The sequence below is a fragment of the Mercurialis annua genome, linkage group LG1-X (assembly GCF_937616625.2).
Source record: "Mercurialis annua linkage group LG1-X, ddMerAnnu1.2, whole genome shotgun sequence".
NCBI classification, from domain to species: domain Eukaryota; kingdom Viridiplantae; phylum Streptophyta; class Magnoliopsida; order Malpighiales; family Euphorbiaceae; genus Mercurialis; species Mercurialis annua.
In genome coordinates, this window is record NC_065570.1 from 52802941 (window position 1) to 52939326 (window position 136386).

Below are 136386 nucleotides of genomic sequence, written 5' to 3' on the forward strand. Positions count from 1 at the left end.
ATACCGTTCGCTTAATTTGCATATGATAAGCGAATGTGTAATTGGATTGCCCATGAATTGGCTAAAAAGTTCTTAAAGCCTCCTTTTTAGGAGTTATTATTGTAATCTTTATTATCTATTTCTTACAAATATTATGTACTTCTATTTACCAAAATTAATACAATTGCTATTTTGCCAAAAAAAAGTAGAGTGTGATTATGAAATTGGCATTACTTGAGACATAAGAAACAAGGAAAGATTGGGATTGCGGCGTTAGATATTGACATTAGTAAAGCCTACGACAGAGTAGAGTAAATTTTTATTAGAACAATGATGTTTGCTATGGGTTAATTAATGTGATCTGAATTGTATTTGCTATGTTCGGTACACCAACATTGGAGGTTTCAATCATTCTGAAACGATTGCGCCCAGAAAAGGTTTTAGGCAAGGAGATCCGCTCTTATTTATTTATAAATTTGTGTAGAGGAGTTCAGTGTTCTTCTTTCAAATTTTGAGCGCAATGGGCAGGTTCATGGTGCTCAAATTTGTAAAGGAGCCACTCCGGTTAGCCATTTTTTTTGTGGACGATTGCTATCTATTTCTCAATGTGAACTTGTTGGAGGCGCAAGCTATAAAGCTCGTTCTGGATGTTTATGAAACCTTATCCGGGCAAGTGCTAAATGAGCAAAAATCAAAAGTGACGTTCAACTCGAATGCTAATGCGCAAACGAGGTTAAAGATCTGTGATTTGTTGAATGTGAAGGAAGCATTTAACCAAGGTAAATATTTGGGGCTGCCTTCTTTTCTGGGAAGGAGCAAGAAGCATATCTTTACCTTTATAAAAGAACAATATATGTGGTAGAAGTTTAAAGGTTGGGGTTCTAAATTTCTATCTCGTGGAAAGAAAGTAAATTTTAATCAAAATTGTCGTCCAATTCTTTCCAATTATGTTACGAATATCATCTTCTTATTCAATTTACTTTGTGATGATTTGCAGAAAATGATGAATTTTTTAGTGAGCCAGTACACTACTAAAAAACAGCCTTTTAGCAACGAATTTATCCGCGTTTAAAGGCTGCTTTACATCGCTAAATCAAATTAGCGTCCTCGGTAAATGTTTTGCCGCTAATTAATTAGCGACGCAAAAAAAAATGTCGTCGCTAATTTAGCAATGGACGTATTCGTTACTAAAGGCCTGAGCCGTTCAGCAGCCGATCACAATGTTACCATCCTTTAGACGGCCAGCCCAAGTATTGGCGACGGCACGGCTGTCTCTAAATTACCGATGGTACTTGGTAGAAATATTTCTAAAACATGAGTGATTATAATTTATATGTTTAGTTTTGGAAATGATAAAGTTGAGTTGTATGCTCCAAATTCCAAAGTCCAACCTTACAGTAAGAATAAAATGCATAATATTGTGGAGATGAAAGCTGCATCATCATCCTCATTCCCAACCTTTATTCATAGCGTTGAAACTAATTGTCAACGAGAACAAGAAAGTGACTTCTTGATAAATGTTAACCCTCAATAAAAAAATTCTTTTATCTAAATTGGATAAAATCCTCTCCAAAACCTACATTATTATTAAATGGTTCGACCACAAAAAAAAAGGGTAAGTTACATAACTGTAAAAAAAAATGGTTGATTTTTTATGTGGTACTTTCTTTATAAAGGAGATAACATGCAGTATAATTTTTTTTTTTAAAAATATCATTTTATACGTACTTATGACGTCAGCAGGCCTGGCGCACGCATCAGGCCCGCTGACGCATGAACATGTGCACCGGCTGTGCTGGTGCACATGCTCCACTGATCCGCGGGTGACGCGCGGGTCAGCTAGCTCTATTTTTTTTAATAAAAAATATCTTTAATTATTTATTTATTTATTTAATATTTAAATTTTACCTAATATTTAAAACAAACAGTTTATCTAATTTTTTTCTTCAGTTTATCTATTTATTTACTTATTTAGTATTTAAATTTTAAAATACTAATACTAATATTAATATTAATTTTAATTTTAAAAATATAAATATATTAAATTTTAAAATGTAAAAATACACAAATAATACTTCCCTCGTCTTATAAAAGTAGAAAATAGACATTTTTTTGTTCTATAAAAATAAAAAAATAGCCACATTTATTGTTAATTTAAGATAAAATTATCAAAATACCCTCATGATTCTATTGTTAGAACATTAAAAATACAATTTTATAAATTACTTATCGAATACATTATTCTTACACACCAAAACACGGGTTTGATGCAGAAAAATATTTATTATGCATAAATTATGTATCTATTACGTATATTTAAAAAATTTATATATCATGTATAAATTATGTATCAATGATTTATCTCTTTAACACATTTTAAAAATATATTTATCATATATAAATAATTTATTAGGGGTATATAAAATATGTATAAAAAATATACATGTAATACATGTATTAAAATTTTCGATAAGTCTCTGAGATGTATAAAACTATTAGTAATAGAACTTAAAAAATAAGGAAAATGTTTCGAACTACGAATATGTATTGGAAATGTATTAAATATATATTGGAGGTGTATCAAATATGTATAAAAAATATAGGAAAAAAGGTTTCGAACAGCGAATATGTATTAAATATGTATTAGAAATGTATTAAATATGTATCACAAGTGTATCAAATATGTATATAAAATATATATGTAATACATGTATTAAAATTTTCGACAAATCTCTGATATGTATAAAAATATTAGTAATAGAACTTAAAAAAAAGACATAAAAAATAAAGAAAAGATTCGAAAAACGAATATGTATCAAGTATGTATTGGAAATGTTTTATATATGTATTTGATGTGTATCAAATATGTATCGAAGATGCATTTAATATAGTTTTCAAATGCCTTTTGTATGTATCAAATATACATCGATTGATTTAATTAAATCGATTAAAATAAAAAAAATAAAAAATAACAATTTAAAAATGTAATTAATTCAATTTCAATTTATTACATCTAATTCGCTTCTTGATCCAAATTTAAAAAATAAATATTAGTATTTTTAATTAATTCAATTATTTATATTTTTAAAATAAAATTAATATTAATATTTTTAAAATTTATATAGAACAAATTATTTTTAGCGTAATTTAAATTAATAAATATATAAATAAATCTTTTTTTGAGAGAAAATGTAAAAATATTTTTTTTGTTATACTTAAAAAATAAAAATATTTTTTGTTTTGATGTGTTCACTCTTTCCAGAGTGAACACATTAACTAAACTGACCCGCACATCACGCGGGTCAGTGTCTACTGTCTAGAGCACAAGCTTCACTAGACAAGGCGTTAGCAGGCGTAACGTATGCGCTGACATTAGCGCAATGTGATGCGAGCTGACAGCAATAAAAAAGGTAGTAGTGTAATTTTTTAGTGGAAAACAATACGCATGTAATATTTGGGAAAAGAAAAGGTAACTATGAAAACTGAGTCAAAAAATAGTCTAAGTCTGTAATCATTCCAAACGAGTTTTATCAGTTTCAAACCTTTAGAAGAGATTTATGAATTTACCTAAAAAAAGAAAATAATTTGAGTTTCTACCTCAACACGGAAAAGTCAACAAAAATACCCCATGATTTGGCCATTTTATGTTTTTACTCTCGTCCATAAGTTAATGATTTTACTCCAATCATATAAAACATAACCTTCACCTTTTCTTTTTCTTTTTCTTTCTTCATTTCTTTCTATCTTTCTTTCTTTCTTTCTTTTTTTTATATGCATTTGATGTCATTTTTTTATCTCTTTAACTTTTTAAAATAATATTTTATTTTTATAATAATATTAACATAATCTTTTCATAAAAAATAATATTATTTCTATAAAATATTTGAATATATTTAATATAAAAAATATTTAATTTTTTTATTTAATAATTATATCTTAATTTTTTTTATATTTTTAACATTCTCTCTATTATAACATTTTAAAAAAACTATCGTGGTATTATCATGACCTTATTATAACAATATCATTGATATAATTATGTAGATATCATCACGTTATCATCTCGTTATTATAATTTTTTTGTAATTTTTTTTCATGCATGTATCGTATTATCATTTTATTATCACAAAACATTATCATCTATTATTTTCACATTATCATCTTGTTATCATAATTTTTTTGTAATTTTTTTTTCATACAGGTATCATATTATCATACTATTATCTTCACATTATCATCTCGTTATCATATTTTTTCTGCAATTTTTTTACGTGTAGGTATCATATTATCATACTATTATTATAACTTTATTATTTTATTATCATCTGGTTATCACTGGATATGAATTATTTTGTAATTATATTTTCACGTACGTTATCATTCAATTATCATACTTCATTATCATCTAGTTATCATACTGCAGTGTTATAAAACGACATGATAATGTAGTGATATTAACATGATAATCAGACACTATTTTATGATACATTATTATAGTGATAATGACATGATATCAGAAACTGATTTAGTTATCATAACATTATCATTCTGTTATCATGAAATCCATCTATAATTTTTTTTATGTACATTATAATAACTTTATCATACTTCATTATCATAACATTATCACACTAGAGCGTTATGATAACGACATGATAATGTAGTATTATTGACATGATAATCAGAAACTGTTTTATCATAACATTATCATAGATTATCATGTCTTTGTCATAACATTATCATTTGGGTGCTGTAAAACATTATCATCTCGGTATCATATAATAATATTATGATAACGAGATGATAATACAACGATAACAACATGATAATCAATTTTTTCTTTGTAGAATTTTTTTTCCTGCAGTGTTATGATAATAACATGATAATATAGTGATACTCATATGATAATCAGATGCTGTTTTTTATAAAAAAAAATTTATTTTTTCTACAATGTTATGATAATCATATGATAATCAGATGCTGTTTTTTTTTTTGCAGAAAATCATTTTTTTTGTGCAGAAATCGTTTTTTTCCATCATAGCTTCGTTTTTCATGTAATAGATCTAAAATTGAAAAAAAAAAATCAAGAGTAACGATTTAGATTTGAATGTTAAAAAAATCGCAATAATCACCATGAATTAAAGAAAAGCTCGCTAAAATAAAAAATGAAAGAACAGTGAGGCGACGGTGGAGCAATGAAGAAACGACGGCGGAGCGATGAAGGAACGACAAAGAAGAAAGAAAAAAATGAAGAAGAAAAGAAGAAATAAAGAAGAAGAATAAAATTGACGAAGAACAGAAAAGGAGAAAAAGAAGAAAAAGAAGAAGAAAAGGAGGAGAGAGGAGAGAGAAAGGAAAAAAAGAGGGAAACATAAAAAATGACAGTTGTCATATACTAACATGATAAGAGTACAAAATATATATTTAGAGTAAAAACTTAATAAAAAGTAGGTATAATTATAATATAAATATGCTTTAGAGTAAAAAAATAAAAGCATTAAATAATGAGGTATTTTTTTTATCTTTTCCTCATTGAGGTAAGAAATCAAATTATTTTTAAAAAGAGAGTATTTATCCTAATTTTCTCAACCTTTAAACGGCCCATTTAATCCGTTTTAACATATTTAGTATCTTTTGTAGATATTTTTTGAATCGAACTGATTTTTTGCAAACTTGTCTGCCATGTCACTGTCAACTCAGCAAATTGCTGAAATAACAACACTCCTAGTACGAAACCACATAATAATCCTACCAAAATCAAATTAATTAAATATTATTATAAAACACATATATTTTTCAAAAAATTAATATTTTCTTAATTAACCAATTAAATTAATTTAAAATCTAATTAAATTTTAGATATATAATTAGTTTAAATGTTATTAAAAAATTAAATATTTCAAAACCATCATTTTTAATTAATAAAACAATATAAAATTTATCTCGAAACTTAATAGTTTATTTCAAAATAAAATCTATCTCATAATTTGAAATCCCGCCATCCACCACTTCTGCCGCCGCCACTCCGGCCACCGCCGTCCTCCCTCTTCCACTCCGGACACCAAGCTACGGCTAGAAAAGCCATGGCTTCGTTCTTTCTCCATGGCCGGACCGGATGGAGAAGAACCCAGACTTGTTCTTCTCCACAGAGAGAAGAGCACATCGTTCTTTTCCAAGGCCGGACGTCTCCAAACATATATTTGAATGAATATTTTAATCAACAGCCTAAAGACCGACTGTCTAATCCAATCCAAGACGAACGGGCTGAACGGACACCACACTATGTCGACACATCATTTATTTGGAAAAGTTAGTAGAAAGAGAAAGGATACAGTACAACAATGGGGCAATGCCCTCAAATATATAATAATGAGATTGAGTAATACCAATTGACACTTAATAATATACACCCTTTTATTCACACTTTCAAGCATCTAATTACAATAACCAATTATCATTATATATTTTCAAAATTGAGAAGCTACTGCCCTGCTTATTATTTTCCAAAACAATTTCACTACTAAAACCCCCACCCCGTGGCTCTCATCTTCAGTTTCTACTTGTGATCGGATTTTTTTTTCTCTTGTTCAATAGTTTATAAACCTCTCTATACATAAATAGTTTTGAATCTTTATATGCTAAAATGCAATTTTTTTGGCGAGTCTCAAAATTGATACCTTTTTCTGCACATCTTACAAACTTGGTCAGTAATTCAATGCAGCGCGACCGAGTCAGTCCACAGATCAAATGCTTCCAGCGCAGCTTTTTATGGGTGTTCATTGTCATATGAATTCCGGGCTTGATGTAGTGATTGATCATCCTTAGCTTTACAATACTCTATTCAATCAAATGTATAAGCCAAAATGTGCCTTGAATGAGATGTCTCTTCTTGAGCAACGAATTACTACATATATTGTGCCAGCCATTGTTTACACATATCAAGCACTGGTAGCGCATTTGCATGCAACGCCTGCAACATAGAGAAATAATATCGCAATTCTTAATTTTCTAATCTGCATGTCTAATCTTTTTTTCCTTTAATTTTCTAACTGTACCTTATGTTTCAATTCATTCTGCAAATTTAAGGTCATACTTTTCAACTCATTTAATGCAGCAGAAACTCAAGTCAACAAGAACACTAACCTGATGAGCTACATATTGAACATCAGCCACACTTCCACTTCGCGAAGCTATCTGAAATGCACTTTTTAGGCGTCCGCAGACAACACAGGCCAGCACTTTCCTGCACAGACAGAACAAAAAGAAGAATAAGCCTTCATTGCATCATGTAATTATTGGAAGAACAGCATATAGTTGAGCAAATTGAAGAACAAAGTAAATTCTATATGTTACACAGTAAATTACTAAAAAGAACCCGTGGTTTAGCTTAAGATGCACTTGCTGTCTCACCACCAGTTAATTTGTTTCTTGTACTACCAGCGGTGAAAAGTGAGTTTGCGAGATGTTCAGGAAGTAAATGGAATCAGATTTTTTAATTTTATATATCACAGTACATAAATAGAAAAAACTGTAACAAAAATTCTGGTTGCATATCATCCTCAAACATTAATTACTGCTTTGGATGTTCAAGACAAAAGTTAAAATGACATTTAGTTGTTTCTGGTGAGAAGAGTTTTTTTTCTTTTTCTTTATTGGAAGCAAAATTTATAGGCAAGTTCTCCCTCCTCTTTTAACAATCTAGTGAAACAAACATAAAAAACAAAAGAGATAATAATGCCATGATATTACGAATTGCAGCTAAGTGCAAGGACGCGCAGCAAAGTCTAAAAATTGCCTACTTTCATGCATAAAACAGAAGACTCGGAACGTTATTTACATAAGTCCCTCACGATCTCCAAGAGAGCATTGCCTATTCATGCGCATTTTATATCAGCAAACTTACTTATTTTCCTCATCGGTCTAAGGTCAACACAAGCATATATGTAAACTAATTACCTGTGACTGCTTGTTAACATGTCGATGAGACGGTCAGGGCGTTCTTTATGTTTATTTGCATATACATTTATTGCAGCCCCCAAGACCTACACAAAAACAATTAGATTTTATCAAACAAAAGATTTCTATGTTTGAAAGTATGGGAAAGGTAATAAAAGGACTACATGAGAAAAATTCAAGCATCACAAACTGTTCATAGGCATGACTTGATGAACATTTGATACAAAGAAAAACCCTTAAACCCGTTATTGTATCATTTATAACTTATCTTCTTCTGATTAATCAAGCAAAATGGTGATCAAAGTCCAAGATGAAAAAAAACTCACTGTTCTTTGATCTTTATCTAATCTCAAAAATAGCAATAACAACATTTCTTACAAACATTTGAATAGTGATTGCATCCCCTAATATCAATTACTTTGAGGCACATGGAAATAAGATGAGGTTGCCTAAATATAACAATTCATAACATGAACTTACATAAACTCGAATGAAAATTTTACCTTTCTCTACATTTCCACTAAAACTTTACCACCTCCACTATTGTTTAAGAAATTTAGATTTTTTCGGGCGGGCACAAGAAGAGATTAAGTTCAAGATTGCACATTAAAATTTCACATGATATGTGAGTTCGAAATGCCTAAGGAAAGAAGTAATCTTCAATATCCTCTTTGATATTTGGCGAAAGATTTTTTATTTCCTACCCATTAGCAAGCCTAAACTCTCGAGCAATTTTAACTACATATCCTACAATTATAAATATTCAATTTAAACCCAAGCCAGAACTTTTATTTGGTTAAAGATTTGATAATATGATAAATAATCAGATTATAGGTACAGGCTCGCCCAACAGTTTCATCTTTTGGGTTCATTAGTTATTTGACATAGTATCATAGCTTCTATGATCGAAAGATCTAGAATTGAACTTTGAACCCAATTTGGTTAATAAAATATCGAGCACAAAGTAATGTTGACCAGTACTTGTTCACACTTCAAACCCAATGGCATTTGCATGCATGGGGGTGTGGGACATAATAAAATTGTTGTTCACACTTCAAACCCAATGGCATCCGTGTGCGTAGGTGTGTGGGACATAATAAAATTATAATTGGAGCTTCACCTAACAAATTAAACTTTTGGGTTGACTGGTTACTTGACAGACAACATTTTGTGAAGTTATTTTACTATTTTCATTCATCCCATGCCATTCAAACATCTCTATACCTACCATTACCAACCAAATTTGGGGGCTTGCAGAAAATGAACTGCACCAAAACTGTAAGAATGGTTCGGTCATTGACAGAATATAATTTGGTCCGGTTTGTGTTCCTAAAAATATCGGGGTTTTTTCAGTTCGGTTTGGATAATTTAAAAACCAAAATAAAAGAAAATCTGAACAAATTAAAAAATATATATTTTTACATCATAAATATATGTATGTATATTACATTAATAATTATTCATAAATAAATACGAATTATGTCTCTATATCCATAGTATATTTTCCAATATAGAAATCTTTATGTAATAAATATCTTATTTCTAGTAAAATTATTATCTAATTTTTTAAATATAGTAACATTCATATTTAATTCATGAATTAATTTATATTTTTATTGTAGAGGTCAAATTATAAATTATTTGTTTATACAATATGAATGAATTATTGTCTTTCAAAAATTATAATTAGAAAACAATTTATAATTTAATTTATTTAGCAATTATAATTTATAATCTCAAATTTAATTTGTATTCCTTAATTATAGCTAACAAATAAGTTAACAAATTATATTCAATAGAAATATATAAATTTTTCTTAAATTGTAATTTTTAAGGCTTAAATTAATATAAAAAAAATTCATAACAGTAAAAACTAATTGTTTTTAACCAAACCGACTAAAAAAATCGGTTTGAATTATATTTCGGTCCGTTTTGATTTGTATATTTAATAAAATTTGGTTTGATCGGTTTTGGCCGATTTCAAACCAAACCGACCGATGCACAACCCTACCTTAACCAAAATGCACCCCGCAAAAGATACAATACATTATTCCCCCTTGCATGTTATAAGGAATAGGATCAACTATATTACCTGATCCCAATCATCATCATCTATAGTTCCCTTTATGTTTCTGAAAAACTCTGTTAATTGGCCACCCTTTTTCCTTTCAGCTAGTGATGCAGCAACACCAGCATATATGTCAACGGCTGCAACATGCAAGAAGAACCACATTAAATGCACACTTCTGGAGTTATCTTACATATTAACTACTAAGTGGGTAGCTAAAAAAAAGCCATCGACTATGGTTACCAGGAAGATTAAATTCGTAAATGACTTGGAAAGCCAAATCAAAGTTCTTTTCCACGAGTCTCTCTGCTATTTCACACCTTCTCCTGTAACCAACAACCATAGCAGATTGCATTGTCTCATCATTATGCAAGCCAGAAGAAAAAAAATAGAAGCAAGCACAAGTACATTCTAATTAAAGCCTTGAACAATCATGGGCCTAATACTAAACCATCTTTCTACCATGAAGTTTCACATCATTCGTGTTATAAAATCAATTCCAATAATCCATATACAAATGTCTCCAGCAGGTTTCTTCATCCTTTACTTTTACGACACTTTCTTGGCCTTCTTGCATAATATACATATCAGATTGGTTTGAATTATCTTCTCAAGGGAGAAGGTATTCTCATTATATAGATAAATAATGTCAACTATTACAGCTAATTACAGGAGAGATTACAGGGAGCTATATATGGCTAGCTAATATACATTGAGTGATCCTAGGGAGTTTTATTTGGTAAGCTAAATCTCTTCTAATTTTATGAGAATATATACAGCTATAATATATTACAGCTATAATTAAAAGATTATTGCCTTCTATTGACATCCCCCCTCAAATTGATGCGGGTTATCCACAAGCATCAATTTGTTGGTAAGAAAATTATGCCGTTGGCGTGTCATAGCCTTGGTGAAAATATCTGCCACTTGAAGATTGCTAGGCACATGGGGAAGAGAAATCGTTCGAGTCTCAAATGCCTCACGAATGAAGTGGCAATCAACTTCAATATGTTTAGTGCGTTCATGGAAGATGGGGTTGGCAGAAATGTGAATTGCACTAGTATTATCCGCATGAAGAGGAGTAGGACCAGATGAAGAAAAACCAAGTTCAGCCAATATCCCACGAAGCCAATGTATCTCGGCACAAGCTTGAGACATGGCCCTATATTCAGACTCGGTAGAAGACTTAGAAACACGGTCTTGTTTCTTACTTTTCCAGGAAATAAGGGCCTGACCAAGAAACATACACCAGCCCGTAGTAGAGCGTCTAGTATCACTGCATCCGGCATAATCTGCATCACTGTATGCTTCAAGATCAAGGGAATTGCCCGAAGGATAGAAAAGTCTTCGCAAAATTGTACCTTTCACATAGCGAATGATACGTTGTACAGCAGCCATATGTAAGTGTCTAGGAGAAGCCATGAACTGACTAACCTGCTGGACAGCATAAGATATATCAGGTCTAGTGATTGTAAGGTACACTAAGCTGCCAACAAGAGTACGATAGCGTGCAGGGTCCGATAACAAGTCGCCCTCTTCTTTGCGCAGCTTGAGATTAAGTTCCATGGGAGTATCAAGGGGAGTAGAGTCTTGAAGACCAGCAACAGCCACCAAGTCTTGAGCGTACTTGTGTTGTGAGAGAAAAATACCATGTGAACCAGCCACAACTTCAAGGCCAAGAAAATACGTGAGAGAGCCTAGATCCTTCATGTGAAAAGAATCTTGTAAATGTTGCTTTAATTGAGAGATTAAATCTGAATCAGTACCCGTAATAATTATGTCATCAACATATATTAAGAGAATGACAATACCAAACTCAGTTTTGCGAAGAAACAGAGAAGCATCATACTTGCTTTTGACAAAGGCAAACTTGAGCAAAGTACATGCAAATTTCTCATACCATGCACGAGGAGCTTGCTTGAGACCATATAAGGAGCGGCGCAGTTTACAAACAGCAGTAGTAGGAGTAGAAAATAAACCAGCAGGTGGGCGCATGTAAACTTCTTCTTTGAGATCTCCGTGAAGAAATGCATTCTTCACATCCATCTGGTGTAAATTCCAACTCTGAGAGGCAGCAATAGCCAAAATTGTGCGGATAGTAGTCATTTTGGCTACCGGAGCAAAAGTCTCCTCATAATTAACTCCATATTCTTGGTTGTTACCAAGAGCTACTAAACGAGCCTTGTACCTGTCCAAGCTACCATCGGCCTTGACCTTAATAGAGTAAACCCACTTACACCCAAGTGGAGTCACGCCGGTAGGACAATCCACCATTTCCCAAGTCTTATTAGCTTCTAGAGCAGATAATTCTTCTTGCATTGCTTGCTGCCAACAGTGCTCCTTTACTGCCTGTGCATAACCAGTTGGAATAGAAACAGAAGCTATAGTAGCTGAAAGAGCAGCAGTAGAATTACCTGCCATAGGTGTCGAAAAACCATAACGGTCAGGAGGACCAGTAGCTCTAGAAGAGCGACGTAAGGGAGCAGATGACTGGGCAGAAGCGGAAGGGGGCAGCACTTGAGTGATTGCAGGTTTAGGAGGTCTTCGTTGATATACTATTCCTGGCTTGAACCTTGCAACCTGATCACTATTAGAAGTATCATCAAAATAAGGTAAGAAAGCAAGTGAAGGCTGAGGTGACATAGACATAGGGAAGAACCATTGATTTTCAAAAAAAATTACGTTCCTTGAAACACGAACTCGATTTGAGTTTGGGTCATAGCATAAATAACCTTTTTGAGTGCTGCTATACCCTAAGAAGGCACATCGAATAGACTGAGCAGAAAGCTTATTTCTGTCCGGTGGCGGAAGATGCATAAAACAAACACATCCAAATGTATGAAGATTTTTATAGTCAGGATGGTGATGATAAAGTCTGAAATATGGGGATTGAAAATCCAAAATTTGTGAAGGAAGTCTGTTTATAAGAAAAGTCGCTGTAGTGAGTGCTTCGACCCAAAACTTAGAAGGAACAGCCGACTCAATTAGCAAAGTCCTAACAACATCTAAGAGGTGACGATTCTTCCTTTCAGCTACGCCGTTTTGTTGCGGAGTATATGGACAAGAACGCTGAGAGATAATCCCTTTAGATTGTAAAAAAGATTGAAACTCGTGAGACATATATTCTCCACCCGAGTCGGATCGAAGAATTTTAACGAGAGCTGAAAATTGAGTGTCAACAAGAGCTAAAAACAATTTGAACATAGAAAACACTTCTGATTTATGACGCAAGAAATAAACCCATGTAAATTTGCTATAATCGTCAATAAAAGTTACAAAGTATTTGTATTGGGCATGAGAAATGGTAGGACTAATACCCCATACATCACTATGAATTATCTCAAAGCTATGTGTTGCCCTATGTCCTTCAGAAGGAAAAGGTAAAGTCTTACTTTTACCAAGTCTACAAGTAGCACATTCAGGAAACTCAATTGAAGAAAGATGCTTTTTATTATTCAATAAACCAGATTTTAACAAGTAAGATAGAACCCTAGAATTAGGATGACCCAAACGCTTATGCCAAACTTCATTTGACACTTTAGACTCATTGCAAAGTAAGGATAGAATAGAGGAAGAAGTTAAGCTGCAAGGAATAGGGAGTTGCAAAGAAAAGAGACGGCCGTGCTTAGGCCCCTTCGCTATCACCTGCCCTGAAATCTGATCCTGCACAATACAGCCATTATGAGAAAAATGAACATCACAATTCTGTTCTACAAGCTGCCCAACAGATGCTAAATTGACGGAGAGATCAGGTGATACAAAAACATTGTTAAAGGAGGAAGATACATCACCAATTGCCGCAATGGGTAAATCACTACCATTAGCTGTTTGAATATGTGAGGAGCCATAATACTTTCTGATATTACTTAACCCATTAAAAGAATTAGTCATATGATTAGAGGCACCTGAATCTAAGATCCAAGTAGATAAAGAATGGGTACCTTGAAGGCCAAGCGCTGAAAATGCACTCACAATCATTTCTTGCACAGACTCTCGAGTTAAAGAAGGTGCCGAAGTAGGAGTTGCAGCAATAGCAGTAGGGGCAGCAGTAATGTCAGCAGGGGCAGTAACACAATAGGCCTTATTAGTGCGGGGTGGACGAGTAGGACACTCCTTAATGATGTGCCCGGACTGCTTGCAATAGTTGCAAAATTTTTGAAGACAGTTAGGGGCAATATGACCATATTTCTTACAGCTGTAACACTGTATGGTACTCATGTCACGACCCTTCCCCTTACCATACACTGCATAAGCAACTGAGACAGAATTAGACGCAACACGAGCTTGCTCCATGATATTCTGAGTATTGATACGTTGTTCCTCACGCAAAAGTTCTCCAAAACATGTCTCCAAAGTGGGAACGGGATCCCTATTCACCAAAGAGGCACGGACAGCTTCAAATTCAGGCCGCAACTTCATCAAAAATTGGTCTCTTTGGCTGGTTTTATGGACTTGTTGTACAGCCATCAACCCTTCTCCTGAGACCTTGGCTGTAACAAGATCCGAATAATCATTCCACAAGGTGAGGAAACCAGAATAATAGTCTTGAACGGATAGATCTCCTTGGTTATAATTTGCGATGTTTAACTCGAGCTGGAAGCGTCTAGCATTGTTGTCTTGATCATACACTTGCTTGAGATAGTCCCACATAGTCTTTGCAGACCTATGTGGACGTAAAGAAAGAATGAAATGTGGTTCCACGGAACCAAGAATCCATGACATGATCTGGTTATCTTTGGCAGCCCAAGTTGCCTTGTTAGCTGCAGAACTTTCAGTGGTGCTGCCATCTATATGCCCCCATAGCTCCTTACCCTTGATATACGTCTCTAACTGAAACTCCCATGAAGAATAATTTTTCCCACTGAATTTGATACAAACATTATCTAATTTCTCCATAGTCACAAAAGCTGACTAAGAAAACTATGACTGGAAGCTATTGGGAAAAAGAAAAAAAAAAAAACAAGCCTATGGCTGAAAGCTATGATAGAAAAAGAAGACTATGACTGAGATAGCTCTGATACCATATCAGATTGGTTTGAATTATCTTCTCAAGGGAGAAGGTATTCTCATTATATAGATAAATAATGTCAACTATTACAGCTAATTACAGGAGAGATTACAGGGAGCTATATATGGCTAGCTAATATACATTGAGTGATCCTAGGGAGTTTTATTTGGTAAGCTAAATCTCTTCTAATTTTATGAGAATATATACAGCTATAATATATTACAGCTATAATTAAAAGATTATTGCCTTCTATTGACAATACAGTCCCGCCCCAGCAATCTGGTCAATTTCTTTAACCATAAACTATCTACTGATTTATTAGCTCATCAAAGTCATTGACACATAAGAATCACGATTCTTGGCATGCTACCAATGCTAGACATTTTACATGCAAGACTTTTGGCATAATTTTTGAATTCAGTTTTCAATATTAGATCCATGTAGACCTATCATCCAATTAACTATAACCAGAAAGTATAAAATAAAGGCTGCACTGACCTGAAGGTTTCTGGATCATTTGGATTTCCAAAAAGTGAATGTTTCCATTGTGGCCCGTCAGGATCATTTGAGGATTTCACAACTTCCAACTATAAACAAAATCCATTATAAAAATGGTGAATTGTAATAGTTCATTTAAGTGTAACGAGCATTTATTGTTAAAATTTTACAATTTCATTTCGATAATTTACACATATACAGAAACTTACCACTACAAACCACTTGAATCTAGTGTTGGTCCATGAACTAAAACTACTAGTCCGAAAATAGCATTAAGTAATTGCATTTAATATTTCAGCCATGCATTCACTATCCACACATATAATTGCAATTTGGGAGTGATGCTTACAAATATGTAAAATAGACTTTAATTTTGTGTTCCACCGTCGCTCTAGTACGCTAGATCTCCAATTCAACATCAGAAAGCTGAATTTGAAGGCCAGATCTAACATACTGAGTAGAAGCCTCATAACTTCCAACCTTTAGACTGGTTATAGTGCATAATGGGCATAATCAAACAAAATATATTTTCTTTTCAGTAGAACAGAATTAAAAATAGCAAAAACACCACATACTGTACAGTGTGTAACTATACATTGTAAGACATGATGATGAGCATGATTAAATAAGCTTCCTGAATGTTAGAGAATAAAAATGTAATCCACACTTAACTGGTGCTTTTGTTCATAGGTAATGAGGATGGGATGGATCCTAGAATTGAAGACTAACGACTGAAGGGTAACATGACATGAATTGTCCTTTTCTTTCGACTAATACTAATAAAGAAAAATAATCGCCTCATTTATCCTTGGATTTTCTGAACTTGCAACAAAATGCTGCAGCAGAGGGACATCAATTACCTGAATTGATACTCTAGCAGAAAACTTTACAAGGCCTTCTTCAGTAAGCTTCTCTGAGGCACTTTTTCCTCTAACACCCTTCGTCACAAGCTTAGTAGAGTCACCACCTTTGTATCGAGCTGATAATCCTTCATCAAAGTGTATCTGAACCCGAAAGAAGATTCGAACATGAACAAGTACAAATGAAGGAAAAAAAGCTTAAGTGTAAGCAATAAGGAAGAATTGTACAAATCAGCTGACTTAAGAATGACTTTGAAAAATATTTATTTTTTATCACGAAAAAAAACAATATTTTTATTAGTAATAAATAGGCAGAAGAAATTAACACTCATCTTCAATTACTGGTGCTTGGCGAATTTAATTTTTAGCAGAAGATTTCTTTTATATCATAAAACAAGTACTTGGTATGGGGAAAATTACAACTTCTGGAAGCCTGTAAAAGTATTTGCAGAAACATGAATTGTTTAGTCCAGCAAGGTAAGATGAAATCTCGTATCTTCTGTTGGTTAAAAAAATGCTATGATGCAGCTAAACAAATGGATTTTTCTTTTTAAAATACGTGTACAAAGATCTAAACTATAAGTACATAATAATATTGATTTAATTACTAAGATGATTACTTCTTTCATATTCTTCTAAATAAAAGGTCTTCTTTAGCCTTTCTTTCCTCTATTTCAGCTTAAACTTCTATCAATATAATGTTTTCTTTCTTTCGCTTATCATAGATTCAAAAGCCAGTGAACATCCCCCCAAACATATTACTAGCACAAAACAGTGTGTAGTCAACACGCAATAAGCAATCACGTACCTTTGCATGTTCCAAGTGTTTAACAGCTTCTTCTTGTGAAGAAGAATTCATAAATAGTTGAATGCAGCATAGTCCAGCAGCAACATGGTCCTTTTTTATTACCTAAACAGATCCAAGTAAGTTGAATAAACCAGCGTCACACTCAAGGTGACCAGACTATACTTTATAAAATCAACTGTAATTACGAAACACCTTCCAGTGTTTCAACACTTCAGAATACTAATAGTTTCCATATTCTGATGATTTGAAACAACCAGGAAATACATAAATGAACACTTGAAAAAGGCTTCTGCCATTAAAGTCTAATATAATGTCTCTTATCCTACCTCCAAACTAATTTTCATTACGTCCACCATATGTACTCTAATGGTATTTAATTGATAAAACTAGAGAGAGGCAACATATCTTATGCAGTGACTGAAAAAGCCAAGAACTATATAACAAAAGGGTAATTCTTGCAACATGTCATATGTCGTATCATAAAAAATATGACAACTTAGTTACAACGATTTGCCTTATCCCATGAATTTAAAATTTTAATTTAATAACAGCCAATTATTAGGGATCCAAAGCCTTTCTCAAGCACTTAAATTTCTTCCTTCAAAATGTGATATACTCTTCTCTTTTTATATATTTGTTTCTACCCAATTTTCACAAAGATATATGTAGCCCTCCTTTTCAAGTAATTCAGCCCTGATTTTGGTCATTTATGCTAGCAAACTATACATTTTATCTTTAAGAGCAGAATTTTTTTGGTTTATCTTAAAGAGCGTCCCTTGCAAAAACACATAAGCAAAAGTATATCACTGCCAAACTGAACAGAAGGCTTAAAACTATTATCCTCGCTTTTCCCAAAATTTTAATCCATATTCTCGAGTACAAATCACTTAAAACATATTTGTTATAGATAATAATGGTACTACTTTTGGAGCATTAACTAACAACTTGAACTCTTTGGTGGACTGGTTATTTGATATAGTACCAAAACTCTATGATAAAAAGGTCTAGATTTCAATCATTGCCAACCCCCATTTGATTGTTAAATGTATAAGGTAAAGTGGACATTTACTTGTTCACGTTTCAAGCCCAATGTTTATTCACGTGGGGGTACGTTAGAGATAATAATAATTTAATTCTTGGGGCCACACTTAACATTTTTAACTTTTGATTGAATTGGTTATTTGATAATATTTATGCAGATTGCCAGCATCTCATGCTAGAGACTATTCACACATTCTAATATAAATTCTAAAATGACAAAATTTTAAAAACTAGAATGAAAGAAAAGGATGTTTGTGTACCTGAAACTGGTATAGATAATTAAAATGTTTATGATTTTCACAGTAGCTGCAAATTCGAGCAAGCGCAGCAGCGGTATGTTGCAGTACTGCCACATCCTCCTCTTTTACAGATGCCATTCTTGTTGAGATTACTTCCTCCAGAACAGACATGGCACCATAACCAATACACAAATCACATAAATCATCAACAGTCCCATAATCGGTTGCTAAAGGATCTGGCCTTTGAGGGGATGAAGATGAAGTTACAACACCAAGTGCTGAAGGTTGAGGAGGCAGGGGAATAGCATTTGGAAGAAAGAACAACATGCAAGCATCAGTGTAGTGACCATGCCTAAACATAAAGCCAAGCAAATGCTGACGACCATACTGCAAAGTTAAAAAAGACAGGTAATCAAGAAGGATTACATTACAGTACACATTCAACTACTCAGTCGATAAAATATAAAACAAACAAATCCAGCCACACAGCAAAGCTTCCAGGCCTGAATATAAATTTGCACATCCATTAGAGGTTTTGCTTTCTCTTTTTTGAAGGGGTATGCAAAACTTACGAGGCCCAAAAGCATTACTGAAATTGTTACTTGCAGATTTGTGCACATTGAATAATGTGCATGTGGAAAAGGAAGATAAAATTCACCACATTCAGAATCAGTTAAAAGCTGGTATGTTTGGGCTGCTAAAAACATATTAGTTAAAAGCTGGTATGTTTGGGCTGCTAAATACATGTTGAACCTCAGAGGGCGTTTAGCTTACGTCTTGTAAGTAACTAACACACTCTGCGTAACGGATGCTGTCCAGATTGCTCCGAGGTCCATCATCAAAGTCAGGATTAGAGGCTGAATTATTGTTTGTGGACTCTTGAGAGCGCCTAGATCTCTCTGAACGTGGAAATGTGGACGGCATGTACAAGACATTGAGATATGAATCAGCGGAGAGAGAATCGTCCAAGATTGTAGGTGCACTTTTTGCCAAATGTTCATACCTGATTCACAAAATTAAATTAGATCATACAATATGAAAAAATTTAACCATAGTGTATTGTCTCTATTGAAAAAGATTTTCTTATATATTTGCACGTGGCTAGAAAATCAAGTAAAAATTGAATATTTGTTCAGAATGGAATAAAAGTTGAGCACCTCGTTAAGCCTTTGAAATGTAAATAAGGATAAAGAATGTCGTAATAATGTGCTTTTGGGATTAAAATTACTCTTAAGATAATTGCTTTTTCTTAAAGGAGAGTTTTTTATTTTCATACTATGCAATTTAACTATGAAAAGAAAGATTAAGTGAAACAAAAACTAAGTGGAAGTGGTTCTTAGTAGGTCATGTAAACTAACCACCAAAATAATGGAATTAAATGGAATCTAACTTTTCAGTTGTTGAAGAATAGATCATGTGGGGACCAAAAACTATTCACTGTGAACAATTTTTATGTTACTCAAAGAAAGAAAACAATTGACTAAATCATTTGAAGTCCATAAGAAAGTTGGAGTCACGTCTTACAAAGAACGAACAGCTGACACATCCACTGGTGGACCTCCTTCAATTGTATTGATAATCTCTAGAATGACAGGTGCTGGGTCAGCCTTGTACAACTGAAGAGCTTGCCTGAAACAATCAATGAAGAACAAAAAATGAGAACACACTAATATGCATGAAATTTATGAAATGTACATCCCTACTAACAGAGACACGAAACTATAATAGAGGCACATACTTGAACTTAACACGAGCTTGCGCATAGTGTTCCATCCTGATCAGAGCATGTCCCCATGCATTCCACACTGGGAAAACATCAATCTGAAAGAAGGCCCAGGAAATTATGAGCTCAAAGAAGCAAAAAGGAGCAGCAACACTGACCCAGAATCTCCTGGATGTGATATTTACCTTGCACTTCTTGCAAGTGTATACAGCCATACTATACCGTTCATCAACAATCAACCTATCCCGGAGACGAGCAGACGATTCTTTATCAGCGATATCATCGAGCGAGGCAGCAATTCCTGATCCCAAAAGGCTTTGAAGCAACTCGGCACGTCCCAGCCAAATCTCTGCCTGTGACAAGATTTCAGATAGCTCATCTGTGGACTGACTACCCACACTAGAGCTACCAGCATCTGAAGATGCATCATCCCCATCCCTACTTCTCTCAGAATTACTTGATAAGTCACTCCCTCCAACAAGCTTCCTAAGTAGGGATTTAGAATACAGTAGCCCCTGCATATGCAACTTAGAGTTGTTAGCACGACTGCTTTGTAAACCATTTATCAACTCATATGCACTATTGTGTACTTGCTTACTAACACCTTTTTTTTTTATGTCAGTTTCAACCATGACAATTTCAAAAGAACATATAACCAATGTTAAACAGCCCAAAATTTTGGTTTATATTTTTACCTGTACAAATGTCTCAGTGGCATGATAAGCCCGACCAATTGTTTCCATGGATGCATTCTCAGGTAATTGTTGTGAGCTTAACAGATTCTTCATCTGATTCATGCATAAGTCTAGAGAACTTTTGGCCGACACCAATTCGTCAGAGCACAGTGAAAGTAAAGCCTAAAAAATAAAAAGTCAATCCTTAAAGTCGAGCAAGACATACTTGAAGGAAAAAAAGAGTTCGTGCTAGTAAATCTACTAAAGATGAGATTCTCAGATAATTGTGAAAGGAAACATGTTCATATAACATCTATGGGTCAGCAACCTCACACTATAAGCTCCAAATAGACAAGCCAAATTATCACAGTTCTATTAATATCTGTGCCCCAGCAGTCACAGTAAGCATCAAACACACGAGCTAAGTTACAGTGAAATTCTTGCAATTAAGAGTTTTCAAATTCTAACATTACAAGAAACTATAGATTTGCAGATTTTGCATTCCAGGGTATATCATTTCACCATTTGACAGAAAAGTGGCATAAAGTTCAAATTTATTTTTGAAAACCATAAATGGAGATTGTTTTTCCTTCTGGCGACAGGAGTTAAGTTCTTCCACTACTGGCATGAGGCCTCATAATTCAGGTATGATTCTACATACCATCAATGGTATGAATTTTTTTTAAAATTACTACATAAGAGCAATTGCAGACATGCACCAGCTGTCACATTCAAAATTACAATAGAGAATGTTCTCAACTCAAAACCTATGAGTATTACAAAGATCAGTTTTAAATATCTTAACAAAAAAATTGGAAGCTTTAACCAACATACCTTGAAAAGAATAATATCAGGGGCACTTTCAAATTTGTGTGCTGCACGAACAGCTTGGTCCTTGCTAGCATCTCCCGTGAGCATCCATTCATCAGCAATTGAAACAGAAGGCAGTCGTTCTTGTCCATCTACCGAATATGATGATACCCGATCCTCTTGAATTCCTGCCATTGCCTCCCAAGCAACTCTTTCAGATGCTGGTAATCCAGAATTCTTTCTTTTCCTCTGAACATCTTTAGTAGCATTCTTCTCTCCAGTATTTCGTGGGGTCCAAGAAAAAGCTCTGCGAGCCTCTTTTTGCAAGTTGCTTAAACTGCTAGTAAAAGATGACCTTGCAGGTACACCTGTTCTCGTTTTTGGTTTTGGTTTTGTTCCAGATACAGAAATCCGTGGTTCTCTGGACGGAGAACTTATGCTCACTGCAATGGCTTTAGCAGCATATGGGACAATGACACTAATTTCTCTCAATGATGGAAATTCTTTGAGGATCTGTTACCAAATATTACATAAGAACACATGCTTATGGTGTTGAAGAAGGGAATTGATAAATCCTTAAACTAACATGCCATGATCTTATCTAAATGCTAGATGAGGACCCATGAGAAACAAGAGATTTTTCAACAACAGTTCAAAGCTAAACATGCCTCAAACCAAAGATAGAAAAGTAGTAAGAAGTAAAGTACCAGAGCAGCAGATTGCAGCTGTTTCCTCATCAGTAGAACCTCCAATATTAGATGTGGGTGCTCATGCAGAGAAGAGCATCTTTGCTGCCATGGCAGTGGCAAGGCTGCAAGAACACGAAGTCCCAGAGCCCATGAGTTGAGTCGGGAAACCTCAACATCTGACAGATTCCCACCCCTTCGTTTCAGGAAGAAGTGAACCTTTATACATGAATAAATCAGTTTAACAAAATAAAAACTGAGAAGTCCGCAAATGAAATTATCCATCATCGAAGAGTAAGATTTACTTACAAGAAGTTGCTTTGACCGCAGGTTTGGTAAGAGCTGCATTGCACCCATCGCAACTGGTAAAGCGTCATCAGAGTCACGCAACGAAGAAAGAAAACGTGAAGCTTCTGCAGGACCCCCGCCATTGAGAGGGTCTGCAGTGAGAAGTTTCACAAGTTGCCGACCCTGCAGTTCTCTCAGCAAATCTATTGACAAACCAGCACTCTCAGCCACTTCTAGAGCAGCAGAAACAGCCCCTTTCTCAGCTAATCTGAGTGCCAATCCCTCAGGATCCACTTTGCACTCTGCTTCCACCTGCATTTAAATCAAGCTTATATTATAATGAATCTGAAGAAAAAGAGAGAAAAAAATGAAAAAACACAAGCCATGTTCTAAACATTTTCTGTTTAAATAAGGAAAAGAGTTAAGACCTCTTGCCAGCTGCTATAACGATCATCAGCACTCAATATATGGCTGTACCTCTGCAAAGCTTGCCTCATTTGCAAAACCTTAGTACCAACAGAACAATGTCATTGCATAATGAATATAATATCAAGCCAAGTGGTCTTCATGACAAAGAAAGTTCTACCAATTTCAACAGAAGAAAGACATACTCCAGCATCTATAAAGGTCAAAAACCAAAAATACACTATTTATAAAATCAATCACCTCATTCCTAACAGGATCACTCTCTGGGAGGTGGCAGCTGCACATGGTGAGTGCATCTAAAGCAGCATTAAGTTCCCACCTATGCATATACCTACAAGGAAATGTGTAGTATTTGCTAGTAAGTACTGTAGGTGCATGCATATAAAATCATCATCAAAAAATCATGATGTCCCTATCATGCCAATAAAACTGCTTGTTTAAACTACATTGCTATAAAAAAAATGTGGCACTGTAGGCCGCAGAGAACTCAAATGTAGAATCCACAACGACCAGTTATAACTTTAGCGAGAAGATTTCAATGTGAGCATTGTATCTCAGTCCATAAAACTGGTATCAATACTATTGTTTCTTATACTTAAGTTATTCAATACTACAAACTCTGATGAATTTGTCTTCTTTTCTTCTTCTTTTTTGGCATTTAATTCTCTCAGACAAAATCAAGAGAAATTGTTTGTCAGATTCCAGAATCCAGACAAAAGCTGTTGGTGTGATCAATGTTCCTTACTAACTGAGCACCTTGTTGAATTATGTGACATGTCACACATTATGGAATTGATTCACAAATAAATTAAACTGTGTATAATACTAGAAACAATGTCGGGAAAGCATTTGAATTATAGTGCTGGGAAAAAAACCATATAACTTAACATACTTGAGGGCAAGTCTAGCTGCCAATTGCTTATTCTTCAAACGCAAGCAATACTGCCAGCTATTGCTCCAGATGCCCTGGCCTCCATAACCTTGAGTCTGGCCAGACATTGGATGGATTTCTTCACCACGTTCAATGAGTAACTGGAGTAACTGGTCTGAGGCTCCTTCACGTAAAAAACGATCGGAAAGTGCTAGAGCATCCATTAGCTTTCCTTCACCAATCAATCTATGGACATGTTGACCATAAACAGTGAGAAAAGAATTCAAAGCAAAAAGCACATAATAAGCAATGTCGTGAGAACAGATCAATGAAGAAAGATAAATTGGATGACAAAGGTTTATAGTTTTGAACGACAATGGTAAAAAAGCTTTTTCTCGAAAAAGCCATTTCTTGATCTACGTGCATCTTTTGCAACATCAGAGGCAACTAAATCTCAAAACACCATATATAAGACTTGGTGCGAGTTACTTTAATACAAATTATCTCAAAACCCACTTTGCTAGGACCATAGCTTCAAAATAGCCTCTTACTGTGCTTTCCCCGAACCAAACAAACTCAAAGAACTGCAAGGCTTTTAATGAGATACATCGTGACAAAGTAGAAACTACAAGATAGTCTCCTGAAGAGCATATGGAAAGCTCTCCTTTTTGTTCTCTTCTCCTACAACAACACTCTCTGTTTCTTTTACTATGTTCCTTGGCTTCCAACAAAAATCTATACACTCAAATAAAACAGCCATGCAACGAAGAATTGAAAATTGTAGAAGCTAATCGTCCCTACCCCCACTTCCCCAATTAGAAAAAGAGAGAATTAGAGAAATACCAAACAAGAAAGAAAAAAGAAAAAGAGTATTACCGCTCTACAGCTTTCTCATAAGGTTCTTCATTCTCCCAGTCCAGGGAAAGATAAACTGTTGTATCAAGTTCAACAGTATCACATTTTGAGGAATCCTGCCGCGGAACAGGAGCTGCATCACCTTGACTGCTGAGGTCAGACAAAGCTGTTGCAATTTTGTTGCTACCAATGAAATCATCACCATCGGACTCAGTATCACTATCATGCTCACGCATTCTCTTAACAGCAATTCTTGCATCTGCTTTAACCTCATCATAACTAGCTTTTTGCTTAGATGTTACAGCCACTTCTGAAACTCGGTGGCGGTTAGTTTGCATTTGTATCCACCGATTTAAAGTTGGAAACCTGTTTATGTTCACATAAATAAATTAAGAGCTAAGAAATAAGACTTCCATAATGTGGAAGTGTTAAAGTGATTCAATTGTCCAAAGCGTGTAATTACCTCTCAGATTGGTCAAGAGCAAACTCATAAAACAATCTGTCAGTGTCAGGTTGAGGCAATAGTCCATCATCTGATGAATTAGATATAGAAGTCTCGCTGCCACTATATAGGATACCACTCCCAAAAACACATGCTAACACAGCCCTCACTGGAGATATTTTAACCAGATGTTTTATAATATCCAACTGGAGAGGGTACAAAGGGACTTTGGGAGTTGCTGACCAACTACTACCGCAATTGGACTTAGCTGCTCTAGACAAGGAAGAGAGTACTTTATTATCTGTGCAACTCATAATGGGTATGCATGCCCATCCATGACCAGACCTCGGTGGATAAACAGGAGGCACACATGCTGATATGATCTCATGGACAAAATCAGCATACATAATGTCAGCTATCTTTCCAGCTGCATCTGTGCTGCCTTGATCAAAGACCAGACGAGTTAAAAGCTGCAAATACAGAGATAAAGCATGAGCACCTCTCGGATAATGTCGAGATAAAGGCGCGCTAACATTCCAGCCTGTGGGGATTTAAGCCAAAAGTTGAGCAGTAATGCTTCAAGGAAAAAAATTAACAATTTCCACATTATCTTGTTTTTGGTGCTTTTGCAAAGAAATTTTTCAAATAGTCCATGTTATTGAAAGAAAAACAAAGTTTTCTACAATAATCTAGACACCAGAATAATTTTAAAGAAAATATACATAACCAAACAACACAAAATAAGTCATTTCCTGCAAACGTTCTCCTCAGAAAATATTTTCTTAAATCAAGTTATTTTCTGGAAAACAAAAGTAGCCTAAAACTCAAAAACATGGACATGTGTCAATTAGTTTCCATATCCATTCATGTATTTCAAGAATATGGTTGTTCTGCAATATTTAATCTCGAAGTCAAAACAATGAATCTCTTTTCAACACTGAGAAATGGGATCGGGCTTCCCAAACTGGATTGGGCTGGTATCATCAAATTCAATGAATAATGAAATGCACTAAACAGCATCACTGGATAGGTTTCTCAATGCACTACTTAAGTACGATCTGTCATTGCTTTACTTACTGTCAGATTAATGCATTTGCTAAAACATTCATCTCATAAATATAATGAAGGTCAGTCATAAAGGCAAATTTAATTAATTATAATCTCAACTGCAAGCTCTCTAATCATCCAATAATAAGTGTTTCTACGAGTTAAGAGTGAAATAGGCTTCAAACCAAAGATAAAAGTTGAGCAAAGATTATAGAAATGCTTACATCTTTGGGCCATTCATAGACAAGAGAAAAAAAGTTGAAATCATGGGTTGTATCAGTCCCGTCAACTATCTCCCCAATTGCAGCAATATGAAGAATAAATTGTGACAGGTATGTTGTAGGTTTGGCACTTAATGGACCAAACAATCTCTTCCCAGTATCTTTTAAATCATAACCAACAGACTGCATATTAGTTTCTACACCTGCTGAACTTATGGGTATCTGTTTGACAACTTTCAGACCAAGCCCAAGAACTCCATCCTTGTCAAGATCAACCATAATTTTTCGTTCCATATGTTGTTGGTCACCTTTTACAAGATTTAGCTCAGTTTCTTCATCAGCAATGGCTCTTGCGAGATTATGAATCTTACCTATGATTTCATGGGAGAAGGATGCATCAGAACTGCAAGTTACCTTTTATATTACAATGATCATAAGGTAGGCATAAGTCATGATGACAGAAAACAATTTAAAAGAAAATGAGTACCACTTAGAAACTGCCGCTTGCCCATATGAGCGTCTTCAATCATCTGATGTAGCATACCAAGAGCGCGCTCCTTTTGCCCCTGACGAATCAATTCCTTTGATGTTGACATGATAATCTCTCCAGAAAGAATTGCTTGGAGGCCTGAATTATTATCCTGTACAAACACATCAAGTCATCCACAATGGCAATATTATGCTGCAGACATTCGCTAAAGCATCAGTAACAATTAATATTACCAGGATCAAGAGGAGCAATATCAATAAAAAAAATCAAAAGAAAAAAATGAATAAACAAAAATGGTCGTAATAGTCTTGTGGATAGCATTTGTTTATTTGCCTCATTTGGAGAAGAATGAAGTACAGAGGCAAGTGATGATGAGACGCTTTGTTGACTTGTAAGAGCATGTCATATATGTACTCGTAAGAGATTTCCATTGACACAACTATAGGTTTGTTTGCAGAAATGAGATGCAGAATCTTGAGAAACAAATAATTGTAAATATATTTCCAGTACTTATTGCTGGGCATCATTATAGAAACAATAATCAACCGAGTAACTAATATTAGAGGCAAGGTAAGCACCGTTGGACAGAGTTCCTTCTACCATAACTTACTTGTTCCAACACTTCATGCAGACATTTTAGGACACGACGTGACACAGATATGATAGCCACTTCATGGATCTGATCCCAGTAAGTGGAGCCTGTCTTTGGAGAACCTCCAGGATATATCTCAGATAACATGATTTGAGCCTGCATGTGATATAAGTAAATGATTAATTGCTAACTTAGACAGCATATTTTGGGAAAAGGGCTATGGTAAAAAGCAGAGCTAAAAAGAGAAAGAACTGCATGCTAGATGCACACAACACAATTAGAGAAAACCTACCTTCAAACACACAAGGCTATTACTGGTTAACAAGTAAAAAAAAGATATTCCATTTTTTCACAGAAAACCATAAATGTCCGATAAAAAGATTCAAAAAGTTAAAACTTAACTGATTTTAATCAAATTAATCAAGAAATCTTATCTGAACGTCAATCATATCTTAAGAGATAAAGTTTCTCTCTAAGCCACCACAATTTGATATTTTAAATGTAAATGTAAATAAAGTGACATTTGAAAACTGAGACGTTGGAAACAGGAACCACGATACCCGGGCTAGAAAATTAAACACTGTAGAAAATGCTCAGAACAAAGAGGAAAGTGTAATACATAGAATTAGTACAGTAGGAAAAGGCTTAATACATCTGCGTGTCCCTGCATTTTTGTGTTTTTGCACATAAGGTCCCTGCACTAAAGTACCCCATTATTAAATCCCTGCACTTTAACTTCCATCATCCCAAGGTCCCTCTGTTAAGGTTCTGTTAGCGCGTGCAGTACACGCGCCGTTAATGAGACTAGTATTCAATTTTGTAGTTTGATATATATAAATAAGGTCCTTGCACTTTTAATTTATACAAATAAGGTCCCTACACTTTAATTTTAGGTAAACAAAATCCTTATAATTATTTTCATATAAAAATTTATTTTAATATATATATTTTAAAAAATATATAATATATAATTAATAATATAAGATGTTAATGCAATTTAATTAACTTTTTATAATGTTTAAATTAACAATAAAAATATTTTTTAAATTAATAAAAATATTATTATTTTTTATTTTTTAATTAGAAATGAAAGCAGTCAGCTTTGTTTTGTAAGTTTATATAACACACTCAAATACAAAATTGACATATATCATCGACGTCTGTTTACTTTTTTTTTTGAGAATACGTCTGTTTACTTCTGTAAGTGTGATGTTGTTATATATTATTTAAAAAAAAATCATTGGTATAAAATATCATTTTAATAATTAATAAATAATATTAAAATTAGTTTTATTTATGTTAGTTAATATTTACTTTTAAAAAATAAAAAATCTAGTTCACTTTTATTTTTTAATATAATTAAAGAATTAATTAATTTTATTTTTTATTTAAAGCTAAGTAATTTATAATTTAAAGATTTAATAAAATTATATTAACGATCATTTTAAAAACAAAATAAAAATGATTTAAGTATTAGAGTACATTTCGTGAATGAGGCCCTTACTCAAGAAATATTCAACAATAATTTAAAAAAAAATTAAAGATAACATAAAAAATTATTAAGAAATTAGAAATTCATTCAGACTTCCGCTTGATATGTCTCCTTTAAAAATGGAAGTAGATAGCTCGAACTTGTAAGTTTATATAACATACTCAACTTCGAAATTGACATATATCAAGATCAACGTCCGTTTACACCTCTAAGTGCAATGTTATCATATTATTTAAAAAATAAAATTTATCGTTATAGAATATTATTTTAATTATTTAATAAAAAATATTAAAATTCGTTTTATTTCTCTAAGTTAATGTTTATTTGTTAAAAAAAATTAAATTCACTTTTATTTTCAACATAATAAAATAAATAAATAAATTATATTTTTTTTATTTATAGATGAATAATAATACATTAAACATTCAGTAAGAATAATGAAATTTTTAATAAAATAATAGCTAAAAGATATACTACCTCCGTTCTTTTTTAGTTGTCCATTTAGCCAATATTGCACATACCAAGATAGTGCTTCGTTTGTCTTAATTTATAAAGAAAAATACTAATATAGCCCTATTAGTTAATAAATGCCTTTTAAATTAAAACATAGGGTCATTTATTAGGAATGGGTAAACTTGGAAGTTAAGTAACTAATATCACATGGAATTACTAAATGGACAACTATTTGTAGATAAATAAAATTGGCTAAATGGACAACTAAAAAAGAACGGAGGGAGTAATTTTTGACATTATTATTATTTAAATATGTTAAATTCATACCCTTTAAAAAATATTAGTTTTAATATTTTATACTTAAATTTAATTTTATTAAACTAAAAATTAATGCATATTTATACATAATCTCAACATTTAAAAGTGCAGGGACGTAACATTAAAAAATTAAAAGTGCAGGGATCTAAAATTAAGAAAACTGAAAGTGCGTTAACGGCGTCAACACTCGCCTTAATAGAGGGATCTGGGGGTGATGGAAGTTAAAGTGCAGGGATTTAATGATGGATATTTTAGTGCAGGGACCTTACGTGCAAAAACAGAAAAGTGCAGGGACACGCAGATGTATTAAGCCTAGGAAAAACTAACAAGTTCATAGATAAGTATTACCTGATCCAAAAGTTGCTGAGACATATTTGCTGACCTTGCACAAGTCGCAGCAACATCGATACATAGAAGAACCTGACAACAAACAGACATATATCAGCTTAAAAAGGGGGAAACAGAATTCATTATTGTAATTTTGTAATTACTCACTGCAGCCAAAGGACCTAATTGGGAGCGCAGAGAAGAAAAATCAAGATCTTGCCCTGATGAAGTGTCATCAGCAGCACGTGACACCGCATCTTCTACCTGGTAAAGAAACACATACTTCAGCAAATAATGGGAAAAAGATCTTTTGAAAGAATGACAAAACTTGGTAAAAATAAATTGATTACATATGCTTTGGTTCCTCCATAAAGGGATTTATTTGGTCTAGTAGTTGGTCAGATTTTTGTTTTTGTAGTCCGACTCTATAGGAATTAGGAGCTCAAAGGTTTAAACATTTGGGAACTTTTAAGTATACATATAACCATGCTAGTGAGGCAATATCAGTAGATTCTGCGTTCAATATATTCCCGCAGCTGTTTCTTCTTGAATTGTCACAGCAATGATGCCTATGAAACCTTTGGTTAATGCCTAACTTTAGCCATGAAGCCTAAACCCAACTATATTACTCTTCACAGCACAAAGGCAGTCTGTTCTTTTACTCTTTGGGCACACTTGATTACAACCTACTTATCTATATGAATTTATTCTTTCCACAGCTTACAAGATAAGTGGAAAAAACTGGCATAAGTAGCCAAGCCTCCAGCTTTCCTTTGTCATCACTGCAAGCTCAAATGATTCTATAGATCCCTTCTTCCAGCCCACAGTCTGCATTAAGTGTTGAAGAAATCACCAATGCCATTCAATAAATGGCATATCTGATATGCACAGGTGGCATCCATTAAGGATAGGCTGGAAGAGGGATGATGAAGATGGTTTAGCCATGTCAAGTGTCAACCAAATGTAAGATTCAAGGACACAAGCACGGAGGGTTGACCATATTCAAGTACAAAGAATCAAAAGAGAAAAGGTATATCTAGGATGAGCTGAGATGAATGGTAATGAAGGATTTAACAACAATAGACATTTCCATTAACATAATTGATCATTGGAATAAAAGCTTAACAGGGTATTTTAGAATGCATATTTGCATACATGATAGCTGACACAATTTGAAAGCTATAGAAACCTCCGTTAATATTAGTATTTGAATGTTAAATTAGTTAAATGAAAGAGTTAGTCAACAAATAGAAGTTTACTAAATAATATGGCTCAAAAGACTTCATCACTTGACAACATTAGAATAACTTGTCAAATTAGAAAACAAGAGCAACAGACTGACCAATCTGGATTCAGATGCTCGTCTAAAAGCCCCATCAACCCATTCAGCCAACTCAAGGGTAGCTCTATCTTCTGCAGATAATGAGAATCGATGAACTGCTTCTTCCCCGATATCATACTTTGCTCTTTGCATGCAACTGCAGAATAAGAGTATCAAAATACTTGCATCAGTTTCAGAGAAAAGAACAATAGAACCTATAGCAATTCCGTCAGAATTAAACTAGTAGCAGATATAACATTATCAACATGCAGCACAATACACTTCATCCACTCGGACAGAATAGTTGTGTAATATTTGCCCACATATCACAAGGGAAATGATCTGCATGTGTCTTTAATGAATTACATGAAAACAAATTACTAAAATTTACAGGTTAAGAAGCTTGGATGGGGCCGCACGTAAAACAGTCAATGCCTCCTTCCATCTCCACTGCCGCTCAGATAATGGTAGAAGACGCTGCAGAATTGACAAACGCCATTGCCAGTCTTCAATGAAATGTTTGGCAAGAGATGTTCTCCACTCTAAGGCCTGTCTTCCGCCTGTATTCATACTATCATTTAGTGTATGCTCTTCAATAGTGCCTAGTGGAAGATTGCGACGTAAGATATCAAGTAACAATCCTGTGAAAGAAACAACCAGTTCATTTCCCCTTTCACATGAAGGGACATCATCATGTTCCCAAGGACATGTAGAGAGTGATGCAGAATTGGTCCCTGGTAAGGCACAATGAGTCAAATTGAGAGAGACGTCATCCATATGTAAAAGCGAAATTACCACATTGACCATCAATATCTGCATCATGGAATAAAATCATCATTATATAATCATCCAAATTGAGTAACATAACAAGAAAAGGTACAAATTTTTAATATTTCACCACTACCCACAACCTAAAATTTCAGATCCCAATTTCCAACAGCTATTGTTAAATGGCACAACTTAATACAGCATAACTATATCCACTTGTTGTAAAATGACTTTCAAGGCCAAAAGGGTAAAATTTGCCTAAAATCTAAATAAAACATGTACAATACAAAATTCCTAATAAAACAACTTCTGGAGACAATGTGATAGTCTTTCAGCCCACAGAAGATGCATGTGCTTCATGAAATTTGCAAATCTAAACAAAGGCTCGATAGACAAAACAACCACAACCATAACCACCACCAGCCTAACCCCTCTCCCCCCCACCCCCAAAACTAATTGCAGTGACCTTGCGGGGAATATTTGTAATAGCCTCCAAATGTTTTCGCAGGTCTTTCAAATGGCATAAAGCTGCTTGAGGATGACTCTCTTTTTCATCAGTCATAAACCTTCTCATTACTCCTAGTGCTAGAACAATTGATTCCAAGGCATAGCGCATGTGCATAAGTTCAATGTCTTGCATCCTATTGAAAAAACAAGAATAAATCAGCCCAATAATAAAGGTGAGCGGAACATGGAAAAGAAGATGGTACACTCCATGTAACCGCAGAAAATATTCAAGAACGCAGGCATCATATTAACAAGGACAGTCAAGGGAGACAAGCGTCATTAGTGATTTTTAATATGCTCATCATAGCATGCATTTTATCCTTAATTGAGCATGTCTATTTCCTTTAGACCAGTAAATAGAATGAACTGTTTAAATTGGGTACGCTACAAAATAACTAGAATACCACACAATTTACCAAAATATTTATTGGAGCTTCAAGATATTTGAAGCCATAGAAGAAAGTATTCATTATGAAAAGATAATTGCAATATATCTGTCTGAAATGCAGGTAGAGATACAATACTCCACATTGTAACCAACTTGCCATGAACCAAATCAAAAAAAAAAAAAAAAACGCCCCTCCATAAATTGCACATTTCTCAAGGATATAACCACCCAATTCCGCTTGTTCAACATATTCAGACAGATACATATTGCTACCAGAGTTGACATGCAGTAATAAATAATTTAAGAAGTCAATTCGAGTATAGCTCCTAATATAGCTGTTATGAACTTATTCTACTATATTAAGTTGATTGCAGGAGAAGAAGAAAAATCTAGCAATTACCTTAGGTATTAGCTTATTATTTAATATCTATTTAGTAGTATTAAGTTTCTTATTTAGTTGGTTTCTTATTTAGTATTATTATATTTCCTAGTTATATTCTAATTAGGAATCTTCTTATATCTCCTAGTTCTATTTGGAGTCTTGCTACTCAAGACAAGTTGTACTATAAATAGCTGTTTTAGCTTATTAATAAAGACAACCAGAAAATTATAAACAAATAAAGACAGGTAGCTCTCTATCAAGAACTCCCGGGTAGGCGTAGCTCCCCGTTTGAACTCCAACAATCACCATAGCTCCTCATCGCAGTAATTCTAAGAAAAGACAACCTTCAAAAGAAGGCCATCGCCCTGTGACACGATCCTTATCAACTAGTCCTAACAATAGCACTTAGAAAAAAACATCCTTCTAAATACCTTTTCCAGGCTGCGACCGTCGAAGCAATTGGCTGCATGCTAATTAACTCAACAGCATCCTGGAATTTTATGACTGGAACAACATCAAAAAGCACCTGCAGAAAAAATTATAAAGTTTTAGTTCAGTACCTGATTAAACTGGAAAATGAATTAAGTGCAAGGTATATGCATTAAGTAGAGCAGCATCTTGCATGTTAAATTGCCATCGATAATTAAATCCTTTAAAACTACGCAGCAATCATGAAAAAGAGAAAAAAGCACCATATAAATGTTCGATGTTTGTAAAAATTAATAGACCAAGGCACATCAACAAAGCGACTATTTACACATTTCAACAAAATAAATTTTATATTTTAATTAAGAGGGCCTTCTTGCTAAAAGTGCAGGGAGTTTGTTATCCAAAAAGTTATCTGCAGCATACTGACAATTAATTTGAAAAGCTAATCCAATGTCTAATGCACAAGAGTCTTACACGAAGAGGACTCTGCACAGAAAGTCTTTCCAGCACAAAGTTCTCAACAAAAGGTTCTGATTGAGCATCTTCATTTGCAGCCAGTAATTGCTGGTTGCCAGACAGCAATAATGAAGACTTTGAATTCCATGAGCAACCAGAATTGACACAAGCAACAAAAGAGGCAAGATCAAGTTGATAGCATAATGAATCGCACAGATATTCCACGCAAGATCTCTGTCAAAGCCACAAAAGTAAGTCACTAGCAAATTCAACTTATCCTTTATCTAAATCAAAGAATGATGCTATGAAAATATTAAAAATTAAATAGTACCAACCTCATCCATTTGATTACCGTACAATGCAGATTCTTCCAGCCGAAATACTTGCGACTTATTAGAGGTCCAGAGAAATTGCATTAACTTCCTTCGAAGTGGTGTCTTACCTGACAACAGGTCCCAGCCCATTACAGCTACAAGGGGCCTAAGGCGCGGAAATAGCATAAGGACCTGGGATGTTCATTAATAAATGACACAGGTAGCAAAATTTAAATTTGCAGAATAATAATTATGATTCATAAATGTCACATTTAACTGCTTTACATAAAATCAGACACATACATCACTGGCCACTTGAAGCTGCTCCCTCTTGACAGCAGAGAGTACCATATCCATGACACATTCAAGGACATGTAATCCAGAAACCCGTGCATAATGGTATAAGTCTCTCATGCAAAAACTGACTGCAATATTCCAGGACGGAGATGGATCATTTAAATCATCATCTACTCTGTTTTCTGCAAGATATCTTTGAAAGCGTTCTAAAGGAGGTGGAATTTGATTGTTGTCAAGTGCTAGCAAGGTCTCAATCTCCTGAAGGAGCATGTCGTCCTGGATAACCTGCAAAAACCACCTTGTCTATCATTATATCCAAATTCCAAACTATAAACATCTATCATACCATAAATAGCACTAGAAGAGCTGAAATTTCTTGGCTAAACCCATCTAGAGGCCCTTGTACTATATCATTTTTGTTCAAAAAGCCCCTGTACTATTTTTTTGTTCTTCAGGTCCCTCTACTTACATAATTTTTGATTTTCAGGTCCTTTTTTAGTTTTTTCCAGTCCCTCTACTTACAATTTTTTTGTTCCTCCAGTCCCTCAAAAGGACCTAAAGATCGGAATTTTGTCCAGTACACGGACCTGAAGAACAAAAAAATACAGCTGTCACAAAATTGCAATTTCTTTTGAGTCATCGCCCCCCCAAAAGGATGGTTAGGAAGAAGCAAACAGTTCTTCATTTCATTGTTAAGGAAACCAAAATGTAATACAGCTGTCACAAAATTGCAATTGGATTAAGCAGTGTAGTTGTCAAATAACCAATCAACCCCAAAGGCCAAACACTTAGGGGAGATTCCAGCTCTAGTTTTATATCTCTAACAAACTCCCGCACACAAATATCAATTGAATTTGAATCGTCATCAAGCATGCCCGCCTAATTTTATGCTCAAATATTTAATTAATCAAATGAGAGTTATCAAAGTTCAACTCTAAACCTTTCAATCATAGAGACTTTGACACCGTGTCAAATAGCCAATCAACCCAAAATCTCAAATTGTTAGGTGAGTCTCCAACTGCAATTTTACTATCTAGTATCTCCAACGGTATCAAATGCCAAGTAGCCAAATAATCATTAGGGATTTGACATAGTAGCCTCCTGAGGTCTAATTACTTCAATTTTAACTACTTCATGCATCCCTCTTGGACCAAATTTAATAATATTAATTGAAATTGTTGCAAAGCTCGGCATCCAAAGGTTTTTCTAATAACTAGAAATTTGAGAGGCATCTATCACTCAAGCAACCAGGTCTAAGTTTCCTCTACAAACTGCCAATTGCTAAGAAATCCTTGCATAACTTTCTTATGTTGATACATGTAAGTATAGCACTGATATCTAAATATCACCACTAGGAGATATGAACCGCCTTAAAAAGTATCCTAACATAGGTTCCACCGGCATGCTAGCCATGATAGAGCAAATATTAGCATTACCTGAATTAATCCAACAAGTTGACTACAGTTTGTTGAAAGAGCCTCTTCATAAATACATAGCATTTTTTCTTGCATGACACTCCATGAGTCTCCATATCTTTCCCTTCTTGACAAAACCCTCACAAGGAGATCTTGCAAAATCGTGCTATTAGAAACATCAAAAGGTAATGGAAATAAATAACTATATGATAATTAAGGAGGTAGCGACATCTTTAAAATATTCTCATCAACAAACAAAAAGTTAAAAATAAACATACAAAATCAACATTTGTGTCGCAATCTAATTACTTATTCAGTGATACCAATAAGTGTCTACATAACGAATTCAGGTCTACGAAAAACAAATGCTCATACAATGAACCCCCAGAGAGAAAAAAGGTATTGTAGCCCATGCAACAAAGCCTCGAATTATTGAATAGTAATCTTTTACATGAATAAAACTCCCAGAGAGCAAAAAAAGACGAGAGAGAAGAATGAGAAGGAAAGATGAATATATTCAGCAATAATAATTCTACACATAGAAAATTCTCCCCAAACTATATCCATGACACTGCTTGTGCATTACAATTTCACAAGCACGCAATGATTACTCAAACAATTATGGATATAATTAGTTAAGTATGCCAAAGCAACTTTTGAACTTGCAGAGAAACACCGGCATATCTTCTAAGGTTTACTAGTAAGCATCTCCTAAGGAACCATTTTACTAACTTAAAATTCTTCAGTGCGATCAAAATGATAAGATCTGACTATAATGATCCCACACTGACCCAACAATTCTACAAAAGAAACCAATAAATAATAAAAACATTGTTGCAACTTTAATTTCATCTTCACAAGATATACAAATACACATACCGATATTCAGCCTCCTCCACTCCACGGTCAACGTGCAGATAGCGAATATGAGAAATGGCACCATCTTCATCACCTCCCTGCAAACAATCTTTAATAGCGGACAAATGCGCGAACTGAACACTTCTTTGAATCGAAGTAAGCACATTCGCCTCCTCTTCCGCATCCTTACTCGCCTTCTTATCTCTCCTAACAGTGATAGCTAAACCAGAATTATCAACCTTCTCATCATCTCCCTCTAATTGTTGCTGTATATTCGAACATAAAGCTTCAAAAATATCAGCATGTTCGAGAATTACCCTCTTTAAAAATACAGTCTCTCCTTCTTCAATCAAACCAACATTTCCATTCTCCTCGGTAGCAGCATTTTCAACATCATTGCTTTCAATTAGAATATCAGGTTTTAATCTCTTAACCCCTAACTCTACAAACTTATCCAAAATTCTCAAATTCTCACCTAATTCTCCACCAGCGTCTTTCAAATCCTCAGTACTAGCATCACTTCTATTCAACGACTCCCCCTCCTCTTTTTCTTTCTCACTACTAAAATCATCACCCTCCTCCTTTTCCTTCTCAATGCTCTCCAAGTCAACATTCCTCCTCATACTCTCCGTTACAACGTCGTTCAGTATTTGAACTAACAACAAAAACTCCGCTCGCAATTTTAAATTACGAGGATCGAAGCTCCATGTGCGTGAGGTGGCGTTAGCACCATACTGTAAGAGTTCTAGGGTTGATAGGTAGGTGAGAAGAGACGGAGATGGGCACGATGGTGACCATAGGATGTTATCGAAGCGTCCTGAGTTGGCTACTATTGTTTGCAGTATTGATAGAGCTAGGTCAGGACTTTTAGATCGGAGAGCCAATAGTATTGCTCTTAGTGGCTCGAATTGTGCTAGATGAAGATGGTTTGCCGCTAGGCGGGAGAGTAGTTCTGTTTCTTTGTCCATTTCAGTGGATTTTGATCAAAATCTGTGATTCGCCATTGTTGGGGTTAGGCTGAGAGGATGAGAACTGAAAGAGGAAGCTTCTCTTTTACGACTCGGATGAACTGTGAAATTTGGTGTTTGGTTCTCGAGAAACTGAACGAAATCAAACCGGAGCAACGTGGTGATTAACTAACTGACACTGAAAATATATGGATGAAACGATGCTGTTTCATGTTGGGAATTTGGTCCAAAAACCTTATGGCCAGGCCCATCTCTGTCTGGGCCCTTAAAGGGCGTTATGCCACATCTTGTACACGGAGCACATAACAAGTCACTACTTAAGCCTGCAACAGAAGCCACGTCACTGTAACACTGTTGCTACTGCCTATGTGGAGCATGCCACATCAAACAACATTGTATCAATTGGGCCACATGTCATATGCCATGTATCAATCATGCAACATGTTCACAAAGATAATCACACATTACCAACAAATTTGAATCAGCATACGTAACATCTGACGTGGTATAATTTATGTTTCAATATGTTATAACTCGAAATTTCACATCAATAAGAAAATAAGAGCCCATTACATTTGCTTACAAAAATGATAACACAATCTCTTTATACAATATACTTATACTATTCAGATATTAAAGTTTCTACACCTAAAAATTAAAATTTATTTCCCATTTTTTAATGCCGCTAGTTAAATACTATTTTTCTGCCAACGAATCTTCACGTTCACATTAGACTCCAAACCATTTTTTAGATCCATCATGTTCTATGTTAATTATATCACGTGAACTATCTTGGTCCACGACGATTACATATTATTCACTTTCGAGACCTATACATGTGGCGTTTGCCATGTCATGAGCTCTGCCTATATGGTCTCACACGTGCATATATATATATGCCATGTCATTCTTATGCAGCATTAAACACATCCGTTGATTGCCCATTGCGGTGCCTAACACGTCATTACAAGATTCTTCGAGTTACCCACTCTGTGGAAGGCACGTACCACGTCATGTGTGTCTTCTACAGTGCAACAGAGACTCTGATGTACAGAAGCGAAACGGTGCGTTTCATACGAGGAAACTCGAAAGAAGTCGAAGCTAGAAAGAAGGCGGGTAAGGCCAAAAGACAAAACCACTCCTGAAATTCAAATTAACCCTAGAAAATAAGGAAAGGGGAAGCGGTAATCTTTTTAACCCGAAGAAGGGGAAGGTTGTACTTGTATGTATCTGAAAAGAGAGGTAAAAAAAGTGAAAATTTTTCGTTTTAGGCGGGAAACCGACTCTCTCTATGTATATTTACCCTCACTCACATTAAAATTAAATCGCTCGTTTTGGTATTCACTTCATATCGTTGACATCTGTAAATCAAAAATGGCTGGCCTCCGGAGACATTCTCCGACGGCGAATAATATCGCCATCGAAGAAAAACACATGACGGACGACGACGATGCAGTAATCGTAGCGGATGATTTGGAAACTGAAATCAAACATCTTCGTGGACGCTGGGAACTGGCCTCTGTTCTTAACTTCTTAAGCGTAACTAATCATTTCTAATTTTTCTGAGTTTTGATTTTATTTTGTTTTTGGAAGATTTGCGTTTTAACTTGCTTGCTTAATGTAATGCTGATACGCGGTGAGATGGATTTGTTGTTTAGGTTTTTGAGCCGGTTATCGGGAGTGATTTGAAGTTGACAGCAGAGGAGATTGAGGCTGCTCTTGTTCAGCCAGACACTTCGCTTGCGCAGCTTCACATTCACTTATTAAAGGTTTTTTTGTTTTCTCTTTATGACTATTGATTATTATGTAGGATTTTGTGCTTGTTTATTTAAAACATGATTTTTATCTGATTATTCATTGATCGTGACTTTTTCAGTATTGTGGCAACAAAGAATTCCTTTTAGATATGTCATATGTAGATTATAATTCTGTATTATCAATCATTTATACTTGGAAAATGAAATGTAAGCTAATAGATTATAAACAAGGAGAAAACAATTGGTTGGTCTTTCACGTTGTCTACATTTTTTCCAAAATCTGTTCTCTAGATTCTAATATTTGTAACACTTTTGGAATTGATACCAGGGGATACCGCCTGTGAGTAAAACGTTGAATGGCAATACATGGGTGACTGCACTTTGTAAGAAATTAGCTGTCTGGTGGCCTTGGGTGAGTGATTCTTTACCCTTGTTTTATGTTTAGAATTATGAGTGCTTTGCCACCATATATTCATGCTTGTGTCTACCATGGCAGGTTGCTGAAGGCGAGATACCCTTGACCACTGCCAATGGGTATCACTTAATTCTAGTTACTTATTTGTTATTAGTTGCATATGGACACCTTTTCTTTTCTTGATTAGCTCATAAGTCATTCCCTGAATGCTGCTTGTCGCTTTGATTTGTACAGAGAGGAGATATCTAGATACAATAAATTAGATCCAATACATCGTCTACAAATTCTGAAAGCACTCTGTGAAATTCGTGCCAATGTACATTTCATTGTCCTTGAGTATTTTGAATGACTGTACAATATTGTATTTTTAAATGTGTCTGTACACTGTTGATTTGTATAACTTTTTTTATTATGTCCATATGTACACAATCACCATTTCTTCTGTGTCATTATGAACTACTGAATAATCTATACTTTCTGTTTCACAGCAAGAGGATGTTGTGTCGCACATTAATGATTCTTTGAAAAATGGAACTGAAATCTCCTGTTTCCGCAAAGAGAAGATTGGGGGAGATGGAAACTTTACTTTCTTCTGGTATTTTTCTAGCATGTTCTTAGATTTATGGTAGCTGACTGCTTTAAGTTTTGATCTATTCAACTCTGCCCATAGGTGTGATGGAAGTCCAGTCATTGGCCATAGATTGTATAAGGAAGTAATGAAGAATGAACAAGGGACAAAAATGAAGGGGAAAGCATCTACTAGTGTACCAGCATTTTCTGTTGAGTGGGAAACCCTAGCAACCAATCTTGAGGAATTTAAAAAAGCTGCGGTAAGTCAAATATTTTCCTTTGCTTAACAATTGGTTATCTTAATTGACATTATATGTTGCTGGTGATATTAGGATGAACTTTCATCGAGCAAGATATTTGGAGAAACTTTTGTTGGCAAAACTGTTGAAACCAAGTTTCTTCCTCTTGTTAAGACATTTCAGAAGGTATCCAACATTTTCTTATAATGATTGAACGTTATCTGTTTTAATGTTTTATTGTTTTTTCTTGGCACCAATGCCTAATTTCTTAATTTTCCATCACATCTAACAGAAGAAAGAAAGGGCACTTAAACGAAAACAAATGAAAGAAAGGCTTCCGAATGACTTTAGATCCTATTGTACCGGGATTATTCGTTCCAGTCGCCAGCGTAGGCCTGTCAGTTATACATTTGGTATGATGGAATTATTTTGTTTATATTGCTTATCTATAATACTTTATCTGGCATATCCTATTAATTAAATTATGAGAGGAAGTAACTAGTTCGGTGTACCAAATATACAGATGAGTATGATCGTGCAATTGATGAGGCTATAGAAGTAACAAGGTGAGACTTTCTCAGACTGTTTAGCCTTTAATTTGTAATTTACTTTGCTAAGACATTGACCTGTGAGCTACATTTCTGTTTTCTTCGCAGTTTCTTTTTTAGAAATGAAATTATATGTTAGCTGTTGTGAAATTCTTGGAATCTTTGTTTATCGAGTGATGGAAAGGAATATTGCTAGCTTTCTGTTGGAAGTGTTTTCCTCACCTTTTAAATGGGTTTATCCCTATGACTTTCTCATATTGAGAAGAATTGGTTGAGAGGTACACATGTGAAAAATATATGTTAGGTATATTTATAAATTCTAAACTATATAGTAGTATTTTAAACTTCAAGGGATAGATTGTCTCGTTTTTTTACTTTCTCTTAAATTTTGGTTTTCAACAAGCATGCTGAATGTTATATTTTTGTATTGCCTACAATTTAACTTTAAATTCCTTATTGTTGCTGGTTTTTAATTAGGAGGTATGAATCTTCATAAACTGAAGAAGACTTAGTTTTTTAAATTTCTGGAATAATTGTTCCTGGATTAGCTTTTGATAAAGTTAGAAGTTATTCTCTTAAATGTTGCATCTGAGACTGCACACTTCATATTGATCGCATCACATCAATTGAAGATCCTCTGGAGCATTCTCCATGTTGTGCTTATAACTATGCCATTCAGGGAAAGCGGGACAATAACAAAGCAAAGCAAAGAGGAGCATATTAAGCAGGGAAAAGAAACCCACACTGAAAATGGTGATTCAGATGTGGGCACAGAATCGAAAGATGAAAATATTAAAAAAACCGACTCCACCATCAATGAAGCTAAGAGTGATGGTATTCATAAAGATAGTGATGATGATGATGATTATGACGGAAAAAGTGTTGATGATAGTGATGAGGAGTTGTGCAATTCTGGTGATGTAAAGGCCAAAACTGTTGATAGGGACTGTTTTAAGAAGCCTTTTGGATCACGATGGAGTATGAGGTTGGCCGGGGCTATGAACCATCCTGTTGCAGAGAACGGGAACTTAGCTACGAGAAACACACTGAGGCACAGGCCAACAAGAAATTCTGCCCTGGACGCTGTAGTACTTGATTCCGAGGATGAAAACTTGTCTCAAAATACTAGTACTAGCCAAAGTATTGGACATGAAGAGTTATCATCAATAGTAGCTGATTCTGAGGAAGGCAGCGAGGGCTAAATTTTCTGAACAAATGAAATATGCAAGTTCGTGGGTATCCTATGAATTTTGGTGCACATAATTAAACATGTGGAAAATTGTTGTTTTGAGTACTTTAATTGTAGTTTTCTACTTTTATTTATCTGCATCAGATTATGAAAATATGTTTTGCCGATCTTGAAAGAAAGCATGTATAGTGAGATTTACCATTATTCTAATCAAGTCTTTTGTATTTGTCTTCCTTCCGTACGATTTCTACTCTTTTTTATTGACATTTTTGTTCCTTGCAGGCCAGAATAATTGTAATGATGTTGTCATTAAAAATTTAATTATCAAAAACACATTTATATATATAGTTACAAGAATATCATCAACTAATTAGTTGAATTAAATTATTTATTGATTATACATTTTCACACTTAATTGTCTTAATAAACCATAATGAATATTTTAGATAATAAAGTAATTCAAACTATTGGTAAAGCATCAATAAGTTAACCAACTTTGTTAATCCCTGTGCATATAAAACTTGTTTTCCAATGGGAGAACATTGTAAAACATCAAAAGCTAGCAAACTATCTAATCTTGCGCATATGGAATTTTTACTGTATCCTTGTATCATATACAGATATGTTAAGGCAGAAAGCTATAGTAAGGAATTGACATTGACATTTGAGCCTTCTGCTTGAGTTGCTAGCTTCACAATCACTATCTTCTCCACATCCTCACTGATTACAAAACCAAAGGACTTCCCACACAAGCCTAACGAGTCGATGAACTGTTGGCAACAACAAAGAAAAAGAAACCAAAGCAAGCTTAAAACATGAACATAAAAAAAGATTCTTCAAATTCAGATAAGCGTAAAAGTGTTGCACTTACGTTAGGATCACCAATTAAATGGGATTTATTCTGACACCTAATCCACAGAGTATTTAGATTTGGCAATCCTTTGAGGAAGGAGGCAATGATTGGAACTTGTTCAACCAATGAATCGTCAGCGACCAGAATTAAACGCTCGAGATTATCGAAATACATTACCTCATCGTTTTGCATGAAAAACATCTGCAACATTAAAGAAAAACTATCACTTTATGAAAACAATTGAAAGAAAGGGAAAGGGGACCAAAAATAAAAAGGAGCAACAGCTACCTCAATAGGCCAGATGTTGATTTTCAAGACTTTGACATGATTTAGACTTTGAAGTAGCGCAGCGACACAGTAAATTGAGCTCTTGAAATGCTTGCAACAGCAAGCTAATTCCCTGCTCTTGTGCTGACAAGAAGGCTTAATAGCAATTGCAGCAACCTCAAGTGCCATGAAGTTCTCTAAAAAACTAAAATCGACAGGATCTCCTCCCCACCTAATAGTCCGAAGATTCGGAGCCACGACTGACAATGGGAACTCATTTGAGTACTTATCGAATGAGTTTAAAGTCAATGTATCAAGCGTTTCAGAATTGATAACAATTCGCCTTTTGAGGTCTGTATTGAAATTTTTACGCTCTGGAGAAACTATTTCACAATCTGATATTGTCAAGTCTAGTAGCGATGAACTATCTATTTTAAGCTGGCAAAACTCTGCGAACTTGCAGTTGGAAATCTCTATTTGCTTAACAGATGGATAAGAAATGAAAAAACTGCAGCTATTCTCGAAATGGGAGCCAAATATTCGAAAAATATCAAGAGAGGCAGAAACTTTCATGATATCAGACTCGTATGGTCCAAAAAGTTCGACTTTTTTAGGATAAAATAACTTGAAACCCACAAACTTCTTAAACTTGGATCCATGATCTGTGAAATTCTCAAGAGAGAGGCAACTGAAGGATATCCGAGATAGGGTCACAAAAAGACACCGGGAAATAGTCACACTTTTCAAAGATGAACTGCGAATGGTTAAATGCCAATCACAATAATGACTCCCGAAATGACAGTCGTCCAAGTTCAGCTCTTCAAGAGACGAACTGGATATGATAAGGTCATAAATGCACCGAACTTTCACAAGATCTAACCTTTTCAAAGAACCCCACCTATCAGAAATCTTAGCTCCAAATAGCTTATCAGTTAGTTTTACTGAAACTAAAACTAATTTCTGAACCGAAACCATATATTCTTCAGCCAAAAAAAAGGAATTCATCAGCAGATTCAATCTCAAAGACTTTAAAGATTGGCATCCAAAAACAGTACCAGGTAAACAGTAGTTCTTCCAACCATCAAAATCTAAAAGAATATCCAATTCCTTAACATTACACCGCGTAGCAAATTTGACCCACGAGTCAATAATACTACACCCTACAGTACTGTAGACCTTACCAAACCAATGTATACTGAACCTAACAATCTCAGTCCCATGCTTTTCCCTCGACCTCATAACATTATCAACATATTTACAGAACTGGGTATATCTTTTATGCAACAACAACTCATTATTATTTTTGGCATAAAACAGATAATTCCGTTCTTGTCGATCAGAGTCAAAATTAACATGAAAGTCTAAGTAAGGGCTGTTGAAACAAAGCTCTTTAAACTTTTTGGAAAGCAAACTCAGACGGAAGGTATCATTAGCACCAAGAAACGAAAAAATATGAAATATGATTGATTCTTCAAGACAGCTTAATCTATCAGACAACAACCTTGAATCAGGAGTACCATTTTGAGTTTGTTGTTCAGGGATCATCATGGCCATGGCTTTACGAGCAGATTTCATGCCACGCACTGTCAAAATTAGAGTGATGTGATCAAGAATTAGTTAATGGAAAGCGAAAGGATTACAAGGGTAGTGATAATACCTGAAGGAGAGCAGATTGTAGAGTTGGAAATTGGGAACGGGAGTGATGGATTTTATAGGGTTTGTGTAACGGAGAAGAAGATTGAAGGACGTTAATGAGAAGAGTTTTTGGTATTCTTGACTTCAATCTCAAGTCAAACTCCTCTATACAACCGTTTTCGTTACTCTCCATGTTACTGCGGTAAAAAGCAAAATTACTGAGGTAAAATTTAGACTATAATCATTATTGAAAATTTATTTTATATTTTTAAATATATTCTCTAAATTTATAAAAATACTCTTCTAACTTTATTGTTAAATTATTAGAATTATTAAATTTGTTTAAAAAAATTATTTTAAAGTTTAAAAACTGTTTAAAATCCTTTTAAAAGTTGTTTTTAAAAATTGTTACAAACTATATTTTTAAAAATAATGAAAAACCATTTGAAATTGCTTCTAAAAGAATACGTTAAAACAAGAATTGAAGTAATCAATCAAAGAGTAATAATAAAAAAATAAACTCAAAGACACGTTGAGATAAGATTTTTAAATTATAGATGGTGTCTAATTTTTTGGCTGAAAAATCAAAAAAAAGAATCAAACGTTTAGCGAAAATTCTCACTCTATCCAATTTATTTAAAACATTTAAATAGTAGCTAATATCGTTTTAAAAATATCTCAACTTGAAAAAGAGTGTGCTAGCGCTGATGTGAACCGCCACCTACTCGTTATGTATAAAAAATATTAAGCAAAATGTATATAACGATCCAAAAATATCAAATGTTTAGCGTAAAATTTATGTTCTATTTAAATCTTAAAAATGTTTTTGCATATATAACATATATGTGACCGTTCACGTCAGCGGCACATCACCATCAACACTTCTTTTCTAATTGGAACATTTCTTCGATATAATATGATTATAGACATTATCGAGATAACAAAAACTTACGACAGATGTTGGCTTCTTTTTTTTTGTTCATCGGGCTTAGTCTTTATAAATGTTTGAAATTTGGATTTTTAAGAAATTTTTGTTGGGCCGGGTCCATAAAACAATTAAATCTGACCCGAAAACTAACTAATCCATTCTGATCCAAGTAAAAGAACCAAATAACGGTTTGTTCGACTGAAAACCAGCGTTTGTTCTTCTTCTCCTCTTTCCTGTAAGCGGACAAATTAATGGAAACTAAGAGTACTAGAGAATCTAGAAGACGGAAGATTCTAGAAAGAGGGGCTGACCGTTTAGCTCTCATCACCGGCCGTCCTCAAAACCTCCCTTCGCACCCGTTGAATTCCAATCAACATCCACCACCGTCCGATCTGTTCGATCAAACCGCAGGTAAATTCTATAGTTGCTATTCTTAATCTTTATCGAAGATTCACAAAAATTTATAATACTTATGCATTTGCTATTGTTTTAATTGGAATTAATTTGTGTAGTCTATTAGATTAGTTTAATTGATTTTCCTTCGTTAGTGTTATAGTTTTAGAGAAAGTGCTCACCCGATGCGTGAAGTGTTCTGCGGCAATAGCTGTAGGGGTAGGATGGGGACATTCGTATAAATTAGTGAAAGTGACAAAATTTGACACTATAGCTATACTACTCATAGTGGTAATTAGAATTCTTTCATGGTTTCTTGCTGCTTGTGACTATTTTGCAGCTTCTTCTCGTAATGGCGATGATGGACGATTTGGTTCTACTTTATCGAATAAGGATTCTACTGTTAAAGCTGGACACGGGGAAAGCATCATAGAACCACCATTGAGTACATTTGAGGCCAGTAGGGAAACCTCTAGAGCTTCTGTTTTAGATGAAGGCAGCACCGAACAATCAGTTTTAGATGAGAAATCAACTATTTCCACTTCAGGCACACCGCAAAACTTAGAGTCGAGTAAACATCTGAGTAGGTTTGTGACTGCAAGTCAAATAAGCTCTGCTATCACAGCATCAGAGAGATCGCGTCTCATTTGTTCTGCCGTCATTGCCCTTTTTGTGGTATTGTCATCTTTAGGATTTCCAGTTATTGGAAGCAATTCCGCTAAGAGCATCGTAAGTTGTAGGCCTGTTTATCTTTTGCTGCTGACTAATGCAACACTTGTACTTGCACGGCTTCTATTAAACAATCAGAAAGCATATGCAAGGACGGTTCCCGGAGAAATTTCATTGATGGGCAATGATTGGGTCGAACAAGCTGGTAAGGCTTTGGAGGTTGGCCTAGTGATGCAGAAGGCAATTGACGCAGTATTGATGGATTGCAGTGTATATACAATCATCATAATTGTCGGTTTCTCTTTTATCAAGTAACTTTTTTGTACGCAATTTTTTCGTCGTAGTTCGTATTCATGTGCAACGAGATCCAAGACCCTCTTGAACCTATTGATTCTTCTTTGAAATGACACCTTTTGTTTCATTATTGCTAAAATTGTGATTTTCTCTTGTTAGTTAGAGGTGAGGGAGTGGAGCTGCTGGTTTTGCATTTCATTTCTTGTGTAGAATGCCTGGGATGTTTATGATACGTAGAGCTCATGCATTAAGGTTCTCAAATTCAAGACATTCTTTGAATGCTATTGGTGTTGTATGCAAATGATTACAGCTTCTGATTTTCCCAATGATTTCTTCTTATGTTCCACTAACCGATAGGGATTCCGAGTGTGATTGAATAGAGTAGAAACACTTCAAGATCAAACTCGCCTCGGTTCTAAATTTAAAAGCTTATAACTCTACTCGAATTGATCGAGTAATTTTACAAATTCAAACTCGAATTCAGTATAATTATTTAGAATCAAATCCAATTTGGCTTGATCCAATAATCTGTTCAAAAATTCTAAAATTAAATTTTAGTATAAAACTAAGAGTATAATTATAAATATATACAATTATAAAATATTGAAGGTAAATTAATCAAAATTCATTTAGACTTGTGGGTCTCTAGAGTTGTGTATTCTAATGTACAAATTCAATTTGGGAATACCCGAATAGCTCGAGTTAGAGCTTGACTCGACTAACATCGAGTCAGTTTTGATATTTTTTGAGTCAATGCCAAGTACTTCTGCAAATTGATTCAATTCTGTTACATCTACTGGTAGGAACTCCGATGCATACTTGAAAGAGCACACTATACTTTCAACAATGCAGCTTCTGTGCATCTATCATCAAATGACTTGACTTGAACATACTCAATAATCCTCGGGCATTATCTCAATTAAATGCTTAGTAATGTCCTGATTAAAAGCCAAAAGCTCTAGCAACCAGAATATTTCCTTTGAATACGGTTTTGAAACGTCCCCTGATACAAATTCTTGAACAACATTATTCAACTCAATTGAACTACACCCCGGAGTTTTCTTCATTTTCTTACTTCGTATAAGCTTCCACATTCTTGATACACCTTCCCATTTACCAAGATCTGCGTATATATTAGAAAGCAACACATAATTGCCTGTGTCGTCCGGTTCCAGCTCTTCGAGTCGCTCCATCGCAATTACTGCAACTTCCATGTTACTGTATGTCCTGCAAGAACTTAACAAACAACCCCATATCTTTGAATCTGGCTTCATAGGCATCGTTGCTACGACGTCAAGAGCCTGATTGAGTTTTCCGGCACGACCGAGAAGATCAACTAGACTACCGTAATGTTCGATTTCTGGGTCTATATGAAAATCCTTTATCATGGTATAAAAATACATTAGTCCCTTCTTCCAAAAACCAGCATGTGCACAAGCTGATAAAAGACCAACAAAAGTAATGCCATTTGGTTTGATATTTGTTTGTTTCATTCTTTCAAAAATGGCAATTGCTTCGTGAACTTTCCCATGATTCGCTAACCCTCCGATCATAGTACTCCATGAAATCACATCTCTTTCGAGCATTTGATCAAACAACTGGCAAGCTTGATCGATGCAGCCACATTTTGTGTACATTTCAATAAGAGCATTACATATACAGGTTCTTCTCAACAAACCATTTCTAGCACAATACATATGTATCCATTTACCAGTCTCAAGAGCTCCCAACTTAGCACATGCTGGCAATACAGATACAATACTTGCTTCATCAGGCTCAACACCAGCATTTTGCATCTCTCGAAACACATCTAACGCATCCATGTAAGACCCAATTCGCGCATACCCGGAAATCATAGACGTCCAACTTACTATAGTCCTGTTAGGCATTGCATCAAATAAACCTCTAGCTTGTCTCATTTGACCCAATCTAACATGCCCAGAAATAATTCCATTCCAAGAAATTGCATCTCTTTCAGTCATTTCGTCAAACATCTTATGTGCATCCAATAAATTATCACACTTCACATACATATCAACGAGTGCATTCTCCGTGATAAGATGAAACTTTTTACCGAATTTCCAGTAATGCCCATGAACTTGTTTGCCTAGATTTTGCTGCACAAGCCTTGCACATGATTTTACAACAAACGGGAATGTGAATTCATCAGGCAAAATTAGGGTTTGAAAATTTTGGTTTTGCCTTAGCATTTGCTTATAAACATTGATAGAGAATCTATACATGGAGTTATGTGTATATGCTCTTATCATTGCATTGTACAAGAAACTACTCGGGTCTGTCGCTCCCTTAAATAGCGAACTTGCGTAATTCATATCCTCATTTTTATCACACACATCTACCATTTTTGTCACTAAATAATTGCTTTTTGACAGTGAATACTTTATAATTAGAGCATGGGTTTTCTTCAATTCTGCTATGTTTTTGCAATTTTGCAAAATGGGTACAAAGAAATTTTCAATTTCTCTGATTTTTAAACTGCCAACTCCTGTCGCCATTAGTGAATGCAAACTCGAGAGCATAAATAATGATACCAGTTTTGAGAGAGAGGCAGAAACTTGCAGATTTTCTGCGATGTTGTTCGAAAACGGTGTCACTTCGTCAAGGAGTGCAGGTTCATGGAGTTGTGATAAGAAAGGGGTTTAACTTTGATTTGATGGTGAGCAATGATCTAATAGACATGTATGGAAAATGTGGTAGAGTGGACACTGCTTGTGTAGTGTTTGACAGAATGCTTGAGAGAAATGTGGTTTCTTGGACAGCTCTTATGTGTGGACTTATTCAGAATGGTAATGAGGAAAAATCATTATATTTATTTTCTCAAATGCGATTATCTGGTGTAAAACCAAATGAGTTCACTTTTTCGTTGAATCTTAAAGCATGTACGATATTGTGTCGTCCTGATATCGGGATGCAGATTCATGATATTTGTTTGAAAACTGGGGATGATGCGGTGATTGTGGTGGCTAATTCTGTTGTTGATATGTACTCCAAGTGTGGAAGGATTAATGAGGCTGCCCGCATGTTTAATTTTATGCCGGTTAGGAATCTCATAAGCTGGAATTCAATGATAGCAGGATATAGTACGGCAGGTTTCGGAGAGAAGGCAATAGTTTTGTTTCGAGAAATGTTGGAAAATGGGCAATGCCCTGATGAGTTCACACTTACAAGCACATTGAAAGCTTGCAGCCTTGTTGGTGCAGTCAGAGAAGGATCTCGAATTCACGCTTTCTTGATCACTAATGGCTTCCCATATTTAACCAAGACTAGTATTGCAGGCGCTCTTATCGATCAATATATAAAATCTGGGAAATTGAGTGAAGCTCAGAGAGTATTCGATAAGGTTGAAGAGAAAAATGTGATATCATGTAGTGCGCTAATTCTTGGTTATGCTCAAGAAGGAAACTTAGCGGAAGCAGTGGACTTGTTCAGGCAGCTTACAGCGAATGACATTGAAGCTGATGGGTTTGTCCTGTCGAGCATGATAGGTGTATTTGCTGATTTTGCACTTGTGGAACAAGGCAAGCAAATGCATGCGTACTCCATTAAAGTTCCGTCCGGTTTAGACATATCAGTATGCAACTCAATTGTTGATATGTATCTCAAGTGCGGATTGATAGACGAGGCAGACAGATTTTTCGCTGAAATGTCCACGAGAAATGTGATTTCTTGGACAGTCATGATCACTGGCTACGGAAAGCATGGCCTAGGTAAAGAAGCAATTAGTTTCTTCAACAAAATGCAATATGATAGTATTGAGCCTGATGATGTTACATACTTAGCTATACTCTTAGCATGCAGCCATTCCGGACTAGTTGATGAAGGTCGAGAATACTTCTCTAAGCTACGGAACGATCATAGAATCCGAGCTAGGGTAGAGCATTATGCGTGTATGGTTGATCTCCTTGGCCGAGCTGGGCGCGTAAAAGAAGCAAAAGATATTATAAATAACATGCCTATAAATCCAAACGTAGGAATATGGCAAACATTGTTAAGTGCCTGCAGAGTGCATGGAGACTTGGAATTAGGAAGAGAAGTAGGTGAGAAACTTCTGAGATTAGATAGTGATAATCCTGTCAACTACGTGATGCTATCGAACATTTACGCTGACGCTGGCTATTGGAACGAGTGTGAGAGACTAAGAGAATTGGTGAAGACAAAGAGGTTAAGGAAAGAAGCAGGACGTAGCTGGGTAGAGATCGACAAGGAGGTGCATTTCTTCTATGGTGGAGACGACATACATCCACTCATAGAGAAAATACGTGAAATCTTGACAGAGATGGAGACAAGGATGAAGCAAGAATTAGGGTATAGTTATGGGATGAAATATGCATTACGCGATATAGAAGAGGAGTCGAAGGAGGAGAACTTGAGAGCTCATAGCGAGAAGTTGGCGATCGGGCTAGCATTGATTTGCGGTGGCTGGGAAGAGAGTGGGAGGGTGATTCGCATCTTCAAGAATTTGAGAGTTTGCGTGGATTGCCATCAGTTCATCAAGGGGTTATCAAAGATCTTGAATGTGGTGTTTGTAGTGAGAGATGCAAACAGATTTCATAGATTTGAGAATGGGGTATGTTCCTGCAAAGATTATTGGTGACATATTAGACAATTTCATAGATATTTTAGATAAGAAATTGGACGACCTTTTCTGTGGTGATGGTTCAGGACAACTTAGGGACTACCCAGATAAGCAAATGAATGTGGAAGCTCAAAATTTTGACAAAGGAAATAATGCATTTCATATAAAATGTATATCTCATATACAAGAGAATCAAGATGAAACCTACATGAAACCATTATGATTATAAGCTCTACTTCAATAGATATCGTGAAAAACCAGCTGTATCCAATCTCATCCGGCCTTTCACTCCTAGCCAGTGGCGGAACCGGGACTCTAACTCAGGAGGGTCGAAATTCTTGCGCTCGGCTATTTAGAAAAAATAAAATGACGGCAAAATAGGTGGAAAATAGGCAAATAGCATCTGTAGGGGCGGTTTATAACTTGTAGGGGCAATTTCAAGGGGCGGTTATACGTGAATTTATTTTATTTTATTTTTCCGGCAAGGAGGGTCGGCTGACCCTCCCCTGATCCCGCCACCGCTCCTAGCCACAACTCACCCCCGCAATTTGCAAAATTATAAGCCTTTGCCCGTCATTTTCAGATCTTGATAAGTCCACTCAAAATCAATTGCCAAGAGGTAAACAATTGCAGTGAGTTGCTCAAACTATCCCACTCCATTTCCATTGTGCATATACAATTTTCCTTAATATAGATTAGAAACAAGATAATTTTTTTTTTTTTGTCTCGACATTCTAATAAAGCAAAGAAAAATATCCAGCTTTTGATGTAATTCTCTCCTGCTTATGAATGCAGACCCAACTTCATAAAATATATATTAAACTACGATGAGCTGAACAGAAGTACCATCCATAACATTTGTATCCCACCTGCCCGCTTCACTGGTAAGAAAATCATTTTATATTTTGCACAAAGCTAGCAATAACATGGACATTATAAACTCAGACATGTAAGAAACTCCTCCAGTGTTAGGTAGAAGCATTTGCATTCATTTGAATATTTCTTGAAATACAAGTGATGGGAAGAACTCATAGTCCACAAGAGCAACCCATGGTTCAGATATTACCAGCATGATAAACGATTGATATGCTTTTGTGGTGTGGTGTGGTGAGATTCCTTAAGTAATCTTTTTGAAAAACAGATGATTAAGAGCTTGTTGAGCTGTTAGGCGTTCAGATGGATCATACTTCAGTAAGCCATGCAACAGATCTATCAATAAAATTCTTGAGCTTTCTACATGTTGAGATACCATATTCTGCATCAGCATGACAGTCATAATAATAGATAAGTTTTGTTATCGTAATAAAATGAAGATCATTTTTAAAGAAAACCAAAAAAATCCAGATCCAAAGAAGAACCTTGAGAGAATCAAGCTTCTTCACAGCTCTGATACTCTCGCTTGAAACCGCACCCTCAGGCCAATTTAGTCTCGATCCTTTCCTGAAATATTTATCAGCCCCTTGGCTACATATGACCAAAGAGGGGAAGACATCAGTAAGATGCATATTTTATTTAAATCTATTAGCAGCGACAAAGAACAGCGAACGGGACATGACACTACCAATTATAATGTATAAGTTTCAGTCAGTGTTGGGCACAGATAAATGTTGGCCACTTACTGATCTCCGCCTAGGAACTACATGTAATATCTGCCAGTGTGGTGCTCCAGATATAGAAAGGAGAAAAAGACTTTGTAAAACTTTGTTTTCTATATATATTAAAGCAAGTTTTACAAAAGAAACATAAAATTTCTACAGGCAAGCATCATGGCACAAATTTCGAGTCCTCCACTTAGTTTAAAAAGGTAACTTACTTAGCCATTCGAATCATGTGCTCTGGCAGGGGTCCCAATACCCTCTCCATCATTGCCAAATGCTCCAAGTTCTCGTGTGTCTGAAACAATGCTCCACCCTGAGACCAGAAGCTCATGCATCTCAATTTCAAATTTGGTCCAAGTTAGTCGAATGAAGAGAGATGGAGAACTAACCGAGAATAACTCAACAAGTATACAACCAACACTCCATAGGTCACATGGATAACTCCAACCTAGACCTGCAGAATAAGAATATGTATAATTGGAATTAGAAAACAACAAGCGAGTACAGAACTGTGAACTTTTATTGCGTTTGAGCCAGGGAAAGCCTTGAAACAAAAAGCATATGCAGACTTGGGACACACCTTAACAAAGAGCAAAAGATATCAGGATGCTGACTAGTATTGTGCATTAATCTAATAAAATTTAAAGTTGTAAAAGTTTCAATCATCCCACCATAAAACTTATCACAATTGGACATCACACCGTCACTCCATTTAGCATACAATTTTTTCATATAGTACGATCCTAATGGACATGCTTAGTTATTAATTTGCATGTTTGTAGTCACAAAAGAGTGTAAAATTAAAATCATTCACATCTTAGATATAGTTGTTATAAGCATGACGAAAAAAGCCACTTATTTACATGTTATAATTAGAAACACGGAATGCTCTCATTTACACAATGTAAAAACAGGTAAAAGACACTGAATGAGTTGCCAAATGAAGACTTGCATGTAATTTGGTTCAAACCAACACCAAAACAAAAGAAACTGAACTGCAAAAGATCCCAAACCGAACCAAATATCAAAAAGAAAATGGTGTATTTGACAAAAACATAGCACACGGAAGCAACAAAGAACAAATAAGAATAAACTAATTACCTAGAATAACTTCAGGTGCTCTATAATGTCTTGTGGAAACAATGGAGCCATGCCTTTTATCCACATAAGCAGTGCTACCAAAATCAATCAGCTTAATAGCACTTGACTTTGGCAAGCACCTGAAATGGTTTTCATCCGAAATTCTCCTCTGTATCATCATTTCAAACAATTTTTTAAGTTATATCCAAGTCTAACACCCAAAAATGATATCACTCTCCATTATGAAAGGCCAAATACCTTGCGTGCTGGGACCGTTATATATTCAGAAGAAACAAGAAGTATATTTTCTGGCTTCAAGTCGGTGTGAATTAAGTGTAAATCATGCATATCTGCCATATATGATAAATCACATAAAAAAAAGTGTTACACAAATGGGACAAAACAACAAAGCAATTCCACCCTAAGTCAACAACACAGGTCAAGAAACAGCAAGGGGGGAATCATCACGACAGATGCAAAAAAAAAAAGTGAAAACAGTACGCAAGGACAATCCACACACATGCTACAGATTCCAAAAGCTGGCGTCCAAATTCCCTCACAAGATCCACAGGAAATGGGCAGTATTTATTTCTCTTTAGAAAATCATATAAACTGGGTCCAAGCTTCTCAAATACCTGGTAACACCATTAAAATGCATTCAGGGAAGGTTTATGTTCAGTTCTCAGTTCAAAGGTGAGCTCAATGCAATAAATATCATTTAAGCTGCCAAAGCTGATTAAAACAGTTATAACTAGCATAGAATATATTAAAGAGTTTATTAGATAAAACTCTAAATGAAACAGAACTAAAAAACAAATAAGGGCATTCATATTTAAATGTCAGTGTAACAAGGAGAGCTACAGAAAATGAGACAAAACACAACTCCATAAATGTCGTAAGAATAGCTATATTTGGGTCCATAAAAAAATTAGAAGAAAATGGCAGATTTCATTGGAATACTTACAATACAAATGTGATTGCGATAATCAAACCAGTTCCGAATCTGCACACAGCTGCACAAAGAAAAACAAGAATGATGATGAGATAAGTCTGGTAATAAATTACAATATATACGACTATACAAGCACCTTTTCTGCCAGCTAAGTCCCAGAGAAATACGTACTGTGAGTTTCTGGCTTTATCATTCTTAGCGATACGTTGAAGTACATCAACTTCAATCATTGCTGCAACACGATATTTACGAATGCTACGAACTACTTTAATTGCCACATAATCCCGTGTTTGACGATCCCAACATTCCAAAACTCGGCCAAAAGTGCCTACAACACTAGCAATTTGCTGAATGGCACAAGCGAAATCACAAAAATTAGTATCTTTCTAGATATCATTAGCACTCATCTCCTAACCTTCACCCATTTTGCTTAGTATTTTATCTGCCATACAGGAAAGTAGGAAAAATAATCATCATTAGAAACCGGAATGAAGTAAAAACACCAAACTTTAGAAAATGAACCTACATAACCAAAATTTCAACATTTGACTTCTCAGCCAATTACCCTATCAAATATCCATTAAGTAACAGCAAAACAAAATTTAATTATCTTGTCACTATCATTCATTCAATGGAATTTAATTTTCGGAAAATCATATCATTTGTGATATAATCTAATTTCTTTGAAGAGTAATTTGCATTCTTGAATGGAAAGATTTGAATTCTAGCAATCAATGAGTTTCAGAATGTAAGAATCGCCAAAATAGTAATCTACTATTGCATTGTTTAGACTTTCCAAAATAACACAATGTTTTGCTACACAAAAAACAAAAACAAAAGTTAATATTCAAAAAATAAATAGGAAAAGCTTACATCGAGGAGTAAGATTTTCACCAAGATTAAATACGTAATGCCCATCGCGATCATCATCCCTTATCGGAGGTGAAGAACCGCGCCTTCTTAAATTCACTCCTTCATTCCCGCCAAGATCCCTTCTTTGCTCCTGCAAATTAAAATTATCAAAAACATCATGCTTTTAAAACAGAATAGATGTTGCAAAAAGAATCAAAAAAAAATTCTTCTTGAAAACCCTAATTTGAAGTCTACAAAATCCAAGCTTATGAATAAAATTCTTAAAGAACCTTCAGAATACATAAACAAAAAATCAGAAAACCAAGAACCTTCAGAATAAAAAAAACTGCAAAAGCATTTCTTTTCAAAATGGCAATTCAAAGTCTGAAAAAAACCTAAAATTCAGATGGGTTGACGTCCCAGGCTAGCCGTGGGCGTTTCCTAGTTCGCTCGTCGTCCATTGTGCAATCTCCTCTGCTACTAAAATGAAGAAACAAAGAAATGTATTTTTTTTCAATGTAAATTTGTATCTGAATCACAAAATTAAACCACAACTGGTAACGTTAGGGTTTTTACTAATTAGGGTTTTTATTAGGATCGAGAAATTTCGTTTCTTGACAATAATTGGAAATGAGAATAGAAAAGTTGTATTTGCTTTCTTTGCGTTTCGCGCTTTGAGGTCGTTTTGTGTCTCAGCGCACAAAACGGATAAAACCAATTGATGTCTTAACTTAACTCCAAAATAAAAATTTGTAGGCACTGCCTGTAAGATTTGAAGGTCGAACCCTCAACTTCATACATATATCATTAAAGTTTGGCCAACTGGGCCAAGTCTTCAAATGTAACAAAAATATAGTTAACTTTTTAATTATAAAACACTTATTTAATGATTTTTCTAGAGAGAGAACATTTTTTTTTCTCAAAACTATTTTAGGTGATTTTGTCAATTTATTTCAAAAATTCTTAGTTGTAGTGATAGATGTAATTCGAATAAAGAATCATTTCACATTCACGAAATATTTAAAAAAAGAATCGTAGACGAATCAGATTACTTTTTTTCTAAACTTGGCCCTTTTAAAAACATCCACAAAATAATAGAAGATTACCTAATTAAAATAATTAATCCTAATTACTCATAATTAAACCAAATTAAATCCTAATAAATTCTAATTAATTATAATTAATTATAATTAAAAACTCTCATTAAACTCTAATTAATCTAATTGACACCTTCAGTTGCCGCTTCTCCTCCACCACCCACAGATGTTGTCGTGGAGACGAAGAGTTCGTCTTCGTTTGAGATGAACCCAGCTGGGTTTGGTTATTCGCTTTTAATAAAACAATCAATTAATTAGTTCAGTTTAAAATTTGAGATATCCAAATTAATAGAACTAACTGGATAAATAAAGAATTGACCTTTTAAAAAAAATATTTATTTGATGGTTTTAATCGAACCGATTAAATTATCGACCTATTCGATCAATTAAGTTTTGAAATATTTTCCCTTTTTTATTTAGTCGGTTTGGTTTCAATTAAAAAAAATTATTGAGTCGGTTAAATTTAACTATTCGGTGGATCGATTAATTCGGTTTGGATCGAACCGAATGCTCACCCCTTATTATGAACTCCATAGTTTGGTCATGATGGCACTATTAATACAAGGAAAGAGTGAAAAGAGCGAGTATCAAATTGAGCACCATCAATCAATGCTCTTATAAAAACCAACCAGCTGGGCGTAGAAACGACGCAGCCAACTACCCTTATCTTTAAAAATCGAGAGCCAGCAAATCAAGCAGAGATAGTAATAATGCAGTCACTTCAAGAAAAAGCATCTCAATGGAGCGGAGTCTCCAACGCCGATGCTTTGGCTATCGACGCCACCAATTTGTTCGAAAAGCTCGGCCTCCAGGCTTTCATTAACCTCTCCACCAATTTCTACAACAGGTAATAACGGTGTCAGTTTGAAGATTTTTTATGTGTGAAGAATGAATGTTTGTTTATGTATGTGAACAGGGTATATGAAGATGAAGAAGAGGAGTGGTTTAGGTTGATATTTGCTAATTCAAAAAAAGAAGAAGCTATTCAGAATCAGTATGAGTTTTTTGTTCAGAGAATGGGCGGTCCTCAGCTTTACTCTCAAAGAAAAGGTTTTCTCTTTGCTTTCCTTGAATAACTGAGAGTCATTTATAGCAATTTTGGCATGTTAGATTGTTGCTCAACTATAACTCTTTTTTGGTCGCTAAAATAAACATAAAAAGACCACACTTTTTTCATGATTTACTAGTAGCACTGTAGAATGGATGCAATTCAAATTAGTTTTCTTTCATGATACAATAAATTAGATTCAATTCTTCCTGTCTTCTCTATCTGCTGTTTTGTAGTGTCAAGGGCTTCTTGAAGCTGATATGTTATAATATTTCATGAGTTTGTTGTCTCGCTTCTACTTTTATTACAGGTTGATTCAATGCTAGCTTGTTGTCAACAGTAAGTTCCTTCCTGTTTCAGATTAATGATTGTTATGTTTATGTTGACCTCAATAAGAAAAATCTGATTCCGGTCGTACTAGATGTAATGTACCTTGACATGACCTTCGTTAGGCTCTTATGTAGTACGAAAATGAAAACATTGAAACTCGGCAAAAGGATGTTTTTTTTATATAAAAAATAGGTTATAATTGTTTCATCAAAAAGAACAGGTTATAATTATCGAGTTTCGAAGCTTCTTAAGCGTTTCTATAAATAGAAACAAAACTCTGAAACCTAAGACTCGAAGAATTCTGCGCAACATAGGTTGGCTTCTAAGTAGCACGGAGACTTTACTGAGTCAACGTTTTCCGTTTGAGAAACATGTCGAAAGCTTGGTGTTTCGGACACGAAGCGAAACTTCATTTTTTACATAAAAAAACTAACATTGGTTGGCTCCTAACATTATTTCGCCATATATGTGCCCAAGTGTCCTATTTCCCCGTATGTCTGTGCTACCTAAGTTTGCTCTCAAGCCTAATGCATGCCTGGTCAAAAGAAAGTCATGTTTTTCTTAATTTTGAGAATGATGATTGTGAAATCGAAATTGTATATAGGGTTATGTTCTTTATGCATATAAGATTATATCTCTTGCAACTTTCGGCAGGCCATCCCGCTTTGATCGGACGCCACAAACCATTTCCTGTTACACACAAAGCTGCAGAAAGATGGTTGCATCATATGCAGCAGGCATTGGATAGCACCACTGAAATTGACAATGAGTCAAAAACAACAATGATGAATTTTTTCAGGCATGAATAACATTGAACTACGATCTTTTAAAAATTCATTTGCATAGTTTGTTATCTGATTCTTGTACATTTTTGTGTTTCTTAGGCATACTGCATTCTTTCTTGTGGCTGGAGATGAGTTGAAGAATCAACACCAGAAAATGCCATGTAAGAACTGCAAAAACCCAAAGCACGCTGCGGCCAGCGATTCAACTTAACTGTAAACTTAATCATTGAAAATAATTTCCTCATTTATTATTAACATAACTGTTGGGGTGGAGATACTTAATGTTTCCAAATGTATTCACAGCCATAGTGGCATTCAGGTGAAAAATGAAGCAGTCTTTCTATAAATAGATCTTGAAATTTATGTATAGATGATTTGAATTCCTCCATTTTCTTTATGTGCTTGCTAGCTTTAAATCCCCGAGTTACCAGCAATTTATAGAGTTGGACTGTCGGCGAGGATACACGCATAACTCTAGCAAGCATTCATGAAATCATAGTCATGATGTTCTGTTGGGATGGTTCATTTTTTCAATTTGGTTTGTACTATAAATGTACACAATATTTATTTTCAAAATCGAATCCAATCAATTAATTTGAGTTGTGTTATAACTTCTAATGAAATCGAATTTGTCAGTTCGATTTGGTTACTCAGTTTGATCTGCCTTTTGCATTCCTACATGTATCCATTAGAGGGCACATATTAAAGCTCGGAAATGAAAAAAAATACTAACTTAAAACAATTTTAACATGTATTCCTCAGGCTCAGAAATCATCAGGACTTGCAGTTTCTACAACATTATTATATAATGTAAATACCTCAAAAATGTTTCATTTTGGATTGTTAAATTCAGAATTTGTTTCATCAAATTTAATGTCATAAAGAATCCAATTAGTAAAAGAATTGCAATCTTTAGATAAATGGGCAGAACATGAAACTGCAATGCTTCCATGATTTTGTCTCCCACGTGAGAATAGTAAAACATAAAGCATCTTGATCTACTTGTACAGAACGCAGAGTAATTGGGACAATTAGAATATATTTCAGCTTTAATTTTTATTTAATGTTTAAAACTAAAAACATAGCGGAGCAGTGATGAAATCAGAAAATAAAAACACACTACGTATGAGAGAAGGAAAACGACAAGTGACTGAAAACAAGAGCGGGGTAAGATAATTAAAGGAGACCGGCGATAACTGGCAGTTGAACGCCCGGCTGCCCTTAGTTCCGTCTCCAGTAATCAGAATTTAATAAAAGAGAGTAGAGCTGGAGAAAATATCATAATGTCATTAGTCAATTATTCTTAAATTGAAAAAGAAAATGACATAAAACCTATGAGTTGTAACCAAAATAATAGTAATTTATAAATCATCTCATAATTATACATAACACAGTTCCTTTTAGTTATTCTGCATATTCTGTAATCGTATACTGACTCAATAATACATTTTTAGTCTTATTTAATCAAAATTATTATCTTAAATGCATATCAAGATCAAACCAACAAACTAACTAACACAGCAAGAATTAAAAGATAACTAAAGAAAAACTTATGAAACAAGAACAAAAAATTGCAGTTATTATGAACATTAAGCTTGAATATTTGCTTCAAAAGACACAAATAAATAAAATAATAATCATGATCATCACGATCAAATTCCTCTAACATATCTAACACTAGTATTCTTGATCAAAATCAATCTAGAAGGATCAGCATATCTAGCAGAGAACGATCTCGAAAGATTATCAGGTTCCGTCCGCCCGGTTCCTTGATCAAAATTCTGAGAATATTCATCAGGATCATAAGAAGCTTGCAATATAACAGGAGCACTAAATATTTTCCTGTTGAATTTTCTCCACAACTTATTCCATTTCCACTTACTATCATCAGCTTCGTGCTCGTGTCGTCGTCGCGAGCGGTTCCTGCCGAGATGAACGGTTTCTTTATACGAAGAGTTTCGCCATTTCTTGAGGCTAAGCTCCATTGAAGAAGATTGTTGAGAATGAGAAATGGTCAAGTTTGAGTATTTATTTGGAAGAGTCATCATGTTAGAGGGTTTTAAATATAAGATTATGTAACTAATTACATGTGACTTAATGATGTGGATAATATAATATTTCCTTATTTGAAAGGTTTTTATATTATTTTGATTTAGACTGTAAGAAATTGGTTTATTATTTAATTTTATGGTGAAATTGGATTAGCTCTGTTCAGAATTAACAATTTTTGTTAGACTGGATTTAAGTAGTTGTAACACCAGACATAATTTAGTGGTAAAATGAATATTGTTCTAATTTTATTTTTTATTGAAAGATTCAAGTGATCAACTCTACAATCAACAACCATGAAAACAGAAAATACAAAGATAAAAGAACACAAAAACGACATCTTTTTACAAGAACAAATTATTAAAATGAGCATTTTTAAAGATAAATAATTGCTTTAAAAATCACGAATTTTAGCGTGTTTTGCAATTTTAATACGAACTTTTAATTTTGGCAATCTAATACATGATTTATTATTATTTTGCAATTTAGAACACCGTTCAATTTTCCGTCAAAAAAACACCGACGTGGACACCGAAATAAATATTGCTCCGACGTTTACATTAGCATTTCTTTGGCGGAAAATTGATCAGCGTTTTGAATTGTAAAAATTCGAAAGTTGGTGTCCGACATTGCTAATATTAAAAGTTCATGTTTAAAGTTTGTGATTCTTAAAGCAATTAAACCACATAAAAATGAAAGACCAAGAGCTATTGAATTAGTGAAGAGCAGCAGTGATTAATTGAATTAAGTGAGAGCCATCAAGTAAGAAAACATGTATAATGTATTTACTATTTAGTCAAATCTCTCGAGGGGTTATCCTTTGATGACCCACATCAGCTGCTCACAGCCAATGTTATTTAATGAATTCAAAAAAATATACAGACAAAAGTCAGATTACAACCGCCGAAAGTCTACTTTTGCGAGCGGCGTGTGCTTTAAAATTCTACATTTTCTTATAGTATCACAACTTTAATACATACAATTTTCATTTATGAAATCACTAATTATACAATTTTAAAACATAAGTACTATGATGGCTGACCACGATCACGGAGAATTTGTATAACGAGGATCTGTGTTACTTGCATGTTATTCGATATTGACGAGCCAGCGAAACTCGAATATTAATTAAAAAGGCTTGTAAGAGTCGGGAACATAAATGAGGCTAAATGAACCTTTTACACAAATAAAACAATAATTTATTTTTTAATATATTAATTTATTTGTACTTTTGAACATTAAATTTAATAAATTTTTATTGAACTCGAGCTCGAATAGCTCGGATGGCGTTTGATCTCGAGCTCGGCATAATTCGAGCTCGGCTTACTCATCTCATTTACACCCCCTAAAAAGTACAATACAAAGGTCGCATTTGACGCCTTCAGCATGCGCACAACATTCACACTTTTATATATACGCAAGGTTTTAAAAGACAAACCAGTTCGCGGTTTCCGATAATTATGAATAAAATAAAATTTGGATACAGTTTATGATCCAATTGCAGGTTCAACAATGGTTCGGCACTCGGTTCAATCACTGATTTAGTCTGGTTCTTCCGGCCCAATCCAGTGCAACCAGATTTCCGGTTTTAAAGTCCGTTTAAATGGACAGCTGTCGGTTCTCAGATAAATCAGCCGGCTCGGTCCTATTTTTTAATCACCGGATATGCTACATTTAATACTTATGGACTCCTACATGTTAACATTTAATTTCCATTTCCAAAAATATTTCTGAAATGTATTTTTTTACCGTTTTTATTCCAGCGCAACATACATAGCATATATGCATTAGGTAAAGCAATATAAAAGCAGAAAATTTTCCATACAAGAAGAAATAAATATATTCAACATCCTACCAATATATATATATAGTCTGGGACGTAACCTACAGTTGGCTAGGGTTCAAGTTGAAAGGATTAATTTACTAACTGAACAGAGCTTACATTATTATGGATGTCCACGAGCTGAATTCTGCGAGTGAGCGAGGGCCGTCAATTTCTCATAAGCATCGGAACAGGCATGAGCATAGTCTGACATTGCACGAAATAGCTCAGGCAGGCGAATCTTTAAACTTCCGAGTGATTTCTCTCTCACTTGAAGGCAATGTCTTTGATGAGCTTCAACTTCTTCTTCCAATTTCTTCTTCAAGCTATCCACAACAAATTGCCTCTCGGTTACTGGATCTTTCAGATTTGCATCATCGCCTCTATCAGCTTCATTTTCATCAGTTGGGTTTCTGCGCTGCATGTGTTTTTGATACCAGTCATCAAATGCTTGACTTTTTCGGAGGAACTCTTTTCTGGTTTCATCGCACTTCTCCTTCAGCTTCATCTCTTCTTCTTGATGTAGTTCTATGGTTTTTATAACAGCTGCAAATGACGAGATAGCGGATTTTGCAACCTCATCCGGAAGCTTTTCTAAAGAGTCATGCCACAAATGGAGGAGGGCTAGGATGGGCGGATTTGGAGCTTTTGGCGGGGATGATACTCTCTCTTTTAAGCTGCTTTCTATCGGGATTAGGTTTAACTTCAACCAGCTATTCAGAATTTGAATATACTGTTTTTGATAGCTCACAAGCTTGTCAAATTGTGAATGCCATTCTTGTACCACATTATAAATTTGTTTGGTGCGAGCATGGTGTTGAATTGTAGTTTCCTTGACAGCGTGGATAACATCAAGGGACTTAAGGTCTGTAACAATCTTCAGCTGGCTGTCGTGATGTACACGCATGCTTGCCCACATTTTCGCTGTCCTGCATAATGGAGATGAGAGATACAGCCATGGTTAATTGTACGAAAACATAAATATTGAAATGACGAAAAGTATACTCGATAACATATAAAAACACATATAAATATGATATTTATTTATGGTCTCCACAATTAAAACAACCACATACCAATCATATTAGAATAATAAAAAAATTCGCATCATTAACAAAGAAGAGCTTTCAGTTCTCAATTCCAATTCCTAAATTGAACATACCCGTCAACAAGATCAACAAGTTTTGGATACAACTGCTTGTCACGAATATCATTGACTTCCGAAACAGTTGAATCCATGGACTGCATGTCAACTATATATCTCGTGTGCAGATGACTTACAGCAGCTTTTGTTTTTTCTAAAGATTCGGCACTGGCACCACGCTTCTTCTGCTTATTCAGCAGATTAACTTTCTTCCTGTACTCATGCTTCATAAGCTCCCCTTGCTAGTTAATATGAAACACACGTCAATAGGAATCAACATATGTGCCTCTAAAACAGTACATAAAAAGAAAGAACAAGCTTCAGCACCATTGGATTTCACCAAAAAGCATTAACCATTTATGAAATTAAAAAACTCGGATTCTGTAAGACTAAGAAGCATAACTAACGGCACTGAGAAAATGGCATCTGCAGACAAAAAACAAACAGAAAAATCGAACAAACTGCGATATACCTTGACTTCATCATAGAGTTTTTTCTCCCATGCTAATAACTTATCCAAAACAGTAGCGTGAGTCTCATAATCTTCAGAATCAAGTTCATCCTTACCAACTTCACCATTGGGTACACCTCTAAATGACCTATTCCATGTGATGACACGCATAACTCTAGCCGAATGATCCACATATCCTGCAAGCTTAAGAATGAACCTTTAGCACAAAAGAAAAGACTTTTGCAACAGACCCACACTACGATTTGAACAAAAACTCGAGTTAAAACACTTTCAAGAACATGATTCCCACTTCTTTAGCTAAACAATGGACACCCTCTCTGATATGCAAATTGTGGCATATATAATTTTTTTCCTTTGTGCTATATTAAATAAAAGGTCAATTTTTTTGTTAAAAAAAAAACAAACTTTTTTGCTTTTGAAAAGAGTAAAGCAGGATATCTAAATTCAACAATAAAAAATTTGTTGAAAACACTGAAGATATACAAAGCAAAAAAAACTGTCAATTGGATTTAACAGATTCCAGATGTCCACAACAATCTATAACACAAAAAAGTACCAATCTTTAAGCTTCAATTTTCTTATTATAAGTAACTAACATGTTTGTCTATTAAAAAAGCTGAAGTTCCAAGCTTTCTTAAACTTTGTCATAGACCAACAAAAAGAATTTGGAAGTATGCAAGAACCTATGTAATAATCGATATTTTCCTTCGGATTCAAGTTTTATAGTCAAACAAGCATTAAAAAAAACAATAAAAGGTAAAATTCAAACTAGAGTAAATCAAAATTAGAAAACGGTTACCTCTATTGTCTGCAAAATTGGAATGATAATGCAAGCGAGTAGTCTCAAGCATTTTGGAAACCTCTTGTGCACTCTCAGATGCCTTAAGAAAATGATCATCAATCTCTTTCAGAACCTGCATCAAATCAACACTAGGAACAGAAATCACCTTCTTCCCAGCCATCCTAAAATCAGCAGGAACTGTTTTCGCATGGCCAATTTGCTGATTGTCCTTCTGCCCCACCTCCACCTCTACCTCCTCCCCTGTTGTCGAGGCTGCCGCCACATGTTCAGCCGCTTTCTCCGGCGTCTTGGGCTCAAATTCATCAATATCACTAGCAACATGATTCTGAATACCACCAAATCCAACGCCCCCATTACCAACTCTACCAAAATCACTCACGTTTTTGTGCACACCATTACTATCTTCAGATTCTAAAGACGGCCCAGGAATATTATCCACCATGAAGAAATAATCCCAAGCCATGTTTTTCACCTCCGGCATTGGCGGCACTGCAGAAGCTACCTCCGATCCCACTTTCCCATTAGCCGGACCTCTCTGCGACCTGCTTAAACCTTTATTCTTACTAATAACATCACTCTCAACATTCCCATTTCTACCCCTGTGATGATCCAATTCATCTCCATCCTCCTCCTCTTCTTCTTCTTCTTCATCTTCCTCTTCTACAGTAGCAATGTGATCGCCTTCAACTTTCTGCGTCAAGGGAATCTCAGGCATACTCAACGCACGCTTGATGGGGCTAGGAGAGAAATTAGGGAGCGGAGGAGGTGGAGGAAAGCTCTCCATAGACGGAGGAGGCGGAGGCGGAGGCGGAGGAGGAGAAATAGAATCAGCAGAAGGCTGTATCTGTTGGTGAAGATGGTGAAAGTCTTGAACTTCACCCTGAGCATAGTCACTAAGAGCAGCGCCAGTGTTTTTAAGTGAGATTGTGAAACCAGAATGAGCCGAAGCAAAACCATTTCTTGCTGAAACAGCTTCTTTCATTAAAATCTTCCTCTCTTTACATCTCGACACTGATTCCTCATTGTCCACCTTAGACTGAGCACACCCCATTTCTTCAAATCTAATAACCAGTCTAAAAGCCGGCTTCTTTATTTGGTTTCGATGGTTTAAGTTTAGTGGGTGGTGGTTTGGTTTTGGTAGCTCAACACTAGAAAAAAAAATACTGTATTTAGAGTGTTATTGAATAAAGATTACTTTTTTGATTACAGAAATGAAGGGTTTTGGTAGTGGAAGACATGTTAATGGAGGTTGAAGATAGAGCCAAGCTAGTACAGAGAGGTGCGTGCAGTGTTTCAGAGAAAAATGGCCCATCGTTCTATTTTGAGTGCCTACTCGCCGCGAGCGGACAACTGGAGTGAACTCGCTTTCCTTTTATTACACGTGTCCTTAGTCTGGATTTGTAAATTAACGGTCACATTTTTTGAGGCAATACTACGTCGTTTTATGGTTTAGGTTTTCCCAAAGTTGCACTGATATTGTCGGGCACAATAGTCTTTTGGAATTTTTCTTTTGTTTTTTATGGGGGTGATAAACATTGGTAATTCAATGTATTTTCACAAACATCTGTATATTCTAGAATTTTACAAAATAATCGAGAAAATTAAGCTAAAAACGGCAATTTGCATACCGTATTTTCAAGGATTTCATCACGTATGAACTCATCTTTTGGAAAAATAGGTCGGAAAAAATAACTAATCCCTTATCTAGTACAATTCTATTCATCTAAAATTCATTTCATTCCATTTTTAAATAAACTTAATATATTGTCTCAATATGAGAAAATTCAAAAAGTTTTCTAATTGAGTAATAGTTATATTAATTTACAAATAAGTTACTATAATAACAAAATGATTAACACCATGTTGAGATTATCATTGTTAAGTTGTGCAGTTTTGCCAAATTGAGTAATGTCATTTTCTAAGATCACGTGATAATGATGGCCTAAATAGACCAACTAACATAACCAACCCATCAACCTTTCGGCCCAAAAGTTGTTGAAATGTTTGCTTCAAAACAAACTAGCAACTGGTTGTGTTTGTTGTCTCCTACTATACACAAAGGTCAGCATCAACTTTCACATTAAGGTAACCAAAGTTGTCAAAATTTAAGAAACTAGACTGATTTTAGCGAGAATAATAGGAACAACATGATACATCAAAGCCGTAATGAATATTGCGCTAAGATTAGAGGCATGCTATTCTTGAACCAAGAAAAAGCATCACCATTTCGACGAGTTTAATTTAATGTACGTTACATGTTTACTTTTGTTACCACCAAGGTCGCAACACCGAAAAATAAATGCAGAAACACCATCCATTAAGAAAACTTCCTTTTCTGCCGAAGAAACCATCACAATTTACGTCCGTTAGAGGTTCCTGTTTGTCAAATGCCAAAATCAACCATCTCCCAAGTACAAGTCGTGGTACTTGATTAACCTTGATCAGAATATATCTTTAAGGAACCATTTCCTGATAAAGTTGACGATGCCAAGAATTAGAGGAACTAATGGTAATTGATCCTTAAGATTACTGAACTTTCGAATTTTTTCATTTCAGTCACTAAACTATTTTTTTTTCCATTTCGATCACTGAACTTTCATTTTTTTTCATTTTGGTATTTCAGGCCAAAAATGCTTAGGTGGCAGCCGGAATTTGACATGTGACATCCGGATTTTACAAGTTTTACTTTGAAAATTTATCACAAATACATAATTTCAATTTGAAAATGACTTTTTGGATCAAATAATGCATATATAGCAACTTTTCAGGTTAAAAAAAATTAATTCTAACTGCCACCTAAGCATTTTTGGCCGGAAAATACCAAAATGAAAAAAAATAAAAGTTCGGTGATCAAAATGAAAAGAAAAATAGTGACTGAAATGAAAAAACTCGAAAGTTCAGTGATCTTCGGGATTAATTACCCGAAATTAACAGTGCAACGTTGAAAATTCCAAAAGCTTGGAAACAGAATAAGAATAATAATGAACATTTAAATTTAAGATCCCAATTCCAAATTGAAATATGAAATAACTAAGCAAAGTTGATATTGTTATAAAAATTATACATATTTCATCTGAAATCTTAGTTACTATATAATGTTGGAATATACGGAAATTAAATAGGATCGCTCTACACATACCTCTTGTCGATTTCACAAGTTTGATTGATTATTGCACTTTTCACAATAAAAAATACTTATGTTCACCACCTAATGTACTCTTTAATTGTGTATATTTTGAGAGAGATTTTCTTATGATTCAAAGTTAGTTCTATGTAGTATCACTACATGTATATATAAACATATAATGGGTGTCATGAATAGATGTAACTTTCCATTAAGTTACCATCTTTCATGGAGTTGCAAGTTTTCATCAAAGGTTGCAACACTCTTCCGTGCAAACCCATATAAATCCAAATATGTAATTGGATTCGGATCAATCCGTTATGGGCGACCCGACCCATATACCAACATATATGAGGATACACATTTAGTCTCTAGAAACTCATATTCCTAGTATGCCAAACTTAAAAAAAATCAAATCATCCGAGCATTGCATTATCTTGTTCCCAAAGCATTTAAAGCCAACATATTTCAATTATTAAGAGAAAAACTGGAAACAATATTAATATTGCTATTATATTTAAAACACTTACCAGGAAGAACAAAACATGCACTTATTCTCATCTCGGCTTCATAGCAACCTTGAGTTTCGACAACTCTTTTCCATATCGCTAAGAAACAAACATAACAACATTTTCAGTATATTTATTGATGACCGGAACTTGAGTTTCAACAACTCTTAATAAAAATGTTGTAATGCATCATGTTACGGCCAAAGTAACATGACCATACAATTAAGGAAAATGAAGTGCTGAGAAATAAAATCCTAAGCTCTGACTAGAAGAATACAGTTAAAATCACCAAATTATTATGTGTGGTAGTAGCTTTAGATTCATTTCCTTTATATAACAAGGGCCAACAATGGGCAGTGCAACAAGTCGTGGCCAAATATGTAGTATTATGACAAGTCATGAATTAAAGAGTCGGAGTCGACTATGGTCTGAAGAAATCCCAACAGTATGACTATGAAGCTTTGATATTTTGATCTAAATATCTAGCTGTTCATGGTTGGTTTAATTGGATTAGAAAGTTTTCTATAATGATTTTGTAGAGGAATAAGATGAATTTAACCTTTAAAACATTGCAAAGTGGAAAACAAACGTCCTTACAGAATTTATACGTCATTGTTAAGTATATGAGTCGCGTATCATAAAAAAAAAAATTACACGCGTTGTCGGTATGTTGCTTTTGTAAAAAAATTAGTTTTGCCTATTTAATTAATTTGATTTAGTAATTTAGATGCATTAAATTTAATAACTTAGATTTAGTCGTCTAATTTTAGAGAAATTCTTAGATAGACCGAGTCTACCACGTCATTTGTAGATTAAGCCACTCATAATACAACACTTCATTAAAATGATGGCAATGTCATAGTAGTTGTCCAATAAATACATTCAAATCTTAATGATGATATTACAATATTACCATCATTTTAATGAGGTGTTGTATTATGAGTGTTTTAGTCAACAGATGACATGGTAGACTCGGTCTATCTACAAATTTCTCCTAATTTTAAGCATACAACAATCAATAGTAGATATATTTTGTATGTACTCAATAACATACAACAATCAATAGTAGATATATGTTGTATGTATTCAATAGTATATATGTTTTTCTTAGTTGACCCATCACTTATATAAGATGAATTAACGTAATTAATTAGACAATGCATATCCATGTTCAAGGCCATTCTTACATGAATAATTCCAGTATTTATCAGACAAGTACTAAAAAGTAGATTTTTCCTTATAAGTTATACCAAACAATAAAGTCAATTAAGTGCATAAAAGATTACTTGTATAAATATAAACACAATTTATAGTAAGAAAAGATATTTTTTATTTTCAATTTAATAATTTTTCATTAGGCTTAATCACCAAAAAATGTCAAACCTATACGTCTTGTGTCAATTATAGCCAAACCTTTAAAAATCATCAGAATTAGCCAAATCTTATATGTTATGTTTCTTTTTTACCCATTTTTGAATGGAACCGTTTTTTTTTGACACCGTGTCATCCACGTCACCGCCAACTAAGCAATTGGCTGACATGGCAGCTGAAATATTTAAATAAGATTTGGCTATAACTGACACAAAAGAAATAGGTTTGGTATTTTTTTTGCGAATAAACCTAATTTTAAATTCAAACCAATTTTTAAATTTTATAATTAGTAAATTAATTATAAAATTTATATATATTTTAAAATAATTAATATTTCATATTTAACACTAATTAAAATTAATTTTAATTTTTTATTAAACCTAATTAAATCTAATAAATTTATATTATAATATATTTTAACGAATATGTAATTAAAAAATAAATTAATGTATTACTTAGGAATTAATGTTGAATTAAATTTGGTGAAAATGTTTAATGTTCATGATGATTTTGAACTTGATTTATTATTTTTAATGTTGTTGAGATCTTGTTATGATTGGATTTAGATAATAAATAAAATAGTTATGTGTAAATTAAGGTAAGTTTTTGGCTATACCGAGTAAAATAACATATGCGTTTATGCTTATAAACATCATGATATATATTGATTACACCACAATGAGCTTCACTTTTAAAGAAAAAGATGAGAAAAAAATTACATTCGTACTTTAAATAAACAGTATAATCAGTGATTATTTCTATGTTTATGTGTGTATAGTTGAATAATGAACATTGTCGTATGTTTGTTGTGTATATTACTCTCAGATTGTTCGTTAGAAGACGAACAATTGGGTCTCAAACGGCGGCGGTGTCAACGAACCGACGACTGAATTTTTAAAAAAAAAATTAAGATGAATATGACATTTTTTGTTTTTAATAGAATTTAAATTAATTATATATCCATCAAATATGTAAAAAAATTATTAGAATTAATTAAATTTAGTAAAAAAATAGATTAATTTTAATTAACGTTAAATAAAAATATTATTTTTTTACATATATATGAATTTTATTATAATATAATTAATCATTTAATTATTTAAATTTAAAATTAGGTTTATTCACCGAAAAATACCAAACCTATTTCTTTTGTGTCAGTTATAGCCAAACCTTATTTAAATATTTCAGCTGCCATGTCAGCCAATTGCTTAGTTGGCGATGACGTGGATGACACGGTGTCAAAAAAACTGGTTCGATTCAAAAATGGCTAAAAAAGAAACATAACATATAAGGTTTGACTAAATCTGGTGATTTTTAAAGGTTTGGCTATAATTGACACAAGACGTATAGGTTTGACATTTTTTGGTGATTAAGCCTTTTCATTAACATTGAAAAACAAATCCAAAAAATAGTAGAGCTTCAAATCCAATCAAGATAAAAGACGTTTTTAACAGACATATTTTTGTTATGAATTTTAACATATTAATAAAAAACACCCTTTATAAAAAAAATACACAAAAAATTTATTTTCCGACCATCCCCTTTAACACTATAAAGAAATAAAACATAAATGTGGCACGTGACTTCCTATTACTGATGTGTTGCATGCCACATGAGCAAAATTACATAATTGGATATTATTGAAACGAAATCATGCGTTTCAGGATCAATTGGATAAAATTAAAAGGTTTGGACGTTTGTGAAACTTTCATGAAAAGTTAGTCCTTTTTTGGTAATTTGGCTTTAAAAAAATCTAAAGTAAAGGTCGGTAGTTTTTGAACCTATTAGCCAAAAGAACTTAGGAATTTTATATAATTTATTTATCCCTCCACCCACCGAATACCATCGACAAGCCGCTACCAATTTTTTTTCCGGTAGTCGAATTTTTTTCCAGCAGATATGTTCTTCACAACTGATATATGTTCTTCAAAAGAACAAATTTGTCGGAAAAAAATTCTTGAAGTGAATGGTGGCTGCTGGATTTTTTTTCGGCGCGGATTCGATGGGTGCGGCGGTGATGGTCAATTAAAGCGGTTGCCGGTGAGAATGAAGGGTGAATTGATCCGGTTTACATAGTTTAGGCGGTTATATCTCCACTCTTTCTTTTATATGTTTTCGATTAAAAAACGCAAGTTGCGTATTAGTTTGATCCAAAAGCTTTCAAAATGACTTTTTTAATATATGAACAAAGGATCACTTTACCCCCCGAATTTGGCACAAAGTATCAAAAACGTCAAAATTAGCAAAACCGTATCACTTTTACCCTGAACTTGGCAAAACCGGTTTAAAGACACCCCTATGCTGATGTGGCACCTTAATTGGAGAGTGAGATTTTAAACTTAAAATAATTAATTCTAATTAACCCTAATTAACTTAATCTAATTAAATATTTAACCCTAGTCAATCTAAAACCCATTTTCTTCTACCTCCACCACCACTATTCCTCTTCCTCCATCAACCACCACAAAAAACCCATCAACCACCGCTCGAACCCATCAATAACCGCCCAAAACGCCATCCCCACCAAGAAATAAACTCAAAGAGACGAACCTGTTCGTCTCTCACGAACCCAGATCTGGGTTTCCAGATCAGGGTTCGTTTGAAGATGAGCAGCTGCCCATCAGAATTTAAAAAAAATAATTTTTTTTGTAAAAAGAGTAAAAAGATCCTTTGTATTTTTTAGTTAATATAATTTTGATATGTAAGGTTTTAAAATTAAATGTTTTTTTTTAAATTATTATAGACTAATTTATACAATATTAAAAGAATTAGGATCATTTTAAACTTTTTACCACTAAAAATCACTTAGGAAAAAAAAACCACTACTAAAACCAGAGAGTGTATCTCACTCTCTTAGGTGAGAGTGGGGGAGGGGGTTTTGTAACAATTTTAACAAATTCAGGGTAAAAGTGATAATATTTTGTTAATTTGGACGTTTTTGATACTTTATGTCAAGTTCGGGAGTAAAGTGATCCTTTGTTCTTTAATATTTAGTGTCTAAGTTGAGGGGGTGAATTACCTTGAGAAAATTACATAGAATCACCCAAAATCTGAAAACTTTATGTTAGTGACTCAGAAATTAGTTTTTTGCAACAATCTCTCATTTTTTAAAATTTGTTTTCATAGTCTACCTCAATATAATATAAGTTCTATTTTACCCTTCAGTACTTAGGAATTAGAGTTCATAAGTTAAGTTATCTGTGTGGTTGGTTTTAAGTCCAATTGACGGTGATCGGTGATCGGCGGTCGGTGTTCAGAAATTGTTTTGTTCATCTTCGCTATAGCAACCTTTCTTTCAAAATTACGACTAGATTTGATTGCCAGAGCTTCATTTGTCCAGAAAATAAGCAGTAAAACAGAGAAATGAGGTGGGCACGTTCTACACGGTGGCGCCGGCGAGATACCACTCAATCTTCCACCAGAGTGTCGCCTTCCTCGCGAAGTTGCTCTACACAGTGAATCGGCGCACATGTTTTCAATTCATCGGCATCATGCGATCTTCTTACCCTAAATCAAAGCTAATTTCTCCTTTTTCTTATGATTAACCACTAATTTATTATTATTGCAATCAATCGCGAGGTAATATAAATAGAGAAACATCAGTTGAGGATTATTGAACAATAGTCTCAGAATTGGAGGTATTGTTGATTTTAGAAGGGAATATGTTAGTCGAATATGTACAATTGTATTAATTTTATATTCAGTTTCAAGGAGCGGGGAAAACCAGCCGACGATGAAGGTATTGTCGGATTTATTTATTTATTATTCATATTTTTAGAAGTTGAATTTGTTATGAAAGTATAGGCTGCCAATATCTTCAATTTTTTAACAAATGAATATGGTGTTAATTTACGCACAATGGAATAAGATGAGTTGCAGAGATTAGCAGTTGAAGACCAAATTGAGTATTTTGGCCAGGAGATGAAGAGGGAGATGTTGAATTAGGAAGTGCAGGCTTAGAAGATGAAAGTAGTGGTGAATGTGACCAAAAAAGGGATGAGATCAAAATGGATGATGTTCATGGAGTCATAGAGGATGATAAATCAAGTGAAATTTTAGTTAAAGTAGTGTTAGAGGTCTTTCTATATATTTTCTTGAGATGTCTTTTTAAAAAGTCATTATAGCTAATAATATTAAGTTCATTATCGAAGAAGATATTTATAAAAATTCATCCAATGTTTCTATAGTAATTTGTTTTGGTGCAGCTTTTGTTAAATGATGTATGTTGGTTTGTTTGTTATATTAAATCAGGTGGTGGTCAATCGGTATGCAAATTGTTTGATAAAATGCCTGAAAATGGTTTAGTTAAATGGAGTACAATGACATTCCCTTTTTTTCTGTTATGATATTCTTTTTATATGGTTTTACAAATTTGATGGTTTTTAATTTTATTTTTGAACTTTTATTCTAACTGACCTTTATGATTGTTTTATTTTTATTATAAAATTGAATAACTCTTTTAATTAAAATGTATTTGCTAGTCTATAAAACTAAAAATCAACCTGATGCAAACCTGATATGAACCTATATCAATTGAACTACTTTAATTCAATTTTTAATCAAATTTATCTTACTGCTTTTTACAATCTTAAATAACATTTTATATAAAGAAAATTTTGAAACTTAGTATAATATACTGATTGAATATCTCTTTTGAGTGAAATGTATTTGACAGACTATAAAACCGAAAATCAACCTGATATGAACCTATATCAACTGAACTACTTTAATTCAATTTTTAATCAAATTGGTCTTGCTGCTCTTTATAATCTTAAATGATATTTTATAGAGAGAGAATTTTGAGATTTAGTATAATATACTAATTCAATATCTCTTTTGAGTGAAATGTATTAGACGGTCTATAAAACCGAAAATCAACCTGATGTTAACCGAATGTGAACCTATATCAACTGAACTAACTTACTTCAAATTTTAATAAAATTTGTCTTACTGCTTTTTATAATTTTAAATGACATTTTATATAGAAATGATTTTGAGATTTAGTGTAATCACAAATTGAATATTTATTTAAAGTGAAATATATTTGATAGACTATAAAACTGAATATCAACCTGATATGAACCGGATGTGAACCTATATCAACTGAACTAACTTAATTCAATTTTTCATAAAATTTGTCTTGCTGCTATTCTCAATCTTAAATGGCATTTTATATAAAGAAAATTTTGAAATTTAGTGTAATCACAAATTGAAACTCTTTTAAGCGAAATATATTTTACAGTCTATAGAACCGAAAATCAACCTGATGTAAACCGGATGTGAACCTATATCAACTAATTACCTTAATTCAATTTTAAATAAAATTTATCTTACTGCTCTTTATAATTTTAATTGACATTTTACACAGAGAGAATTTTAAGATTTAGTATAATATACAAACTTAATATCTCTTTTAAATGAAATGTATTTGACAGCCCATAAAATCAAAAATCAACCTGATGTGAACTTATATCAATTGAACTACCTTAATTTAATTTTTAATAAAATTTGTCTTACTATTTTTTACAATCTTATCTGATATTTTATATTGAGAGAATTTTGAGATTTACCGTAATGTACAAATTGAATATCTCTTTTAAGTTAAATGTATTTGATAGTTTATAAAACCAAAAATCAACCTGATGTGAACCAGATATGAACCTGTATCAACTGAACTACCTTAATTCAATTTTTAATAAAATATTTTTGCTGTTTTTTACAATCTTCAGGGCTACTTCTTCGCAATCATTTTAATTTCAATTGCTTTTTTCACAAATTGGATAATTTATCCTTATCAATATGAATAAAAATATACTATTTCGTAATTGTAAACTTGAAATCAATATAAAATAATTTGAATTTCAACAACTTTGCTGCAACCAATTGCTACTAGTCTTTTTCTTTTGATCTCAACACCAATTTGTTCAATAATTCAATGCACCCTTTAGGTGTACATGGAACAAACAAAGATTCTCAAGCTTTCTTCTAGTTATATACATAAGCAGCAGAATTATTCCTAAGAATAACAGTAACACCAATTTCATCCTTCATCCAACTAAGACATTAATCAACTTCATGTCTCCTACAAAATAATAATCAACTTCTGTACTACTCAAACACACATCCAAAAAAAAAGCCAAATCATCTTCACTACTACTAAAACCAAGTCTACAACGGTCAACTCCGAAAATGGCCATTGAAACATCCAATTCCATCTTCGGCCATCATCTATCTGATAGAATTAAACCCAACATTAAAGGTAAATTCTTTGAAACAACTATTTCAACTCTTCAATTAGGTGGTCCAGACTCTTTATTAGCCATACTCTCCAAATAGGCCACTTCAGACCCTATCTTCAACGACTGTCATCCAAAACCCTTTTCCGTCCTCCTTTCTTTTTTCCGTTGTTCGCCTTCCTTCTACCACTACCAGGTTACTATTGTTGCTCTTCCAAACAAGAATTTATATAGCTGACATCCAAAAAAAAGGAATTTTTTTTGAACTTTGATTACAGAGATCATCAAATATTAAGGAGTTTAAATAATAACAATTACAAAAGCCCCCAGAATACACCACCTTAAATCATCAACACATCTCAATTCAAAACAAACCCCACAGATCTGTCCTCTTTAAAACGATGCTTCGCTCAGTCCTACAGTCGCCATTCCGTAACCCGCACTATTTAAGCCGCCGTAGTGGAAAAATCGCCATTTAGAGAGTGATGATGACAGTGGTGGTGGTTGTTCGGTTGTTGTGGAGGAGTGTGAGGTGGCCAGTGAAGTAAACGTTGGTAGAAGGAAGAATGAAGACTCTATGTAATTTTGTGATGAAAGGGCAAATGTGTCCTATTAGTTTTATTTATTAGTTTATTTGGGGTATGAGAGATTTGTAGAAAGTTTTCTATTTTTTTGGGAGATTACTGTCAAAACAAAAATTATGAGGTAAAAACATAATACCATAGCACTTTTGAGGGATTTGTGTAAAAAACCCAATTACCTTTGTTCTTTGGATATTACTCAAGCCGTCAAGCGGTCAAATGGGTCATCAAAATAAGGAGACAAACATTACTGTGAGACCACTGTAAAAATACTTGGCGCTCGCTGTAACAATTTGAACGGGACGGTGACATTGTATTGGAGAACTAGCGGCGGCACCACCACGACAGATAAACTAGGGTTTTGTAGATATCTATAATGGCGTCTCATTCGTCTAGAACTCAAATCAATCAGGTCTGTTCCCCTTTTCTTCAACTATCTCAAATCCCCAGATTTTCAATCTTGAATACAAATTGAAATTTAAATGATTAATTAAGTGAACAAAAAGATCAATTAATCGATAAATAGAAACGATAAATGGAGTGTTATTTGAAACGAATGTTTACAATGTTAAATTGGATTTTTTTCCGTTAATCTTTAAATTAAACTTGAACAAAAGCACAATGTATCATCAAAGATTCATTTATTTTGTATGTGATTGCGTTGCTTGCAGTTTTTCCCTTCGAAAAAGAGAAAAGCGTTATCGCCTGGGTTGAAGCATGGAAGGACTGGAAAAGATGCAAAACTAGCATCAGATGGTTCTCCGAGCGAAAAAGGTACTTTGGACAATTATTTGGTGAGTTCACAGGATCAGAGTCGTGGTTCGTTGTCTAGGCACGATGCAGTTAAAAGAAATTTGGCATTGGATATAAATGAAAGCTTGAAAGATGAAAATAAGGATTCACAAATTCCTGACGGAGTTGGAACTATTAAGAAGGAAGCATCTCAAGGTTCGTCTTATGCTGGCAGCATTACAGTTGGAAAAGTTTGCTCACCTTCGAGACACAGTGAAGAAAATACAGAATTACAACAGTTTGCAAACGACTTTTTGTCTTTGTACTGTAGGTACTGTTTTTTTACTTTTAGCTGTATGTTTTTATATTGAAGTGGCAGGTATGGGAATAGTTTTGTTTTTTTAACTTTATGAGGTTTTCGTTATGGTTATCTTATTCAGTGAACTCAAATCAACAGCAACTTCACCGTCTAAGCCAAAGTTGGACGACCATAAGAGACTTGGTAGTCCTTTATTGGTGGATAATGAGGATAAAACATCAAAGAAGAAGCATTGTATCATCAAAGAAGAAACATCAAAAGGAGCTATCTCTGTTGAGAAAAAGGCAGAAAACAAACAATCTACTTTACAGGTAACAATGAGAATGCCACTTTTTGATGTGTTTAGAGAAATTTAACTAGTTTGACACAACCTAGAGTATGATAATTTGTTTTTCTTCTTTCTTATTTTTTGCAGGCTGCGGTTGTCGGTGAACTCACTCTGCTGCAAGCTAGCTTGAGAAAATGCAATAAAGTGTCTAAATCACCTGTTCAAATAGCTGAATACTGCACACCAGGCTCATCAATTGTTAAATCACGTGCTCAGGTTACACCCAGGTCAACACGTGGAAGCTCCATATTTTCTCCAGGAGAAGCATTCTGGAATGAAGCAATTGAAATTGCTGATGGTTTACTTACCGAAGCTCATCATCCTGTTGCTTTGGCTATTGAATGTGCTAACATTGAGAGTTGCAGTGACAAGTCGAGGCAAATTTTGAGTGAAGCAAGCAGCAGAATTCAGCAGATTGGAAACACATATTCTTTGGAGTTACTGAGGGCTCACACAAGAGATTCCATTATAGAATCTTCTACCTTACCTGTCAGGAATCTTGACCCTTTGTTTGAGGACAAAAACTTGAATGCAGATTCCCCATATTGTTCAGTAGATGATCCAAATGTGCTCAAGAGTGGTGAACAATCTGAATGTGGTTCAGTAAACATTAAAATCTCAAAAATTGGCAAAAGTGCAGCTTATAGTGAATGTCAAACAAAAGAAGAGATGTCGGAAGTGCACAAGGCGGAGTCTATTCAAGCAATGATGAAAAGGAAAGAAGATTTTTTATGTCAACACTCAGATAAAACTATGTATAGGTCACCAATCAATGAAATAAAGAATCCAGTTTCTAACAGTGGATATCGTGAAGCATGCACTCCTTCAAGTATTGTGCCGCTTCAAGACCAATTAGATCTTGACAATTGGCTTCCTGCAGAAGTATGCAGCATATATAGAAGGAAAGGAATTTCGAAACTGTACTCTTGGCAGGTAATTTTGAACTTTCAAACTTCAAATGGCTGATATTCTCTGGCTTTTCTATAAATTGAAATAGAAAAGTTTTATGTTTCTTCCCCTGTACGTAGTGATGCATTCAATTATGGATTCTTTGTGAGCAAATGAAAATGTATGTACTTAATATGTTTTTAACCTTGTATCAATTCTGATTAAGTAAAGTTAATTATTTTTTTTGTTACAATTACGTCGTGTCGTCGTAGAAATTGTGGAAATGATATCTCATTTTTGGTTGAAGACTTAAATGGATAATGACCTAAATAGAGTAGTTGCTAAAAAGGTTCTTAAGTTGATAGTACTAATTGAAACTTCAACTTAAAGGTTTGGTTTAGTTAATAAGGCTGTCGTCTTCTAAGTTCTACGATCCTGTTATTATCTGGTATTATATTTTTTAATGCTCCTCATTTCTTCCACACTAATTTTCTGCTATTTTAATGTTTTGGAACAGAGTGTATATCTAGTATTTTTTTGCATGCTCAGTTTTTTTGAGCATTCAGCCGACTTCTGGTGCTGGATTGTATCATAACATTCTGGTGCTTTGCTTTTTTAGTTGTTTAAAGTATTGACATTTTTACTAAAGCTTTTGGGAGAGTTCCGTATATATCTATATGTAAAAATATACGATAAATGCTGAATGCGTTAATTTTTATGCATGTCCCCCATTATGCTGCCTTATCAAATGCATATTTTGTTTTGGTTGAACTCCCAGGTTGATTGTCTTAAAGTGGATGGAGTTTTGCAGAGAAGGAATCTCGTATATTGCGCATCTACTAGGTACCTTCTTATGCAACCAGATAATTTTTTGTTGTAGGTTTGAAACCTGTGTTGTTTTCTCTTGCATGGATGATGTTTTATAAGCCCTGTGTCACAATTTACCAGTTATTTCTGGATTCCATTAACTAAAGCTTAACCTTGTGTCCTCTGCCACAGTGCTGGAAAAAGTTTCGTTGCTGAAATTTTGATGCTGCGGCGGGTTATGTCAACTGGGAAAATTGCAATTCTTGTACTTCCTTATGTATCAATTTGTGCAGAAAAGGTCTTTTGATAGTCTCTTCCTGAAATTATTAGCTGATATGCATGTATGAATTTCCATATGTTAATTTCTTGTCCTAATTGGTCCAGGCTGAACACCTGGAGAGCCTTTTGGAACCGCTTGGTAAGAATGTCCGTAATTATTATGGTAACCAAGGCGGTGGAACACTTCCTAAAGATACGTCTGTTGCTGTATGCACTATAGAGAAAGCGAACTCATTAATAAACAGATTGCTGGAGGAGGGGCGTTTGTCAGAAATTGGAATCATTGTGATAGATGAACTGCACATGGTACTTCAGTTTGATATTCATCTAGTTCTAAAACTGTGTGTATTGCTTGTCATTTATATAAGATATTAATAGTATACTCATTGGTATATATGCAGCGATAATGCATCTAAATCTGATTTGTTTGGGCTATTTATTTAGTGGGAGGATGTACTGCTATGATTCTTATGCCTATATTTGCCGACAGGTTGGTGATCAGAATAGGGGTTACCTTTTGGAACTTATGTTGACAAAGCTTCGATACGCTGCTGGTGAAGGCAATTCAGAATCTAGCAGCGGAGAAAGCTCAGGTACAAGCAGCAAGGGTGATCCTGCTCATGGTCTGCAAATTGTTGGAATGAGCGCAACAATGCCAAATGTGGCAGCAGTTGCTGATTGGCTTCAAGTAAGTATCATCATGTTTTTTTGGGGTTTCCATTTTTATGGGTCAAGCATCAAAAAAGTTAATTAAAACTATGTTGTGTGGATTTCTTTCTATTTTATACATTTTCTATTGTCATCTTTTCAGAAAGATACATCGTCTTTTAATGTAATCTTTTTTGCGCAAATTTTTTGCAGGCAGCATTATACCAGACAAATTTCCGACCTGTTCCACTGGAAGAGTTTATTAAAGTTGGCAACACGATTTATAACAAGACACTGGATATTGTTAGAACAATTCCAAGAGCAGCTGAACTAGGCGGTAAAGATCCAGATCACATTGTGGAACTGTGCAATGAGGTACCCACTATTAGTTTCCAGCATGAACAATTCTACAGATGGTAATTATATGAAAGTTGATCAACTATGAACTGAAATCATGTTTATCAGGTTGTTCAAGATGGTCATTCAGTGTTAATATTTTGCTCTAGTCGGAAAGGATGTGAATCAACTGCTAAGCACATCTCCAAGTTCCTAAAGAATTTTTCAGTAAATATTCAGAATGATAGTGAATTTCCTGACATTGCTTCAGCTATTGACACATTGAGAAGATGCCCAGTGGGATTGGATCCTATACTTGAAGAAACTCTTCCTTCTGGTGTTGCTTACCATCATGCTGGCCTCACAGTAAGGCCTTTTAATCATTTTCCATTATTTTGTTTACACATGCATGCATTTTGGAATCAGTTAGTTGTTACATTGTTCTGCTATTAGATGTACTCTTGAAGCACTTGGCTGCTCTTTCGGTTTCTTACAGGTTGAGGAAAGAGAAATTATTGAAGGCTGTTACCGGAGAGGCCTTTTACGAGTCTTGACGGCTACGTCTACCTTAGCTGCTGGGGTTAATTTGCCTGCTAGAAGGGTCCTTTTCCGACAACCTAGGATTGGACGTGATTTTATTGACGGGACTAGGTATAGACAAATGGCGGGTCGGGCTGGCCGGACAGGAATTGATACTAAAGGAGAAAGTGTATGTCTATTTTTTTTCATGCATTTGCATGAATTTTTCTTACTTGGCCGTCTTCTCTCAGCTTATTATGATTGATCATAATACACTCGATAACCCATGATTATTCACCTTCATTTCAACTGTAACTAAATTTTTGTACTTATGGCTTTTTAAGCAAGGGGTATCACTTTGTTTCTAATAAAAGTATAAAATCATATTATATGATTTACAACTTACTCTTGTACTTTGTGTCCTATCCAGATACTGATATGCAAACCAGACGAACTGAAAAGAATCATAGGACTACTTAATGAAAATTGTCCACCATTGCAGTCTTGTCTCTCTGAAGATAAAAATGGAATGACTCATGCAATTTTAGAAGTTGTGGCTGGTGGAATTGTTCAAACTGCTGATGATATTCATCGATATGTTAGATGTACTCTTCTTAATTCTACAAAACCGTTCACTGATGTTGTGAAGTCAGCACAAGATTCTCTCCGGTGGTTGTGTCACAGAAAATTTCTTGAATGGAGTGATGATACGAAGTTATATAGCTCCACACCACTTGGACGTGCAGCTTTTGGCAGTTCTCTTTGTCCAGAAGAATCACTTGTAAATACATGTGACTTTCACTTTCATTAGTTTCTTTCAAAGACAAGATAATGTTAATTTTGAGTCTTCTTTTTCTCATTTCTTCTCTCCCTATTTTTTATAGTTAAAATCTTTTTGATTTGTTTTCCTCAATGTTATTTGGCTGGTCATCAATGGCCTGAGTCTCAATTTGCTAGCTGTTGCTTGCATTAATTATGCCTTTTTCTTTTCATTGGTTTTCTAGATTGTGTTAGATGAACTTTGTAGAGCAAGAGAAGGATTTATCCTTGCATCTGATTTGCATCTTGTATACTCAGTCACACCAATCAATGTTGAAGTGGAACCAGACTGGGAATTATACTATGAAAGGTTTATGGAGTTGTCCCCTCTTGAAAAGGTAATACTGCTATTTGCTTCTTTATTTATGGATATCTGTGGAGGCTTTTTGATTCTATTAGGTTGAAACTAAGGCAATCGCATGGTAATAGTGTCGGTCCATCGGAGACCTTTAGACATTGTGTTTGAGCCAATGTGTTGACCTGGAATTACCAAAGCCTGGTTTAATGGACTTTAAAGCATTTATTATTTCTGGCCAAAGTGATGTCATTCAGCACTATCTTATCTACTAGAATTGCTAGATTATTAATATTGGAAGTACATAATACATACAAAAAGGAAAATAGAAGTAAAAAATAAGATTTACCACCTAACTCTCAAATATTACAAGGGCGGTGACTTTTGTTCTTGGGGTGTCAGAGTCTCCTTCAATTTGTGATTTTTACATTATTTTTCTATCTTCATTATTTCCGAACTGTATCTTACTTTTTGCTATTTCACTTCAATTGTCATGGTTGAAGTCTGTTGGGAATCGGGTTGGAGTTTCAGAACCCTTTTTGATGCGTATGGCTCATGGAGCACCCCTGCGCGCATTGAACAGACCAGCTGGCAATATGAAAGGGCTTCAAGGAAAGTTAGAAAATCAGCATGGGAAGGCAAATAACAATATGATTTCAGATGAGCAATCACGTAGAGTGTGCAAACGATTTTACGTTGCTCTTATCCTGTCAAGGCTAGTGCAGGTGTTGCAATATTCTCTTTAATCCATTTACTTCTCTTATTCTCAATGCTGGATGTTGTGAGATTAACACATGTAGTTTAAGTGCAACTGTTTATGCATGCATTAGTCAAAAATTCTCGCATATGTGAGTATGCTGCTTGTGCTTGCTATAGTATTTGACTTCTCTTATTTGCTCTGCTGTGCAAATTGCATGTTTACTATCTGGGATTAAGGAAACACCTGTAGGTGAGGTTTGTGAAGCTTTTAAGGTTGCTAGAGGCATGGTTCAAGCCTTACAAGAAAATGCTGGAAGGTTTGCGGCTATGGTTTCTTTGTTTTGTGAAAGACTTGGATGGCATGATCTCGAAGGCTTGGTTTCTAAGTTCCAAAGTCGAGTTTCATTTGGAGTGAGAGCAGAGGTTGTGGAGCTTACTACTATTCCATATGTTAAGGTAACAGACTCCTACCTTTTCCTATATGGCCCCTGTGACAGTCCTAATGACTACCTGCCATTTGATTTTATTGCTGTTTGCTCCATTTATAGGGTTCTCGAGCAAGAGCACTATACAAAGCAGGTCTCCGTACACCTCTGGCTATTGCTGAAGCATCTCTTTCTGAAATTGTTAAGGCTATTTTTGAATCTTCATCATGGACTATACAAGGTAAATTTCGATCATTTATCCTCCTTATCATGCATTCTTTACTTTAGCTGAAATTTCCTTGCTAAAGAATTACCAGAGCATTAGAAGTGTTTGTGTCTGCTTTAACTTAGTATGTTTATGCAACTGGTCCAGGATTTAGTTTTAGAAGAAGGTTAAATGATTTTGGAACTTATGCATCATTTTTTGAAGTTATGCCTGATATCAGTACAGGTAGAATTTATTGTTTTTTTTAGTAGATTGTTGCTAGTTTATCTAATTTAACTATACTGATGAGTGCTTAACTACTGAGATTAATTAATTAACAACATTTATTTTGTCTGGTTTTATTTCATGCTGCTCTTTTGCTTTTATGCTAAAAAACTTCAATTTTGACGTGGGTTTTTGTCTCATGCGGTGAGCTTAGGTTGTCTTAATAAAGATTTAACATCTAAAAATTATTTTCCAGTTTTTGCTTGATTATTTAATTTTACTTAGGATGTTTATGGCACTGGTCTAGGATTTAGTTTTAGAAGAAGGTTAAATGATTTTGGAACTTATGCAACATTTTTTGAAGTTATGCCTGATATCAATACAGGTAGAATTTATTGATTCTTTTTAGATTGTTGCATAGTTTATCTAATTTGACTATAATGATTAGTGCTTAACTACAGAGAATAATTTGTTAACTTTCTTGATTTTTATGGCTCAAAATGCGGCTCAGTTACGTTGGTTTAGGTACACTTTGTTTTCCTGTTTATCTAGAGAATGTAAAGATGCGGATGCAAGAAAGTATTATTGAAATTTTTATTTAGCATCAAAATTGAATGGGCAAGTATGTCTGCATCTACTCAACAGTTTTTTCTATGCTGGTATCTGTAGGTAACATGCATTTATTTTGTCTGGTTTTATTTCATGCTGCTCTTTTGCTTTTATGCTTAAAAACTTCAATTTTGACGTAGGTTTTGGTCTCATGCTGTGAACTTAGGTTGTCATAATAAAGATTTAGTATATAGATTTTATTTTCCAGTTTTTGCTTGAATATTTAATTTATGTTAGGTCTAAGATCTAATGCTGTAGCCTTCCCATTATTTTTCATGTTTAAGGGAAAAACCTTGACATAAGTTTCTGGGCCTAGCCTGCATCTGTCGTTAAGCTTTAAGATTTTGATATAGTGCTTTTAGGATAAGGTTTAGGTCACCTTCATTTAGCTTTCCAAATGTGTCATTCCATTGCTTTCTTGTGTAGTTTTATTTGCATCCATACACTTCATCTCATTTTCAATCGAATGTTTTGATCTTCTTGCCTTACATATAGGAATTATAGAATTTAGTCAGATTAATTACATGGTCTTGGATTTAGGATCTACTGTAAAGGCGGGTGATGCCGCTAGTAAGTAAGGGCTTCACTATGATGATGATTGAGTGAGTCAAAAGGTCAAATGATCAAAAGAAATTCATTGTGACTGTAATTTTCTTTTCTTTTCTTTTCAAATAAGTCCATAAATATCAAGAGCATAAACTTCAAATAATTATTCAAAATTTATTACTATTAATAAAATGAAATTAATAATCTTTTTTTAAAAAACTATTCATATTTATTCAAAGAAAATAATGCTTCTTTAACTTCGGAAAAACATAATTCTATTTAAATTTTATAAAACATACAAGTATTATCAAATCTTAGGTCTCGCTTGGTTGGGGGTAAGTTCACTAAGGAAGTTTCACTTCCCGAAAAGTAGCATTTATTTTTTCTTGGTTCACTTTTTTCATTCTACTTCCCGGGAAGCTGAATGTCTGACTTCCCTTTGACTAGGAAAATGACTTTCCTAGAAAAACCTTGATAAGTTCTACTTCCCTAGTTAAATTGATACAAAATACAATTATATTACTAAATTTACTTAGTTTTATGAGTTATTGGGATATTATTGTCCTTAAAATTTATTCAATCAAAAATAAAATGTAATTTCACGCGAAGCTGGTAAGTAAACCAAGTGAAGTAATTATCTATTTCATGCATACACGAATGAGCTCCACCTCATCTGACACGTCATCAAAAAACCGTAAAAACCTAAAATACTGAAAATGCCCCTAAAACCCAAAAAAAACCCTAAAACTAATAACCTACCCAACCACCAGTCACCGCTAGTTTGTCTTCATTTTAGACGAACATATCTGTTTGTCTTCATCTTCAGATGAACCAACTGGGCTCGTCTGAAAACGAACCAGTGGCGGCTGGAGTTTGGGAGGGCGGCGGCAGCGGCTCGGTAGGTTATTAGTTTTAGAGGTATTTTTGGTATTTTGATTTTTTAGAGTTTTTTGGTGACGTGATGAGGTGGAGCTGATTTGTGTGTGTGTTTTTTAAGTGTCTTGTGAGCGAATGTTAACCATGTTATACAAAAATTGGACGGAAGGATACTGGCTTTTTAATCGAAGATAATGGAGCTTCTGGGCCAAAGTTGAAGCTTAGGGACGACCGCGATAAAATCTCGAAAGCCAGGGACAATCGGTGATTATAAGCCAACTTCTTGGATAATTGACTTCCCGGAAAGTATAATATAACTTTGAACCAAGCGACGGCTTATAATAATGTTTTTTCAAATAGTTTTGTTCCAAAAAATAATTTTACTTATTGCCGGGCGCGCCTCCATCGTTGGTATTCAATTTTTTTTCTTTTGGGTTTTATGCTTTCAGAAAATGTATTAGAAACGCTAAACTTTGCAACTAACTATGTATTTAAATTGTAAAAATTAATGTATTTTTGTTTATTTATTTATTTCACTTTCAAAATATTGGAGATGATGCAATTAACACTTAATGCTAGAAAATAAAATTTACAAGTATATAGTTATAAATTGTGAATTTATATTTTTAACTCTTATGCATTGAATTATGTCAATTTTATGACACTTCCTTATTTTTATTAGATGTAGTTGTGCATAAGATTCCACGTACCATTGATGAGTCTGTCACATGGCAATCCCTTGTGAAGTTCCGGTTGCTTATATAAATATATTTGATTCTCGCTTTCTATTAAATTCATCTTTGCATGTTTGTATCAAGAGTATGAATATATTCAATTAAATTTATGAGTTAGAAAATATATGTAGAGGGTTTTGCACAAAGGCGATTACAAATGGGAGTTGCTAAGAAAATCAAGAACGGTGCACGCAAAATTGTCCTCGATAAAGCTGAAGAGGCAACAGCTGCTGCATTCTCAGCTTTTAAATCTCTTGGGCTTAGTGTCCCTCAGTTCTCTAGGCCATTAATGGTGAACACTTCTGTAGATGATGTTGATAAAGGTCTTGCAAGTAACATATCTGGAGGTGGTACCACTGATGTCTGTCTTCCTTTGGAGCAAAGAGACAAGGCTTCTTCCGATTTGTGCATAGAACAGAGCAAGAAATGTGCTAAAGTTACTCTGGGAAGTGAACGAGATAATTTGATCGAAACAGTTGATGTTTCCTTAATGGCTCCAGCAACAACAGATTTAACTTGCCCGATGCAATGTAAATTTGATGCTGAAAATTCTGCAGTGCTGGTTAAAAAGTCTTTGAACCTTGATAGTGAGTTAGATGCTATAGTCAATCATAATGCAAATGCAGTTGTCATCTTCCCTATCAAGTCAGAACAAGATGGTGATAGTATTGGTACATATGACAGGAATATTCACAAAGAGGTACATGAATTGAGTAACAGACAAAATTTGTCCTGTGACAACATGGAAAATGTTTGTGAGAAAGGCCCTATAAATGCAATTAGTATTTCTGGGGGCTTTGATTCTTTCTTGGCTCTCTGGGACTCTGCCCAAGAATTTTACTTTGACCTCCATTATAGTAAAAAATCAGAAGTGAATTTTATAGCACCTTATGAAATACACGGTATGGCAATATGTTGGGAAAACTCTCCTGTATACTATGTCAATATTCCTAAAGATCTATTATTCTCTGACAACCGAAAGAATGCTTTGCCACCTGAAAATTGGCTGGAGGTAGTTAGGCGTAGATGGAATCAAATTGCTAAAATACTGGGGAAAAAAGAGGCCACAAAGTTTACTTGGAATTTCAAAATTCAGATTCAAGCGTTCAAGAATGCTGTAGTTTCCATTCAGCGATTTGGGTGCATGAATCTTAAAAGTTTGGATCTTGAACTCATAGACAGTACATACATATCATTGCCATCCACCAATATCAATGAAGTTATTGACATGTGCATCGTGGCCTGGATTCTTTGGCCGGATGAGGAGAGAAGTTCTAATCCAAGCTTGGAGAAGGTAGCTAGTTTTTTTTATATTACTGAATTAACGTTTTTATTATCTTGGGAATTTTTTTAAGAACAAAGGGTCAACGCGCCCCCTGAACTTGTGACACGGGGTCATCTAGCCCAATTTATACTTTTTTGAGCAACTAACCCCAAAACTCTTCATTTTTGGGTCAAATAACCCCATAATTTATATTTTTATTTTAAAAAACAGATTTAGGATAATTATATCGTAACAATTAGGGAAGTATCTAATTACTTTTTTGTATCCCTCACCTCCGATTTGTATTTTACGCGTTTTAAAAATACAATTATGGGGTTACTTGACCCGAAAATGAAGAGTTTTAGGGTTATTTGCTCAAAAAAGTATAAATTGGGTTAGATGACCCCGTGACACAAGTTTAGGGGGCGCGTTGACCCTTTGTTCATTTTTTTAACATCCAAGCATTTAGATCTAAATCTTGTTTATACTTTCGGGTTTTGGTTGTTGACTGGATGATATTTTACAAATTGTTTTAATATGATGCAGGAAGTCAAGAGAAGGTTATCCGCTGAGGCTATTGCAACTGCTAATAAGAATGGCAGGTGGAAGAATCAGATGCGAAGAGTGGCTCACAATGGTTGCTGTCGCCGAGTTGCACAAATGCGAGTTCTTGGTTCAGTTCTTTGGAAGTTGCTTATTTCTGAGGGACTTGTCGAAGCACTTAAGAAAATTGAGATCCCTCTGGTAAAATTTCTCATGTGTAGGCTGTTACAACAAATTCAAAGACAGTTATGAGCTTTTTTTTTTCAATCTCTTTAGGGAATTTGTTGGATTTAGTATTGTTGCAGAAATTTTAGTGAATGCCTACTTGGCGTTGGTTACTGAAATAAATTCTTATGTTTTTTTGTGTCAGGTAAATATTCTTGCAGATATGGAACTTTGGGGTATAGGTGTTGATATGGAGGGCTGCCTTCGAGCGCGTAACGTGCTGGGGAAAAAGTTGCGACATCTTGAGAAGAAAGCATATGAGCTGGCTGGAATGACATTTTCTCTTTATACTGCAGCAGATATTGCAAATGTGCTCTATGGACACTTGAAGCTACCCATACCTAAAGAGCATGGAAAAGGGAAACGACATCCAAGTACAGACAAACACTGTTTGGATTTGTTAAGGTATTGATAGAGACTTTTCTTCATTCTGTTACACCCAATATCTTCATGAGAAATCTGTGATAAGTATTTCCTGCCATTTTGTATTTATTGTTCGGGTATTTGGTTTGTCATCTTTGATACAAGATTACTGTCCCAAATGCTTGAGGTCTCTAAGTGATATTTGCAACCTTGTGCTGCTTTAAGATTAACGTTTCAAATGCTGGCTGGTCATTAAATTTCTTAGTTATATATATAATCTTAGGCTGCATTTGTATTGGTGAACAAATGCGGATGAAATTTAATATTCGTAATTTTTCTAGGTATGTTAAGGGCTTAACTGTTATTCTCTCAAGCCATGTTTGCTTATTAAGTGCAAGCGTTGAACAGTAACTTTAAAAATTGCTTAGTACAATGTCAAAAAAGTTGTTGGATAGAAAATGATGGTAAATCTCTCATATAACATGCTTGATAGGGCATACAGTTCTAGAATTTGTCTTTAGCCCTCTGCTATATGCACTCTTCAAGTTAAGATTTCTACACTTAAGATAAAATCCAAGTAGTGTAAATGATACTGCTTTATGGTTCACAGTATTGTAGTGTTTTATGCAACAGTAGCAGTCTTACAATTTCGGACCTTATGGTTACTCATGCCTTTTCTATCAATACAGAAAAACTTCACTTGGATAGATGGTATTGGAATTTATCTATAATGCCAATCTTTAAATGATATTGGTTTAAATTATAGTGCTTTATGGTTCACAATACTGTCATCTTTTTTGTTACTGTAGCAAATCTATAATTAGGTTTTTTACGCCATCTCTCAATTGTCACAATTTTTGTTTGGCGGATGTTATAAGAGTTTGTCTATGGTGCCAACGTGTGATTATATTTGGTCTTTTATTGATGTAAATAAGGTTATAATTATTTTTCATAAAAGGATTATATTGATAAAACCAGTTACCGGTCTGTACTCTTCTGGGTGTAAAATTATCAAATTTTATCAATTTCTGGGTCCCCTTTGCAATACTCCCTTATCTACTTTACAATCACATCAGGACTGGGGTTAGTTATCAACATGGGGTATGATAGCCAACTCCTAGATCATTTCATCTCCTGAAGAATAATGCTACTTTGTCGTTGTCTTTCAATATCAACAGGGTTATAGGTCGCAAATCAACTGAAATTATGTCCAGCCTCTTAATTGAATGTAATATGAAGCTCTTTTTTTGGTGATTATATGGAGTTCTTTTACTCATCTAAATGATAAGTAGTGGGTAACCTACCTCTCTGCCATAGTATGTTTTTGATTGTGTTTAGCTATGATCAGCAATTCAGCATGTCTTAGTAATACTTGGGGATGACTTTTGCGGTGCACGTTTGTCAATTTAATGATTAACAGAATTTGGTTTCTTTCAGAAATGAACATCCTATCATTCCAGTCATTAAAGAGCACCGGACCTTGGCTAAGCTTTTCAACTGTACACTGGGTTCAATATGTACACTTGCTAGGCAATCTATGAGGACACAGAAGTACACACTACATGGCCATTGGCTCCAGACATCTACTGCAACTGGGAGGCTCTCAATGGAAGAACCAAATCTGCAGGTTGTTGTTTAAATGTACTGATTTCATTTTTTATATCAAATTATGTTTTTCAATAGGTTCACTTCAAGCTATTTTTGCATTTATGCAGTGTGTTGAACATTTGGTTGAGTTCACAATGAGTATTGATAAAAATGGCGGTGATGCTGAAGCTACTCATTATAGTATAAACGCACGTGACTTCTTTGTTCCTACTCAGGTGATGGTCATTTAGCTAACTTGCTAATTTGGTAGGTGGTTCTGAATCTGGTTTAGATATGTTAGCATCTACCTCAGATTTTAATGGAATGAAAACCTGTGTATGGCTAGTCGGATCCTTACATATTGAAATGCTAATTGGACTACTTTATGAGCTTTGATGGGATATCTGTTAAGGATCTAAAATTACCTTAATCTTATTGCAGGATAATTGGTTATTGTTAACAGCAGATTATTCTCAGATAGAGTTGCGGTTAATGGCACACTTCTCTAAGGATTCCTCGTTAATCAAGTTTTTCAGCAATCCACATGCTGATGTTTTCACCATGATAGCAGCTAGATGGACTGGGAAGGCAGAAGATTCGGTTGCATCACATGAGCGAGATCAGACAAAACGGTTGGTATATGGCATTCTTTATGGAATGGGTGCTAACACGCTTGCGGAACAACTGGACTGCAGTTCAGATGAGGCTGCAGAAAAAATTAAAAGCTTTAAAAGCTCTTTTTCTGGTGTTGCTTCCTGGCTTCGTGAAGCAGTAGCATTCTGCCATAAAAATGGGTAAGGCTCTTCAGTATCCTTGTTGCAAACGGTTGCCCGATACTGCTAATGATTCTTAGACAAGCTTTTGTTTCTAAGTCTTTGTTCTTTTTTTTACTAGTTTGTTTTATCTTTGGCGATTTTTTTTGCATGGTATTCTGGACCTGTAGGTCTTTAACTCTTCTATATTACATAGTACTTCTTATGAATGTGTAGAGTATTTTTATGTCATAAAGTAGGTTTTTTCAATTTTTGTCTTGCAGCTTCTTGTTTGTGTTAGTAGTCTTTCCTATTTATGTCCTAGTATTAGATGAGGCACAGATTCAAACTTTTTCAAACCTTTAATGATATGACCATGAGTAACATATTTGTAGTTATTTACTGTTTACATGCGAGTGTGATGTGCAAATATTTCTATAATAAACATTTATTGTGTTTAATTACTTGTTATCCAGTTATATAGAGACCCTCAAGGGAAGAAAGCGCTTCTTATCAAAAATAAAATTTGGAAATAGTAAAGAAAAGTCAAAAGCTCAGAGACAAGCAGTTAATTCTATCTGTCAGGTAACACAGGATTGCTGGGATGAGTGAGGCTCTTATAGGTGATTATACTTTTCTCTGACAGCTGTTCTTGGGCAGGGATCTGCTGCTGATATAATCAAAATTGCTATGATAAACATATACTCTGTGATTGTTGGAGTTGATGGGCCTGATTCAAGTTCTGCAGTTGCATCTAAGTTTCACATGCTGAAAGGGAGGTGCAGAATTCTTTTGCAGGTTATTTTAGAAATTTTTGTTTGTTTTTGTTTTTCTTTTAATTTATGATTGAATGGACCCAAGGTATGTGAGGCTAGTCTATTTTACTCAGAAATGTGAACGTCCTTATTTATTGTGCCTTTTGGGTCTGTTACAGTAGCTAGGTTTTGTGTTGAATTTTATTTCTTCTAGCAATATGTTTTTGCAGACTATTGATAGTTATTTGTACTGATTACGTAGGTGCATGATGAATTAGTCTTGGAAGTTGAGCCCTCTGTGCTCAAGGAAGCTGTGTCTTTGTTACAAACAAGCATGGAAAATGCCGTATCACTTCTTGGTATGTGTCTATTGTACTTTGGTATTTTGATATATTATCATGCATCAAAGCTAATTGCACAATTTGTTTTCCAGTTCCATTGCAAGTCAAACTGAAAGTTGGAAGAACCTGGGGTTCTTTGGAGCCTTTTCAGGTTGATCCCTGTGTTAATGAAGTGATTGATTGATGTAAAGTGGCTATAAGGAATTTCTTCGAAGTTTTTACGGGTTGAACCTTTGATGTTTGATGACAACCAGCATATCTAAACTACAACCTGTGAGTTGAATTTCTTTTAACAATTTATCCTGCAACTTATTGTATGAACTGAACCTTCTGAAGTTTGAGTACTCTGCCTCTGCAGACGTTTGGTCATGTTTTCAGAGAAAATGACACATTTCTAGGAAAGGGATAAGTTTTCGCATGTGCCAAGTGAATTGCAGTTCTGCCGTAATAAACATCAGGCAACTTTACCTTTGGGAGTATTAAGTTTTGGTGTGTAGAGATCTTTATGAAAATGCCTCCATTTACAAGGAATTAACTATAATTTTACTGCAAAATATTTTGACTGCCTCTTTTTAGCCATATTCGGATATTCTTCTCTCACATTTATGTTCTCCTGTTGCTAAAAAGATTAGAAAAAGAAGAAAAAAGAATATTACAGAATACAGTCAACATTACATAGAAAATTTTGCTTCCCTTTTTCATCTAAGAACTTTAAGATAAACGATCATTGAACTTGTGATCACCTAGAATTACCTACAGGTATTCCATTCAAAATAAGCAGTTCTTTTTTTTCTAATTTCTACCATATATGACAATTACCTTAGTTTTCTATTACACGCTAAATGTCTGTTTTCTGTGGATATTACAGATGCCTGCCTAAATCTCTCACCATAATGTTACATGACTAAAAACAGTTTTCTTGTTGCAGTTTCTTGCTGTTAAACCACATAGGTGTGGAATTGATTATACAAGCCACATAGTGGATGTTCCTGATATCATGGTGAGATCCTCTCTCCATTCCCACAGTTCATTTTCACGTTTACACTACTTTTAGGTATCAGGCCTATTACCCTACATGACATACTTTCTCTCGCTTTTGTTATAGAACATATGCATCACAGAAGAATTTGCTTTACTATGGAACCATGTTTTGTGCATCATCATAGAATTTAAAATATTTACATAGTTTCTACTAGGTATCTGTTTTTAGTCAAATAAGACAAATCAAATAAGTATAATGTGTAACACATCGCTATCTCTTTACAGTAACTTTTTATGTTAAATGTCTGTTGATATATGGCCGCCCAGGTGATAATCTTATATCCTTTGTTAAAGTATTTTAGTTACCATATTAGAGAGATGTTATTAAGGGATTATAATTACCAATGTCGATAACCGTGCATCCTTGTCAGCAGATTTTGCAAAGGACTAAGTTCTCTTCCCCGTGTTTGCTCTGATTTGTTGATTGGCTTGTCTGGTCGGTTGTTTTCTGTCTTCTCATTTTTCAAACTTTCACTCAGTTTTCCATGTTGCAATCAGACCAATAATCTTGATGCTTTCAGTAAACTTCTATTCATTGCTGATCCATGAGTAGACATAATTGAGCATATTGTAGGAACTGTCACTAGGATACGCCTACCCTAGTTTTTTCAGTTACACCTTCAATATCTAACCCATTTATATTTGAAGAAATTGGAAGCAAATAAAAGGAATTCGAAGCTGAAGCGCTAAAATGGATTACTGTGTTGAAACAGAAAGCTGACATGGCACGACTGATGACTGAGTTGCAGCAGTACTAATTGTCATAATATGGATATTTCAGAGAAAGTACAAGAAAAAAAATAAAACAAAGAGGTAATGCCGTTGGGCTAGTGGTCTAGCAGTAGTGCCTTGTCCGTTGTGCAAGAGGTTATGGGTCTTTACGGGTAATTGCCTTGACAGTCCTATTCCTCTGTAAACGTTTTGGAATTACCATAAAGGGTATTCCTTCACTATGAATTTGATATCTTAAATTGGGGTATATGTGAGTGGATGTACACAAGATGTACACAATGGGGGCTAAGGCCTTAAGGACAACCTAGAAAAAGGTTACTTTGAGTACATGATGACAGCCATCTTCCTCTCATTTTCATGATGTGATAATTTTGAGCTGGTTATAAAGCATGAAGCCATAATGTGAGGTTGTTTATGTAATAAATGGGATCATTTCATCTGCACGACTCTTAACATTTGATGACATAAATGCTAAATTAGAAGGAATGACGATGAGGTTTGAGGAACTAATATAGTCCAGTGACTAATTTAAACTTACCTTTAGTGACTAATTTAAACTTACCTGATTTAATCCATATCGAATTTTCTTAAAAGATCAATTTGAAATCTTTTAGGCACCGTTTGGATTGAGGGTTTTTAAAATCCATGGTTTTAACAAAATCGATAGATTTTAAATCAATGGAATTTCAGTCTATAGATTTTAAAATTCCATCGTTTGGATTGAAAACAAAATCAATGGATTTTTAATATTATTTATGGAAAAAAATAAATAGTATAACAATCCATCATTCATAAAAAATGGTGGATTTGGACTTTCCCACCTAGTAGGTGGGAAATCAAAACCCTCAAAAATGATGGATTGTAAAAAATGAGGGAATTTATAAATCCATATATTCTATTAATTTTTTTTGAGCCAAACGATGGATTTTGTCCAAATCCATTGATTGTTTAAAATCCATCGTTTAGAATCCATCAATCCAAACGGTGCCTTAGAAGTTTTGCATTTTTATGTATCTATATTAATGCTGAGGTCCTGTCACCTGTGGTTGTACTTCATTAATTTTTTTATATTTAACTTACGTGATATTTATTTTATGTGTTATATGAAGAAAATGCTTATGGTGGAATTTATGATAATCGTCTTATTCCAAAATTCGGTTTCATTCCTGCGTCAAATTCAGATCATATGGTTTTCTTTTCTTAAAATGAGTTTTCTCTTCTTTTTTTCCCTTTTCAGCGTACTACTTGATTTAGTTGGTCCTTTGATAATATGTTAACCCAATGCATGCTTTTCTATTTCTTAATTCTTTGTTTCCTTGTAAAGCGAGCAGAATAAGTTTTTCTGGAGTGTTATCAGATGAGACAATCAATAGGTTACAGATCACAATCTTATTGGGGCCGCGGCTCAATTCATTGTTAGAGATTATAATAGGGGAGGCATGGTTGAATCATCTTATTTCATGTTGTCTTAAAGGGATCAGCAGTCTCATTCAAGTATATAGGGCGGGTGTACTATTTAGGTTGCCTTAGAAATTTTTCCAAGAACCGTGATGTTCTTTTTAATGGAAGAGATGGTTTTTGTTGGTTATTCTGTTCACATAGTTATGAATTTCATTACTGCAGACTCATATGAACTCTTTTTTAAGGAAGGATTTTAATAGTAATGCACTCTTGGTTAACAACAGAAGGAGATACTTTAATACTGCACACCGCTACAGCAAACTCTGAAAGCATGTAGAATCAAATTTTACGGGCATAGTTACATTATTATAGAAACTAAACAAGTAGAACTTATAGTATTTTGATGCAAACTTTTCTGGCTGCAGAGATGGAACTAAAGTCTGCAATTTTCTATTTGGAAACCCAAACAATGTGGTCCTGAGGAAGGAAATGGCAAACAGGAACTCTTCCTGGCTCAACTTTGAGCACCTGGAAAGCCAAATGCTTAGGATTCCAAGCTGATGTATCTGTGTGGCAGACTGCTACGGCCTTGGCCTTTGTTCCATCAGCACCCTCCAAGGAAACCACGTAAGCCCTAGTGGTTTGTGTTGCATGGCAATAAAAGATGGCATATGGATATTTCTGCTTGTGGCACACCACAGCATTGTCAGCCGCCATCTTCTTTGCTGCAGCTGTAATTGTATACTTCTGCCTTTGAGTATGGTTTTCTACGTCTGTTGAAATTGCCTGGATACTTTTTCCAAGTATAGAAGTGCTGAAATCGATCATTGACTCTAAAGAAGTTGCACACAGTTTCTCCTCTCCTTTTATTCCACTCGCCTCACACTCTTTGATTGTATTCTTCATCATTTCAGCTTCCGTTGATCCAGGTTTTACTGAAAACTGGCTATAGATTTCTGGCAACTGTTTAGATGAAAAGGGTACGGAATCAGCAACTTGACGTGGTAAGAAAGTTGCTATGTTGAGGTTATCTGGGAAGTCCAAGTTCATGGTTTTTGAGGTATACATGTCCTTTTCCAAGAAAAATAAGGCTACATTTGGGTCGTCGTGAAGCTGATTTGCAGTGGCAGCATAGTTGTAGATGAATGGTGATACATTAACATGTACAGGCTTTCCCTTGTGTCCTGCTTTCACATTTACTCCGCCTTTACCAACTCTGACATTGGTGCCCTTTCCAGGCTTTCCAGTGTTGACACCGACCCCTTTCCTTCCCACATTAACGGCAGTACCTGGTTTTCCTTTTCCAGTGTTCACATTTACTCCGCCCTTTCCTACGTTCACGGCAGTACCCGCGGGCTTTCCTTTTCCTGTATTAACATTTACTCCGCCCTTCCCTACATTCACGGTGGTGCCTCCAGGCTTTCCCTTTCCCGCATTAACGTTTACTCCACCCTTTCCTACGCCGACTGAAGTGCCTTTTTCATCCATGAAGTCTGCAATTTAGCTGTGTTAGCCTGAATATTTTTGGCGACGATTGGCAATTTGGTGCCTATGAGAAAATCTAGTGTTGACCTGGCTCTTCAACGTTGGTAAAAGTTGAACGGTATTGCAAATTATTTTCCCTATCACTGCTATTTATGTAATTCATATGAACATCACCACCATATCATTATTAAATTATGCTTTATGACTACTCTAGAAATCAAAATACTAAGTTTTTGAATAGTGATTAATCATATACATTTCGTTATCGTTTATGTTCTATGGACCTTGCACCAGGCACCAAAATAATATCATCTATGTTCAAATTGTGTAGGAAAGGTAGAGTTTTCTCTACTTACCTGGCTGTAGAAGATCGGTGACAGCTTTTGGCATGGGAGAGTTTGGCAGAACTGAGTTCCAGTATTGTTCAGGAGGTAATGCAGCATGGCTTGTCGTCAATGCAATCTGCAGCAAGAGGTAAAAATAAAATTTCTATTTAATATCCTTATATGATAATAGGCAGGAACATATTCTATAGAGCAGGCTCAGAAACAAGAAAAATATTCCACATATTTGTTTTAGTTATACTCAAGCTGTTAAGCTCGAACTTGACTATAAATTCGAAGCTCAAACTCGACTCAAACTTGATCGAGTTTATTTCAGGAGTTTGAGATCGAGTTTGGTAAAATAATTAAGAATTGAATTTGACTCCGCTCGACTCAATTATCTACGTAAAATTTTCAAAATATATATAAGGGCTGCTCATGATTAGGCTCGATTAAGCTCATGAGCATGTCCAGTTGAGTATTTTGATACTCGAACTTGACTAGGCAGTTGGTTCGGATAGCTCGAACTCGAGCTCGACTCAATTTAAAACAACTCGATTTTGAGCATTTTTCGAGTCAATCGAGAGTAACTTGCAAGTTGGCTCGAGTAAATTACACTCCTAAGTTGAAGATTGGTAATCTTACAGTGAGAAAAACAAGCATATGTGGGAGATGGAACTCCATTTGAACTCAAAACATACAAAAAGACTAAACAAGATGTTTATTCTGAAAAAGAAAGGTAGTGAATAAAACAAAGGTTATTTGAAGGAAAGAAGAAGCAGGTTGCTAAATATATATAGAAGATTTATGTCCTTTAGGAGTACCTGTGAAATGGTAAAAACACCACCTACATTATCAGACGATTTTATTGCCTCAACTGTCCCTGCTTCACTCACTTGAATGCAGCTTTTGTCATGTGGTTGGGACACTTGTAATAAGAATAAGAAGAGACGTAAAAGTAGAATTTCATTGATTAATATTAATAGCTTTGAATTTGCTTTTGGTAATTTTCCTCTGTGCTGCAGAACATGGAATCAGAATGGCTCCAAATGTCCTGGACGAGTCGTCATTGTCCATGATATTCACTGAACCTCAAAAGCTATGAAGTGTGGAAGGTACAGTGGCTCTTAAATGCTTGGACTGGTGGTTCAAAGTTTAACGAACAACTACCGTATTAATGAGGTTAGTAGGGGTTGAGAAATGCCCATCATTTTGATTGTGTGTTCTAATTTCTCAGCTTAACATTATGGTTTTTGACATGTCAGAGATTTAAGAACCGTCTTCTAGTTAGAATAGTCGGCTAAATTGATGATGGACTCTGCTCATCCTCATATCGATGGGTTGACTGAGTGAGATGTACATTCTGACCAGCTTTCTCTTTATCTGCCTTGACAAGACCACTCAAGCTCTATTAAGAACCGAAAAGGTGGCCGAATTCACGGTTCAACTAGTTAAATAATATATATATATATATATTTATTATAGTCAGTTGTTTAAATTGAACTGGAAAAAGATTTAAATGTATCCTTCATATTGGTTCTTGTTTGAAAGCTTTTATTATAAAAATATAAATTAGAACAATATGAAATAATATAAACGATATATTTTTTCTTTTCAACTTTAATATGAAAAAACTGCTACAATCGAAATTGAGAATAGGCTAAATAAAAGACACATGGCACACATAATCAATAAAAGTGTTTGAAAAAATGGGTCGAAATGCATTAAAAGCGTGTTAGTCACGTGTCAATATTTCAAAGATATTTAAATAAAACTTATGTGTATCAATTTTGTATTTAAAATGTTTTTTTAGGTAGGGAGGGGTTGGGGGACGGACTCATTTATGTTAATGTCTTTTTAATTTTATAAAATATAATTATTAATTAAAAAAATTATTTAGATAATTATTATAGTTATAGTACTAATTAAAATAAAGTACTTATAATATTATTGGTTAAAATATAATTTAACTCATTTTTTAATTCTTATTTATAATAAGCTAATTTTTTGAATTTTTTTATTAATGGTATTTTGACATTTTCTAAATTTATTATTTTATTGTGTGTTTTTCAAATTATTCTTGAAATTTTTAAAGTGAAATCGTTAAATATATTAATTTGTCATCAATGTTTAAACATATATAGAGTTTATTATTGCTTTTACAGTGCATTAGTGATTGAAAAATAGCTGAAACATTTTTCTTTTTGATATATTTTTAAATAATTAAAATACTGATTTAAAAGAAAAATAAATCAAATACTGAAATAGTTCATTTGAAAAAATCAAATATGACTGATACTCTCTCCGTTCCAATAGAGTTGTCCACTTTGATAAAAAAATTTGTCCTAAAATTCTTGTCCACTTTCAAAAAGTAACCAACTTTTACACTCAATTTTCCTATTATTTAAAATCCACTAATGAGCAAATTGAAAGTGGACCCTATATTAAATAGGGGTATGACAAGAAAAGTAAGAAAATTTTACAAAATTCATGAACAATAATTATTTTTCTTAAACTGTGATAAAAACAAAGTGGACAATTCTATTGGGACGGAGGGAGTATAATTTTTGAGACCTTGAGATTCAATTTTATCCCTTATCTGATTGCTCATGAGAGAGAAGACCGGTTTTATTTATTTTAAGTGGCAATTGCCCTTTCAACTTGTAAGTAATGGACAATTAACATATAAATTAATTTTATGGGCAAATTAGTCACGAACTTGTTGATTTTGAGCAATTAACTCCATTTTGGTAATTTATCCCTTCAACTTGCAAGCTAGTTATTCCCTAAATTGGCAATTTACCCCCTCAACTTGTAAACTGATTCGCCCAAATGGGTTAATTGCTCATAATTAATAAATTTATGATTAATTTATCCATAAAATTAATTTATATGTTAATTGTCCGTTGCTTACAAATTGAGGGAACAAATAGCCATTTAAGTCGGTTTTATTTTGTCTGTTGTTATCAAGTCGCCCCAATAGGCATATGCCAACTGGGCTTTGTGTAGAATAGAGAAAATAAATAAGCCTCAACTACTAAACTGCCTGTTGTATCATTTCCATTTATAGTTTGAGAATGCTAACTGCCAAGGAAAAGAATGTCTAACCAAACTGCAATTTGCCCTAATAAATTTGGATAGTTTAATAACTATCTTCATTGCACCTAATTTATCTCTAGGGCTGCAAAACAAACCGAGCTACTCACAAGAGACTCGGCGTTAGACTTGATAAGAGTTTCGTGTTCGTTCTTATCTTACCCAACTGAACTCGAACTTAGTTTTATGTTCATTTGTTTAAATTAGCCGAACGTGAATATAATAATGTTTGACTTGTTACGTTCACGGACAACTTTCGTTTAACTGTTAGTGAACGAACTCGCATATAAACTCGATTGAGAATTCGTGAATTGGCTCATATGGGAGTTTTATAAAGAGTTCGGAAACTGACTTGTATAGGAGCTCTTTATTTGCAAACTATCTCGTATTTAATTTAAATGTAAAATATTTTTTAAATTCAGTAAAACTATGTAGTTTTCATAAAATAAAAAATGAGTTATATGGGAACTCTATAAATCATATACCTTTCTAATTTTGTAAGTATCTAACTGTAAAATAAATTTAGATCCGGTTTGTGTTCAACTCTTGTTAATTCATTTAGCTGTTAAACGAGTTTATTCGCAAACTCGTGAACGAGCTCGACTCATTTAGCAGATAACAAATGAACATGAGTTGTGTATGAACCGAACATTAACACTATAATTTAAATGAACCGGATATAAACACTTTATTTAACGTTCAACCTAATATGAATATCTCGTTCATGTAACAAACTGAATATTAACATTTTAAAACTCGACTTGACAGCACAGCTCTATCCATTTCTTGATGGTTTTGAACTCTAAATCTTTTTTGAAAGGCCTCCGATTAAGTCTTGGGCTTTTAGCTGTCTCTCGTAGAGGGTGAGACCTCAATACTTGAGCTTATCTAATGTTGAGAAGTATCCTCTACCTTGGCCTGTTGTTGGATTTGAGAAGAGTTCTCCTACTCTTCCTTTCTAGTAGCCAACTTGAATTTCCACTTGAAGGAGTGAATATATGTGCCATATGTTTATATCAAAATTAAAAATATTGAAATTAAAAAATAATTGAAAAAATTGATATATTACTTTTAAATATGAATAAAAGACTAGACTGGATAATGAAAGAGAAAAATAACAATGAAAAAAATAATGATTCATGCGACGGTCGGTTACTCTACCCTTAGTCGTGTCTCTAATCAGCTATAATAAAACTTATCTTTTTATTTTTGTTGGGTTTAATTATATTTGATTTATTTTATTAATATGCATAAATATATAAATAAAATTTAAATATATATAGTATTTTATAATTTTTAATATTATTAATATATCTCTATATTTTTATTATTTACACATTTCTCCCATGTTTCGTGTCCTTCATTTTAGAAAAATGATGTTTCCCCGTGTCCGTTTCGTGTTGTTTCCGTTTCTCAAAACTCTTGCATTTTTGATTCCCTTATTATGCATAAAATATCAGGACCCAAAATAAAAAAAATGATGCTGCAAGCAAAGCAAAGCAATGGCTTATTAACTTTGGTAGCACTTTAATTTCATTTAAGTCTTTCCTTCGGAATCTATCTTCTAAAGGCAATTTTAGGACCCTCTCCAAAAACATCCTTTTGTCCACTTATGTAAATCTTTAATACTCTTTTTTCAAATAAATAGTTAATTCATCTTTTGTTTTGCCTTGCTGATGAGTAAAGTATCATCCATCATTTATATAATACAACTTTTTTTTACTTACTTTTTCTAATTAGAACTTTGTGGGTTAAACTTATTTGATGATAAAAAATTGGCAGGGCGGTTCAAAATCCATTTCATTATGTAAATTAAGATTTTCTTTTTGCTATAATAAAGAAATCCAATATTAAAAGTTTCAGCTTCAAATAATATGTCATTATTACAAAATTATTTGTCTAAACATAGCGTAATCTAAAGTTTTAAAATTAAAAATAAGTAATCTAAAGTATTAAAACTGAAAATAAGTAATCTAACGTATTAAAATTAATGCCATCTACTTATAATACGTCCATTAATTTTGTCCATTTCCTTTTTTTTTTGAAAGAGAGGAAAGGCCAAGGCCAAAAGAAAGCTAAAACATTCTACACATTCTGGGAAAAGAAACACTCGCAATATCATCCAAAATGCAGTTCGCAACTCCCGTAGGTATGTTGTCATAGATTACTATATCCACATCGTGACGAAAGCCATTGCTTGCCATATGATCTGCACAACGGTTACTTTCACGGTGGTTATGAACCACTCTAACATGCAAATCTCGCATCAAGAAGTTTCTGATATTGTTCAACAAGCTGGAGTTGGCATTAGTGGGATAATTCTCCATATTAAGAGCATCAACAGCAAGCTTGCTATCCATCTCAAGAATGACCTTCTTGTAGCTAGTGGCGTAGCTAGAAATTAAAAATAAGAGGGGTAAGATATAATATCTTTTTATTTATTATATAGAAAGTAAAATATATTAAAACTAAGAGGGTCACTATATAATATTTTCTAAATAACTTGTACTTATTAAAATAAAATTTACATGAAAAATTGTAACATTTTTTAAATTAAGGGGGGCAAATGATCCTCTTGTTCTCCTCGTAGCTACGCCCCTGTTGTAGCCTCTATTCCACGCGATTTTGTCCATTTCCTTAAACATGTACTACCAAATTATTTCATTCCTAAATGCAAACTTGGTTTGTTTCTTTCCCTTTTTCCTTAGTATATATTAATTAAACGATTATTTTTTAAATATAATGGAACGGAAAAGGTGAATATTAAGTTATGCTTATATAAAAAAATGAATATGAATTATACTCCAATTCATTCTTAATCTAAAGGTTAAACATATAGAAATTTAGACAATTCGAGTGTTATCGGTGCCAAATTGTAAAAAAAAATTTGCCTATTTGTAGTTTAATATATTATCGCAGTCGTTTCAAGCATTTATTTCATTTTTTCAGAATGTATACATTATTTCTGTAGGAAAAATTGTTTAAAATTTGTCGTGACTTGTGAGTAATGAAGACTGACCTAATTTTTTTTTATAGTGGTCAGTAAATTTAGCATGTAAGCATAAGTTAATTGGCCTAGATATATAATTTTATTAATAACTCCATTAATAAGTAATTTAGATAACAAACCACTAAACATAGCCGTCTTCTTTTTTCTCAGTTTTTTTTAAGGGTGTTGCTAAACACCGCCCAGTTTTACTTACCACCGCACAGGCAAAAGACATTTCTACCCTTTTAGCAAAGTTTTTTTAAAAAAAGTTCTCTTAACTCATTCGAATACATTCAAACAAATACGTAAAAAGTCGATTAAAATGACGAACAACGAGTACAATTCATCGGATAACGAGTATCGACGTTCGGAAACAATATGTTCCGGCTTTTTCGAGATAAAAAATAATTTTTAAATTTTTTTTTTTCTGTTTTTCCGGCGTCCCCTCCGCCTGAAAAGGGGACGTCCGGCGTCCCCTCCAGAGGAGAGGACGCCGGAAAGCGGCGTCCTCTCCTCTGGAGAGGACGTGGATTTCCCACGTCCTCTCCTGAAGAGGGGACGAACGACGTCCCCTCTTCAGGAGAGGACGTGGGAAATCCACGTCCTCTCCAGAGGAGGGGACGCCGCTTTCCGGCGTCCACTCCTCTGGAGGGGACGTGAAATGTAAACGTCCCTCCTTAAAAAATTTAAAAAAAATTATTTATTTCTAGTTTTTTTAAAAAAAAATATTTATCGGGGGTTGTTTCCGAACGTCGATACTCGTTATCCGATGAATTGTACTCGTTGTTCGTCATTTTAATCGATTTTTTACGTATTTGTTCGAATGTATTCGAATGAGTTGAGAGAACTTTTTTTTTCAAAATTTTGCTAAAAGGGCAGAAATGTCTTTTGCCTGTGCGGTGGTAAGTAAAACCGGGCGGTGTTTAGCAATCCAGTTTTTTAATCATTCGCTCAATTGCTTTTATCATTCTTCCTAAGTTAGTTTGTTTCACTACATTATAACAGTCCATTTCCGTTATTGGCCGGTAATATCTTTGACGCAATGTTTACTTTTTTTTCCTGTTAAAGATAATAATCGACTCTTTAAAGTTTTATTGTTATGTTGTTAATAACGGAGACATGGTTCAAAGTTACAACATCTTAATACATTTAAAGATGTTATAGCCATTCAAGGTAAACCCACATTAACGCAATATTTACTTTGGCCAACATTGTTTTGAGTTTCTTACTCAAGTGAAATCCTCTTTAATTTTTTTTAATTATAATTTAAATGTTTCTGTCAATAATTATGTGATTTGTCTCCTTTTTTTTTAGAATTTTTAGTTGTTCCTTTTTTTATAAAGGAGTTTTATTTTTACATCTTTGTATAGGATTTTGTTTATTTTTCTATAATATATTTATTTGAAGTGAAATCTTTAAATTTGATTAAGTCTCAAAAACTTTTCAACATATTTGACGAATATTAAACAAATAAAATCGTAAAGACAAAAAAATTGAAGACAACTCTATTTTTTATTTGTTGTCGGTAGAAGATTACAAGTTTTGTATTCTTAATTAACGTGTTATCATAATATTTATAATAAGATCAACACATTAAGTTGCTTGATTAATTGATAAGACGGTTTATAATATATATAATATTTATTACTAGAATATTATAATATGTCACCTATTATAGCTTATTATAATATATATAATATTTATTACTAGAATATTATAATTATGTCAAAATTGTTTATTTTCATGACATTGTTACTTTTGAATAAAAAAATTAAATAAGTAATTTAGATCATATGCATGTCTTTGCCTAACATCTAGAGCATTCATAGCAGAACTTCTTTAGAAAAAAAGGTACATTGTTCATACAGACATGATTTTTTTATTAGTTTTGATTTTTTTTAATTTAAACTTTGTGAGAAGGGCATTATGTTTCCTTTTCATTTACCTATTAAAAAGATAGTTTTTTTCTCTTTCTCTAATATTAAAGTTCCATAAGAAATGTTATTATATTCAAAAAAACATTTGTACCTATATTCACATATATCAAGATTCATGCATTCTGATATATAACCCAATATAAATTGACACATGGCATAAAATAGATTAGTGACTCTACAAAGTATATATACAAATCTTGATTAATGCATGGATGCTTATTAATTCATTCTAATATATTTTCTTGCAGATAGAACAAGAATCTCGTTGTATATATAATTTATAAATTAAAGACTTGAGTTTAATACGATGTTGCTTGTTTTAATTATTTCTGATGGCTAATGAGCTATAACTTAAATAATATAAACGATGGACAATAAAATTATTAGGTCGTGAGTTCAAATCCTCCTATAAAAATTTATCAAAAAAAAATCCTCCCACAACCGCAGTTATCAGGAAAAATAGATTATTTCTGATGAAAAACTTTTATACTCGATAAAGGTTAGTCCAATTGCTAGGGTTACAAGTAAAATATAACTTGCTAATAAATAATAGTAGAAGTTATCTTTCAAATAGAATATGAATACTATTATTTATAAATTTAATAATATCATTTAAATAGTATTAAAATAATTTGAATAAAATATTATAATTATAATAATATCTTTCTTCGTGTAATTTAAAATAACTAAATTTTAATAGAGATAATTATTATATTTTTGTTTCTATTTTCCATTCAAACTTTTACATATACTAGTTTTTGGTAATACATTATGCACATACATGTTTTTTATTTATGTAATTTAAACTAAGATTTATTTTTTTAGTTATATAATTTTAATAGATAATATTATAATTTCTTACATTATTTATTTGATTATTATTAATTAATTCATATTTATTATCCTTAAATGAAAATTTTAATTTTTAAAATTAATTAATTCATAGAAAATTTATTAGTTTTAGTATTAGTATAATATTTTTTATAGGATAGATTTTAATTAAATTTATTCGGATTTTTAAGTTGATATGATAAAAAAAATAGCTCAAAAAGAATACATGGCTAAAGAAAAGTAAGTGCTATAGTTTGCTTAAACAATTGGTTAAATTAGACTTCAACCACTTAATATGTTTATTAGGGTTAAGTATCTTTTCACATGTTGTAATGGTTACCTTACTTAGTAATGTTTCTATATATAATTTTGATAACTCTTTTTTGGTCGATGTTTCAAGGGATTAATTAATTTATTATTTATTAGATTGTTGTTAATTATATTTTTTCTATATGGAATCATAAAAAAGGAGTTTTAGGAAAAGTGCCCTTTATATCATGGAAAAGTTAAGTCCCTATTACTGTCTAATCAAGCTTTATACCTGAGTCATTAAATTATAATCTAACTGTTATTGGGTAATTTCTCAAAATTAAACAAAAGCTTTAAGAGTGGAACAGATGACCCACAATGATTCTATGCAATTTATGCATAATAAATGGGAGTTGGAGAATGATTCTTATGAAGTTTTGAATTTTTATCGCAAATGTAATACTCTTTTTGGTTAAAATTTCATAACATGTTCTGAACGAGTTTTAATTATGCGACAACATCTTAGACTTTATATTCAAATTAATCCTTGCTCAAACCGAATAGTGGGAAGAATAATTTTAGCTCTAAATTTTAAACAGCTACGCACATGAATATGATTTTAAACATGTGACCACACTTAAATTGAAAAAACGTCTCCCTAACTCACTTGCGTCATGGAAATATAGTAATACTCTCCTAATTCTAAATAAATATATTGATTCTTATTTTAGATTGTATTAAGTTATAGAATGATTTCTACTTTTAATTTTTTTATTAATTATAAAGTATTAGCTTAAAGTTTTAGAAATACCACTCCTTTACGACTGAGGTCAAATCTAACCAAATCTTTTAAAATTACCAACTTTAACCTATTTCCGATAAATATGTTTCAATTTTAACTTATCACTCATTCCTTTTAAAAAAAATATAAAAAATTTAGATTTTTTTTTCAGTTTTAACCATTTCGTTAATTATATTCTAATTTTGAATATTTTTCAAATGAAAAAAAGGTTAAGTTTTGTTAGAATTTAAAATATTATAAAAGATTTTTTGTTTTTTTTTTCAAACAAAGTTAGTGATTGGTTAAAATTGAAACGTAATATTGAAAACTGAATAAAATTGGTGATTTTAAAAGATTTAATTAGATTTGACCTCACCCGAAAAAGATATTATACCTAAAATATTTAAAATACTTTAGTGAACTAGTAGTAGTCAATTAAATTAAATTAATAATCAATTTAATAATAAAATTAATTAATAATTTTTGATTTTTTTTTAATAATTTTATGTCACCTATTTTAGCTTATATGTCTATCATAAATTTAAGTTAATTTCATGGAATTCTACTATCAGTAAGAAATTATTATAAATGTATTATCTTATACAAATTACGGATAAAAAATATTTTGCCATGTTGTTATGTGTTTATTAAATCTCTATATTTAGTTAATACACTGCTTTAATTGATGAATTTCAAATATTCAAAAATTATGAACTTCACATAATTCAAATTTAAACTAAGTCAATTGTCATTATGCTAATCACTGATAAGAGTTTATGAATTTTGAAAATTCATCATCCTTTAAATTTTTTTCACTTGATTGTCTGTTTAGGAGTTGAGAAAGTTGAAATCCTTCACTTTTTTTTTTTTTTTTTTTGAGAATAATGAAAATTTCGTTAATAGAGAAATAAAAATACAACTTGATCAAATATTGAATATATCAATACATTCAAGAGGTACAATAATAGAACATCAGTAAAATAACAAAAAATCATATCTAATTTCTTCAATCGCATTGACGGAGCTCTTTGAATGTGCAACTCGGCGATCCGTCCGCTCCACTCGAAGGTTATTTTATCATTTCAAAATAATCTCTTCAATTTTATATTTATTCCAAACAAAGAATCTTTAAATTCACAAATTTCACATTTTATGAAATTAAAATTTATAAATTTTAAAAACTATCAACTAACATTCAAGTTTATAAATTTTAAAAACTGTCAACCTAAACGGTGTTTGAGTATTTTGAAGTGAAATTTAAAATGATAAATATATTCTTAATGGTATTTATCTAATATGGTTGGTTGTTGAAATTACTTTTGAGAGTCTCATAACATGATGTCTTAATCAAAAAGATACATCATTTGTGCACATCGATTCTTGATGTAACAGAATTTATCATTGTGTTGCTAAAAAGTTCTCATTTGAACTTATTTTATAGGAAACTTGCAACCAAATAAAATATTTCTATATGATAAAAAAAAAAAAGCACCTGGATAGAGGTCTGCATTTGGTTCAACCTGAACCAAATTGAAACAAAATATTGTTTTCCTAAATCGAATCAAACTTTGAAGGAATTGAAATTTTTAAGCGGAACTAAATTAATCGATTCGGTCGATTTTCAGTTTGGTTCGATTATTTTAATCAGTTTAAAACTTAACTAAAATATTTATGTTCAAAAGCAACATAAAATTAAAAAAATCTTATTATATCAAATTAAACCGAACTGAATTAATTGGTTTATTTTAATTTTCAGTTTGTTTTAATTTTTGCACCCCTTTATACATGGATACTAAATGTATAATCATCACACACACACACACACATATAAAATTACGTTTGCATAGAGGTGTGCATTTGGTACAACTTGAACTTCATCGAATCAAATTATTGTGTTCCGAAATCGAATCAAACTTTGAAGGAATGAAAAGTTTAAACCGAACTAGATTAAACGATTTGGTTGATTCTCATTTTGGTTCAATATTTTGATTAGTTTAAAAACTTAACTAACACTTTTATGTTCAAAACCGAATCAAAAAATTAATTTTTTTATAATTTCGAACTAAACCTTAGTGAATCAATTGGTTGATTTAATTTTTCTCTTTGGTTTGATTTTTGCACACCCTTATACATAAATACATTAATCATCGTTCTCATCAGAAATATAATAGTCAAAAGGCTAAGGACCCGAATTTATTGATTTTTGGATATGAAGATATCAAATGGGCTATTATGAGAACTTCCTTCCAGAGGGGTATAGCTAGAGCACCCAAACCCGCTATATATTAGACACAGTTTTGCCGTAATGCTAAAACTATGGTAATAAATATCATCGTTAATTCGTAAATTATACAGTATGGATTCCTAAATAATTAATATTTAATGAAAAATTGAATTTCTTTTTTTATTTCATTTAAAATCTAATACATATTGCAGTAAATTTTATATTATAGTCGGGGTCCTCTTAATCCATCTCCGACCCATAGTTTTTTTTTATAATAGGAGAGGGGAGAGCGCTTGTAGAAAAAATCGAACCCACGACACAACAATTTTATGTCCAACGCTTATAATATTTAAATTATAACTCATTGGTATCTCTGACGCATACAGTAAACCTCTAATAGTTAATATTCAATAAATTAATAATTATAATAATTAATAGAAAATTGAGGAAACCAACTTCGTTCCACATCGGATAATTAATAATTCTATTATTTAATAATTAATAAAATTTAAAATATATTCTATAGGAGCGCTTGTGAGAGGATTTTAAAAAGAGGACCCGCCTAAATTCCCAACAAGACCGAATCCCAAAAAATTCGGTAAAATCTGGAATAAAGTTCAAAGCGCGCCACCGAAGACCTAAATACACAGAAAGAGAATGATATCTAGAAGACCGGATATCCTACTTGGAAATAAACTCTTATCTGGAAAGATAAATATGTTTAGGAAAACACTCGAAAATAAAATTCTCATTGGATAAGGAATTATTTCCCTATTCAAGCACACACTACTAAATATGAATAACTTTCCTATTGTAACTCATAATAAAATATTCATTATGTATTTTTTTTTTTGAATTCGTTAAATCTCATTTAATCGAATATGAAACAGTTGCATTTGTAAGAAATTCGGGATAATTCGAAAATGAAACCCGATGACCTGACATGGAACAGACAACATGCTGTCTGATTCGCAGATCTTACTTTCGAAAATAAAAATAAATTATTAACTGTTTCGCTAATTAAGTGCAGTTTTCAATCAATCTTCGATCAAACTTCATCCATCACCCGCAAACTCACATCATCCGGTTCAACCACCACTTGATAACTCCTTCATAAAAAAGAGACAGCAAACCTTCCGCAGAGGAAGGACAACAAACCTTTCACAAAAAAAGGACAAAATAAAACATTCAGAAAAATACAAAACAATGAAAAATAAATAAACCTAATATAGCTCATAAACGATTTCATTTTGTTGTTGATGATCTTCAATTTATCTCCGCTTCTTGGTAATTGAATTGCGCTTCGTTGATAAATCTTAATCCATCAAGAAAAGATGGAAAAGAATTGGCTATTCATTATGTATTATATAAAAACATGAGATATGCCTACCAGTGATTTAAAATTCGGACCGGCCCAATCTGTTTAACCGATTTAATCGGAAACCGGAGGTTAGTCCGCTCCGGATAACACTTAAAATCCAGAAATCCAGTTCAATCTGTTTCAACCGGAAAAAACCGTAAAAATCAAAAATCGTTAAACCGGTTAACCTAAAAAACAGTACGGTTTGACTTAGCTCAGCAATCTGATGGGTCGTTAAAGAAAAATTCTTCAAAACCGCTGCTCCAGATTCAGTAAAACTTCAAAATTAAGAATAACTTAGCAGCCCTAAATTCGGATGAAAATAATAATTATGTATAAATAATCATGTTTGACAAACCTTCTACAAAATAGGAAGAACAACAAATATTACAAAGAGCAAATATAATTTACTATGAATTTTGAAATAGCTAACTGCATGATATAGAGAGCCGCGGTTAACAAGAATTTGTAAAAATGGATGTAACAATAAAACCCTAAACTATTATCAATTATATCTAATAAAACCCTAAACTATTATCAATTATATCTAATAAAGTGAAAAAGAGCTTATGCATAATATGAAGTCCATACTTTTCGTTTAAAAGTCCAAAATATAATATCTTCTTGATTTTATTATAGGGTTTTCTACACAAATTCCTCAAAAGTGCTATCTTTTTATATTTTTACCTCTGATTTTTTGTTTTGGCAAAAATCTCTCAATTAAATAAAAAAGTTTTCATAAATCACTCATACCCCAAGATAAACTAATTTTACAATAAAATATGACATATTTATCCTTTCTATGCTATAACATGTGACAGAAGAACAAAACACAGAGAATAAAAAAAAGACGATACAATTAAAATTCAGATGAGATTCAGCGGCAGTCCGACGATGGTCCGACAATCGGAACTCAGATGACTGAAACGACTTAACTGATGGATTTGACGTCGTTTTGAAGCGGATAACAAATTCTTGAGCGGTGTAAATTAATGATGGATTTTTTTTGGTGATTGCATCTGTTTTTAATTGTTTGGGTATGCATTGCTCTGTTGATGATTGTGTTAGGATGATCAAGAATATTGTGGTTTTTTGTTAAGAGTTTCAGAGTATGGGTACAATTTTGATGGTGATGGATGGCGTTAAGAGTTTCAGATTTTGATGGCCAAAATGCTCTGATTATTGGTAAATGAAAGAAGATCTAACAATTTGGGTACAATTTTATTTTGCTTTATAAATTATTATGATTTTTGGAAGTCTGGATCTTGAATCTTGAACTAGATAATGGGTAGTGATTAATTCAGATGGATATTAGAGATCAATTTTGCAGTAGTTGATACTTTTATGATGATATAATTATGGATTGATGAAACTGTCATTTTGATATTAGCTTCATCTGTATATTTATTAATATTATTGTTTTGGATTTATATAATTACCACTTTGTCGGTTTTTGCTTAGTTTTTTTGTAGTAATTAGTGGTTCTTATGGCTTTTCTATGAAAATATTTGTTTTTTTTTTCATAATACATATGAATTATTGTTGTCTTAGCTCTATAATAGTAACATCTAGTCCAAACCTATTCTTACCGTTGTCCGTGTCCATCAGTTTTGCTTTCCCCTCTCGCTTAAAGTATGATCGAATTCATGCAGATTCAACCCAAAGGCAAATTATAAAAACAGAAGTTGGAATCAAATTCAATATATTCATGAACTGTAGCAAAAAGTTGAGTATGTTGTATTATTACAGGTTCACATACGGTTCACATCAGATTGTTTTTCAGTTTTATAGACTGTCAATACATTTCACTTAAAAATTGTTATTTAATTCTTATAATAGTCTATATTTCAAAATTCGCTTTATATAAAATATCTAATAAGATTTTAAAGAGAAGAAAGACAAATTTTATAAAAAAATGAATTAAGATAGTTCAGTTGACATAGGTTCATATGAGGTTCACATCAAGTTGATGTTTTATTTTATAGACTATCAAATACATTTCACTTAAAAGAGATATTCAATTTGTATATTATACTAAATCTCAAAAAAATTATCCATATAAAATGTTAGTTAAGATTATAAATAGCAGTAAGATAAATTTTTATAAAAACAAAATAAATTAAGATAATTCAGTTGATATAGGTTCACATAAGGTTAACATTAGGTTGATTTTCGGTTTTATAAACTGTCAAATATAGTACACTTAACAAAGATATTCAATTTGTATATTATACTAAATTTCAAAATTCTCTCTATAAAATGTCATTTAAGATTGTAAAGATCAGGAAGACAAATTTTACTAAAAATTGAATTAAACTAGTTCAGTTGATATAAGTTCACATCCGGTTCACATCAGGTTGATTTTCCATTTTATAGATTGTTAATTACATTTCACTTAAAAACAAATATTCAATTCTAATAATAGACTATATCTCAATATTTTCTCTGTATAAAATATCAGATAAGATTGTAAAAACCAGCAAGACAAATTTTATAAAAAAAATGAATTAAAATAGTTAAGTTGATATAAGTTCATATCAGATTCACATCAGGTTGATTTTTGGTTTTATAAATTATCAAATACATTTCACTTAAAAGAGATATTGCCCATTATATGTATATATTTTAAACTTTAAAATCTGTTATAATATATATATATTTTCAAATACTCATCATTGTTTCTTTTTCTCGAGCATCTTGGTAAGGTATTTGAAATTGAGTTAATATTGAATTTGTATTTAGTAGACATTGAGTTTAAATTAAATTTATAAATACATCCGCAAAAAATCTTAGATAATTTATTTTCAATTTATATTTTAATTGTTATTTTATAAATTTATTTTTGACAACATAATTTTTTAATAAATAAATTCAAATAGACTAAATTAATATTACATTATTATTAGGTTTACTAAAATTTGTTAAAATTAATATATTTTAATTTGATATCCAGTTTCCATCTAAAGCTATAAAACCCCAAATAGTGAGTTCATCTGGGAGACAATGGAGCAATGTCTTTATCTGCTCCAACAAGTCAACATTGAAAATCAAAATTTAATTTTTTTCAACTGATATGATAGTTCAATTTATAAAAGCATCAATTCAAAAATGATAAACAACTAAATAAGATATTATAACTTTACCATTATTAGAAAAAAAAAATCTTGAAATTGAAAAAGACCCAGCAAACAAAATGACCACTAAATAATTAACCATAATACAAAGAAAAGCATAAAAATCAAATAATGGAAGAGCTGACAGATGATTAGGAAACATCGGCATCTGCTAGTTATAGGGCAAAATTCCTTAACTTTTTGTTGTCTATAAATTACTCATCCAAATCAAAATTCCTTAATTTCTTACTGACTATAAAGTAACATCGACACCTGCTATTCAAACCACCGTAGCTTCCATTGTCGAACACCGTCATACTTTCTCTGACCATTATATTGGAAGACAGTAGGCCTCAAGTGGCGACAATCAATTTCCGATCATCGCTGCTCCAACCACCAAAATTGTTGGTCCGACCACCAACCCACGCCACTGTTGGTCCGGCCACCAACCCATCACCAGTAATCAGGGACAATGAAGGGGGCAATTAATTGATTCAGTAAATTAGAAACACACTAAGAATATAGACTAGAGATAAAAAGAAGTAGTGCCGAGTAAATTAGGAACACACTAATAGAATAGGTTAAGGATAAAATAGTAACATCTCTTAAGAAAAGGTAGAGGTGAAAAGGTAGAGGTGAAAAGGAAATTTGAAAAAAGGGGATTTTTGATTAAAATAAATTTATGGGTCACGAAAGTAAAGTTTTTAGTTTTTGAGGGAATCTGTGACATTTTCTCTTTATTATATATAAGTATATTTAAAAAAAATTACTCCAGATTCATCTAAAAGCCTAAAATACAAATTGGAGTAATTTTATTAAAAAGGTTTAACCGGTGGTTGAACCGGTTTGGCTGGTTGAACTTTAAATCGGTAGTCATACTGGTTCTTTCACCGGTCCGGGTTTTAAAACATTTGATCCCTACAATCACAACTGAATTCAATATGACAAACACGCTGCTTGAGCTTAAACTAACTTAAATATCGGAGCGTTAATCAGACAACCACCGTCTGATTAACCATCTATATTATTTTGCAGGTTTAATTAGAGATTTAAAAGGCAGATTTCATCAGTAATGTAACAAATAATGTACTATTGTGTAGTAGGCTAATTGTTATTTATTTGTTTTAAAAAGTAAAATTGATAATGATGATTTTATTTATACTATTAAACGTTATCATCAAAAGTTTATTAAATTTTATTTTATATATAAATTTTATTAGCTATGCTAAAATGGCTTAATACATCATTTGACCCATAAACTATACCATTTTATTCTTTACGACCTCTAAACTAATTTATTGTTATATTGGACCTTTTAATTTTTTTTTAATTCTATTTAACCCCTCATTCGAAACGTGGACACAACGCGCATTGACGTGGATAAAATTACTGACATGACTTTGCTAGTATGGCGTTAAATAGAACACAAAAATAGTTAAGAGGTCCAATGAAACATTAAAATAGTTTAGAGGTCGTAGGAAACAAAAAGGTAAAGTTTAGGGATAAAAAAAATGTATTAAGCCTAAATATATTTCTTTTATTTAAAATAAAAAATAATGTATTTTATATATTATTTGATTAAAATTTAAGGCTTAATTACTTTAAAAATTATGAAATTTAGCGTATTTTTCAATTTTAACACAAATTTAAAAAATTCAGAATTGATTTGAAAAGTTTGAAAGTGCAAAAAATTAAAAGTTGGTATATTAAAAATTTTAAAATTGAAAATGTATGAAACATACTAAAAATTATAATATTTTTAAACAATTAATCATTTATTTAATATCATCACAGTATAGTAAATTTATATGCAGTCGACCCTCTAATAGTTAATATTCTATAAATTAATAATTTTAATAATTAATAGAAAATTGAGAGAACCAACTTCGTTTCACGTCGGATAATTAATAATTTTATTATTTAATAATTAATAAAATTAAAAATATATTCTACATGAATATTAATTATTAGAGAGATTTTTTTAAAGAAATATATAACAATTGATGATTTATTTGAGGCAATACTAACTTTAATTCATAAAGTGGAAGTAAAATACCATCAAATTATGATATTCTTATTCTTTTAAGAAATTTTAAAAAAAGTTATTAGATAAATAAATTAAAATAAGTAAAGTATCTCTAATATAAAAAATATTAAAAATTATTTTATTTTATGAATACAACTTATTAATAATTATTTTTTAGTTTGATATAAATTGATATTTCTTAAATTGAATATAAAATTATTTCTTTTAAATTGAGTGATTGTAAAATGTATTTAGTTAGTTTTTTTATAATATAATATTAATATTAAGTCTATTAATGTAGATGCTTTAAAATATCTTTTATAATTTTTTTTTATATAAATTCAATAAATTAATAATTCTAATAATTAATAAATTTTTGATCCACCATGTGTATTAATTATCAGAGGGTCGACTGTACTTTATAATATCGTTAAAAATAGACAAACTCACTTTATCATTATTGAAATGTAAACAAATATTTACATGTACAACGAAGTTATATCATATAATTATTTGACTAAATATCAATATTTTTTATTTATTCTACTCTTTTATTTATATTGTCGTTAACAATTTATAAAAATATTATGAAAATTTAAAATAAATTTATTTTATATAAAATTATGTCATCATATATAAATTAATTTATATGCTTCTAACCATTCATGCTAGACATAAAATGGTTGAAAATTAAATAATTGTATTTTTGAGGAGGTTAAATGGGTAAAAATTAAAAGTTTAAATGTGCAATAGGCATATAAAATAATTCAGGGGTCAAATAGAATAAATAATACAGTACAGAATTTAAATAGAACAATTTATGTATATTACTGGACAAAAAGGGTTAGATCGGACAAAAAAATTGAAGTTGAGAGATTAAACAGAACAAAAAAAAGGTTAAGAAGCACAATAGAATATAAAATTAGATTAAGGGTCTCAGAGAATAAAAGGGTATAATTAGGGGTGAAATGATTCATTAAGACATGTTAAAACTAATAATATAATTTAGAAGTTTAAAAAATCATTTACATGTTGAATTTGAGTCATTATAAATACGAATGAAGACAAATATTTTATAATTAAATTATTAATTAATTTTTTTAGTATTAATTTATTTAAAATAAATTATTATTTTATTTGATAAAATAAACTATTGCTAATACTTCAATATAACACAATTAATATTCTTTGGAATTTATTTATTAATTAATTTAATTACACTATTAATTTATAAAATAAATTATTAAATTACTTGACACTGTCAAATCTGGAGAGATTAAAAGAATACAAGTACGATTTTTATAAGAAACCAGAAAAATTAAAATATTAATTTTACTTTATATTGGTCTAAATCTGAGAGTCTAAGTATGAATAAAATAGCTAAAATTATGTGAAGAAGACACCAAACTTCTTTGTTTATTAAGCTACAGAAGTCAACAAGCAAGTTATTAAATATAATTTTGGTTTGCATGTTTAACTTCAATTTATTCATCGTGAAAACTTTCAGAAAGCCCGCAATAGACAAAAGGAAGAAGACAGATTTCAGGGTAATTAAATAATGCATAACTATTTGGTATAAGTAGAGGTGTGCAAAACGAACTTCAATCAAATTAAATACAATTTATAAAGAAAAATTAATTTTAAATAAACTGAATTATTTAATTTGATTGTTATATTTCTATTTGCACTTGAACTCAATTTGAGTCTTTTTATATCCGAAATTGGACCATACTGAAAATCCAAATTTTTTAAAAGTTATTATTGCGAACACCATAACAAACTGGTGTCTATAATAACACTTTTTTAACAAAAAAAAGAATTGATGTTTCGAATTATAAAAGTATAAAATTTATATTAAATTTTTCAAAAAATCGTGATTTTGAAAGCAATTAAGTCACCTTTTATAGTGGCAAATAGAACTATATTGAATTTGTCAATTCGATTTGGTCTAATTTTTTACCTTGTTTTTTTTTCCATCTTATCTCTTAAAATGATATTTATTTTCTAAAAAATAAATATAATATAGAATATATTTTTATCTTGGTTTAGATTTGATGTTGTGTTGGCATAGTAAAAATAAGGCTTCAATGCATCAAAAATCACCAACTTTCACGTGTTTTGCGTATTTAATATAAATTTATAATTTTGGTAAAAAAGTACACGAATTTTTCAATTTTTGCAATTAAGACACCAGCACCGTTTTGGATGTAAAACGACACTGTTTTTTTTTTAAGAAAACGCAAATGTAGCCTTAATTGTAAAAATTGGAAAGTTCGTGTTAAATATGTCAAAATTAAAAATTTATGTTAAATATACAAAACGCGTAAAAATTGGTAAATTTTGGTGCATTTAACCTAAAAATAATTATTGCACAGGTAGTGAGGAGTTGTTTGTTTGTTCGTTATCACCACCTAAATTTTGAAGGTTGCCATATTCTTATATGCAATAAATTTTTATATTTTTGTATTTTTCTTTACTTTATTTTTAAGCATTTTTATTTTTTTATTTGGTTCCTATACTTTTAAAAATAGTTTTATATACTTTTTTTGTTTCTTTATTTAGTCTTTATATTTTCGAGAACAGTTTTATTTAGTCGCCGACACTTTTGCATTTTATTAACAAAAAATCTCATAAAAGTGTTTTTGAAAATATAATGATCAAGTAAATAAAAAAAAATTAAGGACAAAATAAACAAAAAATGAAAAATACAGAGACGTGAAGATAGATTTTGCCTAAATTTTTATACTGTTAGAATAGTTTAGTGGATTTTTTTATCCCAGTGTTTTGATTTTAAGACAATAAATTTTAAAATACAATTTGTAATTTCAGTTAATTGACACATTTAACGGATAGAAAATTCCTTGTGAATGAACTGGCTTAGCAGGTCTCAATTTTATAATTTTTTTTGGAATGACTCTATTGTTGATGAGTTGATTTCCTCTTTATATTTTTCATATTTTATTTATTGAAGTTTAATTTATTACAAAAAATTTGTATACAATTTTTAAATACAAAATGTTTCATCATAATGAAAATTTAATAATACTAGTAATAATAATAATAATAATAATAATAATAATAATAATAATACATTAATATTTCTCTTTTTAAGACTGTTTATAATATTTTATTTCTATTATTCCTTCTACTCTTAACTTCACAGTGAAGTTATTTTCAATTTTGCACTTTAAATTCTCTTTGCCAAACTTGACATTATCTTTTATCTTTCCGCATAAATATAATTATATTAATTGTCAGACTCGCCAAATTATAAAATAATTTTAATGTCTTAGTGCTAAATACTTTATTAAGAACTTCCAAAGCTATATTTGCTTTACTTTGTTATTTCTTAATGATCCCATTTAATCATGTAATGATTAGATGATATGATTATTATATCTTTGATACATTTAACTTATATTATTATATAGTTAATAATTGGGTTTCTTTAGGATTTTCTTCTAATGCTTTATGGTTATTTATGTCTAATCAAATACAAAAGATTGTCAACTTAATTATATTAAACTTTAAGAGTTCCTAACAAGGTTTAAGTGGAAAAATTTAAGCACGCCACTCTTGGTTTTCTATAGATAATCATTGGCATAATGACATATCATCTTATCTAATCACAAATGTTTACATTAATAAGGCTTAAGTATGTGTGATTAGTTAATATTTACTTTTGTTTATTATTTGTAACTTTTGTGTATTGAAATTGAATCCTACACATAGCAAATATATAAAATATAAAATAACTTAGGGAGTGATAAACTAGACACGATATGCTTTATGGATTATTTATTTCACGGTTTAATCATCTAAAAGTATTTTATTTTTTCAATTTTATTTTTTTATATCTCAAATTTTCAAAATAGTCAATTTTACCTCATTTTTTAATTTTTAGTTTCAATTGCATCTATTTTTTAAAATTAGAGTTTTTTCACTTAATTTTTTTTTAAATATATCCTCATATTTGACATGTAATCTCAATTTTAACATTATAAAAAATATTAAAGGTTTTTTAGACTACATGTCATATATAAAGGACATATTTGAACTTTTTTTAAAATAAAAAACGTAAAATTGAAAAATTGGGTATAATCGAAATGAAAAATTAGAAAATGAGATAAAATTGACACTTTAAAAATTTGAAATATAAACAAAAAAAATAAAAAGTATGAAAATATTTTTAGATGATTAAATCTTACTTCACTAATCCTAAAGCTAAATTCACAAAGGCTTAGTAATCTACTGGATTATTCATTAAATTATAACAAATTTTGGGATCAAAGTATATATGCCTAAAATTAACCAAGAAGATATATGTTAACTCTTTCATTCTACATTCACCACAATAGGTGATAAATTCTCACCCGTGTAAATAAATTTATGGATAATGCCGTATAAATTCATCAACTATATATATTTTAAATATTTTTTCAATTTAATCATGATTTATAAAACGTCTCATATATATACATCCACTTTCATTTTGTATCAAATTGCTACACTAATCTATAGTCCGATGTAATTTGTTGAGGTGGCAGCCGAAAAATGACTTCCACCTTGGCGAGAATTAGTGCCACCTCAGTAAATTACACCGGATTATGAGCCGATGTATCAATTTGACACAAAATGAAAGTTGGTGTATTTATTTGAGACATTTAACGAATCATGATTTAATTGTGAAAACGTGTATAGTTGGTGAATTTATATGACATAACCATAAATTTACTCGTGTGATAATTTAAACTCGAGATTCCCGTATTTTTTTTAAAAATAAATATTAGTAAGACTAAAGCTAACTTTACAAGTCCAATTATGTGGGGCTACTAAATATTTCTTAGGAAAAATAATAAAAATAACTTTAAACAGGCTACTTCTTTTAAAATGCAGTTTTTTTATAAAAAAATCTACTTTGTACCTAAAATTTTTAAATTTGTACGTTGGATATTAGAGATGTATCGATAATGCATTTTTGAGATATATGATATGCGTTTGCGGTCTATGTTTTATTAGTAGAAATTAAATTATAAAAGCAAAAAGTTTTTTAATTTTTTAAATAAAGGTGGAATTTCTGGATTTAAAACTTATTTTAGAAAATTAATTTTTTTGATAATTTTTTAAATGTTGTTTTTATTAAGGTCATGTTGCATAATTAAGCCTTTTCTTATTTATGCTTGAATATGATGAAACCACCATCCTTTTTGGCCCTACTAAATTTTATTGGCATCATGTAATCTAGCAAAAGAAAAAAAAATTGTGGTATCATAATTTGCTCTTTCACAAAAGGTTGGTGCCTTGGTGGTGAGGATTTGTTAGGAAAAACTTATTTGCTATAGCAACTTGAAACACATGATGGAGATGCCAATGCATTGTATCCTATGGTCATTATTATTGGATTCCATGTGGGCTATGCATAAATACAAGATGTGTAGTTTATGATGACCAAATAAAAAAGATAGTAAGAAGAAATCGCTAAATTAATGGGTGTATTGCAACTTTTAAGTGGGTATTAAAAGCCTATCAATGTTCTTATATTAAGTTATCCAATAAAAATTAAAGCTCTTATTAGGTGTGAATGGTAAGATATAAAGAGTTTATGATGGAAAAATAGAAACTTTATAGTACAAGATTACTTAATGTGATGTACATCCCCTATTCCAAATGCTTTTGCTTAATCACCTATTAGCTTTTAATTTAATGAAAATTTACCCTCTATATTTCATTTTTTAATTTTTTTCAAATATATTTGTTTTCTCTAATCTATCAATGAGTTATTAATAATTACTAATAAACTATCAAAAGGGTGTATTATTGCGATTTTTTAAAAATGAGGTATTTTTGAAAAAGCCCAACTTCTAATTTTAGAGTTTTTTAAATATGAGGTATTTTTGAGAAAAGCCCAACTTCTAATTTCAGTTCTCTAAAATTATAATTTCTCTATTCCAAGTTTATTACTTGGGATCTCTATGTATATGTAAAGGATGCTCATATTATATAGAATTTATTTATTTTCACTAATTCACACTAATTTGTGTATATGGTATCTAATAATTGGAAACACACAAATCTATTTGATAAAAAAATCTAGAAAGAATTAGTTAAAAAAAATATAAAGAAAAATTGGAGGAGGCCCACATACACAAGTAGGTCTTGGTCTAAGAGACTCCACAAGGTTTAAGGAAGCCCAAATGATTGGTTGGTTTGGGCTTTCCTAGGCTCCCTTTCATGAGACCCGCCTCATTATTATTTTTTATTATTTTGATATAATAAGATTAATAAAAATGGTTATGGTCCGCTCTCTTTCTCTATCTAAAAAGAGAAAATTATAGAAAATGAACTACAGGTAAGGTAGTTCCATTTGAAAGGGACTATTGGTAGAACATTGCTCAACATAGTATCAACTTTTTGATTTTCACTTTCCTTTTATTATTTATATAAATTCAATTAAAAGGGCATTTTTATTTTTTATTTATATGTGGGTATTTTCCTATTATTTATAATAATAGATCGGTAATCTAACATAAATATTTTAGATTCCAATATTATTTAATTTTTTATAGCATCTCTAATAAATTTCTAGAAAAATAGGAGACAGTAAAATCAATGTTCAATAAACTCTCTAATTTATAAATTTATCAATAAATTATAACTCAAATAGTATAAAAGCTGGCAGAAAAATTTTAGATAATGAGTTTGATTTCTCCCATAAACCCTCCCCCTCTCAATTATTAAAAATAAAATAATTTAAATTTAAATTGGAGAGTGAATTTTGTTCTCTAATTCTATTTCATATCCCTTTTATAAATTTTAAAATAATATAACGTTTGTTTTCAACATAAAGATTTTACAAATATATTTTTAAAATAAATTAATTAATACAATAATATTATATAAGAATAAAAATAAGAATTATAAATTAGAGTGTTTTAGCCTTGATTGAACATTGATTTTGTCCTTGATTGCGAGTAGAAGTAGACTTTAGCCTACAAAATGTCACCGATGTTCTGAATAAACTCTTTTAAATTATAAACTCATTAAAGACCAACTAAACCGGTTGAATCATAAAAATTGTTTGATCTTTTATTTACTAGTTAGTGTAGGAGTTATTTATAACATTTTAACCGAATATGAATAATTCAAGTTTGTTGAACTCAAATTGTACTGTACTACCTTTTATTTTTCTCTTTTAGTTTTAATTAATTTATCAGGAATGTATTCTTATCTTCTATTAAAAAGAAGAATTAGATACATATGTATATAACAATAATCCACAAAAGAAAATAAAAGGTCCACCGAGAAGAATTAAATTTGATCACAGCGACTATGAAATTGAAGGGCCGGGGAATAATGAAAGCAGTCATATGGCATGACTCAACAAATACCATATAATTATGCATAGGTAAGTGGCTTAGGCAATTTCACAAGCATCTTTCAGTCATTATAACTTTGGGACATTTACACCAAAATATGGTCCAATCTATTACTAAAATAATTGCCCATTCTTAACTATTTAGCATTTCAAAAAAATAATATTTAGCCATCTTTGAATTTGCACACATCCTTTTTTGTATAAATTTTAGTATCCGCATAAAAAATAGAACAGAATAGTTGATATCAGAAAAATAAAACACGATGATAAAAAAATATGAAAATAAAATACGATTTAAAAATTACTAAAAGAGATAAAAAAAAATAGGAATTATGAATAATTGATGGCATGTCTTTCATTTCATTCGTGTTTGTCTAGCTTTTTATATTACTCTTTTTCAAAGTATATATAATTAATTAATTTGTTAATTGATGGAAACTCATTTCCACATACAATAAATGATAAGTCGAGTTCTAAGAGAATTCGCCTACCGAAGTCCACCTCAAGACTCGCCGAAGAACAACAAGTAAAAGAGGAGATCGGCGCCAAGGAACCGTTTTGCCAAAGCCGAATTCTATGGGATTATCTGGTCTAAGAACGAAGTTTATACAGATTTGCCCAAAGTGATATCGACCGAATCTCATAGGATCCGGCAACTAAAGAAGACCGAAATCTAAACATAAATCTCATTAACAGGTCGAGTCCAAAATCAACTATAAGGCGCCCTCTTATCTCATTTTAGGGTAAGCACTCACTTTGAGGTTTTGTATCCTCCACATTTATTTCCAAATTTTTTGTTTTGAGTTTAGTTATTGTTCTTGTGTTGAGATTGAAGATTATTATTATCAATTGAAGTTTATTATTCTGTCTTTGACGAATCCGGGTAATCATCGTTTAATTATGTTTTATTTTTTTATCTCATTGTTTTGTTTATGTTTGTGTTAATATGAGTAGCTAATCCCTTAGTCTGGGGGTTGATATGAACTTTATGATTGTTGATTGATTGGAAATGAATGGAATGACTTGTTTACATATTTTAATCATTGAATATAATTCTTATTTTAGATTTGATCTCTTAAAGCATGATTTGTGTTTGATTAACACATTGAAAGATAGTTAAATAGATAGACCAAATGATAAGAAACCTAAGTCATAGCACCGTGAGAGCGGGTTAGGAGTTAGGTAGCCGTTGAGTTGGATTATTAATTGCTTGTTGATTGATTGATTTTTTTTAGTGTACGAGAGTGAATTAGGCGTTAATTGGTTGGTTGATTAGTAGTTCGTTCTTTGAGACTCGAGAGAGCGGGAATTGATGCTTACAAAACAACTTAGTTTTTATTGTATGCCATGATATTCGTTATCCGTGATTTCTATGATTATTTGCTAGTATCAATCCTTGAATATTTTTGTCTTACTTGTTTACCCATTATCTATATTTGCTTTGATAGTTGTTACTTAATTGTTTTTTGAACGTTTGTTTGATTATCGTTTGTTGAGTTGGTTTGATTTAGTTGTTAATATTCTCAAATTCCTTTTGCTAAACGAATGAAAAACATAAACTGAAATCATTCTCATTAAGTCGATTGTCCTCGTAGGTTCGACAATCCGGGTTTATAGGCACTTTACTACTTGTAGTGATATCGTACTCTTGCGGTAATGATAACATTGTGTTTGATATACAAATAAATGAACGAAGGATCACTTTACCCCTCGAACTTGGCACAGAGTATCAAAAACGTCTAAATTAGCAAAACCGTATCACTTTTACTCTTGGCAAAACCGGTTCAAAGACACCCTTATGCTGACGTGGCACCTTAATTGGAGAGTGAGATTCTAAGTTTAAAATAATTAATTCTAATTAACCCTAATTAACTTAAATAATTAAATATTTAATCCTAATTAATCTAAAACCCACTTCTTCTAACTCCATCACCACTATCCCTCCACCTTCATCAACCACCACTAAAAATCCATCAACCACCGCCGGAGCCCATCAATAACCGCCTAAAACACCACCGCCCGAACCCATCAGACAAAATCTGAGCCGTCTGAAAGACGAACTCGTCTCTCAGATGAGAGACGAACCTTCGTCTCTCAGGATGAACCCAGATCTGGGTTCGTCTCTCAGATGAGAGACGGACAGAGACGAACTGAGTTCGTCTCTATGAGAGACGAACTGAGTTTGTCTCTGATGATGAGCAGCTGTCGGAATCCGGCAGCTGCTCATCAGAATTAAAAAAAATGATTTTTTTTGTAAAAAGTGCAAAAAAGTCCTTTATATTTTTAGTTAATATAATTTTGATATGTAAGATTTTAAAATTAATTATTTTTTTAATTATTATAGACTAATTTATACAATATTAAAAAATTAGGATTATTTTAAACTTTTTACCATTAAAAACCACATAGGAAAAAAAAACCACCATTAAAATCAGAGAGTGTGTCTCACTCTCCTAGGTGAGAGTGAGGAGGGGGATTTTTGTACCAAATTTGACAAGTTCAAGGTAAAAGTGATACTGTTTTGCTAATTTGGACGTTTTTGATACTTTGTGCCAAGTTCAGGGGGTAAAGTGATCCTTTGTTCACAAATAAATTAAGGCTTAATGCACCAAAAATCACCAATTTTTGCGTGTTTTTGGTATTTAACACGAACTTTTAATTTTGACATATAAATACACGAAGTATCAAATTTTTGCATAAAGGACCGAGTTTGCATTTTTCTTTAAAACGATGTCGTTGTAGGTAAAAAACGGTGCAGTTTTATTTCCAAAATGGTGCATGTGTTATTATTGCAGAAGTCAGATAGTTCGTGTATTTTTATGCTAAAATTAAACATTTATGTTAAATGCCAAAAACACGCGATAGTTCGTGATTTTTGGAGCATTTAAGCCATAAATTAAATATATTAATGAGAGAAATAAATTGTGATTTAAGGATGACATATAATTATTTTTGTTTTTATAATTAGGCATGAATGGATAAACGTTCATATCGGGTGAAATACACGTGTGGAATAGTATTTTGTGAAATATAGGTTAAAATAAAATAAAATAATATATCAATATGCATCTCTAAATGGAGAGTAAAAAATTTCAAAAAATCCCTAAAATTAAAACGTCAAAATAAAAAAAATTAGACGTAAAAAATTAAAGATATAGAAAATAATGATAAGTGACACTGGCGTGCATATACGAGAAGACACATGCTGTGCATGCGAGAAGACACGTGGTGTGCAATAATATTAAGCGCTATTTAGAATATATTTAAAAATATAATGTATTAATTTGAATTTTTTTTCAAGTAAAAAGAGGTCAACTTGATGTTTGAGGTGGAATTGAAAATGAAAGGTGTGGACTTGAATTTAATCAGCAATTTTACAATGTTAGAGATGCAAACGAAGAGGAGGTTAAAAGGTTAAGATTTTTTTTTCCAGACTATTAGCCTTTTGAATAATAAAATAAAATTAATTATTTCGAAGACGCGCATGAATTTATAAGACACTCTCTGATTTAAGATGTCGCTAATTTAAAATATACTCATATGAGCGGCCGTTAAAATTTAGGAATGGAGTTTTATCTTTCGTAAAAAATTCTATCTGATTCAAATGAGAAATGATTTTGAATGTGAAAGACTTCAATATGTCATTGTGTAGTAAAAATTCATTTATAACACCTCATATAATCTATACCAAAATACAAAAGATTTCTTACTGGTAGATTAGTTGAGATAATTATTTAGTTATATGAAAAACTAATTTGAGCAATAAAAAAGAACCGACTCTTCCACTAAATAAAACGGCAAATTACTTAGTTTAACTATACTAAAACATGAATTAGAATAATTGTAAAGCAATGATTAGATTAACTAATAGCATGTGAAGTTTGCGCCGACGTTTAAAAATCAGCCACAAAGTAATAAAGTTGGACAAGAGCCTGAGGATTGATCTAATCAAACAAAGAAGATTTTCCTAATTTACTATTGAACTTAATTAATGTAATTAGGTCAAATCCCTTGCCTTTAAATATTAACTAATTATTAGAATCAACATGCGGGATATATTTATTTACACTTTGACATAATGCAATATATTTATTTACACTTAACATAATGCTAAAAACAAGTCTATTTTCTATGACAAAAAAAAGAACAAGTCTATTTACCAACGAGTTGTAATTTAAATGATATAAACAATGAACAATAAACTGTCAAAATCGTGAGTTCCTTTTCTTCCACAAACGCTCTTCCTCTACAATTATCTTAAAAAAACAAGTTTATCTGAAAATAGATGAGCTAAGCATAAATTTACAAATGTTCTTTCATTAGTGAAAAGGAGGTGGCACAGTTACTAAAACGATTTAAGTAACAATTTGCCCCCTCAACTTATAAGTAATGAACATTAAAATATAAATTAATTTTGTGGACAAATCAGTCTGACAAATCAGCTTACAAGTTGAGGAGGTAAATTGCCAATTTAATGGACAGTTAGCTTACAAGTTGAGGGGACAAATTGTCAAAATGAAGTTAATTGTCCATAATCGCCAAGTTCGTGACTGATTTGCCCTCAAAATTAATTTATATGTTAATTCATTGCTTATAAGTTGAGAGGAAATTGCTATTTAAGTCGTGGAAGACTTGAACCCACGATCTAACAGTTTGCTGCACTTATAACATTTGAGTTATAGCTTATTGGTATAAAATTTATTTTTTATTATTTTTTATTTTTTCATTTTTAATTGATATTAACTCTAACTCAATTAGATTTTTCTTTAAAGAGCCTAATATTTTTTGAGTATGAAAATCGTTTTTAGTTGAAAATTATGGATAAAATTAAAATGGATTGGTCGAAAATTTGGACAAAATTGACAATTGCACAAGATAATGATATAATTGAATACAGTCATAAAGATGAGTGTTTTTTTTAATATTTGACCTCTTTTATTATTTTCTATTTCTTCACTAACATCTTTAAAAAATTAATTAGACATGAATTCATTTTATTATAGAATAAAGTGACAAGTAAGGAAAATAATCAGTTAGTTATCTGAAAAAATAATGTAGCAAACTTTATAAACATTTGCGGATTATTAATTTATATTAAGGGAATTCTTTTACTAGTAAACAAATTAAAGGGTTACAAACTTTTTGTATAAACTTATTTGTAAAATTTAATATCTAAGAATAGTATTAAAGTGATAACCAATAAAAATATTCCTTTTGAATTTTAACTTAGATTATAAGTAAATATCTATCATATATATCCTTATGAAGTTCAATAGAGATTTATATTTAATACTAGTTTCAAGAACAAAAAATTATACTTAATTTTATAAAAACAACTATATGATATTTATTATAAATTAATTTACTTGCTCTAATGTTTTTTTAAAATATTCTAAACCATCTATCAATTTTTACAATGGAAGGAGTAATTAACATATTAATTCTTTATTAAAAAAAAACAAAATAATGGATAAAAATAATATTAATATAACATATGACTGAAAATCTAAAAGAAAAATCAAAGTGGAATAATTTTTAAAAATGTGAAATATATTAAATGAAACTAAGGGAGTATATAGCCCAATTATTCCAAACTTATGCTAAATAAAAGCATTTCTTAGAAGAAAAAAAAATGTTGGCGATATTGCCGCCAACAGAAGTTATGTTGAATTCATAAAAAGTGGTAAACCTCCAAACTTCAAGAGTTTACGCATAAAAAGAGGCACAAGACACTCTAAAAACTACGACTCAAAAGGCGGAAAAAATAAAAATAAGATCATCGGAAATAATCTGAATTTCAATCCGGAGTAAGAAAAACTTATAACATTACATTTATAGTAAAAATATGTTGAAATAAAACATCTGAAAATTAAATCTTCAACCTCAGAATGCTTTTAATCAAAAACATTCGATTTCGGCTTTCTCATAACTCCCAAGTGGTGGTATCCGATAATAAATACCATAGTTTTTGCAGTTTTCGCGAGGAACTAAGAGGGACTCGAGAACACCATTGAAGAAGGAAAACATCAATGCAATCAGACATAACCGAAGAAACACCGACCCTCTTTAAGATAAAAAAAACAACAACATTTTTGCCAGTTTGTTGCTCAACAACAATCACGTTAACAAAACTATAGATTGACCATTCTAATGCCTTCAATCACTACTTATCTATGTAAAAATCCCACATCGCCATCTCTACACCTACTTTCGCATCCTCATAATTAAAATTAAATTTAGGCTTATTCATTAAAAAATGGCTCATTTTTCTTTTCTTTTTTATAGCTTAAATTTTAACAATCATTAATTTTAGCCACTTTTTTTCTTTTTTAGTTTCAGTTATAGTCACTTTTTTAAATTAAAATATAAAAATGTTCAAAAATATTCTTCATATTACTCATGTTGGAATTCTTATGGTAAAAGGACAAATTTGAACAATATAAAAATAATATTTGTTTTTTTTTTCACTTCAATTTGAACAAATGCTATAATTAAAAAAGAAAATTAAAAAATAGGCTAAAATTGATGATTTAAAAATTTGGATCATAAACAAAAAAGCTAAAAAAAATAGAGATTTTTTTATTAAATTAAACCTTAAATTGATTGAATTTGAATTTTTTATTTATCTTATATGGTAGAAATCAGTTAATTGGTGACGAATTTTAGCGATTGATCTGATAACTAATTTATAATATTAGATATGGATTATAGACGGATCGTCCTGGATTAATGTCAAAATAATAATTGGTGATGATTTAGGACCTATTAGCAACGAATTTAGTGATTCAAAATAGGCCTAATGGTGAAAAAATCCAAATTTTTACGACTTGTTACAATTTAATTCAAACCTTTTAATTTTTATAATAATAGTCTTATTGCATTTTTCTGTTGCAATAATAGCCAAATTGATGGCTAAATTTATTATTTTCAAGTAGACTATTAGGCTTTTGTTATTAGTTTAATGAATAATGATATATTAAAAGTCACAAGAAGTGGCAAAAAGCTCAAACTACTCAAAAACTTTCGAACACAATATGCAATTTAGCTATTATTGCTACAACAAAAATACAATTTGTCTATTATTATTATTATTTTTAATTAAAAACTAGAGTCGAGAAATCAGGGAGCGCACCCGAGCATCTCAACTAGGTTGACGCTCTTTTAACGCAAACATCATTTTTTTCGTTATCAAATAATAATAATAAAGAATAAAGAATAAATCCAAATACAAAGAAAGGAACTTAAAAACAATAGTTATAGCTATAACACAGAACTAAAAAAACAGAGAAACCATCTCCATGAACCAACTCCTCAAGACTTGCTTGGAACATCACGCAAATTATGCAGAGAGACCCCCAATTTAATCATATTCATAAAAAGGTTTAGATTGCAACAACTAATTTATTATAAAATTAAAAAAAATTGATTAAATTACAACGAGTTTTAAAGGTTTAGATTTTTTTTTTTCAAGCCTTTAAAATATGGCTAAATTTCTGAAAAAAGACACCCAATTTAATCATATTCATAAAAAGGATACAATAGCAACGGATTTGACAATGAATAATAGTATGTCACTAAATCCATTGTTAAATTAAGTGTTATTTATGATGTTTAGCGATGGAAATACGCCAATCTCTGTTTAGTGACAAATGTATCATCGTTGCTAACGTCACAGAAGTGACAGATGTAGCTACTTTATTTATTTATTTATTTTATAGAGTAAGTCATAGTCTATCTATTTATCATTATTAGATGAATTACTATATTTATATTTAATGGTGAAATTAATGGAATAGACAAAAAAAAATGCACAATAAATCGACATACATATATATTTGATCCGTACGAATGATAATATATTCATTTTATTAGATTATGAATTTATTTTATATATAGATTTCAATGGAGCAGTATTCATATACATTATTTTTGGATTAGAGTAGGTTTTAGTCTGGACTGTTATTTTTTTTTCTTTCTAATAGAGATAAGTTTTTAAAATTAGAGATAGATTTGTAGTTTAATTTTGAGAAAATTTGCTGGGATCGCAATTTTGTATAGTTTTGAGAAAGGTTTCCAAATTCCACAAGAAACATGAAAATTTCGTAATGAGGAATTAAGAATACAAAATGGTGAAAGAGGGAAGTAATAATGATTAAAGGCAATATTGGGTACACTGTCCATTAAGATCATTATGCTAATTTTAATGTACAAAAGTAATTAATAATTATGTGTATTTTCACTGTCATCCACCTTGACCATCAAATCAAATCTATAATTATTATAGCACCAATAATTTTCCAATTTATTTGCAAGTCAAATCAAACTTCTTACACTATTTTTGTTGAATATTACATGATTGACTTTTGTTTGGATCTAATTTCAGATTCTTAAGAGTACGTCCAATTTAATATTTGGGGCACATAATTATTGCCCAAATCAAAATGCACATGAATCATGATCAATGTATATGTTCACTTCATTTCTGTTTTTCACTTTTAGCTATTCTCTTCTTTCTCCTCTACATTCTTATGATCACAATCTTGTAGTTTTTAAAAAATTTATTAAAGAATAGATCAATGTGACCCTTAAATTTATGTTTTGTGATCAAATAAATCTAATTTAATTCTTTTAGGTGAATTAGATATTCAATTTTTTTGGCCAATTAGGTCCTCAAATCTTCATAATTTAGGTCAGATGACACCTTCAAATGCGTGATTTATTTGACCTCCGAGACATAAGTTTGAAGATTTAGTTGATTGATAAAATAAAAAATAACTTACTTGACCCGAAAACACAAGTTTGAGAATCCAATTGATCCAAAAAATTAAAACATATTTATTTAATCCCAAGACATAAATTTGAGTGCCGGAATGACCCTTTCTTCTTTTATTAAAGACATCAATTAAAATAAATCACAAATATGCATCTTATATAACACTTGTTTTAACATAAATAAATTTCCAATTTGTTTGATTAGGAATAAATATATTAAAAATTTGTTTGGTTCAATATTGTAGATTACTGATATGGATAGTTGTTGCTATCTTTTGTGGACAATCACATAATCTTCCATTAAAATCAAACAGTTATAAGTGTAAATTTTTTTAAAAGGTATAATTATTTCTAATGACCTGATATGGAGCAAGATGTAAAACTTTGATTTGCAGATTGCTTAACAAAATAAAAATAAAATTACATAATTGTTTTATCACAATAAGATCCAATTCTTATCTCTAACAAAAAACTCATCAACCCTTCATAAAAAAAAATACAGATAAACAAACCTTTTATATAAAAAGGACAATAAAATTTTCGTAAAAAAAAATAATCGCTGTAATAAAAATATCAAAAAAAAAACTAATATAACCTATAAATGATTTCATCTTAAATCTTGAAAGGTCTTGATCTATCTCTGATTCTTTATTTGTATATATATTGAAATTGACGCGCCTCGTCGATATATTTACCAACAAAAACAAAAAAGATGAAAAGGAGTCGGTTATTTATTTATTCTAAAGCAATAAAAAAAGAAATGGCTACCGCTAACGGCAAAAATAAACCTTTGACGACAGCCGAAGCTAAAAAAAAAACTCTTGCCGGCAAGGTTTTTCTATTTTGGATAGTTGTTGCTATCTAATAACTGCAACATATTACTTATTTGTTGAGATTGATTAGTTATTACTATTTAGATGTTAAATGATAATACATGACATCATAAATTTTTAATACTTATTACAAAAACTTGGATCATATCAAATAAAAAATAAAAAATTATTTTATATAGAAATAAAGATAAAAATTTACTTAAAACATAAAATAAATTATTTTATAACTACTATATAATAATTTTAAATGTTATATAAGTAATAAATAATAAGATTATAAAAATATTCACTAAGAACAATTTTTAAAAAATATTTTAAAATTTAAATCACCTATAAAAATATTTAAAAATTAAAATAAAACTTTTCATATCAACAATTGTTTGAATTTAATCATTACATTATTTTATTAAAAGATTAATAAGATGTTGGGAATAAAAAAAAGCTGACGTTTGTCATCAAATAAATCGGCCAAATACTCACTTTTTTATAAGCGAAGAGGGAGAGCGCTTCTGAAATAATTTGAACCCATAACTTAACAGTTTACTGTCCTACGCTTATATTATTTGAGATATAGCAAATACTCACTTAAGATGTGAAATTTATCGAGAAATAATAAAATTAAATATTTTGATTCAATTAATATATCGTGTATTTTTTTCAATATTATAATAATCATCATAATAGTTACTCCTTCCGTTTTTATTTAGTTGTCCATTCAGCTAAAATTATATATATTAAAATAATGACTGTTTTTTTTAAATTATAAGAGTAAATACAAATGTAATCCTATTAATTAATAAATGCATTATAAATTGACTCATAGAATCATTTATTAAAAAGAGATAAATTTGATAGGTAATAGTTAAAGGCACATTGAAATTCTAAATGGACAACTAAATTTAATTAGAGATAAATATATTTTACTAAATGGAAAACTAAAAAAACGGAAGGAGTATTATGATTATTACGGAAGACATCTTAGTTACAATTCATACTCAAGTTGGTCCGGTCCAACGCATAGCCAACCATACAAATTATTCACTTCATTATTATATGTAGTGTTTTAAAAATCGGACCGAAATAATCGGTCAAACCAGTTAAATCAAAAACCGGTCAATAGTTTGATCTAAAACTGCAAAAACTGAATTTTTTAATTGAATCAGATTGGATCATATTGGACCGTATTAAACTTGTAAAAACCGGGTGTTGAACCGGTGA

At 32.5% G+C, this 136386-nt stretch overlaps 12 protein-coding genes across 23 annotated transcripts; 5 read left to right on the plus strand and 7 right to left on the minus strand.

The window, feature by feature from the left end:
* Positions 1 to 6368: 6368 nt before the first annotated feature.
* LOC126662368 (uncharacterized) lies at positions 6369 to 38446 on the minus strand. Of its 4 annotated transcripts, none has more exons than XM_050356336.2 (36): positions 37329 to 38445; positions 36471 to 36615; positions 35041 to 35319; positions 34759 to 34929; positions 34442 to 34657; positions 33970 to 34064; positions 32728 to 32902; positions 31885 to 32306; positions 31515 to 31650; positions 30341 to 30436; positions 30194 to 30265; positions 27601 to 27738; positions 26988 to 27141; positions 26504 to 26871; positions 25254 to 25702; positions 24812 to 25156; positions 23957 to 24181; positions 23305 to 23395; positions 23067 to 23144; positions 22660 to 22950; positions 22372 to 22569; positions 21689 to 22177; positions 20876 to 21037; positions 20366 to 20695; positions 20196 to 20278; positions 19982 to 20086; positions 19232 to 19460; positions 18479 to 18844; positions 17178 to 17279; positions 16370 to 16513; positions 15510 to 15598; positions 10247 to 10329; positions 10028 to 10143; positions 7936 to 8021; positions 7123 to 7222; positions 6369 to 6949 (listed from the first exon to the last, which is right to left on the minus strand). In XM_050356336.2, exons 1-36 carry the CDS (start codon positions 38273 to 38275, stop codon positions 6884 to 6886), a joined length of 7641 nt encoding a protein of 2546 aa, XP_050212293.1. In that variant the 5' UTR covers positions 38276 to 38445; the 3' UTR covers positions 6369 to 6883. The 4 variants fall into 4 exon arrangements, with proteins under 4 accessions (XP_050212293.1, XP_050212301.1, XP_050212302.1 ...); XM_050356344.2 differs by having other exon boundaries at positions 36471 to 36601; positions 37329 to 37581; XM_050356345.2 differs by lacking the exon at positions 36471 to 36615 and having other exon boundaries at positions 37329 to 37402.
* A 776-nt stretch (positions 38447 to 39222) lies between these two features.
* On the plus strand, positions 39223 to 43217 carry LOC126666089 (DDT domain-containing protein DDR4). The gene is made up of 11 exons (XM_050359050.2): positions 39223 to 39814; positions 39934 to 40044; positions 40361 to 40444; positions 40529 to 40566; positions 40682 to 40763; positions 40936 to 41042; positions 41118 to 41277; positions 41350 to 41442; positions 41549 to 41669; positions 41780 to 41822; positions 42484 to 43217. Exons 1-11 carry the CDS (start codon positions 39500 to 39502, stop codon positions 43004 to 43006), a joined length of 1677 nt encoding a protein of 558 aa, XP_050215007.1. The 5' UTR covers positions 39223 to 39499; the 3' UTR covers positions 43007 to 43217.
* Positions 43218 to 43479: 262 nt separating this feature from the next.
* Positions 43480 to 45908, minus strand: LOC126674556 (uncharacterized). Of its 2 annotated transcripts, XM_050369058.2 has the most exons (4): positions 45771 to 45908; positions 44135 to 45696; positions 43865 to 44047; positions 43480 to 43763 (listed from the first exon to the last, which is right to left on the minus strand). In XM_050369058.2, the coding sequence occupies exons 2-4, from the start codon at positions 45686 to 45688 to the stop codon at positions 43632 to 43634; spliced, it is 1869 nt and encodes a 622-aa protein (XP_050225015.1). In that variant the 5' UTR covers positions 45689 to 45696; positions 45771 to 45908; the 3' UTR covers positions 43480 to 43631. The 2 variants fall into 2 exon arrangements, with proteins under 2 accessions (XP_050225015.1, XP_055959858.1); XM_056103883.1 differs by having other exon boundaries at positions 44135 to 45908.
* Positions 45909 to 46814: 906 nt separating this feature from the next.
* On the plus strand, positions 46815 to 48171 carry LOC126671257 (uncharacterized). Its single transcript, XM_050365052.2, has 2 exons — positions 46815 to 47087; positions 47410 to 48171. Exons 1-2 carry the CDS (start codon positions 46928 to 46930, stop codon positions 48051 to 48053), a joined length of 804 nt encoding a protein of 267 aa, XP_050221009.1. The 5' UTR covers positions 46815 to 46927; the 3' UTR covers positions 48054 to 48171.
* Positions 48172 to 48561: 390 nt separating this feature from the next.
* On the minus strand, positions 48562 to 50572 carry LOC126677287 (pentatricopeptide repeat-containing protein At2g20540). Its single transcript, XM_050371840.1, has one exon. The coding sequence runs from the start codon at positions 50570 to 50572 to the stop codon at positions 48926 to 48928; it is 1647 nt and encodes a 548-aa protein (XP_050227797.1). The 3' UTR covers positions 48562 to 48925.
* A 5-nt stretch (positions 50573 to 50577) lies between these two features.
* Positions 50578 to 52874, plus strand: LOC126677279 (putative pentatricopeptide repeat-containing protein At3g15130). The gene has a single exon (XM_050371830.2). The coding sequence runs from the start codon at positions 50578 to 50580 to the stop codon at positions 52645 to 52647; it is 2070 nt and encodes a 689-aa protein (XP_050227787.1). The 3' UTR covers positions 52648 to 52874.
* Positions 52875 to 53579: 705 nt separating this feature from the next.
* On the minus strand, positions 53580 to 58815 carry LOC126677294 (serine/threonine-protein kinase AFC3). Of its 4 annotated transcripts, none has more exons than XM_050371858.2 (13): positions 58724 to 58815; positions 57507 to 57591; positions 57133 to 57262; positions 56675 to 56701; positions 56431 to 56587; positions 56272 to 56320; positions 55828 to 55942; positions 55566 to 55657; positions 55329 to 55476; positions 54617 to 54681; positions 54443 to 54540; positions 53988 to 54093; positions 53580 to 53884 (listed from the first exon to the last, which is right to left on the minus strand). In XM_050371858.2, the coding sequence occupies exons 4-13, from the start codon at positions 56682 to 56684 to the stop codon at positions 53747 to 53749; spliced, it is 978 nt and encodes a 325-aa protein (XP_050227815.1). In that variant the 5' UTR covers positions 56685 to 56701; positions 57133 to 57262; positions 57507 to 57591; positions 58724 to 58815; the 3' UTR covers positions 53580 to 53746. The 4 variants fall into 4 exon arrangements, with proteins under 4 accessions (XP_050227815.1, XP_050227806.1, XP_050227821.1 ...); XM_050371849.2 differs by lacking the exon at positions 58724 to 58815 and adding an exon at positions 58342 to 58684; XM_050371864.1 differs by lacking the exon at positions 58724 to 58815 and having other exon boundaries at positions 57154 to 57262; positions 57507 to 57861.
* A 103-nt stretch (positions 58816 to 58918) lies between these two features.
* Positions 58919 to 60718, plus strand: LOC126677319 (two-on-two hemoglobin-3). Its single transcript, XM_050371885.2, has 4 exons — positions 58919 to 59055; positions 59125 to 59258; positions 60241 to 60385; positions 60471 to 60718. Exons 1-4 carry the CDS (start codon positions 58919 to 58921, stop codon positions 60580 to 60582), a joined length of 528 nt encoding a protein of 175 aa, XP_050227842.1. The 3' UTR covers positions 60583 to 60718.
* Positions 60719 to 61906: 1188 nt separating this feature from the next.
* Positions 61907 to 62406, minus strand: LOC126665520 (uncharacterized). Its single transcript, XM_050358338.2, has one exon. The coding sequence runs from the start codon at positions 62354 to 62356 to the stop codon at positions 62024 to 62026; it is 333 nt and encodes a 110-aa protein (XP_050214295.1). The 5' UTR covers positions 62357 to 62406; the 3' UTR covers positions 61907 to 62023.
* Positions 62407 to 64222: 1816 nt separating this feature from the next.
* LOC126664479 (protein ALTERED PHOSPHATE STARVATION RESPONSE 1) lies at positions 64223 to 67985 on the minus strand. The gene is made up of 4 exons (XM_050356877.2): positions 66658 to 67985; positions 65859 to 66034; positions 65405 to 65628; positions 64223 to 65171 (listed from the first exon to the last, which is right to left on the minus strand). The coding sequence occupies exons 1-4, from the start codon at positions 67709 to 67711 to the stop codon at positions 64367 to 64369; spliced, it is 2259 nt and encodes a 752-aa protein (XP_050212834.1). The 5' UTR covers positions 67712 to 67985; the 3' UTR covers positions 64223 to 64366.
* Positions 67986 to 78681: 10696 nt separating this feature from the next.
* On the plus strand, positions 78682 to 101029 carry LOC126664923 (helicase and polymerase-containing protein TEBICHI). Of its 5 annotated transcripts, none has more exons than XM_050357550.2 (29): positions 78682 to 78893; positions 79153 to 79544; positions 79654 to 79843; positions 79948 to 80793; positions 81527 to 81591; positions 81748 to 81853; positions 81940 to 82140; positions 82325 to 82522; positions 82696 to 82857; positions 82948 to 83184; positions 83315 to 83527; positions 83768 to 84118; positions 84342 to 84494; positions 84955 to 85176; positions 85388 to 85606; positions 85699 to 85816; positions 88902 to 90064; positions 90581 to 90778; positions 90948 to 91207; positions 92603 to 92792; positions 92881 to 92988; positions 93194 to 93546; positions 93981 to 94089; positions 94165 to 94302; positions 94522 to 94618; positions 94693 to 94873; positions 94959 to 95089; positions 95529 to 95600; positions 99591 to 101029. In XM_050357550.2, the coding sequence occupies exons 1-26, from the start codon at positions 78858 to 78860 to the stop codon at positions 94782 to 94784; spliced, it is 6417 nt and encodes a 2138-aa protein (XP_050213507.1). In that variant the 5' UTR covers positions 78682 to 78857; the 3' UTR covers positions 94785 to 94873; positions 94959 to 95089; positions 95529 to 95600; positions 99591 to 101029. The 5 variants fall into 5 exon arrangements, with proteins under 5 accessions (XP_050213507.1, XP_050213509.1, XP_050213508.1 ...); XM_050357552.2 differs by lacking the exon at positions 99591 to 101029 and adding an exon at positions 96290 to 96904; XM_050357551.2 differs by lacking the exon at positions 94959 to 95089.
* Positions 98049 to 100363, minus strand: LOC126664924 (BURP domain-containing protein 3). The gene is made up of 3 exons (XM_050357555.2): positions 100228 to 100363; positions 99616 to 99721; positions 98049 to 99267 (listed from the first exon to the last, which is right to left on the minus strand). The coding sequence occupies exons 1-3, from the start codon at positions 100264 to 100266 to the stop codon at positions 98225 to 98227; spliced, it is 1188 nt and encodes a 395-aa protein (XP_050213512.1). The 5' UTR covers positions 100267 to 100363; the 3' UTR covers positions 98049 to 98224.
* Positions 101030 to 136386: the final 35357 nt, after the last annotated feature.

What these genes read in the sequence shown, in the direction of transcription:
- LOC126664923 (XM_050357550.2), top strand. Translation starts at nt 78,858, where the DNA reads ATGGCGTCTCATTCGTCTAGAACTCAAATCAATCAG. An exon ending in CAGTTGCTGATTGGCTTCAA is followed by an intron (nt 82,523 to 82,695) that starts GTAAGTATCATC and finishes AATTTTTTGCAG; the next exon opens with GCAGCATTATACCAGACAAA. An exon ending in AAATGCCGTATCACTTCTTG is followed by an intron (nt 94,619 to 94,692) that starts GTATGTGTCTAT and finishes TTTGTTTTCCAG; the next exon opens with TTCCATTGCAAGTCAAACTG.
- LOC126664479 (XM_050356877.2), bottom strand. Translation starts at nt 67,711, where the DNA reads ATGGGGTGTGCTCAGTCTAAGGTGGACAATGAGGAATCAGTGTCGAGA. An exon ending in AACTCTATGATGAAGTCAAG is followed by an intron (nt 65,629 to 65,858) that starts GTATATCGCAGT and finishes CATATTAACTAG; the next exon opens with CAAGGGGAGCTTATGAAGCA. An exon ending in CTTGTTGATCTTGTTGACGG is followed by an intron (nt 65,172 to 65,404) that starts GTATGTTCAATT and finishes TCCATTATGCAG; the next exon opens with GACAGCGAAAATGTGGGCAA.
- LOC126677279 (XM_050371830.2), top strand. Translation starts at nt 50,578, where the DNA reads ATGATACCAGTTTTGAGAGAGAGGCAGAAACTTGCAGATTTTCTGCGA.
- LOC126666089 (XM_050359050.2), top strand. Translation starts at nt 39,500, where the DNA reads ATGTATCTGAAAAGAGAGGTAAAAAAAGTGAAAATTTTTCGTTTTAGG. An exon ending in CCCTTGACCACTGCCAATGG is followed by an intron (nt 40,567 to 40,681) that starts GTATCACTTAAT and finishes TGATTTGTACAG; the next exon opens with AGAGGAGATATCTAGATACA. An exon ending in AGGAATTTAAAAAAGCTGCG is followed by an intron (nt 41,278 to 41,349) that starts GTAAGTCAAATA and finishes TGGTGATATTAG; the next exon opens with GATGAACTTTCATCGAGCAA.
- LOC126665520 (XM_050358338.2), bottom strand. Translation starts at nt 62,356, where the DNA reads ATGGAGCTTAGCCTCAAGAAATGGCGAAACTCTTCGTATAAAGAAACC.
- LOC126677294 (XM_050371858.2), bottom strand. An exon ending in GATAAAGCCAGAAACTCACA is followed by an intron (nt 56,321 to 56,430) that starts GTACGTATTTCT and finishes TTCTTTGTGCAG; the next exon opens with CTGTGTGCAGATTCGGAACT. An exon ending in AGAAGCTTGATTCTCTCAAG is followed by an intron (nt 53,885 to 53,987) that starts GTTCTTCTTTGG and finishes ATGCTGATGCAG; the next exon opens with AATATGGTATCTCAACATGT.
- LOC126664924 (XM_050357555.2), bottom strand. Translation starts at nt 100,266, where the DNA reads ATGGAGTTCCATCTCCCACATATGCTTGTTTTTCTCACT. An exon ending in ATATGCTTGTTTTTCTCACT is followed by an intron (nt 99,722 to 100,227) that starts GTAAGATTACCA and finishes CTCTTGCTGCAG; the next exon opens with ATTGCATTGACGACAAGCCA. An exon ending in CACCGATCTTCTACAGCCAG is followed by an intron (nt 99,268 to 99,615) that starts GTAAGTAGAGAA and finishes GCTAAATTGCAG; the next exon opens with ACTTCATGGATGAAAAAGGC.
- LOC126662368 (XM_050356336.2), bottom strand. Translation starts at nt 38,275, where the DNA reads ATGGACAAAGAAACAGAACTACTCTCCCGCCTAGCGGCAAACCATCTT. An exon ending in AATTAGGTCCTTTGGCTGCA is followed by an intron (nt 30,266 to 30,340) that starts GTGAGTAATTAC and finishes GTTTGTTGTCAG; the next exon opens with GTTCTTCTATGTATCGATGT. An exon ending in TGCGGTCAAAGCAACTTCTT is followed by an intron (nt 22,570 to 22,659) that starts GTAAGTAAATCT and finishes TCATGTATAAAG; the next exon opens with GTTCACTTCTTCCTGAAACG.
- LOC126674556 (XM_050369058.2), bottom strand. Translation starts at nt 45,688, where the DNA reads ATGAAATCTGCTCGTAAAGCCATGGCCATGATGATCCCTGAACAACAA. An exon ending in TCAACATCTGGCCTATTGAG is followed by an intron (nt 44,048 to 44,134) that starts GTAGCTGTTGCT and finishes TTAATGTTGCAG; the next exon opens with ATGTTTTTCATGCAAAACGA. An exon ending in ATTTAATTGGTGATCCTAAC is followed by an intron (nt 43,764 to 43,864) that starts GTAAGTGCAACA and finishes TGTTGCCAACAG; the next exon opens with TTCATCGACTCGTTAGGCTT.
- LOC126677319 (XM_050371885.2), top strand. Translation starts at nt 58,919, where the DNA reads ATGCAGTCACTTCAAGAAAAAGCATCTCAATGGAGCGGAGTCTCCAAC. An exon ending in TCCACCAATTTCTACAACAG is followed by an intron (nt 59,056 to 59,124) that starts GTAATAACGGTG and finishes GTATGTGAACAG; the next exon opens with GGTATATGAAGATGAAGAAG. An exon ending in ACAATGATGAATTTTTTCAG is followed by an intron (nt 60,386 to 60,470) that starts GCATGAATAACA and finishes TGTGTTTCTTAG; the next exon opens with GCATACTGCATTCTTTCTTG.
- LOC126677287 (XM_050371840.1), bottom strand. Translation starts at nt 50,572, where the DNA reads ATGCTCTCGAGTTTGCATTCACTAATGGCGACAGGAGTTGGCAGTTTA.
- LOC126671257 (XM_050365052.2), top strand. Translation starts at nt 46,928, where the DNA reads ATGGAAACTAAGAGTACTAGAGAATCTAGAAGACGGAAGATTCTAGAA. An exon ending in TCTGTTCGATCAAACCGCAG is followed by an intron (nt 47,088 to 47,409) that starts GTAAATTCTATA and finishes ACTATTTTGCAG; the next exon opens with CTTCTTCTCGTAATGGCGAT.